Below are 105,627 nucleotides of genomic sequence, written 5' to 3'. Positions count from 1 at the left end.
ACACACACACACACACACACACACACACACACACACACACACACACATCTCTACAGGATGTGGGATGGGAAGCAACCTGTGTCCTGGCCTCGGAGCCCACCCACCGCTGTCACCAAGGGAACTCTGAGCACTCAGATGCTCAGTCCCTAAGCCTATCTGTCCTGCTCCGCAGCGGATGCCTCCTTCGTGGCAGCCATTCCGTCCACCCAGGTCGTCTATTTCTTCTTCGAGGAGACAGCCAGCGAGTTTGACTTCTTTGAGGAGCTGCACACATCCAGGGTGGCTCGAGTCTGCAAGGTCCGCCCCACCCCCGCCCTGCGCCCCCTCCCCCTCCAGGTCTGGAGGAGCCAATGGGAATCGGGAAGAGGTAGGTGGAGCGGGTACTTGAGCGGCAAGGCCTTGATCCCCCAGAACGATGTAGGTGGTGAAAAGCTGCTGCAGAAGAAGTGGACTACCTTCCTGAAGGCCCAGCTGCTCTGTGCTCAGCCGGGTCAGCTGCCATTCAACATTATCCGCCACGCGGTCCTGCTGCCCGCCGAGTCTCCCTCTGTCTCCCGCGTCTACGCAGTCTTTACCTCCCAGTGGTGAGCACGGCAGGGAAAAGGAGGGCTGCGTTCCGGATTCGAGGGAGGCGGGAGCTGATGAGAGCCTACTTTATACTCTGCGCTTTACATAAGAAGGCATTTGAGCATCTCCAGACCCCAGAGATTCTGCTACCTTTCACGCACATGGGGAAGAAACAAAGCTCCACGTAGCTTTATTCAGCCCGGTTCCAAAGAGGATGGAAGGAAGTTTACAGAGGGCAGGCACCAAAAATCAGCAGAAGACCTCGCCTGGTGGTGCGGACCTGTGTTCTCAGCACTTGGAAGGTGGAGGCAGGAGGCTAAGGAATTGGGGGCCAGGCTGGGCTACACAGAGAGAGCTTGTCGCAAACAAAACAAGACATCGATATAACAAAACTAAACATGGTGATGAGAAGGAAGATTAGGAGTTCAAGGACAAAAAGTAAACAAGGGCTGGGATGTTGCTCAGTTGGTAGAGTGCTTGCCTAGCATGTACAAAGCCCTAGGTTTGACCCCCCCCCCCCAGGACGACATAAGTCAGTGGAACATGGGAAGAAGAGGCAGGAGGATCAGGTCATTCTCAGCTACCATGAGGACAGCCTCAGCTACTGGAGACTGTTTCAAAACAGACAAAACCCTTCAACTAGAAAAGGAAATGGAAGCAAAAGGAAATTACCAGAAGGTAGGGAGAGGGTCAGTATAGCACAAATGATGTTGTAAAACTAGCCTCAAATCTAGCAGCAGCCTCCTAATGGTCAGAGGTCAGGGCCAAGAGGGAGATTGTGATGACTGAGAAAACAGGAACCAAGAAAGGTCCAAAGGTCCCACAGCCGTGGTCTGGCATCACCGTGTGTAGGTACCTGCCAACTGTGTGTCAGCAAGCAAAGGTGTATGTGGTCTTATGTCAGTCAAATGCAGAACTGAGAACCTAGACAGTGGGTTAAAGAGAGTGTGAGAGACGTATGGTTTCACACAGACCAGCAGAAGAAACAGGCTGAGTTCATTCTCTGAGGACCACAAATCAAAGGACTCAAAGGTGACATGCAAATTCAGCCTGGAGCCGGTTCTACCACTCTTCCTGTGGGCACAGCCCAGCCTGGGCAGGATAGGTAGGGACCACCCCAGGGCCTATGCCCCAATTAATCCTCATTAGGAACAATCATATTTCAGATCCCGAGATGGGCTTCTAGCCAGGCCTTAGGCCAGAGCCAGGGAGCTCTCTGGGGCTCTCAGGTCCTTATCACCATAAGCAAGGAGGCGAGAAGCTTGGAGGTTGGTCGGCTTCGCTCTATCCTCCAGGCCCGAGGGAGTCCACTGAGTTCTGCTGGGCTGGAGGGCCAGTGAACGTCTCTTGCTGTCTTCAGGCAGGTTGGTGGGACCAGGAGCTCAGCAGTCTGTGCCTTCTCTCTCACGGACATTGAGCGCGTCTTTAAAGGAAAATACAAGGAGCTGCACAAGGAAACTTCCCGCTGGACCACTTACAGGGGCCCAGAGGCCAACCCAAGGCCTGGCAGTGTGAGTACCACCCACTGCTCCCAGAGCCTCCTGGAATGTGTGTAAAAGCACCATCATAGTGTGGTAAATGCCCACACACCCAGCCCAGCTGCCCATATATCACAGATGGTCAATACCGCCCTATATCCAGAACAGTCTTTCCCAGGGCTAAGTGAGCACCAGATACCTGGCTATATCACCAAAGAATTAGGAGCACATGGGCTGGGTGCCAGGCACAGTCTCTGACAGCTTCACCTGAGACAGAGCCTCACGTAACCCACCCTGGCCTTGAACTCCTTCCTGCCCTGCCTCCACCTCCCAAATGCTTGGCTTTCAGTCAGGTGCTACCATGCCCAGCTTTTCACCTGCATGTTTTCCTGTAATTTTTTTTTTAATCTGAATTATGTGTGGGCAGACTGAAAAAAAAATCAAACAGGCTGAGCGCAGCTGTGCACACCTGTAATCCCAGCCCTCAGAAGGAAGCAGGGTATCAATGAAAATTCAGGGCAAGTCTCAAACTCGCCTCCTGCCTTTACCCAACGGGTGGATTACAGGCATGAACCACCGCTCTCTCTTCTCTCCTACAGATCTCCTTTCAAACTCATGGTCTGTGTCACAACATTGGTAGCTTGAAATTATTATTACAATTATTGTTTTTTTTTGAAACAGGTTTTCTCTGTGTAGCCTTGGCTGTCCTGGACTTGCTTTGTAGACCAGGCTGGCCTTGAACTCACAGCCATCTGCCTGCCTCTGTTTCCCTGAGTGCTGGAATTACAGTTGTGTGAACCACACCCAGCTTTTGAAATTTTTTTAAAAAGGTGGTGAGCATCTTGGAAATTAGCAAATTCCGCAGATCAGCTTTCCATTGTTCCCTTCCCAATGTTCTAATCTATTCATGTGTGAGTGTTAACAGGTGGGCTTTTTCTTTGATTCTGGGAATCAGACCCAGGACCACACAAGTGCCCAGCAAGGGCTCGAACACTGAGCCACAGTTCCCACCCCTAGTAATTTTTAAAATTAATTTTATTTATTTATTTCTGTGAAGGCAACCCACACGTGTGGGTGCACGTGTATCATGGTTAGAGAATGACTCTGAGGAGTCGGTTCCCTTCTATCATGGTCAGATTTGCCTCATGAGCCATCTTTTTAAATTCATTCTATGTATATGAGCATGCCTGACAGACATTCTATTACCAAAGCTGTCCCCAGCCCTTCACCTCACTTCAACCATCTCCTTTTTTTTTTTTTTCAAGACAGGGTTTCTCTGTGTAGCCCTGGCTGTCCTAGAACTCACTCTGTAGCTGGTCTTGAACTCTGAGCTCCATCTGCCTCTGCCTCCTGAGTTCTGGGATTAAAGATGTGTGCCACACACCACCCACATTAATGACCTCATTTTAGTGGAGGCCATCCTCAATAGATTCCCGATAAAACAAAGACACAGGCAGGTAAGATTCTGGAGATGTTGAATGCTTGAAACCACCTTTATTCCTCTCTTACAGCTGATGGTTTAGCTAGGAAGACATAGTTTTAGAGTTGCAGCCATTTCCTGACAATGAGTTGCAACACTCACTCTGTGACCTGTAACTTCCGTTTTGAAGATTTCCTAAGCTGCTTTGGGTGCCCAACCTTTTGGATGTGACTTGTTTTCTCTCACTGGACTCTTTTAATGTTTATATTGTGCATCTGTCTGTTTGTTTGGTGTGAGAGGGTCAGAGGTCAGTTCTCTCCTTCTGTTAGGAAGACAGCGCCGGCTGCTCGGGCTTGGCAGCACTCGCCTTTCCCTGCTGAACTGCCTAGCCAGTCCCTGGGGCTCACATAGTCCACTTGGGCTTGCATGGTCTCTGGCTTGAAGTGGGTGTCCAGTGGACCATTCTAGCAGCCTGGAAATTTCATTTATTTTCTTCACTTCTAAAAAATTTTCTTGTGGTCAGTTCTAAGTCACTGTTTTATTGCTTTGAGGAGCTATCATGACACAGACAGCTTGTGAAAGAAAGCATTTAGCTGGGGGCTTGTTTCCGCTTCAGAGGGTGAGTCCATGATCGGCATGGCAGGAAGCATGGCTGCAGGCAGCCATAGTGCTGGAACAGTAGCGGAGAGCTTTATATCAGTGCGTGGGCAGGAGGTAAAGAGAGAGACACTGAGCCTGGCGTGGCTCAAAACCTCAAAGCCCACCCCATTGACCCACCTTCTCCATCAAGGCCACACCTCCTAATTCTTCCTAAATAGTCCACCAGTGTGGGGCAGGGGTCCGAACAGTCAAACACATGAGCCTATTGGGGCCATTCTCCTTGAGCCCTGGCATATAGGTTCAGCTTGATGGTGGAGCACCAGCCTAGCATGCCTATGGCCTTGGGCTCCATGCCCAGGACTTCCAGACAGAAAAGTTTCCTTGAGCTGTTTCTCCTTCTTTCCTTTTCATTGGACATATATTAATTTTTTCATGTGCTACCGTTGTGGGCACTGGGGTGCAGGACTGATCGAGTCGGAACTCAAGCCTCCCCATTCTGGAACTCACTTTTTAAAAAGACTTTTTTTTTTTTTTTTAAATTGGTTCTTTGAGACAGGGTTTCTCTGTGTATCCCTGGCTGTCCTGGACTTGCTCTGTACACCAGGCTGGCCTCGAACTCATGCTGGAATTAAAGGCTTGAGCCACTACACTTGGCTAAAACTAAAAAAAAAAAAACAAAACCTAATTTATTATTATTTTATGTGTACGAGTGTTTTGCCTTCAGGTATGTACGTGCAGCATGTATGTGCTTGGTGCCTGAGGAGGCCCAACGTGGGTGCTGGACCCCCGGAACTAGAGTGATAGAGGATGTGAGCTACTCCATGGGTGCTGGGCTCTGAACTCAGATTCTCTTCGAGATCAGTTAGATACTGTGTGCCACTGGATGACCTCTCCAGGCCCCTTGTTTTAGTTTATCTTTTGAAAGAGGTTTTGCTGTGTAACTCAGCCTGGTTTCGAGGTTGCAATTCTCTGGCCTCTGTCTTTCAAGTGCTGTGCTGACAGACTTCTGGTTCTGTCACAGATATCTTAAAGCAGTGTGTTTTTCAACCTGTGGGCTGCAACCTCTTTGAGGGAGGGGGGTTGAATGACCCTTTCACAGGGCCGCTTAAGACCATCTGTGTTTCACAGATATTTGCATTATGATTCATAAGAGTAGCAATTCTTTTTCACAAGACAGAGTTTCTCTGTGTAGCTCTGGCTGTCCTGGTCACTCTGTAAGACCAGCCTGGGCCTCGAACTCAATGATCTGCTTGTCTCTGCCTCCTGAGTGCTGGGATTAAAGGCGTGTGCCACCACTGCCTGGCTCAACAATAGCAAAATTACAGTCATGAAGTAGCAACAAAAATAATTTTATGGTTGGGGGTCACCACAACATAAGGAACTGTATTAAAGGGTCGTAGCATTAGGAAGGTTGAGAACCGCTGTCATAAAGGGTTTTTTGCTGTGTGTGCATATATATGCACATATTTGTGTGTATGTGTGTGTACGTGTGTGTATGTATATGTGTATATGTGTGTGCATGAATGTTATAGGCCAGAGGTTGATGTTCTGTTTCTTCCTCATTTATTTCACCATCTTTTCTTTTCTCTTTTTTTTTCTTTCTTTTTACTATGGTGTCTTGGCTGGCCTAGCACTTATTTAGACCAGGTTGACCTAGAACTCACAGAGCTCTGCCTGCCTCTGGCTCCCATGTGCGGAGACTACAATGCCCAGCTTTCTGTCTTGTTTTCTGAGGTTTATCTCTCATCGAACCTGGGGCTTGTTGATTGGCTAGACCAGCTGACCAGTGAGCCCTTTTGTCTCCACCTCCCAACACGGGATTACAGGCACATACAGACCTGGCTTTTATGAGGATCCTGGGGACCCAATATACAAACACCTGCGATTAAAGGCATGTGCCACAGCTGTCTGGTCACCCAGCCTCCAAATATTAATACTTCGGTCTGTTTACTTGAGTCAAGATCCGCAGAGATCTACAAATTAGGATAGATTGTTCTCGTAAGTCTCTTTCATCTATATTTTATTTTCTTTTTCAGATTTATTTTTGTAGCCAGGCTACTTATTTTTGTTTATGTATATATGTTCGTGTGTGTTTCTGCATGTGCTACCTGTGTTCGGGACCCAGCAGAGGCCAGAAGAGGGTATCAGGTCCCCTGGAGCTGGAGCTATGAGTGAGCCACACAACAGTGGTTCTGGGAACCCGCCCTGCTCCTGGATGAAGAGCAAGCATTCTCAATTGATGAGCCATTCCCTCCCCCACCCCTTTCGCCTCGCAATTTACCCCCTGTCTTACATCTTTGTCTAGTCTAGATCCTTGTTTCTAGATCTTGTTTCTGTGAGGTAGTTTACCTAGGGGGGTGTGTGTGTCTGTGTGTGTGTCTGTGTGTGTGTCTGTGTGTGTGCGAGTGTATTGAGACAGGGTTTCAACATAGCCTGAGCTGTCCTGGGACTCTCATCTTAGCTAAGGCTGACCTTGAATTCCTGAACCTCTTGCTTTTACTACCCAAGTGCTGAGTTTACAGGCTTGGGTCACCAAGTCCAGGTCAGCGCTCTTGTAAATACACACTTGTTAGACTGGAGACTTGGTCAGAGTCGGCTGGGATTTGAAGGTGAGCTGGCTGCTTTACTGTGGTCGGCGGCTCCTCCCTTAGGATAAGAGTGTGGTTCCTGCCTGTTCTCTTCCTGTATGGTTGAGGCCTCCTCTAGTTTCAGGAAGGAGGCAGCTCCCTCTCCCCTGCCCTCTCAAGAGAGGGATGGGATTTTCTGTGACATTTTCTTCTTTTTGAATTGTTTTTGTTTCTTCATAGGTGTTCATTTTGTTTTTCCCTTCTCCCCTCACTCTCTCTTTTCTCTCTCTCTCTCTCTCTCTCTCTCTCTCTCTCTCTCACTAGTTTAAAAAAATCAGGGCCTGGAAATATGTCTCAGTGGTTAAAAGCACTGGCTGCTCCTCCAAAGGACATGGATTTGATCCTAGCACTCACATGGTGGCTCATAACCGTCTGTACCTCCAGTTCCAGGGAACCCAACATCCTCTTCTCATTTCCCTAGGCATCAGGCATGCACAGAGTACACCGACCAACCAACATAGGAAAAACACCCATATGCAAAAAAGAAATTTAAATAAAAAAATATTGTTGGGGGGCAGGGGAGTTGGAGACAGGTCTCTCTATTGTGTAGCACTGGCCGACCTGGAACTTGTTATGTAGACCAGGCTGGCCTCAAACGCACAGAGCCTGTCTTCCCAGTCCTGGGATTAGAAGCATGCGCCACCACACTTGGCTTTATCTTGGGGTTGTGTTTCTTTTCTTTTTGTGTGGTTTAGTTTGTATTGTTCACAGTTGGACCCAGGAATCTGGTGTCCTTGGCTGTGTACATAGAAATGTACATAGGTGGCTCCCACCTATAATTCCAGTAAACAGGAGACTGAGGCAGACTGAGAGTTCAAGGCCAGCCTCGGGCTACACAACAAGGCCATGTGTGGAATTGTGGCGTAGGAGAGGCTGGAGATGTGGCTCAGTGGTTAAGAGTGCTTACTGGTTGTGTAAAGGACCTGAATTTAGTTCCCAGCATCCGCGCCAGGCAGCTCCAGGGACTCTGATACCTCTGGCTTCCACACATATATACATAGAGAAAAGGTAATAAAATTAAATATTTAAAAATACGTTAAAAAAAAATCTCCATAGAAGGAGGCAAAAAGTAGGTGCATGTGTTCTTTGCTGGCCCTGGATATAGATGTCCTCTCACAGTTTAATCTGTGGCTCGCAGAGGTGAGGAAACTTGTGTTACCTCACCTTGCACTGACCACACCGCACAGCTTGTAGGTGACAGTTGGGAGTGGCTTCAGGGTGATGCTGCTGGATAGGAAGGACAGTTATTTTGAGCAAAGCCATTCTCCAGTTGACGGGGCCTTGACAGAACAGCCTGTCCAATACCCTCGAGTATGAGTGAGGAAAGAGGGCTCAGAACGGAAGAACTCCCCCAAGTCACACAGCAAGTTCATGTAGAACTGCCACACCGTCCCTTCCTGTCACACCTCCATTCTGTACTGATTCAGCGCTGACTGTACTGTGGCCTGTGCCTCGCCAGGAACCGCAGACACAGCAAAGCCGAGTGCTTGCCTGAAGCATGCTTTGTCCTGGCATTGATGTGGGCATGGAAGGGCAGGGCAGTGAAACAGCTCACACTTGCACAGGGCACGCGGCCCTGCTCCCGCCAGTTACTTTTCATGTCTTAGTGCACTCAGTGTCACAGAGAGCCTAGGAGCCCTGGGTGTGAGTTTTACCCACCACCTTGAACTGATGTCTGCCCTGAGGAAAGAGGGCAAAGAAGGGTGGAGATGGAGAGGGAGGGTGCATCCATATATATGCCAGGTGGTACGATCTGCTCCCCTCTTCCTGCAGTGCTCCGCAGGCCCCTCCTCTGACAAGGCCTTGACCTTCATGAAGGACCATTTCCTGATGGATGAGCACGTGGCAGGCACACCGCTGCTGGTGAAGTCTGGGGTCGAGTACACACAGCTTGCGGTGGAGCCAGCTCGTGGCCTTGATGGGAGCAGCCACGTGGTCATGTACCTGGGCACATGTGAGTATGGGCTTCCAGACTCTACCTGGGAGGAGCAGAACAGGGACTGAAGCCAGGCTGAGGCAGAAAGCCTGTGAGCTCATCCACTTGTTCAGTTCACTCATTTAACAGCTGTTTAGTGGGGGAGCCCCTGATGGGCTCAGGAGACACAGTGAAGCAGCAGGACAACCCAGGCTCCAGCTTCCTGAGCTTTCTGTCTGCTGGGGAACACATGCTGGACCTTTTCAGATCTCAGAAGGCTCTGCCTCCTGAGGGAAGGCATAGCAGAGGCAGGGATGACTGGATAGACAGGGCAGCATGACTGAAGGGGCCATCAAGGGTCACCTGGAGAAGGGGTAGGGCCAGGCTTCCCACCCCCGTCCTCGCCCTGACAGCCTCATGCAGCCCATACTGATCTCATACTTACTGTGTAAGACTGACCTTAAACTTCTTTTTTTTTTGGGGGGGGGTAATTTTAATTTTTCTTTTTTATATTAATTGCAGTTTATTCACTCTGTATCCCAGCTGTAGCCCCTTCCCTTATTCCCTCCCAGTCCCACCCTCCCTCTCTGACTTTAAACTTCTGATCCACCTGCCTCTACCTCCCAAGTGCTTGGATCACAAGTACAGGACACCATGCCTCAAGCCTAGTTTTATGTGGTTCTGGGGATTGAACTTGGGGCTTCACATGCTGCCAGCAAGACTTTACCAGCTGGGGTATGTCCTTAGCCCCACCATGTTTCAATAGACAGAAAAGACTATTCAATATACAAGAAAGGATCCAGTAAAGAGGGTGATGCAAAGATGGCAAGAGAGAAGGCCCTCAGCAGGTCAAGCTGTGAAGAAAACAGGAGGTTGGGCCATCCAGGGAGCTCCTGTCCTCAGGCCCTGTGTCTTCTAGAAAGCAGGAGGATCAGGGTCACAAGCCAAGAATAAGGGTGGGCTCAGGAGAGAGGGGTGTGTTGTGGGTTATTAATGTTTATTATTGATTTGTCTTTTAGTTAGGCTGTGGTTATTCCTAAATCAGCTGTACACACCACGCAGAGACAGGGTTTATTTAGTTAACCTAGAGCACAATGCTGGGCAACAGTTACTCCATCCTAAACCTCCAAGCCCGCATGGTTTCCTCCCATCCAGATTTCCCACACTGTGCTTGCTTTTAGTCATATCTCACAGGTCCAGTTAATCTCTCCTCACGGTTCCAAGTCCTGTCCTGTGGATCTCTCCTCCCTAACTCCTCCCACTTGCTTCTTTCTCCTCCCCTCCGGACCAGGATGTCCCACCCTATTCTCTCCATTGCTCAGCATTGCTGGTTGTTTAATTGACAATATAGAGAACAAATGGTGGCATGTTTACACAAACTTGAGACAGGTGATGCTTTGAATAAACATCACAATGCAGTGTCCAGATTGAAACTAGAGAAATCAGCATTTGAATGAACAAGGGTAAATTGTATACATTCCACAAGAACATAGTACCAACAGGAGTGGATCTAACTGTTGTTCTGGAAAGAGATGGACCTTCAGCTGGGGAATGTGGGTAGATTGCTGAGCAGACTAAGGGCTTGTGCTTTACTGGGAGGAAGCCACTGGGTTCATTCGCTCTTCCAGGCCCTGTTAGAAGGTGTGTCTCTGCTGTGCCTTTGCTGAGCGTGCAGTAGGAAAAACACAGACCAAAATTCCCAGGTTTGCGGGGTTGGCAGATGCAGAGTATAACTTTTCTGAATGAGAAAACTGCACAATGCATTAGCTACATGATTAGAAAGCCAAGTAGGGCAGAGGGAGGGGATCCTGCCAGGGGAGTCTGCCTTCTTTAGTGACAGGGTCTCTCATTCTGTTCCTCAGGCTAGGTGCCAACTTTGTAAAATATTTTATTTTTGAGATAGGGTCTCACTGTGTCACCCTTGGCTGGTCTGACCCTCACTATGTAGACCAGGCTGACCCAGAACTTATAGAGATCTGCCTGCCTCTACCTCCCTAGTGCTGGGATTATTTTTTTGTTTTGTTTTGTTTTTTCTTGAGACAGGGTGTCATTCTATAGTCCAGGCTGGCCTGGAACTCGTAATTCTCCTGCCTCAGATTTCTGGGTGCTGGGAAGTTGCAACTGTTAAAAGGGTGGTTGGAAGCAGGGCTTTGGTATTGCAGGCCTGTAATCCTAGTTACTCGGGAAACTGAGTCAGGAGGAGCACATGTTAGTCCCGCGTAGCTACAAAGTCTCAAGAAAGTAAAAAGAGGACTGGGAACGTGGCTGAAGGGGAGAGCACTTCCCTAGATAGGCTGGGGAGAATTCAGATGCTCAAAACCCACGTAAAAGCTGCGTCTGCACTGGGTACCTCTAAACCCAGCACTGAGGGGTAGAAGGCAGGGCCAGACAGGCTCCCGGGTGCTTATTTACTGGGCAGTCAGTCTAGATGATCCATGAGCCCCAAGTTCAATGAGAGAGAGAGAGAGAGAAAGAGAGAGACCCGTCTCAGCAGATACAGTAGAGTGACCTTGTCCTCCACATGGGTGCGGGCCCAGACACCTGAGAGGCACACACATCACACGCACAAGGAAAGAAAGCTGGCTACCGGAGCCCTCCACCCCTGGTCTGTGAAGGGACAGAGCGTGTGCCTGGCTGGCCGGGGAGGTGTGTGAGGGCAGTAAGCTCTACCCTGTCTCTGCAGCCACGGGGTCCCTGCACAAGGCCGTGGTGCCTGAGAACAGCAGCGCTTATCTCGTGGAGGAGATCCAGCTGAGCCCTGCTCCTGAGCCTGTTCGGAACCTGCAGCTGGCCCCCACCCAGGTGAGAAGGGACAGTTCATGGTCTTTCTGTGGGGAGGACCTGGGGAGCCGGGGCCAGGGTAACACCCTCCTGACACCGTCCACCTCTCTCCCAGGGCGCAGTGTTTGCAGGCTTCTCGGGAGGCATCTGGAGAGTTCCCCGGGCCAGTTGCGGTGTTTATGAGAGCTGCGTGGACTGTGTCCTTGCCAGGGACCCCCACTGTGCCTGGGACCCCGAGTCAAGTGTCTGCAGCCTTCTGCCTGGCTCCCCCCTGTGAGTGCCAGTCCTGGGTGGCAGCTGAAGACAGTCTGCCAGGCTTCCCCTTCCCCGGCTTCTGCATCTATTCTTCCCCTCTCAAAGGGCACCAACACATTCACTCCTAGATTCCACCCTTCTGGGTCTAGTTCTCGCACATGGCCTTCTGCAGGGCAGTTTTGAAGCTGCCCTTGTTTTTTCCTCTATCTGGTCTTGCTAGCCCATCCTCTTCCCTTTAGTCCTCCCCACCCCCACACACTTCAGTCTGTTTTAAGAGCTGCATTTGCTTGCTTTGTCTTCTCAGGACCTCCTGGAAGCAGGACATGGAACGTGGCAACCCGGAGTGGGCATGTGCCCGAGGCCCCATGGCTAGGAGCCCCCGGCGTCAGAGTCCCCCTCAACTTAGTGAGTGTGTTGTCAGAGGAGGTGCCAAGGCACTGGAGGGCTTCCGACAGGGCTGGCTTTTCTGCCCCATGGCTTCTGCAGCACCTGCCTAGGCTGAGACCTAAGTCTCTGAGTCAGGATGGTTCTGAAGCGGCCTGCGGACAGCTCCGAGGAATTTTGAGCTGGGTTCAGGTTGAGGTCAATGTGGGTTTGGTGTCTGAATTGAATTTAAAAACACTGGAGGCTGCCTATAGCCACACCTCTTTGAACAGGCCACATGTTGGCTGATATCAGAAGCTGAGGGTTGACCTGGTTAGAAGTTAGATGGGAGAAAGACTGGGGGCTTGTTTGGGGTCTAGCTTGGAGATGGAGAAGGGTTGAGCTTGAGCTTGGGAGTTGAAATAGAATCAGAAGACAGACAGGCATGGTGGTCCGTGCTACTAATCCCAGATACCAGGATTGCTGAGAATGCAAGGCCAGCCTGGGCTACAAAATGAGACCAGATGCAAGTAAGGCTGGCTTCCCCCCCCCCCCCTGACTGTGTCATGTCTTTGCTGCCCACCAGTTAAAGAAGTCCTGGCAGTCCCCAACTCCATCCTGGAGTTGCCCTGCCCGCACCTGTCCGCACTGGCCTCTTACCACTGGAGTCATGGCAGAGCCACAATCCCAGAAGCCGCTTCCACTGTCTACAACGGCTCCCTCTTGCTGCTGCCTCAGGATGGCGTTGGGGGCCTCTACCAGTGTGTGGCCACCGAGAACGGCTACTCGTACCCTGTGGTCTCCTACTGGGTAGACAGCCAGGACCAGCCCCTGGCCCTGGATCCTGAGCTGGCTGGCATTCCCAGGGAGCGCGTGCAGGTCCCACTGACCAGGGTCAGCGGTGGCGCTTCTGCGGCTGCCCAGCGGTCTTACTGGCCCCACTTTCTCATTGTCACTGTCCTCCTGGCCATAGTGCTCTTAGGAGTGCTCACTCTCCTCCTGGCTTCCCCGCTGGGAGCGCTTCGGGCTCGGGGCAAGGTTCAGGGCTGTGGGATGCTGCCCACCTTGGAGAAGGCCCCGCTGAGTAGGGAGAAGAACCTCCAGCCCTCCAAGGACCACAGCACCTCTGCCAGTGACGTAGATGCTGACAACAACCATGTAGGCACTGAAGTGGCTTAAAGTGAGAGCGCAGATGGGGAGCTGAGCGGAGCAGGCACCCGGCAATGTTGGCTGGGGCAGGCACAGTGCCACTCTGACCAGGGTAGGAGGCTCTCCTGCTGCCGTGTGGCACCTACAGAACCCCGGAGGGCCTCCCCTGAGGGGCTCTCTTCTGCAGGCACGTGGGCTCTCTCCTCACCTGCACCCAGGCCATGACAGCAAGAGCCAGACAGGATTCTTCAGGTTTGATCAACCCCAAGAGCCCTCCGGCAACCTACCCGCTCCAGAAGACCCTGAAAGGTGTGGCTGCCCAGGATTCTGCGGTGACAGACCCAAGCATCAGAGCAAGCTGGGGCTGTTCCTACAGACTCCATCCTGACAGCTGCCGCTCCGGAAGCAGCTGTTGCTTCGAACACCAGCCCTTCCTTCTCCCGGGGTCTCCAGGACTCCTTAGGGAGTTGGCCCCTTGTGCTTCCCTTACCAATCATGCCCTACTGTTTGGGAAGTCTTTTCTGAAGTCTGATCACCTTCCTTCTTGCTTCAGTTTGGACAGATTGTTGTCGTGTCTGCCCTGGCTGGAATGGGGGGCATAATCTGAGCCTTGTTCACTCGTCTAGTGTGGCTGACCCCTTCTTGAACTCTTCCTTCCTCTTCCCTTTGTTTTGGGAGTCAGAAAACTGCTTGTCACAGACAATTTATTTTTTATTAAAAAAGACATAAGCTTTAAGCAAAGCTTACTGTGTGCTGTTTCCTCTGTGGCCAAGTTCCCACAGGAAGGTCTGTGTGGAGAACCAGGTCTGTGGTGGTGCCCTGCAGCCTCTGCCAGCCCCAGCCTGCCCCAGGCAGCCCTTCCCTGTATCCTGGGTAGGGGTAGGATCGTGTGGACCAGCCTCAGCTGTGCCTTCCAGACACTCTGGCTGCCACACCTGCTGTCCCCGGCACACCCACGTTCATCGTGACTCCAGTTCAGCTCTGGCCCCAGCAGCAGCGTTTCTGGAGGTGTTCCACAGCCACCCCCAATCTGGCCCTGTCTGTCTACACAGCTGAAAAGGCAGGCTCTATCCACACCTCCCCGCACTGCCTTCTTCTCCCTCTGCCAGGAGGCCCACATCAGCCTCCTGTCCCTCTGCTCTCTAATGTGACTCTCAGCAGGGCTCCACCTCACCTACCTGGCTTCCTCCTTCTGACCACAGGAGTGCACACGCCATGCAAAACAGAACACACAAATTAGGGGTAGCCATCTGTAATCCCAGCACACAGGAGGCAGAGGCAAGAGAACACAGAGATGAAAACTAACCTGGGCTATGTAGTAAGACAGAGGCCAACCTGGACTACAAGAATGTCTCAAAACACCAAAACCAAAAAGCCAGTCACCTTCCCAGTCTGTGCCTATCCATTCTGTGCTTGGCTCCCCTTTCCTATTACCAAGAACAGCAAAGAGGGTCCACTGTGGCCTCTCTCTGTCCCCTTCTCTACCTCTCCTTAAGCCCCTATGGGGTAGCTCTCCCCACCTCCCTGCTCCATGGCCTCACTAAGATCACCATGAAGTTTCTAGCAGCGGCCTCTCCCTGGCATTTACCACTCTGCTGCTGCTTTTTCTTTTTCGGTTTAATTTTATTGACTTTCTGTGTGCAGCAAGGGGCATACCTGTGCTATGACACAATCATGACACAATCATGGAGTCAGTTCCCTTCCGTTGTGTGTGTCTTTGGGACAAAGTCAGGTTGTCAGGCTGGGCAGCGAGCGACCACACAGGATTCTTTTGTGAAGGCTGAATAATGTTCCACTATGTGCACCTGCCGCCTCTTGAGTCTCCAGTTATCCACAGAGAGTATCCGGGTTGCGTTTGTCCCTTTGCCCCTGGTTATTGCGAACAATGCTGCCGCACTCAACAGACAGTTGCAGGACTTTCCGAGCCTGCTCACTGTGCTCCGGTGTTCGATGTATTTGTATGTGTGTATGAGAATATGGTCTACGGTATGTGCACGCCACATATGTTCAGATCCCCTGGACCCGTTATAGGCGGTTGTGAGCTGCTTGATATGGGTCCTCAGCCAGAACAGCAAGTGCTCTTAACCATCTCTCCAGCCCCTAGTTGCTTTCTTTGTTTGGTTTGTTTTTAGTTAATTTATTTATTATATATACAATAGCTGCATTATGTCTTCACATCAGAAGAGATCTCATTATAGATGGTCGTGCGTGAGCCACCATATGGCTGCTGGGAATTGAACTCAGGACCTCTGGAAGAGCAGCCAGTGCTCTTAACCTCTGAGCCATCTCTCCAGCCCCCTTGTTTTGTTTTGTTTTTAAGATAGTGTTTCTCTGTGTAGCCTTGGCTGTCATGGCACTCACAATGTAGACCAGGCTGGCCTCAAACTCACTGAGATCAGCCTGCCTCTGCCTCCCCAGAGCTGGGATTCCAGGTGTTCCAGCTGTTTGTTGTTGTTACTGTTGTTTTGTTTTTCCAGACAGCGTTTCTCTGTGCAGCCCTGGCTGTCCTGAACTCACTCTGTAGACCAGGCTGGCCTCAAAGTCAGAGATCCACCTGCTTCTGCCTCCGAAGTGCTGGGATTAAAGGTGTGTGCACCACCACCGCCCAGCTGTTTATTTTTTATTGGAGCAATTTGACTTCTTCCATTTCTTTTCTCCCTGTGTACTCCTTTTCTTCCTCATACCCTGACAGCAACTTAGCTGAGGGCCCTGCCTTCTCCACCCTGGCCTTTCCCCAGCTGGTCTTGCTGCTCCCAAGGTGCTAGAACAAGGTGCTTTTCTCGTGGAGCCTGGGGAGGAGGGCTCCAGGGGCTGTCCTGTGCTGCTTGGGAACCTGGGCAGCCTTTCTTGGTTGACCCCCAGTTTCTCCAGCTGTTGAAGGCCTGGGCAAGGAAACAGTCATGCTTTTCAGTATTGTGGGTCCCTCACCACCCCAGAGCCTAGCTTTCTCTCCTGCCGCAGAAGGCCCTCACGCTGCTGCTCATCATTATGTGACTCACCCAGAGGTTTCTTGAACCATTTCCTGTCGTGGATAATTGTGGATAATTCCGGGGGCCAACGGGGCTGAGCTAGGGAATACCTCGAAAGCTGGCAGAACATTGCTTCTGCAAGGCTATCTCTAGAGCAGACAGACAGCACATTGGCTGGCCCATCCTTAGGTGGCGGTGGCGGGCACCAGCTAGCTAACCTTCCGGACACCAGTATTCACACCAGTGCCCCAGCTTCTTAGACTCAAGTGGAGAGTCACACTTGTCCTGAGGTTTTAGGACTTGTGCTTACTCACCCTGGCTGCATCCTGGGGCCTCCAGCTTGCAAGCGGCCTGTTATGGGATGCCTCAGCTTCTATAATCATGTGAACCATTTTCTCCAATAATCCCCTATCCACCTGTCTCCTGCTGCCTGACTATCTATCTATCTATCTATCTATCTATCTATCCATCATCTATCGGGATTGGGGATTTAGCTCAGTGGTAGAGCGCTTGCCTAGCAAGCGCAAGGCCCTTGGTTCGGCCCTCAGCTCTGGGAAAAAAAAAAAAAGACAAAATAACAAAAAGACCAAAAAACAAGGTAACTATCTATCTATCTATCTATCTATCTATCTATCTATCTATCTATCATCTATGATCTATGTTTATATGTATGTATCTATCATCTATGTATGTATCTATCTATCATCTATCATTTCTATTTATCATGTATGTATGTGTCAATCATCTATCTATCATTGCCTATCATGTATGTATGTATGTATGTATGTATGTATGTATGTATGTATGTATCTGTATGTCTGTCTGTCTACCAGTGGATCTATCTATTCATCCATTCATCCTTTTTTTTCACTGTGGAGATCCATACCTAATAAACCCCTCTCACTGCCCTCACCCCTGCATGATGACTTTGCTTGTCTGTTCACTGCTCTCATGTTTCAGATACTATGAACAATGCTGCTATGAACACAGAAATATAAATGCTCCCCAGAAACAGACCTAATAGATCATACAGTAGCAACTGTTTGTCTTTAGAAGGACTGCCCTGTGTTGCCACCACTTAACACAGGCTCCAATATCTCCACATCCGTTTATGCCAAAACTTGTTTTTTGTTTGTTTTTTTTTTTATTTCTCAGAACCATTCTAGTAAGTGTCATAAGGTGCTTCATTGCAGGCTTTTAAGATTTAAATTTTTTATTTATGGGCAGGACTATTCTGCTTACATGTATCCTACATGTATGTCAGGTGCCTGCGGAGTTCATGAGGGTGTCAGATCCCTTGAAACTGAAGTTACAGGTAGCTGTGAGCCACCATGTGGGTGCTTGAAGCTGAGGCACTTCTTCAGCCCCAGCTCCATTTTCCCCTTCAGTTATTTATATGTGCCGCTCTCGTAGAGAACCCAGGTTTGGCACATATGTCAAGGAGATCTGACTCTATCTTCCAGTTTGCTTGGGACCTGCACTTATGTATGCACATACATGTACACACACACACAGACACACACACACAGACATACACAGACACACATACACAGACATACACACAGACACACACACACACACACACACACACACACACACACACACACACACCTTTTTAAAAAGCTTAGGAAACAACAGAACCACCAAACTCCTGTCTTTTAAACTCCATTAAAAAAAATCTTCAAAGTACCCAGGGCCTTTGAGCACTTCTCCACCCAGTACCCAGTGTGGCCTTTGCTCACTCTTCACAGCATAGTTCCTTCTTGTATGTTCTATTGCTTTGCTTTTTATTACATTTATTGATTGAAGTCTGAGTGTGTGGGGGGTGAGTGCCACAGCACGTAAGTGGAAGTCAGAGGACTTATGGTATAGCCATTCTCTTTCTCCACCATGTGGATCCGGGGCGCAAACTCATCAGGCTTGGCGAACAGGCATCTTGTTTTTTCTTTAATTAAGTGTACATTTGTGTACCTGCGTCTATTGTGCCTGTGCGTTGTGTGTACCTGTGTGCGTGCCTGTAAGTGCCCACAGAGGCCAAAGGAGTCATCTGTAGTTACCCCCTGCATCTGTAGTTACAGATGTTAGTGGGTCAGCTCCTGTGGCTCTGTGACCTAAACTCCCAGCGTCTGCAGGAGTGACACACTCTTAATCACTGAGGCGTCTCCCCAGAGCCTCAATTCTTTTAGTCATTTTAAAAATCTTTTTAAAAAGATTTATCTATCTATCTATCTATCTATCTATCTATCTATCTAGATATCTATCTATCTATCTAGATATCTATCTATCTATCTATCTAGATATCTATCTATCTATCTAGATATCTATCTAGATATCTATCTATCTATCTATCTATCTATCTATCTATCTATCTATCTATCTAGATATCTATCTATTTATTTATTTTATGTCTGAATGCTCTATCTGCCTGTATGTCCGCATGCCGGAAGCTGGCATGAGATTCCAGTATAGATGTTCCCAGCATGTGGTTGCTGGGAATCGAACTCAGGACCTCTGGAGGAGCAGACGGTGCTCTTATCTACTGAGCTATGGCTCTAGCTGCCTTTTTAGTCATTTCGTTAGTTTTGTTCTTTGAGTGTGAGTATTTTGCTCACACATATGTGGGTGTACCATGTGATGCCTTGTGCCCAGTGGACCCAGAAGGAGGCCTGGGATTTCTTGGAACTGGAGTCAAGGACTACTGTGAGCTACCATGTGGTGTGGGGAATGTATCTGGGGTCCTCGGCAAACACAAGTGCTCTTAACTGATGAGCCATCTCTCCAGTCCCCTTTAAAAATATTTATTTTAGCTGGGTGTGGTGGCACATGCACTTGGGAGGCAGAGGCAGGTGGATCTCTGTGGGTTCAAGGCCAGTCAGGGCAACAGAGTTCCAGGATAGCCAAGGCTGTTACATAGAGAATCCCTGTTTCAACAAAACAAAAACTCCACTTATTTTATTTTTAGTTTTGTGTTTGGGTATATACACGTATGAGGGCAGGTGTCTGAGGAGTCCAGGAGAGGTAGTCGACTCTCTAGGAGCTGGAGGTGCAGGGGATTATAAACTATGCAGTGTGGGTGCTGAGAACCAAACTCAGGCCTTCTGCATGAACCATAAGCATTCTTAACTGCTGAGCCATCTCCAGCTCATGTTTCCAATTCTTTGAATAAGAGGCCAAAACATAGAATTTGATGCTAATCCAAACACCAGGAACAAACTCCCATCTTGTTTTATTTTTTTTATGTATTCTGGAACCCAGGCTGGCCTCAGACCCGTTAAAATGACCTGCTTCAGTGTTCCAAGTGAGGTTACACCTCTCTCTAGTTAGAGTAAACCTAGGACCTCCTGGTGCATGCTAGGCCAGTGCTCTACCACAGAACTAGATCACCAGGCAATTAATACTTTTGAGATTGCGTCTCGCTAAATCTGTCCCTGAACTCACTCTGTAGGCCCAGCAGGCCTTGAACTTGTAATCTTCCTGCCTCAGCCTCCCAAGTACCCATGATTACAGGCTTGTACCATCACTCCTGAAAAGAGGAGCTATGTGGTGATGCATTATGATAACAATATGTCTCACCATCTAAGAGAGTTTTTCTGGACCTCACAGCAAGTTAATAATACACCTTGAAGTCACTTAAGACTCAACACTGATATCCTGCTGTGCCCTCAGCCTGTTGGTTTAACCCGCCTTTAAGAGAATAACCTAACAATCAGCTTTGCTTAGCTTGGATTTCCATGTAATCAACATTTACACCCTGAGCTAATGCATAGCTGTAATCTTAAATTATGTAGTCCTCCATGTCCCTGGCCTAGGGTAATATGTCTGTGTGTTCTAATAGTTATTTGCTGAGCAGAGCAAAAACAGAGGTTGGAAGCAACCTTGTAAAATGGATACCCGCCATAAATTTTGCACATGACATGTGGACTCTGCTTGATAAACAGTGATGTTGGTAGTCTTGTTTGCTATTGGGTCAGTCGGAGTCGGTGACTTAATCCCTTGTAAAACTCTGCTGAAGATTTCTGTGAAGTGCTGTTAAATATGTGTGAATTCTAGAGGGCTTTTTTCCTGACTCGGCTAGCTCCCCAATAACAGAGACAGAGACCTATTGGTTTAGTTAAACAAGCTTTAAGCACAATAACTGGGCAGGAAAGATTTAAACTAATTTTCTAAGCTAGTCTTTTACTTCCCAGCCACACTTCCCAAATTACTTGCCAATATGGGTCGGGTCTGGTCTGTCTGGGCTGGATCTGCTCCAGCAGCTCATATCCTTTTTCTCCCTCTTCTTCCTTTTTTTTTTTTCCCTCCTCTCTTCTATTCTCTCTCTCCTCCTCCTGGCCTCATGGTCCCTACCCAAGACCCCAAGCCTGGAAAACGAAGCTCCTCCTATTTCTCTTCTGCCCAGTTACTTCTCTTCTGTCCAGCCTTTTTCATTATCCAATCAGAGATAATTGGGGAGCAAAGTCCATACAATAAAGACTGGTGTACTGAGAATTCACTCATCTGGACTGCAACCAGATCTTTGGATCCAGAATTTAGCATTTGCATACACAGCACCAGACCAACCCCAACAAAAGCATCCCATTCCTTCCCCATGCGATGCTTTCTATGTTGTTCAATGAAGACAGAGCAAAGCCCTTTGCCAGGGACAAATACACATAGACATATTCATTCAGACTTAGACACAGATAAATGAATAGATTCACAGGGCAGCCTTCAGGCAGGCACAGGTTCAGACCCAGGCAACAGACAGACAGAAAGATTGAAGACACAGTGAATATTACTCAGAGAATACAAACATGAGCTTGCTCTTCGTTAAGTGTCACCAAGAGGAAGTGTTATGGAATTTGTAACCCCAGGGGAAAGAGTCTATGCCATAGAGTTTATGGTATAGACCCAATCCAATTATTATTACAAGATTTATTGACTAGCTGGTAGCAGGGTGAACAGTCTCTGAGCCAAATTTGAAATTGCCGTGAGAATGGGGTTGAAGGAAGAATTTTTTTTTAAGATTTATTTATTTATTTCTTGTTTATACAGCATCCTGCCTGCATGTGTGCCTGTGCACCAGAAGGCACCAGATCTCATCTATAGCTGGTGATGAGCCACCATGTGGTTGCTGGGAATTGAACTCAGGATCTTTAAAGGCAGTGTTCTTAACCTGTGAGCCATCTCTCCAGCCCAGAAGGAAGAAATTTTAAAGGGAAAAACCATCAGAAGACCTTCACTATTTATGCAAGCAAGCAAAAACTGTTCTGTTCTACCAAGTTAAGTGGTTAAGGCAACTCAAAACAATCTTTGGGTATCTGTGTGAGCAAATTACAGAGGGAAAAATGCAGTTAGTCATAGCATAACAAGTAGATGGTCACAACCATACATTTTTGGGTGGGGATCATTGGGTCAGGGTAACTGGGAACTTATCAGAGACAAACAGCTAGTGAGTACCAAGATGGGTCCCTAGCATGAGATGGAGTTCCTTTAGCCAGCATAGAAGTACTTAAGTTCCTTAATATGACACCAACTCATTATTGGTTATTTATATCATTTTTGCTTTGTTTTAATCAAGGTGTTCAGACCAATCACAAATCTAGACTTCTTTCTTGTTATTTTTTCTTCACTCTTAAGAATTTCATATCTACGTCCATTTCTCTTTCCAGCTTCCCTAAATTACTTCCAACATGCCCCCTCTCAACTTTATGTCCTCTTTTTGGTAACCATGGGCGGTGCCCATGGCTGTGTGGCAATCCACTAGGACATGGGAAATTGATCAGTGGTCACATGTTTGTTTGTTTTTTAAAAGGATGGTAGTGCTGGAGAGATGGCCAGCAGATAAGAGCACTGTCTGCTCTTCCAGAGGTCCTGAGTTCAATTCCTAGCAACCACATGATGGCTCACAACCATCTATACTGACATTGATGCCCTTTTCTGGCATGCAGATAGAGCACTCATCTACATTAAATAAATAAATAAATCTTTGAGAGTGAGAGAGAGAAAATGTGCATGCAATTCTGTCTCCTTCAGAAGCTGTGAGCTGCCAATAGCTCCTCAGGAAGGGGTGGGCCCAGACAGCACCTTCCCAGCTATGCTGGAATAAGAGGAGCATTCTAAACACAATTCTCAATCAGTGCCCAAGCGTCTTCTCATTAAATTCACAGTAAAATGAAAAGAGCCTCAGGGACTGTGTGTTTTGCTTCCAGCTCCTTTGCAAATGGCCCACTGGCTACTCTCTTCCGCCTTCCTTGAGTCCTGTTCCGTGGTGATGTAAACAGGAACAGACATCTGGCCTTAGTGAACTAGTGTGGAGGGTGCTGTGGGCGTGCAGCATCTTACGCTTTGACCATTGTCCTTCACAGGTGCTTTTCTAGTGCCCCCCATGGAGTTAGTATCCCGACACCGTTTGATACAGTGCTGCTTTGTGAGCTGGGAGCTCTCCCATCGTGGAAATCCATTCAGTTAGTCACTGGGGGTTACTGAGCACTATAATACGGCCAGGGTTTGGGAGGTTCTGAGTACATATCAATGACCAACCAGATCCCATTCCTGCCTTTGTGGACCACGAAAGACAGAGAGCACACACAGACAGAACAGCATGCAGTTCAGGTGGGCACAAGGACACGTCCTGCTTGAGTCCCTGTGCGACACAGTTAGGGACAACACAAGCAGCTGATGAAAACAAGACCCAGCCCCAGCACTGCTGCAGTGAGGCTGTGTCTACAGCACTCTCTTCTGCTAGAAGATCTTGCCTGAGCACAGCCCCGTCTGTAGCCTTTGTTCTGTTCTGAGCAGCATTTGATGCTAGAATTAAAGCCAATCAGAGCTCTTTAAGCTAACTTTGTTGTGGTTTTGCCTTTTGACAATAGGACAGATAGATGGTTGGTCACGAGCGCTTGATTATGCCGGAGGACTTTAACCGAGACGCCACAAAGGGCGGCAAGGTATTGATAAAAGCCAACACCAGAATGATTTTTGAATGCTGCCTTAATCACACAAATCACACAGATATCTAAGAATTAAATCTTATGGGGAACACAACCTGGTCACAGGTACGGGCTTGGATACTTTTGTCCCTGATGTCAGTATCTTCTAGGTCCCACAACTTCGAGGTTCCAGTCGGACCTCATGTGTCTTCTGATGACTTGATAGGCCTCGGAGTTTCTCTGCTCCAGCCAGGCCTCGGATGCAAAGGAAGCTGTGGTTTCTCGGGAGCCGCCTTCCAGAGCCGGTCTGATAAGGTGGTCCTTACAGGGCCAGTTTGTTTAGGTGGTCTGGGATTTTCAAACAGCCATTTAGGAATAGGCTGGTTATTGGTGGTCTTTCGGCTTACTCACCAAAGAGTCTAGACAGCCGAGTCTGTGTGGGCTCAGGCTCCAGTTTTTATACATTTTTCAGGGCATAGCTTTGACTTATCACTCATTCACACGCACCAGCTGCTAATTGGCTGGCATTACCTAATTTCATTACTTAGTGCCTTAAGAGCATTACTTTAATTTCAATACTTTATTCTAAAACATCGCTTAGCCTACTACTCTTTCACACACACACCAGCTGCTAATCAGCTGATATTATTTAATTTCACTACTTAATGCCTTAAGGGTGCTACTTAGTTACTTTACTAAGAATATCTTCTAATCTAACCCTGACAGCTCTGCTGTCTTACAAGCTCTCAATGCCTTAAGGGCGTTACCCAGTCACTATCACCAAAAGTGTCTCTTAATTTTGCTCCTGACAGCTCTGCTGTCTTACAGGCTCATTACAATGGTGAAATGTGGTAAATAAAAATGATGTGAGGAAAGCTGAGTGTGGCAGTGCTTGCATTTAATCCCAGCACTTGGGAGGCAGAGGCAGGCAAATTGTTGTGAGTTCGAGGCCAGTCCGGTCTACAAATCAAGTCCAGGACAGCCAAGGCTAAAGAGAATCCCTGTCTTGAAAAACAAAACAAAAAGATCTGAAGAAAGAGATTGGGAGTAGAACGTGATTCTGGGCTAGAACTCACTGGTAAAAAAAAAAAAAGTCTGAACAACGTTGACCAAGTTCAATCAAGAAGGAGATAAGATTGGCTTGTGTTTGGGATAAGATTGGCTTTGCCTTTGCTACACAGTGACACTCTGGCTTCAAAGTCATCCAATTCAGCCTCCCCAGGAAATAGCACACAACTGCTTATCCAGAACCAAATGATCAGCCCTGAAAAACATACACGAGTAACTTTATATGAACTGAGCAGGTATTTTACACAACATACACACACACACACACACACACACACACATACACACACACACTTAAAGAGTCTATGGATTTGAATGAAATCAAGGTGCATACAAGAGGTTAAAGTGAGGAAACAAAAGGGAGAAAATGATGTAATTATACTATAGTCTCAAAAAAAGTATTTAAAAAATTCAAAGTTGCCAAGTGGTGATTGTGCACACCTTTAATCCTGGCATTCAGGAGACAGAGTCAGGGGGATTCCTGAGTTTGAGGCCAGCCTGTGCTATTGAATGACAATAGCAGGGCTAGTTATAGAAATCCTGTCTTGAAAACCAAAGCCAAACTAAATCAAAACAACACACCCATAAAATTCAAAGAAATAGTGGGGGTCTAAAGAGATGGTGAGAAGTTAAGGGCCTTTTTATTGCTTTTAAAGATTATTTTTATTTGTGTATATGTGCATGTGTGTTAGTGTTTTATGTCTTGGTGTTTGTCATGTGCTCATGTATCTTGGTGCCCACAGAGGTTAGAAGAGGGTTGCAGCTGGGTTTACAGGTGTTTGTGAGTCAACTGATACAGGTGCTTGGAATAAACATTGGAAGCTGAGAGAATAGTGCACAGGAGGCTGTGAAGAGGTGGGGAGGGAAGGGTAGAGAGAGTTAGAGTGGGGAGTAAGGAACTCTGTGCACAGAAAGGTCATTAGGGACAGCAATAATAAGCTATATATTCCCCAGAGCTAGAAGGGGGTCTGAGTTTCCCCCATAAAGAAATCAATGTTCTAGCCAGAGGCAGTGGTGGACCCTTTTAATCTCAGCACTCAGGGAGACAAAGGTGGTGGATCAATGTGAGTTTGAGGCCAGCCTGGACTACAGTTCGAGTCCAGGACAGCCAGGGCTACATAGAGAAACCCTGTCTCAATAAACCAAGAAAAATAAAAGGAAGGAAAGAAGAGAGAGAGGAAAGAAAGAAGTGAACATTTGAAGGCCTGTGATCCCAGAACATGCAAGGATGAGGAAGGATTACTGTTGTAAATCTGATGCCACCCTAGGGCCATAAGTTTCAATAGCTTGGGCTACAGTGTGAGACCCTATCTCAAAACCAAACCACACTCAAAGTTTGTCTTTATGTATCAGTAAGATAGCAAACAAAGATAAAAAGGAAACTGCTCTAGTTTGCTTTCCATTGTTGTGAGAAACATCAGGACCAAAAACAGCCTGGGAAAGAGAGGATTTCTTGTCTTCTTCTTTTCTTCTACAGAGTCTCTTTATGTATTCCTGGTTGTCCTGGAACTCAATGTGTAGACCCAGTCTGGCCTTTGAATGCACAGAGATTCTCCATCCTGCCTCCTAAATGCAACCACACCCAACCTGGATTTACTTAGTCTTAAAGATTACAGTTCGAAATAAAAGGAAGTCAGGGCTGGAACTCAAGGCAGGAACCTAGAGGACAGAAGCGAAGCAGAAACTATGAGACTAGGCTCTTGCTTGGCCTGCCCAAGAGAAGCAGAACCCACAGTGGGCTGGGCCTTTCCACTTCAATCATCAACCAATAAAATGCCGACCGACTGGTTTACAGGCCAGTCCACTGAAAACGACTATTCAATTCACATTCCCTCTTCCCAGACCAATCTAGCCACTGTCAAGTTGACAAAAACAAAAAACAACTAACCAGCATAGACGGAATGCACAGAATAAATGAACAACTTTTGAAAACCTATATATGGGTAAAACCAGATTCTGTTTCTCCAACCTGAGTTCCTATATCTGAAAATCAGCTACCTTATCCTCCCTTTCTGTGGCACTTTGACCTCCACTGTTTGGGCTCCAAAAATGGAAAAACGGAAAAAGCAAAGATTAGATTCCACTCCTCTCTCCATTGAATATCGAATTCTAAAATTTAGATTTGAATATAAAGATTCTACCAGATCTTTAAACAAAAGGTGACTCATTTGAACTGTATTGTCAAGAAGAGTTCCGGAGAATGTATCCTAGCTCATTGGAAATCCTAGCGCAGGGGGATTAGTGGCCTTCGTGGCGGGACTTGTCCCAGACAGAAAATAAAAAAAAAAAATAAGAAAAGAGAAGTAAGATAAAAGTAAAGTAAGAAAGAAAGAGAAAGGAAGAAAGTGCGCAGAGAGTACCGGAGGAAGCAGCGGCCGCGGACTCCCGGTTTGTGTGTCAGCCAATCACGAGCCCCTCGCAGGACACGCACGCGTGGTCGGCTTGAGGGCAAGGCGAAGCTAAAGTAGGCGGGACTACTTCCCTAACCCAAGATGGCCGAGGAGGCGCTCCTAGAGGGAGGCGCAAAGGCTGAGAATACCATTGGTGGAGCTGCAGCTTCGCAGTGGGAGGGAATGACAGCTCCCCCGTTTCCGGTTCCGGCAGTACCGGGATCAGTCGAGATGGAGGAAGATGCGAACCGAGTGTGGCTGTCGCTGGGAATGGAGGGTAGTGCGGAGGCTGCGGTCTAGGAGTCCGGGGTTGGAGTTCTCAGCCGCGGCTGAACCGCCGGGGTCTGAGAAGGTAAGCGACCACGGTGCTAGGGTGCCTTGAGGGATCGGAGGTACCTGAGTACCGACTTGTCGAGGAGACAGCGGATGTCAGTTCTGCGGGGCTGCATCGCTATGGGAGGCCGCCCTGCAATTTTGGCAACGAAAGGCAAATTCGGCGAGGCATCTCGTCATGGCAGAGGAGCATGAGAGGCTGACAACTAGAAGCATGGCGAGGGGCATGCCCGAGGACCCAGAATTGGCCTTGCAAGAGCCGGACGGAAGGTGCATAAAGGAGGGTGTCACGTGGAGTGTGTGGAGGGCATTGTCATGTGGTGTCTGTGATGAGGGATCACGTGGAAACCTATTGAAGACCAATAAAGACTGGGGGATCTCACCATGCCGGAGAGAGGAGGCTGGCTTGGTTTGAGAGGAGGCGTCGCCAGGACTAGTGAAGAGCAATGAATAGTGAGCGGGACAGGTGTTCCAGCATACAAATACGTTCACTTCATGTGAATAATGGGTGGGTGACAGCTCCCAGAATGCAGAGCCTGATGTGGTGGGGAGAGAGAGAGCAGAAAGAGGAGAGGGTGCTGGCTAGGATTGGCTAGGATTCGTCTCTGTGTGAGAATTGCAGCGCCTGGGTCAGGAGTTGAGGAGCACAAGGTGACCTGATGTGGTGGGGATGGTCGAAGGAAAGACTGAATGGATGAGCTGGTCATCATTATGTTCAGGCCCAAGATGGGGTCAGAGGGCCCCTTACCTGGTCCTAGTGATGTTGGACTCCGAGAATGGTTACAGTTCTTACAAAACTGACAATCTCTAATAATTAATGCCATGCTTCCTACATTTTGACAATCCATATAAACCACCTAGAGATAATCAGCAGGTTTAACAGTATGGCCCAAAGTCCCCTCCCCCCACCAGGACAGGGTCTTGCTGTGTGGCCCAGGCTGACCTTAAACTCCTGTTTCTCTTTCCTCAGCCCCCTTGTGCTGAGGTGACAGAAATGTGCTACCACACCTGGCTCTGCTCCTTATAGGCAGGTCCAGGTCTGCATACATTGCTAATCTGTGGACCACTCTGGGCACTGAGGACTTAGAGCATCGCTGCTCGGTAGAACTTTATGCAGTAAGAGAAATGCTTCACTGTTAACAAAATACTAATAATACCTAATGTTCTAAGGGCTGATGATCTAGCTCAGTTGGTAGAATGCTTGCACAGCATGCAGGAAGCCCTAGGCTTGGTCCCCTAGGAAAAAACTGGGCAAGGGTATGGTGGCTCACATCTGTAATCCCAGCATTTAGGAAGTGGTAAAGGCAAGAAGATCAAGAGTTCAAGGCCAGCTTGGGCCACATGAAATTCAGACAGACAGACAACAAAAACAGCAGCAATAATAAAACCAAGAGAATAGTCTAGTTGAGAGTTTTGTTTATGTGTGGAGCAGAGTGGAAGTGACAGATGGCATAATTGGGGTAGTCTGTTCTCCATATCATTTGATAACTTCAAGCATAAAATGCTCCCTAATCTGGGTGATCTGTTGGGATGCACAGAAAGCACTTAGCAATTCACAATGTTTTGTTTTTAAAGCAGGATTTCTTGTAATCTTGAACTTGTGATATAGCCAAAGATGACTGTAGACTTGTGATCTACCTCCCAAATGCTGGGACTATAGGCATGAGCCAGCACACCTGTTGTTTTAAATGCTGTGCTGGGGATTGGATTTAGGGCTGGGTACATGGGAGGCAGGCACTCTGTCAACCGAGCTACATCCCAGCCCCATGAACAGTTTTAAAGGTGTCAGAAAATCCAGAATTGGAGTCAAGTACTCAAGGGTCTGACAAAGGGCCATAAGGAAGTTGGACTGGCTGAACCAAGACAAAGGCTGAGCATTGTTTCTATTCACCTTTCTGCAAAGAAGACTTTCTAGCAGACGAAACAAGAGAAGCTGAATTATTTCAGCAGGCCCTCTGGGTGTTATAGGACAGTGAACAAACTGAAATCCACTTTTAGGAAGAAACTTTTCTTTTTCCAAGGGTGTAGTACCCTCCCAGCCTTCTAATATGGTGCCTTCTTGATTGAGTCATGACCATTAGAGGCGCCTCCTGTTACCATGTATTGGTAGGAGTTACCTGCCTTTGAGTTACCTGCCTTGGGGAACTCTGGCTTCCTTCAGGGGATGTACGGAAGATGGACACATGTGAGAGATGCAGGTGGGAGGGGAAGTTTAATGGTGCCTCCTGCCTCAGCATTTCTCAGTAGAGATGTCTGTAATGGGTGACTCAGCTTCACAGGTTAAGAAGGTGTCCAGAAAACCAGGTCTTGGAACAGAGTACTCCATTGCTCTGCCCTTCTGCCCTGTCAGTGGGTTTGTGCATGGCCAGCAGGAGGCCCCTGCTTGAGCCCTGCTGTGTTTGTCTTGTGATGACAACATGCCTGCCCAGCCAATATGCTCAGTCACTCCCCAAAAACACTGAGAAAGAGGAGGCAGTCCTAGCTTTCTCTGGAATGAAGCTGAAAGAATGGCAGGTGCAAGGGTATTTGCCTCGCATAGGAGGGCTTAGTTTTAGGTTGAACAGCGAAAGCTGTGCTGACATTTCCAGCTCGCTGGCACCAAAGGCATTGTGGAGTCTTGCCTTCACTGCTGGGCAGTTGCATGACTCTGGACTGGTTACATTGCACCTACACAGACCTCAGTTTGCTCATTTTCCAGTATTCTTGTTGTTTTGTGGTTTGTTAAGTTAGCCCAAATTCAAGCAGGTTCTGGCGCTATAAGTTCTTCAGGGAAACCAGCTCAGTTAGCTCTTTTCTCTCTCAGGGGTTAGCTATGGCCAAAGAGGACTCTGACCTTTGGCCTGCTCCTGACTTTTAGACTCCATTCCCTGGAGAATGGGGCAGTGGGTGGGGATGCCATGTGGCATGAAATCCCTGTCTGCACTTTTCCCTACATTTCCTTTCTAATGTAGACTGGAGAAAATATAAATTATGGTGGGGGCGGGGCAGAGGTAGTCAGAGCAGCCAGCATAGGGAACAGAAGTGAGGTCAGCAGGCAGCAAAGGTTTGTAAGGATGAAAAGACACAGGTGGTTGCTTCTTCAGAGTGCCAGGAGCAGCCTAGCCTCCAGGAAGCTCCTCCATGTCACTTAGGGACATCCCATTAGCCTCATGGGCCTTGAATCATGCTGGCGCCTGGATTGTCCACAGCATTCTAAACATACCCAGGCAAGGAAGACATAGAGCGTGGTCCCTGTTCAGGACTGTGATGGCAAGACCTAGGAAGAGACAAGATTCAGACGGACAGTCCCGCAAGCTGGGTAGGGCTGAAGTAGGGGTGGTCTAGCATGCTCTGGGTTGTAGCGGCGTGTCAGGCTCAAGGCTAGGCTTTGCTGAGGTGAGCACCCCAGAGATGCAGCCTGCGAGGTGGACTCACATCTCCCTGCCTGCCCAAATCCCAGGTCTTCGGGCACTATGGAGGACAAGCGGAACATCCAGATCATCGAGTGGGAGCACCTGGACAAGAAGAAGTTCTATGTGTTTGGTGTGGCAATGACTATGATGATCCGGGTTAGCGTGTACCCATTCACCCTCATCCGCACCCGGCTGCAGGTTCAGAAGGGTAGAAGCCTCTACCATGGGACCTTCGACGCCTTCGTCAAGATCCTTCGAGCAGACGGAGTGGCTGGCCTCTACCGGGGCTTCCTGGTCAACACCTTCACACTCATCTCTGGCCAGTGCTACGTCACCACCTATGAGCTTACCCGGAAGTTTGTAGCTGACTACAGCCAGAGTAACACAGTCAAATCCCTGGTAGCCGGTGGCTCCGCCTCCCTCGTGGCCCAGAGCATCACGGTGCCGATTGATGTTGTCTCCCAGCACCTGATGATGCAGCGCAAGGGTGAGAAAATGGGTCGCTTCCAAGTTCGTGGGAACCTAGAGGGACAAGGGCTGATTGCCTTTGGTCAAACTAAGGATATCATCAGACAGATCCTCCGGGCTGATGGGCTTCGAGGCTTCTACCGAGGCTATGTGGCCTCGCTGCTAACATATATCCCAAACAGTGCTGTGTGGTGGCCCTTTTATCACTTCTATGCAGGTAAGCAGGGACTGGGAAGGGGGCAGGGACACTGTTGTTTCTTTCTGTGTGGAGATGAGTACAGAGAGGGGATCAAACTAGCCCCACTTGAGTGCTGGGATCACAGATGCATGCCCCGCTGAGCCCGCTCAACCCTAGTTTTGCTAGCTCTGTTTCTCCTACTTTGCACAGTATTTCATCTAGACTTTGTGGTAAAATTGGACCCTGTACTGTCACCCTGACCCTCTGAGAGTACATTCTGGCAATCTTTGTGAGACAGGGTCTCCCTGTATAGCATAGACTGGCTTTGAACTCACTGTAGCCAACACAACCTAGAACTAACAGCAATGCTTCTACTCCATGCAAACACTTCTTGGGAAAGCTGAGGGTGAAGCTCAGCGCTTAGCTAGCATGCGTGAGACCTGAGCTTTAATCCGTAGCACTGCAGAAAGGCCAAACTAAATAAAGCTAAAGCAAGCTCCCAGGAGGGCATTTTCTCCAGTTTACCTCTGCCCTCACTTGGTCTCATGAATCCTGAGATTTGTGTTTCCCCTCATGTCCACATTCTGCAGCAATGCCAGCCAAACCTGTCCAGAGGTCTCAGCGACATTCTGACTGTGGCCTCTGCACCCAAAGGTTTCACCTGAAGCACTAGGGGGGCCCAGGCATGGAGCACCCAGCTTACACACAGGCAGCCTCATGGCTGTGGAGCTGCACCACCAGCTCTTTAAAACTTAAATATTAGTTGTGTTTTGTTTTAAAAATAGGATCTTATTCTATAGCCCACGCTAGCCAGAAACACAGTGTGTAGCTCAGGCTGACCTTGAACTCTCAGCAGTTTTCTTCAGGCTCTTAAGCACCAGGATACAAGTGGGGACACCCAGCTTAAGTTTTATTTTGTGTCTTCTGCTGCTGGAATTACAGGTTCCCACCACCACTCTCAGCTTATTTTCTGTTCGTTCTTGTGTTTTTGAGATTGGCACTCAGACTGGCCTTAAACTACTGCTCCCGCTGCCTCTGCCTGCCTGGTGCTGGGGTTACAGCCATGTGCCCACCTTTTTAATTTTTTATTTGAGTCTGGCCCGAGCTTTCTATGCAGTCAAGAGTGACTTCAACTCATGATCCTCTTACCTCTACCATTCATCCAATGCCGAGATGGCAGGCGCATGTCACTGTGCCCAGCTTGTTTTTGTCACTCTCACGGTGCATCCCACACTTAACCCTATGTCCTTGAGGATGACCTTGCTTCTCCTCTGCCTCTCCCACTTCCTCTGCATCTCCCTCTGCCTCTATCTCTCTTTCCCTTTCTCTTTGAGATACAGCCTTGGCTTGCCTGATATGTGGGCCAGGCTGCTTGACGTTGAATTTCTAATCCTCCTTCCTCTGCCTCCTGAGTGCTGGGATTAAAGGCTTGAACCATGTCTGGGTTTATGCAGTGCTAGGGATCAGATCCAGTGTTTGAGCTATGCTAGATAAACTCTACCAACTGAGCCACATCTCTAGCTCCCATTCATACTTTTGATTTTGAGACAGTGTCTCACTGCTACATTGGACTTGAACTTGTCCATGCAGGCCTTGAATTTGTGATCCTTCTGCCTCTGCTGCCAAAGAGCCCGGTTTATAGGTATGTGTTATCATGCCTTGTTCCTAATGGATTAGTCTGTGAAGTTCTAGGTACAGAGCTGGGTAAAAAGCCCAGTGACAGCGCTCTCTGCCTGGAATACCTTTTCCTCTATTCTTTATGTGGCTGACCTCTTTTGCTTCCAGCCTCAGCTTATATGTGACCTTTGTAAAAAGAACCTTGCCCCCCTCCCCACCCCAACAGGGTTTATCTGTATAGCCCTGGCTGTCTAGGAACTCACTATATATAGTACAGGCTGGCCTCGAACTCACAGAGACTTGCCTGCTTCTGCTGGGATTACGGATGTGTGCCGCTGCACCCAGCAAGAGCTTCTTTACCCTTTTGGAAAGAAGGCTGTCTCTGCTTTCTGTTTTAGCTCCTTTATTCTTTCTTAGCACAATTTGCAATTATTTTACCCCCAACTTCTAGCTCCTTAATTGGAATCTTAATATCCATGAAGATAGTTCTCTGTCTCTTTCTCTGTTTATTTTTGAGACAGAATCTCTCTTTGTAGAACCCCTGGCCTGAAACTTTCTATGTAGACCAGGCTGACCTTAAACTTTAAGCGATCCACCTGCCTCAGTTTCCTGAGTGCTGGGATTGAAGGTGTCGACCACCATGCCTGGCTCTTTTCTCTGGACAAGTCTAACGTTTATCATAATGCCTGGCATGTAGAAAATATTAATAAATATTCATGTTACTGGTGTCCACAGTCACTAAGCTAGAAGATAGTCTGGGTCAGTCTGGGTTCATCTTCTGCCTGTAGATTTAGGTGCTCAGTAACCATCTGTTGAAAGAACAGTGAAGAGGGAAGAAGACATGGGCTCTTTGTCCTACCCTCTCACCTTTCTTCATTCCCACTCTGAGCTCCAGGAAAGTGGTATGTGTACAGATGTAGAGTTGGACTCTGGGTCCTGTGCAGCTTGCAGGCCCGGGGCCAGTGCAGCCAGGCCCAAGAGGCAGGCAGTGCCGATCCCAGGGCTGCAGTCTGATTGCAAACATGCCGCCTTCAGGAGAAGAAGGGCACCCACGAGGCAAACGGCAGCTCACCCTGTTTCAGCTGACATTCTTGACTCCAGGGAGGAGCATAATTAGAAACTGAGGGAAAGGTAGTTCTGCCCCGGGTACTGAATTCTGCCATGGAACTGGGCATTTGAAGGTGTGACTTCTGCCTTGCCAACCCCATCTTCTAAATCTCTAGTTTTTTCTTCCCTGGTCACAAACTACCAAAACTAAGCGCATTCCTAAGGACTAAGAGAATTCCTAAGGACTGTAGAAGAGAAAACTGAGAGGTCTTGGAGATTTTGAGTCAATGTGACCTCCTATCTTGGCCTAAATTTGCGTAGTATCCTCAAGGTCCTTGGCTACTCCCCTCAAATCTCACTTACTGCTCCTTCTGCTTGTTCTGTTCTAAGTCACTGGTCTTGCTGCCAGCGACATGCCAGTGACCGAGGCATGCTGCTGCCTCAATTCTTTCGATAGATGTTATCCTGTGCTTGGAAAGCGCTTTGCCCAGGCATGTGCAGCTTATGTTCTCAGCATCAGGTCATTTCTGAATTTCACTTTCTTGGGAAGTGCCATGACTGCTTTGTTTAAGCTCACAACTTGCTTCACCCCTACCCTGTTTAGCTTTAGTATGAACCTTCTGACATGGCTATGTGTTTTACTTCTTATTGCCCCTTCTCTTCTACTAGAATGTCCGCACTTCCTGAGGACAGGAACGTGAGGCACTTTTTTGAAATTCACCGTACATGCCTCAGGACCCAGGGCAGCTAGCTCATAGTACTCACTGAGTCTTTGTTGACTAAATGAATGAACTCTTGTTTTGTACCTCAAAAGAGAGTAAAACAGAGAATTTATTTACAGGCACACTTCCCAGTGGCACTGTGAGAAAATAGGCCTTGGTGCCTAGCATTCCATAGTCATTCGCATTTTGAAATCCAGGATTCTCTTCTCTTGTGCTAGTGATTGAGCCTAGAGACTCACACAGGCTAAGGAAGTGCTATCACTGAGCTATACCCTAGCCCTTTTATATTTGACTTTTTGTGGTTGTTTTGTGAGACATGGTTGGCCTTATAAAAATTACAAGCATGCACCACTGTGTCTGGCTTTTTCTCTTTTCTAACATTTAACAGAATGCCATGTATTTCTTGAAGTCACTGTGTAGCTGATGCTGACCTTGAACTTCTGCTCCTCCTGTGTCTACTTCCAGAGTGCTGGAATTACAGATGTGTACCACCATGCCTGGTTTTATGTGCTGGGTATCAAATCCAAAGCTCCATGCATGCTAGGCTCCATGCATGCTAGGCTCCATGCATGCTAGGTGAGCACTCAGCTAACTGAAACCCTTTTTATTTTTAGGTTTTGAGACAGGGTTTCTCTGTGTAGCCTTAGCTGTCCTGGACTCACTTTGTAGACCAGGCTGGCCTCAAACTCACAGATATCCCCCTGCCTTTGCCTCCCTGGGTTCTGGGATTACAGGCGTGTGCACCGTGCCTAAATCCTTTTTATTTTCTTGAGACTGAGTCTCATGTAGTCTAAACTGGCCTGGAACTCATTATGTAGCTGACCTTAGACCCCAGATCCTCCTACCTTCTTCATCTTTCCAATGCATCACTATGCATAACTGCATTTTTTGTTTGTTTGTTTATTTCATTTTTCGAGATAGGATTTCTCTGTGTAGCCCTAGCTGTCTCAAAACTGGCCTTGAACTCAGGGATCTGCCTGTCTCTTGGGATTAGAGACATGTTCCACCGTGCCTACCCATTTTTCTTTATTGGTATAAGCTGGTCTTCACTATAGGATAAGACTGCCTACTTTAATATTAATTGCTTTTACTTATAAAAATATTTAAATACTCTAAAGGTCCAAATGAATTTTAAAGGGCTAGGAATGTGGCTGAATTGGTAGGTGCTTCCCTGCATGAATGAAGCCCTGCGAGCCATCTCTAGTGTGTGGTCCAGCTGTGGTGCCACATGTCTGTAATCCCAGAACTTGGAGATAGTGCAGGAGGATCAGGGGTCATCCTCTGCCACATACTAAGTTCAAGGCCAGCATGGCTACATGACACTCTGTCTTCCCCCAGCCCCCTAAAGGTAAGAACTGTGAAAAGAAAAGGTGTGTAGTATACAGTGAGCAGCCATCTTACTCACGGCCCTCATGCAGTCCCTTCCATAGAGACCATTGTGTATGGTGTCAATTTTTTTTTAGGTATTTATTTATTTATTATAATTTATTCACTTTGTATCCTGGCTTTTTTTTTTTTTTTTTAATAATTTGAGACAGGGTCTCCCACTGAAGCTCGAGCTGACCTGGAATTTACTCTGTAGCCCACCAGGTAACACACTCATAGCAATCATGCCTCAGTCTCCAGGGTGGAGATTACAGGTTACAGGTGCCCTGGCTAATCATGTGGTTTTAAATGTATCCTACAAGAATGCCACATAGGAAACATGCAGTATGTGCCATTGTTTTTATATCAGAAATGGTTTTCTGTCCATCAGCTTAAAGGATGCAGCAGGTAAAGAGGTTTTTAAATCCCTTCCTAAGGCTTGTCTTTTTTAAACAAACGATATGACCAGAATGACTTCAGGGAAAGCTCTAGAGATAAATAATATGAATCTTTAGTAAATGCAGGTAGAAGCAGAGAATTGGAAGGTATAAGTATAAAGGTCAAAGATGGCAAAGGGCAGAGGGCTTGGTGTGGTTGGAAAGGCATCATGAGGGTTAGATGGGTGGTACCTCGTATCTTGAGGTGGTGTCTTTCCCTGGATTCCAGAGCAGCTGTCGTACCTGTGTCCTCAGGAGTGCCCTCACATTGTCTTTCAAGCCGTCTCTGGGCCCCTGGCTGCAGCCACTGCCTCCATCCTCACCAATCCCATGGATGTCATCAGAACCCGAGTGCAGGTAATACTGGCCTCCCTCCCAGTCCCCTCCCTACCTTTGACTCAGAGATGACACTAGAAGCCAGACCTGTAGGCCTGTAGTGTCCTTGTGACCTCAGTACATGACGTGGTATTTAGTCAGCCTTGTGATTGGCCAAGTTCCTTGCTGTGCTTATCTCTGCAGATATCAGCTGAGCGCTTGGAAGTATCTACATTGTTTTTTCTTCCTCTGTCTGCACCTTGCATATCTACCCATTGCCTACACAGGAACTCTTACTGCTCTCTTCTAGCCTTCAGCTGGAATCTGTCCCGTATTCTGTTAGCCTTAAGCCATCTTCCTTCCTCACCCTCCAGGCTTGTGGGGTGGTTAGAATGATTTATTTCCTATTAGTTTCAGAAGTCGCTGATTTTTTTTCCACTAGGCCATAAATCCACACTGAATGAAAGACTGAAATCAGAGAGGTGGTCTCTAAAAATGTGATCTGGGAATAGAGAGGAACAAGAGGACAGCGAAGAAAAATGGGAAAAGGGAGACAAAAATGTTCTTTTCCCCTTCAAAATCATTACATTTATTTATTGTGTGTGTGTGAGTGGGCATGATTGACATGGTCTGAGCAGAAACTAGAAGAAAACTTGTGCGTAGGTGAGTTTCTTTCCTTGTACTCTCCGGGCTTTGACAAACTCAGGTTGTCAGGCTTGGCAGCGGGAGCTTTTATTTGCTGAGCCATCTTGCTGGTCCTTTTTTTCCCCCCTTAAAGACACCTTCTCAGGTATCCCAGGCTGGATTTGAGCTCCATAATGATGGCCTTGAGCTCCTGACCCTCTTGTCCCTCTAGAGTAATGGGGTTAGAGGCATGCACTTTTACACCTGATTTTAGAGGTGCTGGACTTCCAATCAAGTTTATTTTTGAGACTGGGTGTCTAGTCCAGTCTGGCCTCAAAGCTGCTGCTGTACCTGATGCTTAACTTCCTGAACTTCCAGAGTGCTGGGGTAACAGGAAGGTACCTGGTGTTTGGTCTTTTGTTGTTTTTGAGACCAGATGTCCTAGTTGAGGAAGGCTGGCCTCAAGATGCCCTGTGTAGCTGAGGATGACCTTGAATTCTTGATTTTCCTGCTTCCACCCTCCAGCTACTGTGATAACAGTGCATGCCACCATGCCAGCTGAGAAACCTAAGTGTGTGTGTGCGCGTGTGCGTGCGTGTGTGTGTGCGCGTGCGCGCGCACCTGTGGAAGTCAGGGGTTAACTTGCAGTAGTTTTTAAATAGGTTTCACAGGTTATGCTGGGTAGACTCATCCACAACACTGACAGCTCTTGGTGTTGCTCAGAAACTGTAGTCCCTGTCTACAGTCAGCTTTGAGGATAGTTAGCTAGCACCGAGGAATGGGATCTGAATGTGGTACATGGTGTGCAGAGGGCATGTTTTGCTGTATCAAGTCTTAGGTGTGCAGCAAGGGGGACTTTTAATGTGTAAAGTTAATAGGGTAACCCAGGAAGAAAGGTGGAGAATCAAGAAAGATATAAGGGAGAAGGGTCCTTGGGGTCTGGTGAGGACAGGAAGGAAGAAAAGGAACCTTAACAGGTTGAAGTAAAGTCGGGTTTGTGCCACTGGAGATTCCAATGAGAGGAGCAACAGATACAGGCATTTTCCTCCCTAGGAAAGAGTGCTTCTTCCAACATTTGAAATAAATACTCTGGCATCTCACTGGGATGCGGTTGGACCTGCAATGTCTTTATTGTGGAGAACCAGGGTAGGCCCCATTCTTTCCTTACCCTTGCCTGGGTGTCTTAGGAGGCAGGCCTAGGGAAGTGACAGATCTCTGCTTTGAGGAGCTTGTAGGCCAGAGGCTAAGGCTAAACTGAAAATGCCCTTGACATGGCTAAAGGAGCTTGTGGAAGCAGAGGAGTCAGAAGATGTTAGAGGGAAGAAGAGCTGAAGAGGATGTGCTGAAGAAAACAGGGTAGAGTAGGGAGCTATGGAAGGTGGAGCCGGCATCACCTGGTGGAGGCTGCACCAGATAGGAGGATGTGAATAAGAAGTCCTTTGCCTTACATTGGTAGAGGTGCTTTGATGTGGGCTCTGTATTTGTGATTTGGGAGTAGGGGGAAGGAGACAGGACTGTTGAGAAAAAAGGACTACTGGGTGTGTGACCAGCAAGGACAGAGGAGAGGCTTCTAGCCCTGAAGCCTTAGAGGGACTGAGATAATCAGAGCCCAGACCCTGGATGAGCAGAGCTGCTTGAGGGCCTCTTCGGGAATTGACTATAGCCTTCCTGAGACAGAGAAAAGCACCTAGTCCAAAACCTCCCAGCTGGCTAGCTTGCCTGAGGGTGGTGAGAGCTGATGCACAATGATCACCATCTTGCTAGGCAGTGCTGTTGGCAGTCTGTGGCAGGGTTTCATCTGGTAACTCCGACTGGCCTGGAACCAGCTACATAGAGCAGGCTGGCCTTCTCAGTGTTGGGATTAAAGATGTGTGCCACCACGCCCAGGTCTATTGTTGGCATTGATTAAATATTATTTTCTTCTTGCCTGTAACAACCTTGTGGCATAGGGACTCTTATTACCATTTTTTATTTGAGAAAACTGGGGTAGGAAGAGTTAAGTAAACTCAGGTAGTCTGTCACCAGAGCTTGGAGGAAGTCACTATGCTATCTCCAGAAGCGGAGTGTAGCTCTGGCATCCCCACTTGAGCCTGCAGCACTATAAGGGTAAGCAGATAGTTGTGACTGAAGACAGTTGGTGCCCCTTCACTGTGGTGACTTTTCCAGGTTGAAGGCAAGAGCTCCATCATCCTGACCTTCAGACAGCTGATGGCAGAAGAGGGGCCTTGGGGCCTAATGAAGGGCCTCTCAGCCCGAATCATCTCAGCCACACCCTCCACTATCGTCATCGTGGTGGGCTACGAGAGCCTCAAGAAACTCAGCCTCCGACCTGAGCTGGTGGACTCAAGACACTGGTAGCGAGCAGTGGACAGAGAGAGAGGCTGTGGTTTCACATATTACTCTAGGCCAGGGCAGAGCAGGGAAGATAGTTACCTTTGTGAATGCCACCTCCACACACCCATCCTGCTCCAGGCCAGATGGCCTATCAGGGACAAGAGAAGAGACTTTGGACTGCCCTTGATGCAGAGGTTCTGTGCCTGGCTTCCCTGTTCCCTGTAATTTTATTTCTCCTGCAGATCTGGGCCCCTCACTCAGTGCTTGTACTCAGTTATGGCCTGAGGATCACCCTCCACAGGATTCTGTTGGCCCCTCATTAGTGCCCCTTTCCCTCTGTCCATCCCTCAGGCCTGGAAAAGAGCTGCTCATAGATTGCCTACCCCCTTGCTTGTTGCTCTTGAGTCTTTAGGCCAAGGCTCTAAGTAGCTGCCTGTGATTTATTTTTATGCTTGCTTATTTTAAATTTGGGACTGAGTTGCTCATTGGACAGCTCTGCCTTGCCCTGCCTTTGGGGATAAATTGGAGCAGCAAACACTCTGCAGAGTGTTCATTTTCTCTGGGAGTTACTAGGAGGGAGGAATCCTAAGGCTTTACCTGTGTGTGTGGTTGAACATCTGTGAATCAGGCAACTAGCCCTGATAGCATTAGTCCTGCTGTCAGAACCCACTCCTTGGAGAAGTGGAAAACTGTGACATCGATCCCAATTCTTTATCCCCTCCCTGTCCCTTCAGGCCTGGGAACCTGCAAACAGAATGGACTGCTGGGCTTCACTGGCCCAGGTAACTACAGTCGAGGGCACAGTTCTAAGTGGATCAGGCTTACCGGAGTACAGTGGGCTTCGAAAGTAATGAGAGGATGTGTGTTCCTCACTGTCATCTCCTCAGGCCAGCTGAGCCACACCCAGGAGGTTCTGAGCCCCAGGAAGCAATGCCGCACACATACCTGCCACTCAGAGGAATAGTAACAGCTGGACTCTGGAATATGAACTGCCTTTGTTTTTCCTGTCCTTGGTTGTGAAGTGTCATCCCAGTCATGGTACCCTGTGCTGGCAGCAGAAAAAAGGAGTCAGGAAGGCACCTAAGGCCAGGGCCACCTGGTCACCAGCCTCATACTGCCAAAATCGTTGATGCTCCCTTCAGGAGCTTCCTTCTTTCCTGCCTCCACTAAGCCTGTGATGGAGGCAGAGAGGCACAGCTCATGGAATGGGAAGAAGGCAGTCAAATCTTGCCTTCCTACTTAAGATGTCTGGCCTGGGTGATGCTTTCAACCTTTTTTAGTGGTCCCATGCTTTGGGAAAATGCCATGGTGCCAATTTGGAAGGTGCTAGCTAACTGAAGCCTTCATGCTTCTCACAGCTGCTCCACATTCTTCCATCCTGACTAGACCCTGTCCCTATACTTACCTCTCTCACTGCTCATTGTAGTCTGTACTTGTTTCCTTTTGAGCCCTTTTATTTGTCTCAGCATTTTGGCTGTTTTTGAGACAGGGTCTCAAACATATCCCAGGCTGGGTTTGAATTCCGTATGTAGCAGAGGATGACCTTGAACTCTTGATCCTCTCCCACCTCCTGAGTTCTGGGTTTACAGGCCTCACTTCCTGCACTTTATTGAGAGAGCCCTTCAATTTTGTCCATAGTCACCTGAGGGGTGGAGCCCACAGAACATTTTAAACCTTTTTGCGCCTCACCTCTACCTTAAGAACTATCAATACAACGGAAGCAAGGGCCCCTCAAGCTTTTCTTCTCAAGACAAGACCCTTGTGATTGGTTTTCGTGACCCTGTACTTGTCTCTTCCATCTTTGGTCTTTCCTTACTGGGCAGAGTGTGGACACCACAGGAGGTTCCTGCCTTTCATACCTTAGGCTATTTCTTCCTCCAGACTTCATTTTCTTGTACTGTGTACTTGTGTCTCCCTCTCCTGTCCTTTCTCCTCCCTTTCCTTCTTGTTTGAATGAACAACGCCTGCCTGCCCTGACCCCCTAGCCAAGGTCATTTGCCTTGGTGAGGATGGGCCAGAGGGCGCCCGATTTTCCAAAACTGGAGACCAAAACGGCTAGGAAATTTCACCTGTTGATCGTGATCTAAATTAGAAACTCTGGAACCTGGGAAGAAAATGCACATTCATCATTTGATAAAAATGGACTCTTGAGGATCGTAGCGGCGAATATTCACTGTTGCACTGTATGAAATCTTTGAAATGTAATTAAAAGTTTTTATTGAGTCCCTAAACTTCGGCTGGCGAATGTTTTTCCCCACGAGCTGCAAACTAACCACGTCCTCCGGCAACTGCCCCACCCCTTCCGGCTCGGTGACGGATTTCCTTTGCCTCCAATCGGAGGTTCTGATGGGAGGGGCTGCAGGGCCTGTTCATTTTGGCGGTTAAGTTTCAACATGGCTGAGGTAAGTCGTGATAATGAAACTGTGAAAAAGGGGCCTGAGGCTTCATCTCCGGAATCTGTGCCAGTTGACGCGACCGTCTCCAGGGTGAAGCTCCTCGACACCATAGTGGACACTTTTCTCCAGAAACTAGTCGCGGCCAGGAGGTAGGTGAAGGCAGCGAGAGCGAGAAGTGGCGGGAGGGGTTGTCGCCCGGCGCGGCTGCAAATCCCGCGGGATCGGTCGGGTCGGCTCGGTCACTTGCCAAGTGCGGTTGAGCTCGGCGGCTTCGCAGAAGCTTTTCCGTGGGTCGTCCCTTGGCTAGGCTGCAGGGGATGAGGGGAATAGCAGAGTGGCGAGAACCCGCCTGGGAGCTGCTAGGCAGCCGTGGGGCAGCCTCTCCTGAAGGGGCGCCGGGCGCCTGTGTGTGCACACAGCGCTGTGGTGGAAAGATACTGCCAGGGCTAACCCTACGGTCCTGAGGAGAAACTTCTGCTCTTCCGAGCACAGACGTACCTAATGCCCACAGAGGTCAGAGGTATCAGATTCCCCTGGAACTGGAGTTATGGATGGTTGTAAAACACCCATCTGGATCCTCTGCAAAATCAACAAGTGCCCCTAACTGCCGAGCCAGCCCTGAACCTCACCTGTAACGACAGCCACCCTGGAGGCTGAGGGAGCCTGGATAACAGTGAGACACCAAAACCAAAAAGAGACCGTCCCTTTTTGCAGCCTGGCCATCTTGGCGTCCAGTCCGTGTGTGTCTGTTGCAGAACCGAGGATTGAACCTACAGCCTCTGTGTGCTAGGCAACTGCTCCGCCACTGCGCTGCATCGCCAGCCCTTTTTAAAGCTTTTTTGTCTCGAGGGGGATGGAGGGATGGACAGGTTAAGAGTACACACTGCACTTGCGGAGGACTGCAGTTAGAGACCCCGTGCCCAAGTCAGGGAGCTTACGTCTACCTGTGACCCCTCGATCTGGGAGCGATTTCCAACTGTTGGGAGACCTGCTTTTCCTCACACATGCACACATACTCCCCCCTCCCCGCTGATAGAATTTAAAAGATAAATTTTGGGCTTGCAGAAATGGCCCCGGTGGTTAAGAGTACTCTATGCTCTTCCAGAGGACCCCGATTCAGTTCCTAGGACTTAGGTTTCACAGCTTACATAGATCTTAAAAAACCACTTGTTTGACCTTTTTGAGGCAGGGTCTCAATGAGTGGTCCATAAGGCTTGACTTGGACTGATGGTCCTCTCTCAGCCTGTCAAGGGGCTGTGGGATTATGGGTGCACAGCATGACACCCGCAGTGCTTGCTTCTCGTGGACCTTGTGGCTCTTGGCCTCCCTCCTAACAAACATCTTCCTGCCTTCCCAGTATTTGGTGCTACAGATACGATAGATAAAGCATCCAAGTTACTATTGAGTGAGTAGCATACAATAAACAAGATAACCACAGGACTTGATAGCATAATGAACACAGGTAAGAAAACAAATTAAAAGCCACAGTTAATAGACTGGTGATGTACAAAGAACTAAGTAAGATGGCTAGAGGGATCTACTCTGAGGAAGTGATAACCGAGCTGAAGTTTGAAAAATGGGAAGGAACTGGCTTTTGGAAAAAAAAAAAAAAGTTTAAATATACAGGCTCTGGGATGATCCGGTCTTTGTGGTAGACCTATCCTTGGCTACAGTATAGTGATCAAAGGGAGAGTAAATCCAGGATAGGCTGACTTTCTCAATTAGAGCCCAGTTCTGCATGAAGAAGTTTTTAAAAAGGATTTTCTTTTCCCCCAGAGGTATGAGTGGTTTACCTGTATGTGTGTGTGCACCACATGTGTTCCTGATGCTATCAGAAGCCAGAGAGGGTTTCAAGGTCTCATGGAACTGGAGGTACAGATTGTGAGCCGCCATGTTGGTTCTGGGAACCAAACCTGGGTCCTCTCTGCAAGAGCAACCAGTGTTCCTTTCTTGAGACAGAGTTTCTCTGTGTAGCCTTGGCTATTCTGGTCTACTTTGCAGACCAGGCTGTCCTTGAACTCACAGAGATCTGCCTGCCCCTGCCTCCCTGAGTGGTGGTGTTGTCAGCTGTTTGTCACTGTGCCTGGCTTGCAGCCAGTGTTCTTCATGGCTGAGCCATCTTTCCAGCCCCAGTCTCTATGGCAGTTTGATAAAATAATTTGTAAATATTTTTTGTGCAAGTCATCACACACTCTCACTCTTTCCAACTAGTATCGTAGCTCCCCTCCCCTTTAGTTTTCCAAACTTTGGTCTTCTCAAAGCCTCTCTGTTGGCTGTAGGTCTTCACGGTATTTATAATAGAAATAATCATTGGTTAGTGATGGTACCTAGACTGTTAGAGTTGTTGGAGATACAGCAGTTGCGGAGACCCACAAGGCCCCTGCCCTGGTGGAGTAGACTTGGTATTAATATAAAGAAAAACTCCAGGCCTGGCATGGTGGCATGTACTTGTAATCCCAGCATTTGGGGACTGGAGGCAGGAGTGAAGAGTGTGATCTAGTTGGTACTAGGAACCACAAGGCTTGCCCATGGAGCAAGGTGTCTTTGACCCCACAGCAGAGTGCTCTTGTTGCATCACGGGTGTTCCTGTTATAGAACAAGGAGAACTGGCGAGAGGAAGTACCAGTCTGTTGGCAGATGCATTGTGGATGCCAATCTGAGTGTCCTCAACTTGGCTATTGTAAAAATAAAAGAGATTTCTGGACTCACAGATACTACTGTGTCTTAGCAGCTGGGCTCTACAGGAGCAGGCAGAATTTGAAAGCTTTTCAATCTCTGAAGAAGGTGATGTCTACCACTGTGTTGTCAGAAAGCCCCTAACCAAGGTCAGAAAGCCCAGCACCGGAGCACTCAAGACTCAGCGTCCTGTCATTCCACATGGCCTGGAGTTGTATTAGCTTTCTGTTTCTCATAAATACCTGGGCTTATTGTTACTCACCGTTTAAAGGTTTTAGTCCACAGTTGCTTTGGCTTCAAGCACAAAAGCAGGTCACCTCTTAGCTAGCAGAAAGAAGAGGAGCCAGAGTCCAAGATCCCTTCAGCCATCCAGCCCCAGTGCACTAACTTCCTTGTTAGGCTTCCACCCTAGAGGGTCCAACACCTTCAAGTAGCAAAGACCGGGCCAAACTTTCAGTACATGGACATTTAGGAGTCATTTGCTGTTTAAACTATGACGGTCCATCTCCCTCACAAACGATGTGAAGTTCTCATATGGCACATATGGTCTGGCTTATGGTGTTCACAGCATCAACCAGCACATTTGCATACTCAATAAGTAGTTCCGGAATAAACAAGCCCCAGGTCATTGCCTGAATGTCAGACCTGTATCCAACAACTTATTACTAGAATTGTATCCCACAGAACAGTCAACTTATACGTGAATTAATTAACTTATACGTGAATTACGTGGTAAGCAACTTCATGTAAAATGCTTAGAACAGGGCCATGTACCAGTCAGATTTCTGAGTGTTTCCATGATTACTGTATCTTTGTACAAATCTGTACACAGTTTACTGCCCTTGAGTCACACTACCTGGCCTTGGTACTACTGTTGTGTTCATGGAGCCCTCTCTCAGTCTGCCAGCCCCCTCCTCAATATCCCAAGCTTGTTTCCCTGAAGGCTGCTCTGTACTTCTCCTGTGTGTGTATGTGTACGTGAAGGTCGGGATAACTTTAGGGGTCAGTCCTCTCTACCATGTGAGTCCGAGGGCTCAAACTCCGGTCATCAGGCTTGGCAGCAATTACCTTTATCCATTCAGCCATTTTGCAACATGATCAATTACTACCTGGAGTTTGACTCTTAGACTAGTCTGGCCGACCATCACTTCCCAAGAATCCACCCACCTCTACCTTCTGAGCCTGGGACTTACATGAGTGCTTGGTACCAAGCTCAGTCCTTACGTCTACATGGCCAATGCTGTACTGGCTGAACCGTCTCCCCAACTTACACCCTCACCCTCAGCTGGAGTTCAGCTTTGGGTTTGTGTCAGCAAGGTTGGCCTGCTGTGGTGTCCTGGTGTTAGAGCGCAGTAAGTTATCTTTGAGACAGGGTCTTGTGTAGCTCAGGCTGCCCTTGAACTTCTGATCTTACATAAACACACACACACACACACATGCTTCCTGTCCCGAATGCTGAGATTATTATAGTCTACTAGGTGTGTGCCACCATACCTGGTTTTATTCAGTCATAAGGATTGAACCATGACTTGGTGCATTCAAGGCAACTGCTCTACAGCTTCAGCTGGAGACTCCTAGGGATCAGGGCAGCTGTAACTGCACTTGGCACTGGACAGCCTGAGTATGTTGTATTCCAGCTTGATCTCTTGGTTTTCTGGAAGTTGTGTGTGTGTGTGTTGTTTTTTGTTGTTGTTGTCTTGTTTTTTCAGATCCCTGCTATTCTCCCAGTTACTTCTGTCCCCTGGCGAGCAGACTGTGCAACTGTTGAGTCAGGAAGCACAGTGTACATGGTAGCTAGCATAAGGCAAGCTTGGCTTCCTGTGCTTTTTGGATTTGGTTTTTTGAGACTACGTCTTATTTGGCTCATGTTGGCCTAGAATTTGCTATGGCTCTTCTGCCTCTACATCCTGCTAGGTGACTATGGGTGTGCACAACCACACACAGCTTCTAGGCTGCTGCTGCTTCTCTCCCTTCTCCTTTTATGTGTGTATATATATTTATGTATGTATTTTATGTGTATGAGTGCTCTGTCTGCATGTACACCCGCATGCCAGAAGAGGGCATTAGAGCCACCATGTGGGTGCTGGGAATTGAACTCAAGACCTCTGAAAGAGCAGCCAGTGCTCTTAACCCTTGAGCCACCTCTCCGTTCTGGGCTTGTTTTTGCTTCCTTGGCACTGTATACACTGTGACATGGTTCAAGATTGTTCTGTGTGTCATGTGTGGGCCACTTTTACCTTTCCTTGATATATGTATAAGACAGTAGGTTGTAGCTGGGCATCTACATAGAGAATTTGAGGGCAGGTCAGGGTCACATAGAGAGACCTTGTCTCAACAGAGAAAGAGAGAGAGAAACCAGGTTGACAAATGACTAGCTTTCTTCGCTTTCTACAGTGAGTTCATGCTATGAAGTCCAGATCCCTCCCACTCCTTTACATCCCACGAGCATATATGAATGCCCATTTTTAATACATGGTCTCTTTCTATCACCGGGGATGGCCTGGAAGATGATCCTTCTGCCTCTTTAAAGTGCTGGAATTACAGGCACCAGCCAGCCTGCCCAGCTCGTTAAGACCGGGTGAGCCTTAAATTTGCAGAGATCCACCTGCTTCTGCCTCTCCTAATTGTTAGGAGTAAAGATGTGTACCACCAGCTTTTTCTTTTTTAGGTGTGTATTATTATGCCTTTTTCTCTCTCGCTCGTTCAAAGGGGTGACATCTACCCCAGACTGGCCTCAAGCTCCTTATGTGGCTGAGGATAACCTGGAACCTCTGATCCTCCAGCTCCTAACTCCTGATTGCTGGGATTACATGCCTGTACCAGCACAGCAGGATCTTGTAGTTCTGGGTATTGAACCTGGCTTTATGCATGCCACGCGATCACTCTACCAACTGAAGTAACAGGCCTGGTAAGCAAAGTCCCATAGCATCACCTGCAGTTCCAGCTCCTCGGGCTGAGCCAGAGGATCACAGGGAGCCCAGAAGCTTGAGACCAGAAAGGCTACAAAGACTTTGTATAGAAAACAAACCAACTAGAGCTGGAGAAATGGCTTGTTGCTCTTGCAAAGGACCCAAGCCTGGTTCCCAGCACCACATGGCAGCTCACAACCATCTGAAACTCCAGGTCCAGGGGATCCAATGTCCTCTTTTGGCCTCTTTGTGTAGGAGGCATGGACATAATGCACACACATACATGTTGGGCTCTACTAATAGCAAATTAGTTTCATTTCAGCACATACATGCAGGCAAAACACACATACTAAAATGAAAATAATAAAATCTCAGAAAAAGAGGCGGGGGGTGATAGCAGCACATGCACATCGCATGTGCGCACACAAAGACTGCCCAGTACATTCTCCGTGGCTTCCTGGGCTGGGCTAGGAGCTCTCACCTCCCTTCCCTACCCCACTCCCCCCAACTGTTTTCCTTTTAGTCCTTCTTTGTAGAGCAGGCTGCCCTTGAACTCACAGAAATCAACTACCTTTGCCTCCCTGAGTGCTGGGATTACAGTCATACACCGCCATGCCCTTATTTATTTACTTACTTATTTACTTTCAGTGCAGGGCAGTGAAGCCAGGGCCTCTAGCATGTTAAGCACACTCTACTACTGAGCTACATCCAAAGTCTTTTCTTTGTTTCTTCTCAGACATTTTCCTTCAAGGTGTATTTCTTCTCTGGATGTTCGCTGGAAATTGGTAGCCCACTAGGCACTGCAGCTCCCAATAGGGAGGGAAGATGGCAGCAAACACAGATGCTCACGTGACTGTGCCAGTGAGCACTGTGACAGACTCCCCCCATCTAAGCGTAAACATTTTGTCTTCGTATACTTGGGTGGCTACACACAGATATCAAAAGGACAATTCAAAGGACAGATGCTGGGAGCCCTTCCCGTCCACAACCCACAGCAGAGTACCAGGCATCTTGCTTTGTTCTTGCTCCAACCACCACTCAGTCTGTGGCCATGAAGAGGAATGTGGAGGGATACATGATGCCTGCCCAAGTGGGCTGGAGTTGAAATGGGGATAACTGTGGCTTAAACATCAGAGATCCTGTTATCTTCACAGCCCACTCAGGCATCCGGTTCAAGCCAGGAACATCTTGTCTCAGCTCCAGGAATGGACAGGACCCAGGGTGAAGCCGATTCTGCCCACAAGTGTCCCTTGAGAGCCCTTCTGGGGTTCCCGTTGCTGAGAATCCTATAAATGTGAAGGACCCCAGAAACAAAATATGCACATTTCACAAGAAGAGACACTTCCTACAGAGTCCCAGGTAGCCTAATAGGCAGAAAGGTAGTCAGGCCAGGCACCAGCACTCACAGAACAGGAAGATACTGAAATACTGTTTTGTAGTGTGTGTGTGTGTGCGCGCGCACGCGCGCGTGGGTGGGTGCGTGCCTGTTTATGTGTGCATATGTGCATGTGGAGGCCAGAGGTTGATGTTGGCTATGTCAGTCAGCCAGTGCCAGTGTGGGAATGGCTTGAATGCTTTGTGGATTTCTTGAGAGCTATACTTAGGAAAGGAAAATGATGCTTTAGAAAACTCCCATAGCCATATGTTGGCCAAATGTAAAATTATGCTTTCTTCTAAAGGCTGTAATATCCCTGTGGAAAGGGATGCCGGAACCTAGATACCCCACAGCAGTGTTAGGGACAAAGCAGCATGAAATCTAAGCAAAGCAGGCAGCTAGGATGGAGGTGGGTTCCAGGCTGTAGGCCTGTTCCACTCTAGCTGCCTCTCCCACCGAGGGCCTCAGGTTGGGTGACGGAGCCTTTCCACTAGAGCCTCCCATGGCCCCTCTGTCTGTGCTTCGTTTCTCCTCATGACAGGGCAGGCTCTGGCCTTGCCCTCATAGGAGGCCAGCCAGCTCTGCACTGGGAAAGCATGCCAACTCTTAAGGACACTCTGCTTGGGTTCAAGGCCTGCCTTCACGGATCATTGTTAGCTTTGTTGCTACCATAAGCCTTGGTTTCCTCCTTTCTCAAGCATTTAACAGCATCAGTACTGCCTAAATTGCTCTAAGGATTAAATGCCACTACATCTCTGAAGTACAAGTGCCTGCCTCACACATAGAAACCTCCCCAAAATAGCCCCCACTGCTGCAGGGACCTAGAAGAGTCAGCCAGCTGGCTTCTCAGGGCTTAGAATCTTCTTCCCTTTGGAAGGAAGGGGCTTCAGTTGCAACTCCGTGGAAAGAAACAATCTAGCAGCGGGAACTAGCCATTAGGATTTGTTCCTATGACAAAGTACTGAATGAGATAAGCCAGATCAAGAAACATAGATGTTGTATATATGTTCTCCCTCATATGTGGGCGGGGGGAAACAGCCTAAGCTACCAAAGACCCTGTTGAAATCAGTAAACAATAAAACTTCTAATAAAAGCAGATCATTGTGGTTTTGAGTGATATCTTGGTTACTTTCCTGTCGCTGTGACAAAGCAACTGATAAAAGAAAGAATTTAATTTGGGGCTCATGGTTCCAGAGGGTGAGAGTCCATGGCCATCATGGCAGGAAGGTGTGGCAGTTGTTAGCATGTTGCTATAGCTGTGGCTGAAAGCCTACACTCTAATCCGCAAACAGGAAGCAGGAGAGAGAACCTGGGAATGAGAGAACCTTTTAAAACCTCAAGCCCACCCCCAGTGACCTCCTGCAACAAGACCTCCTAATCCTCTCAAACAGCTGCACCAGCTAGGGACCAAGTATCCAAACATAGGAGTTTGGTCATTCTCATTCATGGTGGAACTGTTAAGGATTGGAAGGTGAGGCTTTGTTGGAGGAGGTGTGTCACTAGGAGTGGGCTCTGAGGTTTCTTTCTCTGCTGTCTTTAGATCAGGATGTAAGGCTCTCAGCTACTGCTCCAGTGTCATGACTGTCTGCTTCTAGCCATGATGGTCATGGACTCTACTACCCTCTGAAACCATGAGCCCCAAATTAAATACTTTCTCAGGCTTGCCTTGGTCATTGTGTCTCTTCACAGCAATAAAACACTAACAAAGATATCATTCAAAGCACCCAATTACCTGTTTGTTTGTTTTTTTTTTAAATTGTGCTTATTTCAACAGGGTCTCTTGTAAATTAGGCTGGTCTTAAACTTACTATGTTGCTGAGGGTGACCTTGAACTCCTGATCTTCTGGCCTCCATCTCCCAAGTGCTGGGATTGCAAGTGTATTCCTGGTTTTATGCAGCACTGGGAATGAAACTATGACTTCATCCATGTTAGGCAAGCACTCTACCAACTGAACTCCATCTGCAGCCCCATAACCTGTCTGTAAATGCTGCTAGAGCTCTAGTTGGGAGTAGCATGTGACTTGGGGGCAGATCTGCACCCACCAACATCATCTGGGTTTCAATGACAAAACTGAGTCTTGTAATAAAACAGAGATGAGTGGCTGGGTGCTCATCCCCCGACTTTGCCTGTCTCCTTCCTGACAGCTATGAGAGATTCACCAGCTGTTACAAACACTTCTACCAGCTGAATCCTGAGGTGACACGGCGGGTCTATGACAAGTTTGTGGCTCAGTTGCAGACATCCATCCGGGTGAGTGGCACAGCGGCCAGAAGGTCCTTTTTGTGTAGGTTTCTCTGTACATTCAGTTCCTTAGAGGTGGCAGCCTGTGGGCTGTCACTGTTGCTGGGCTCCTAGACTGTCATCCAGGGCAGTGGCTGCAGCTCCAGGCACCCCTGCCCTCCAAACAGTGTGAGCCCTAAGTGCCCCTTCTCTCACTGCCCTGTAATATGTGTTTATTCATTGTCTGCCAGCCTAGGCCTGTGAGCTCAATCAGAGCAAGACAGGACTGACTTTTGTACCCCAGCTTCTGAAGAGACATTTTAAAAACTGAGTATTACTGGAAATGCCGAAAAGGACAGGGCTCCACTCATGTCTAAGTCACCGTGATGACTGCCCAGTGTGGTAGCGCACAGCTTTAATTCCAGGACTCAGGAGGCAGGTGGATCTGTGGGAGGTCAGGGCCAGCCGTGATTACACAGTGAGAACCTTCTTTAAAAAAAAGTTTCTGATGGGGTTGGGGAGGGAATGAGGGAGTGGGATACAGCTGGGACACAGAGTTAACAAAATGTAACTAATAAGAAAAATAAAATTAAAAAAAAAAGTTTCTGTGGTGTTCCTAGAGAGTCAGTTGTCTGTGCTCCTGCAGCAGGGTGGTCTTGTTCCAGTCAGCAACAGGCCTGCCCTGCAGACAAGAGGACTGTTCTCTCCCAAGTTACTCTTTGTAGCCCTGGCTGCCCTGAACTCAGAGACTTGTCTGCCTCTGCCCCACCCCTGCTTCTGGAGGGCTGCAATTAAAGGCATCTGCTACCATTTCTAGCATGTAGGATCTTTTTCAGTGTTTGATCTTTTTTATATTTTATTGTTTTAATTGTAAAAATCACACACTGTAGAGAAATTGGACTACTCAGGAGGCTGATCGAAATTAGACTAAATCTTCCTAAATGCTGTTAGCAGTTCTGCATGCTTCCACTGAGGGCAAGCATGAAGTCATCACAGCTCTCTCTTCCTTTCTACTCAGGAGGAAATCTCAGAAATAAAACAGGAGGGGAACCTCGAAGCTGTCCTGAACTCCCTGGATAAGATTGTAGAAGAAGGCAAAGATCACGGAGAGCCAGCCTGGTAAGAACAGTAGAGGGTACTTCAGGGCGCATCAGTGTGTGAACAGAGACTGATTCTCACTTGTAGCTGAGCTCCTGGACCCCTGGCCTCTAAAAGAGCACTTTCTGAGGCCTTCCTGGGACCCATGGTGCTTTATAAGGGCAAGTAGAAGCGAGAGCTCAGGGAGGTGCCAGATAGTGAGGTTTGGTTTCGTGGACAGATCAGGTGACCACACGCATGGCCTGAGTAATTTGTTTATTCAACAAATAATCGGGAAGCCTGTACTATCTGCTCAATGTGGTATCAGAGGCTGGAGATTCAGTAATGAACAGGCTGCCCTCTGCAGCTGGCATTTCACTGGACACCATGGTCACCTGGGCTGCTGTGTGCAGGAGAAGGAAGTGGGGGTGGGTTAAGGAGTGACCATGGTGGCCTGGGCTCCAGGAACCTTCCACTTCCTGCCCTTACATTACCGTATAGCTCCCAGGCTAGAATTGGCATATACCTTTTCTGTTATTATTGTTATTAGTAGTACTAGTAGTATTTTATTCTATTAGGCACTGAGTGTAGTGCCTCGGGCATGCTAGACAGGATTTTACTGGTGAGCTATGTCCTTAGCCCTCTTTCTTCACTGAATTTCCCTCAGCCGGGGGCTATAGAGATGGCTCAATGGCCAAGAATACTGGGTGTTATTCCTGGTCCTGTTACAGGACCAGGGTTTGGTTCCTAGCAGCCATGTAGCTGCTCATAAGCACTCTAAGCACTCTTCACTCCAGGTCTAGGAGGGTCAGTGTCCTCTGTGAGTCTGCCAGCACCAGGCACTCATGTGGCGCGCGCACGCACACACACACACACACACACACACACACACACACACACACACTCAGGCAAAGCACTATACACATAAAATACAAAATATATTATTTTGTTTGTTTGGTTTGGTTTTTTGTTGGTTTGTTTGTTTTTCAGTTTTTCAAGACAGGATTTCTCTCTGTAACCCTGGCTGTCCTGGAATTCTCTTCTGTATATCAAGCTAGCCTCAAATTCACAGAGATCTGCCTGTCTCCGCCTCCCAAGTGCTGGGATTAAAGGTGTGCACCACCACTGCCCAGCTAATAAAAAGGTTTTTTTCTTTTTGGCTTTCTGAGACAGGGTTTCTCTGTGTAGCCCTGGCTGTCCTGGAACTCACTCTGTAAACCAGGCTGGGCTCAAACTCAGAGATCTGCCTGCCTCTGCCTCCTGAGTGCTGGGATTAAAGGTGTGGGCCACCACTGCTTCCTTCCCGAGACAACACATTGTGTCATGTTGGCTGGCTGGAGCTTACTGTGTAGACAAGATCTCACAGAGATGTATCTGGGATGAAGGTGTGCACTAGCACACCTGGCCTCTAGGCTGTGAACCTCCACCTTCCACCCCTGCCTCTCAGGTACTGCAGGGTACCTAGATTACCTTAAAAAAATTAATGCTAATGACATGGCTCAGGATGGAGCCCACAGGCAGCCAGCCCACAAGCAGGTAGGGAAGAAGACTGGGGATCAGTAGGTGGCCTGGGCCTGGGACTAAAGTGTCTGTAGGCCTTTCCCCTGTGGTGGGCTCATCAGCAGAGGGAACTCACTCTCCAGGCAAGTAGCTCTATGTAGGATGCTTGGCTAAGGGTCCTCTGGCTCACTCAGCCCAGAGAACCCCCAAGCAGCCAGCACAACAGCTCCAAGCTCAGGGTCCTCTCTGCTGGGGACACCACTCAAATTTTAAAATTACATTTATTTATTCTTGGGGTGTGTGTGTGCCACAGTACATGTGTAGGGGCCAGAGGACAGCTGAAGTTTTAGAACTGAAATTTGTAGAACCTACAGTAATATTTGCTCATTGACTAACCTTGTTCTCTAAAACATCCATCCGTACCTACTAGCTCTCACAGGGCTCTGAGAGTCTGGGCCCTCTCTGAGGAGCCACCCAATCTGGGAAAGGTCACTGCCTCCATCCCTGATCTCCCTAACTCATAGTCTGTTGGGGTACTGTGCCAGCCTGGACACACATGGTCATAAGGACAGAGACAAGTGCTAGAAAGTTCTAGGGTGCTGAAGATGGATGAGTGTGGAGGCGCTGACTGAGGAGGCATGGACATATGCCTTTAGGCAGGGAGGCTCATGAGGCAGGAAGCCTGAGTTTGCATCAGGAACAGGTTTGGGAGGTAAACAGGATCCAAGAAGAGTCCTAGCCTAGCTCAGGACTTGAAGGTACTGTTACTGATTTGGTTTAGAGGTAAAGCCTCCTGTCCACTTACGTTCCTCCCTTTTTGTCCCCTGGGCCCATGTGTGCCTCTCCCCCCAAGGCGACCCAGTGGAATCCCAGAGATGGACCTGTGCAGTGTCATGGCACCCTACCTCCTGAAGCAACAGGATACCCTATGTCGCCGAGTGCGGAAACAGGAGGCCAAGAACCAGGAACTGGCTGACGCTGTTGTGGTCGGGCGCAGGCAGGTGGAAGAGCTGGAGCAGCAGGTTCAGGTCCTCCAGCAGGCATGGCAGGCAAGTGCTTGGCCCAGCCTGAGGGACCTCACTGGGGGCAGGCTGTGTCCACAGCAGTGCAGTCCCTCAGCACCTTTGCTGGGACGTGTTAGGTTGGCTTCTCCGAGCTTGAGCTGAAGTCAGTCGCTGCATGTGTTCCCGTGCAGCCGCTGAGAGTGTAAACAGAGTGCAGAGCCTGGGCCTCTGTCCAAGTGGAGCCCAGCCCCGAATGCAGTGCAGGCACGGCCAGAGGCCTTCAGTAGCATGCATCAGAATGACCCCAGAGGTCACCAGTTGTTCTCCAGGACATGGGTTGGTTCCTAGCACTCACATGGGGGCTCACAACTGTCATAACTCCAGTTCCAAGGAACCTGACACCCTCCTCTGGCCTCTGCACATTTCAAAAATAAAATAAAGGGCTCCAGAGCCTCTGACGCATGGGACAGGTGTCAGCAAGTTTGTGTCCCTTGAGGGAAAAGTCAATGTCTGAAATTGCTCCCAAGGGACTTTGAGGTACTGGAGCTGGGTAGTGCGGGTGGCAGGAGTGACTGGAGTAGTGAGATGGCTTCTTAGTGGCTCCAGATGCAGTTCCAAGGGTCTCAGGAAGGCCCAAGTGGCAGGGTTACTGCCAGGCCCTTTTCATCTGTCACATGGATGCCCAGCCTGCTTCTGAGGATCGTGGTTCCCAGGTTCATTCTGGCTTTCTCTTCCTGTGACCAGTTAGCTGCAACCTGCCCTGGTCTCAGAGAGGTGGCAGCAGCCAGTCTCCCAGCGCTGGTACGTGGAGCCACTCTTTCGATCCTCAGCCCGTCCATCCCCATGAGGCTCCTTAGCACTCCCATCTCCATGGATAACAATTGTCCAAACCATGCTCCCCGAACTATCAGCTGGATTGGTGTTCAGTCTTGACCCTCTGTGGGAGCTTCCAAGCCTCTCTTCACTCTCAGTGTTCAGTGACTAAGTGAGCACTTACCCAGCATGCCTAAGCCCTGGGTTCCACTTTCAGCTCTGCGGGGGATAAGTTTCTTCAGTGCCGTCAAAGGATCTAGAGCTACTTTTGGGATTCCTTGTTGAATGTGGAAAGGCCCAGCAGAGGTGGCTAGGGCATCCAGATGTGCCATAAATACTACTGGGTGGTAGGGACTTCCTGCTTGCCTTTGACCTGGCACATTCTGCCAGGTCAAAGGACCATGACACAAGCCATAGACCCATCCACAGGGTTCTAGGGGAACCAGGGCTGCAATGGGGCCTGGCACATAGGGTTTGCTCTTCTCACACCCCACATGACTGTTCTCTTCCTTTGGTTTTAGGCTCTGCACAGAGAGCAGAGGGAGCTACTGTCAGTGCTGAGGGCACCTGAGTGAGGAGCCACTGGGCCCTAGAGCAGAGGACATCATGGTCCTGTGGAGGCGGTTCCCAGGCAGTAATGGAGGCTCCCTTCAACCACTTAGGTTCTGGTAGGGTTACCCATACACCACCTTCAGATCCCTGCCGCCATCTTGTGCCTGGAGGCCTGGAACTCCCACCCTGGCATCAGAAACCAGGCTTTGTCTCCTGGAGTTGCAGCCGGCACTGCCCCACACCGTCCTGGTCCCCAGCCCTCCCTGGACCAGCTGGAGAATCGGTCTCTACTGATTGCTGCTTTGCTGGCCAGCTCACAGGCCCTTGCCATGTTCTCCCCAACTGATTGCCGCCTTGTTGACTGGCCTAAGGGCCCTTGCCATGTTCTCCCCACATCTGTAAATAAACTTCCTCTACTGCACTGTAATCTGTGAGGATGCTTCCTCGCCAGGCGTCTGGAGTCAAGACCATTTTTGGGCTCCTGAGCTCTGTCTGCAGTTAAGTCATCAGTCTGAGGACTCTGGAAGCCTACAGGCCAGGAGTGGGTTGTTTTGATCGCCCTGTGCAGACGGCAGCAGGAACCAGGGTCGTTGGGTTCCCTGAGGTCAGGGTGAGCCGTCACTGTGTGGCTGGCGCTGCCCTGTGCTGCTCGTTGGGGCAGAGAAACCTGTTTCAAAAAATAAAAAAACAACAACAAAAAAGAGAGTCGCAGCGTTTATGCCTCTGGATGCCTTGCTTCCTGTCTACCTGGCCCATTTCATCTAGTGCTGTCATCTGTAACTATTCTAAATTCAGATTGGTGGGTGGGCGACCAAAGACAGGCCACGGTGAGGTATAGTGGAACAGGTCTTTAATCCCAGCTCTCTGGAGGCAAAGGCAGGCAGATCTCTGAGTTTGAGGCCAGCCTGGTCTACATTCTGAGACCATCTCAGGGGAGAAAAAAAAACAAAAAACAAAAAACGTTGCCTTTCCAGGCACAGTGACACAAACCTGTAATCCCAGCACTCAGGAAGCAGAGGCAGGTGGATCTGTGAGTTCAAGGCCACCCTGGTCTAAAGATCAAGTTCTAGAGGAGCTGTGGCTACACAGAACAACCCTGTCTGAAACAAACAATAACAACAAAATGGTCAGGGTCAGACAGGTCATAATATCAGGTCGCCTTCTGCCTCAGGCTCAGCTACAGTGCTCTTCGGTCCGGTGAAGACGGGCCTTTGTACACCTGGTGGGGGAGCAGGCCCCTTTCTAAGGCTTCCACTAGGAGGTGGCCCTGGCAGGAGGAGAACCACAGGACCTGGACTTCATCTGCACATCTTGCAGGTCTGCCCAAGGTCTGCCCTTCCTGACCTGTGCTCCTCCGTTTGGCACTGTCCCGGAACTCAAGAGGCAGTCCTTTGTCAGCCTCGTGTCTGTGAGCTTTTGGCTCTTTGTTCTCATGCTACCTGTCCAAGTTACGGTTACTATTGCTGAGATGAAGCACCATGACCAAAGCAACTTGAGGAAAGGGATTATTTGCCTTATACTCCCATCATCAAAGGAAGTCAGGGCAGGAACTCAGGCAGGGCAGAACTTGAAGCAGGAGCTGTTGCAGAGGCCATAGAGGAGTGCTGCTTACTGCCTTGCTCAGCCTGCTTATAGAACCCAGGACCACCAGTCCAGGGATGGCACCTCTCACAATGACCTAGGCCCTCAGACATCACTAATTAAAAAGATTTTATGGTGGGACTTCCTAAATTGAGGTTTCCTCCTTTCAAGTTGACATAAAACTGACTAGCACACTACCCCACCCTTCTCCCCACTTGATGAGCTGAACTGCCCTGCCCTGGGCAAATGAGGACATTACTGATCACTCCTTTCCTGGGGTTTGGCTCCTGCCCTCGTGGCAGACATTGAAAATCACAGGCTACGAGAGCTGGAGCCCAGTTTGTCTCAACCTATTTTAGATCTCTGTGCAATCTCTAGGGTACTCATAGGGCCCAGCCAGTGCTCCAGCTGGGGCTGAGGGAGGTAGCAGAGACTAGGGGAGGTGGAACATCCCCTGGGGGAAAGAAAGGTCTAGGGCAGTGTCAGAGCCTGGCACTGATTGCGCCCACCCTCCACTCCCAAGGCCCAGCCCAGACAGCTGCAGTCACCAGCCACAGCACCCTTTGGGTTTGACCTACTGAGCCAGGGCACATGACCCCCAATTAGCCCTGGCCACATCCCCTGCCCCGCCTGCTCATACTGGGGCACAGGCAGCTGATATAAACTGGAGGCTGAAGGGCACAGAGCAGATAAGTCCCACACAGCACCCTGGTGCAGAGCTGACACCATGAGGACCCTCTCTCTGCTCACTCTCCTGGCGCTGGCTGCCTTGTGCCTCTCTGGCCCAGCAGGTGTGTGTCGTCCTTGTTCATTTCTTTGGATAGCCACCCTCCTGAAGGTCCCAAGCTTTGCTTAGGGACAGCAGAGGGGAAGGGACAAACCACCAGGAAGGCAGGGGTGGGAGAGATCAGAACTAACGAACTGTTTCTTTATAGATGCAAAGCCCAGTGGCCCTGAGTCTGACAAAGGTACTAGAAGGGAGCATGGCAGAGTCTCAGCCCTGCCCTTCACCCTGTCCCATAAGCCCCCAGGTCCCCCTGCCTTCTGCCTTCTCCCCATATTTCCTCCCAAACCCAAAGTTATCTGATCCTGTCCCTCTGCTCCACAGCCTTCATGTCCAAGCAGGAGGGCAATAAGGTAGTGAATAGAGTCCGACGCTACCTGGACCAAGGGCTTGGGTAAGTGGGAAGATGCCGGGCTAGGGTCCTTTGCCTTCCCTATTGGCAGGGAGTTGTGCCGAGGTGGTCTCCGTGAACTGCTGAGGGCAGTACGGTGCAGATCGATCCCTGTGACCAGGGCCCTGCAGCCTCTTGTGCCCTGGGAAGGGTGTGTGTGTACCCCGTGTTGGTTGATGCCACTGTACGGTGTTTCGCAGAGCCTCAGCCCCCTATTCAAATACCCTGGAGCCCAAGAGGGAGATATGCGAGCTCGACCCTGGGTGTGATGAACTAGCGGACCGAGTTGGCTTGCAGGATGCCTACAAGCGCTTCTACGGCACCACTGCTTAGGACATGTGTGGCCTGGAGCAAACAGCAGCCTCAGCTATGGCCCCTCTCCAAGATTCAACCTTCCCTGTTCCCTCCCTCTGCCCTGTGAGTATGGGTGGCACAGCTGTTCCAAAATAAAGTCCAGATGAGGAAGCTCTGGGCTCGAGTCTGTCCATTGTGGTGCGGATAGGGGCGGGGGAAGGCTTCACATTCAGTCCCAGAAAGCTACGGTCCAGGTCATTTGCTTGTTTATTAGACTGTTTTGTGAGGGACAGCACTGGAGGTGGCTTCCTAAAGTCCTGCAGGGCCCCCTCCCCCCCACTGCAGCCATTTTCTCACTGGGGATATATCCAGACATACAAACCAGAAAGACCTGGTCAGAGTGGTGAGCGCAGCAGGCAGCTGGTGTGTGGACGCAGAATGGCTGGCCCTGGGGCAGGGCAGGGCAGGGCAGGGCAGGCAGGCGTGTGGCCTGATGGAGCAAGCACTAATGATGACCTGAACTGAGCAGATTCCAGAGCAGCAGCAGCAGCAGGGTGAGGCCACGTGGGGCCTCACCCCTCCCCTCCACCTCAGCCTGGGCACCTGTCTCCACTCACAGGCCTTCACCACGTGTCTCTTGGGTCCTCTGTTGTTCGCCAGTCCCCCACAGTCTCTTTAGCCACTCCATTTAGGCTCAGGCCCATGTCAGGGCTCCTCCAGAGTTCTGAGGCCTGGCCTCTGCCCCCTCCATGCCAGTAGCAGAGCCAGACCTCACTGTTGTTTGGTCTGGAGTCCCTCCTCTAGTGGGCTCCCCCGCAGCAGGGTGCAGGTTCCCGGGCTCCGGAGCAAGAGGGCTGTGAAAGTGGCGATGATGAGCAGGTTCCCAATGCCTGCCAGGCTCAGTGTGGCCACGGCGGCCTCCAGGCCCAGCATGGGTTCCTGCGTGGCCAGCCAGGCTCTGCGGGACCCCATGTCAGCCAGCACCGCCTCCAGCTGGAAGTGGGTGCCCAGCACTGCACTGATATGGAACAGCTGGTGGCTGTGGCCTGGAGGGAGGGCAGACTGGTCAGGCACACACCCATCCCACTTTTGAACAGATCCACCTGTGGCGCAGGGCAGTCGGTCACCTGTCCTTTGGGCCTAAGAAGGAGAAAACCTGACCCCCTAGAGGTTCTGAAGCAGTGACTGGACTGAATTGCACGGAGCCCTAAATGCTGTCATCACTAAGGGGCTGGGGACTGGGATAGCCCCTCTTGGCTTTATCATCCACCCACAGGCTAGAATACCCCGTGTTCCCAGCTCACTCTGCACCTGGGGAAGCAGTCTTCCTGCTCCGCCAGGCCAGTCTGAGTCAGGCTTGTGCTCACCAATATAGTCGAAGCGCCCAGGTGCCAGGCGCTCTGGCAGACGGGCTGCAAAAAGGAAGCCTGCGAGCAGCGCACAGAGAAGGTGGTAGGCGTGGCTGGAGCTCAGCATGTCCTGCCCACAGCTGTGGGCCCTGCCCCAACACAGCCGCAGCTGGTAAGAGAAGAGAGAGCTGCCAGGGAGCATCTTTGGGAGAAGAAACAAGGGGTACATCTAGGACTGGTGGGGGCAAGGGGGCCTGTGCCTGGAGAGTAGCCAGAGAGCTGAGGTTGGAGACTGAGGGACACCATGAGGTCAAGAAGGCAGGTAGAAGGGGGGTCTGAGGAGACCCCTGGTAGCCTTACTCTGTAGAACAGCGGGAGGCTGTCAAACAAGAATGGGTAGGCAAAGGCGGCTGTGCGGAGAGCCTTGCTGAACCCGGGGCTTTCTAGCTCTGGGAACCTGAGGGGCAAGAAAAGCAGGTTGGTCTCCTCCCCTGGGGCGAGTATAGGTCAAGAAGAAGTTATCTTGGGCCAAAAGGGGTGAAGGAACTCAGTGGCTAAGAGAGCACTCAGGAGACAGGTGTCTTGAGGCATGCCTGTGACCCCTGAATTGCGAGGTGGAGGCAGGAAGATCAGCCATGCAACTCAAGATGGTGTTGTCTGCCTGCGGTCTCCTTTAGTCCCAGCGCTGGGGAGACAGAGCTGGCGGATCTCTGAGTTTGAAGCCTGCTCTATAGAGTGAGTTCAAGGACTACACAAAGAAACCTTGTTTGGGAAACAAAACAAAAGGAAGGACGGAGGGAGGGAGGGAGAGAGGGAGGGAGGGAGGGAGAAAGGGGACTCAAGGAGGAAAGGGGGAGGGAAAGGAATAGGGGCTGGTGGCTCAGCAGTATGGCACTCACACAATAAATACATGTAATAAAAAAGAAAAAAGAGAAGGCCCTCAGGACACAGGATTCCCCCCTCCCCCATGTAAATGCCACATCTGTTAAGTGTCCATAAAGACAATGTCATAACAGTAAGGCCTGGTACTGGATAGGGTACTGGGTGGCTCCTGAGCAGTGGGGTAACCCTGAGCCCTGCCTAACCTTTCCAGTCCTGGGAAGGCCCACAACCCACCGTGAGTAGCAGGAGAGGCCGGTGCACAGGAAGGAGTTGAGCACAGCAGCGGGCACGAAGAGCTGGTGCAGATGGCTGTGCAGCCAGGAGGCCGGCATGGAGTAGGCAGCATAGGGGAAGGCGCAGCCTGCGGCGAGGTGCGAGCTGAGGCTTGGGACTCGCCCTCTGCACCCCCACTCACCCCACTGCCCTCAGCTCACCCAGGCTGTAGAGGCTGAGCGCCCCGTAGTCCAGGAAGAAACAGATGTGGCGCGCACAGGGCGACATGGAGCTAAAGGTGTGCGCGCAGCAAGAGGCGAAGGGGTAGAGGCAGACGGGCAGGAGGAAGACCAGCAGCGGAAGGCGGTAGGGCTCTGCGCGGAAGCCGGGGCTACCCAATACCAGGAGGCGCCACAGGAAGTACCTGGGCCAGGCACCTATCAGACGCCCGGAAGCAGTGCCTGGCCAGTTCCTGGCCCCCACCTGGCAACCCCATCTGAACCAAAGGCAGAGCCTTCGCTCACCAAGTGGGCAGGAAGTGAGTCCAGATGTTGACCGTCTCATTGGTCATCTGGAAGGAGCTGAGGACACAGTCTAAGGCCGAGCTTGTGGGGCATCGGTAGCCAGAGATGATGCCATCTTCCCAGAACACCTGTGGGTAGTGGGGGAGCAGAGGCGTCACGGTACGCAGGCCTTCCGCCCTCCCCCGCCCCCCCCCGCCCCCCCGTGAAAAGTGTCTCCTAACAGCTGGGGGTGTCTTCAAGTCCAGCACTTGAGAGGCAGATGCAGGTGGATCTCTTGAGTTTGAGGCCCGCCTGGTCTACATATGGAGTTCCCAGGACAGCTGGGTCTACACAGAGAAACCCTGTCTTGGAAAACAGAAGAAAAAGAAAAAGTGTCTGGGAACAGGATAGAAGATGCACTGGAGATCACATTGGCCCCAAGCCAAGCCCTTTCTTACCAAGTCTTCCAAAGCCACAGCGCAAACAACAGAACCAAAGCAGTGGGATCAGATAAGATGGGAGAACACACGCACTTTCTCTCTCAAGCACACTCACACACAGTGTTCTGCAGAAAGGGAGTCTGCATGAACGGATATTTGGAGCTGTGGAGAGGTCACAGGTTCTTTACTGCAATGGAAAGATAAAGTTAGCTTGCAGGAGGAACTTCCCCAATAGCTAACATGAGGAAAATCTCTGACCCAGTGAGTACTCTGGAGAGGGCCAAGATTGATTGGTTGGGGCCCAGTCCTCACCCGGGGAACCTGATGGACTTGAAGGAGTTGAGGCAGCTTGAAGCTGAGCATTGTGGCTGGATACCTCCACGTTGACCTGGAGACAGAAGGTCAGGGATTGGCACCCATCCAGTTTCCTATGACCAGACTTAGGCTAGAGTGAGCCTCTGAGCCCACGATGGGCTCCCACACAGGTGGCCCCTTTCTCCTCCTGGCTCTAGCTTGGGCATCCGGTCTGAGGAGAGGTTGGAGGTCTCTGTGGGTCTGTAGTGAAGCAGCAAGACCGCCTCATGGTAGTAACCCCATTTGGGCTTTAGCCAGAACTGTGACTACAGAAGGGTCCCAGCAGAGGACGGAGACACAAAATTGGTGCCCTCGCTGGGCCTATAATCCCAACACTTGGGGGCAGACAGGGAGGCAGGAGCAGGCGGATCTCTGTGAGTTCAAGGCCATCCTGGTCTACAAAGGGAGTCCAGGACAACCAAGGCTACACAGCAAGACCCTGTCTGGAAAAACCAAACCAAAACCAAAACAAAAGAAAATGGGGGCCCTTGAGGAAATTGCTTAAAAAGGGCAAGGAATTAGGGGCTGCCCCCCTCTTGTCAAAGGACACCATTTGTGTCCTTGGGGGCACCTGGAGCCTCCTGGGTCCAGTGCCCCTCAGTCCAGACCTGTGCGCTGCATCCTAGGTGGCCTCGACCGCCTCTTAGCTGCCTTGCCCAGCACATTCCTTGGCACAGGTAGGGGTTGGGGGGAAAACACGGCGAGGGTGGGGTAAACGAGATGGGCAAGGCCACTGACCTGGACCTATAGAACCGATTCTTCTCTGTAGACTAAAACATCCCAGCAACTCCTGCCTCTAGCCCCGCCTGTCCTCCAGGGAGGTAGGAAACTTCACAATTAGTCTCTCCTCTGAGCTTGGTGCTGAGGGCCTTGACAACACAAACCTGGTCCCCAGACCCTTCATCTCAGGTGAAGAAGCGGTGTAGGAAAGGTGCCTGCAGTGATTGCTGTCCAGCTGCCCCGGGAAGGGCTGAGATGATCCGGGAAGGGGTCCCTCTGCTCTCAGCAACACGACCTGGAGATTTCTGCTGCAGTGAGGAATGTAAGGCTCTGCAGATGATCGACCTCCATTTGCCCAGGTGTAGGCTGCGTTACTCCATGGCCACGCTCCCAGCCATGTTGACTAGACTCAACAGGCAGTCTGGTTCCTGCCAGTCAGATTGACAGAAAAGTGGCAGGGGACGTGCGCCAGGCCTGGCAGAATGGAGAGACTGGAGGAGATGGGGAACAATCCTTAGCCTTGTCTGGCTGTCACGGGGCAGCGCAGGGTGGCCCAGCCCCATTAGCAGGCAGCTCACTTGGCCTCCAGCACACAGCCAGCCCTTTAGGGTGTGTCTGGGCCCACTTCACTGTGTTGTCTAGACTAAGTTAGGGGCCCAAGCTGGGATCTAATCTCCCTTGACAAGGACACCGGGTCAAAGCCTTCCAGGATCCAAGGTTGCTAAGCAGGAGGCTCCAAAACCAATTTTAGCTCCATCTCACAAGCAATCCTCTTTCGCCCTTGGTGAATGAATGTTGGCCGACCTGAGAAGGATGCAACAGTCTGACTGAATTGCCAGTCCAGGAAGGCAGTATTAAAAACCTTGGCTTCAAGCCCCATTCCTCCGGAAGACCACCACCCTGCTGGAAACACCAAACCAGCCACAGGCATATTCCTTGAACACTGTTCTGTAAACCAGAGGTGGTGGTGCTTCCTGAAATCTCAACCCTGCAGAGATGGAACCACCAAGGTCCGAGGCCAGGTTGGCTACAACAGCAATTTGAAAGCCTGCTTGAGTTCCTGAACTTGCTCAACTGCATGTGCTGGTGATAAGAGTTCAGTTGTAGTGAAAGTCAGAACTGACGTTATACAGGACTTAGGAGACATTAGGTCACATGAGTAGAATTTAAGTAAGCATGCTTCCGTAATACCACAAAGGCTGTCTAACCAGGCCTGTTGGAGGTGAGTGGGTGCTAGGATGGAAATATTTACTACATGCCAAGATGAACATGCCATTAAGCTGTTTTAAAAGATCTTTTTTAAATTTATGTACATTGGTGTTTTGACTGTGTGTCTGTGGGAGGAGTTAGTGGAGAGGCATGTAGGTGCTCGGATTGCACTCGGGTCCTCTGGAAGAGTAGTCAGTGCTCTTAACCTCTGAGCCATCCCTCCAGCCCCCCAAGCTGATTCTCTTAACAAAGGAGACAGTGACTTCCTATGGCCAACCAAAGGCAAAGCTCTTACAGGCAGCTCAGAGGGACAATGTAGGGTCAGCTACAAGCACCATTATATCCACTGCACTCTTATCAGGAAAAGCAGAATTTGCCAGGTGGGCAAAATTAAGTAACTATTCAAAAGAACACTGGCAAGGCATAGTGGCACATGCCTTTAATCCCCATCACTCAAAAGGTCAGAGTTTAAGGTCTATCTGCTCGGCATGGTGGCATATTCCTGTAATCCCAGCACTTGGGAGTTAAGAGGCAGGTGGATCTCTGAGAGTTTGAGGCCAGCCTGGTCTACAAAGCCAAGTCAGGACAGCCAAAGCTATACAGAGAAACCCTCTCAAAAAACCAAAAACAAACAAAAAAGAAAAACAGTAACAAAACCCCAAAACCAAATGAAACCTAACACCTGGGTGTCCTTCAAACAATTCTTGGCAGTATGTGTTCTTTGTGGCATTCAAAAGCACAAAATGTCAGCTACATGTTCAATGTTTTGTGAGTGCTTTGTTTTTATGAGTCCACACCAATGCGGAAGTCAGAAGTGGGAGATGTGTGTTTCCTGGATCTGGAGCTATGGATGGTTGTGAGGCACCACTGGGAATTGAATCCTGTCTCTCCAGCCTCATCAAGGTCTTATTTGAGCCTTAGCTTCAAGTGGCTCTCTTTATTTTTCACTGAAAAGGCATGTTATTTCTCTAACCATGTTGTGCTTGCCTAGCACATCAAGGCTCACCCCGGCAAAGCTCCTGCACAGAAAGCACAGTAGACAGAGTGGGCTTGGGGAGGGGATCTTTATTAAGTGATGCTTGAGTCTCAAGTCTGCCAGAATTGGAAATGTGGTAACCCCAACTGTCCCCTCGTTTTCCCAGACCTTCTGTCTTAGTGGAAGGCAGGAAGCCAGCTCCTCTAAGCACAGCCAAAGCAGCTAGGCCAGTCGGGGAAAGGAGAGGGAAGCAGGAAAGAACCCAGCCCCGGCTATGCTCTGCTTCCAGCCTGAGGGGTGGAACAGGGGTAGCCCTGGTCAGAGCCTCCCCTATAGCTCTGCTCTCAGGGTACCATTCTGGCCCCGCCCCCAGCTATTCATGATCTCTGCTCTAGTGTCATTTGACACTCCAAAACCTAGCCCTTGCCTAGCCTGACCAGGGCTCTGGTCCTGAGGATGGGCAAAAAGGGGGGTAGGCCAGGACAGAGGGCCGAGTAAGCAGCTTCCAGGGATCTTGCCTCTCCGCCACTCTTTCTCCAGCCCTCCCTGGATAGTGAGAGGGGTGGCCTTGGCTTTCGCTTGCTCCTTGGCACCCCTTACCCCAGCACAGCATCCAAGAGCACAAAGCACAGTGACTGAACTGGTGGGAAGGGATGACTGCTGGCATACAGCCAGACCACACCCTAAGTGGCCGGCAAGCTGAGCAACAGCAGAAAGTAAATGGGGCCTTGGAGTGTGCAGGCCCTGCTCTGTGGTACTGGCCATTTGAGGCCTTCCTTTCCTAAGAACCCCCACAGCTGGCCCCAGAGCTGCCCTATCCCCCATGGGAGATGGGGGAGGGGTCCTTGAGGATGGTAGGGTCTGCAGAGAACCATGCAGACACTCATTATCTTCCAACTCTTCCCTGAGAGCTAGGAGGTCCAAACTCCCAGCCCTACCCACCCTCAATCTTGGGTGAGGACCGGGCCCTTCTGGCATCCTTTCCTCTCACAGTCCAGGAACTGCTCCCATGAAATGCAGACACCATGCCTGCTCCTGCCCCTGGGGACGGCAGAAGGGTTAAGGTGGAAGGCTGGCCAGGGGTCCACAAACCATTCCCACACCAAGCACTTCCCTCACTTTCCTGATTTCGCCTTGGCAACAGGGGGCCCCCATCCTCCCAGCTGGCTCCTGGGCCCTCCTTGCAGCCTCAGTGCAGCTGGCCTTCCTTCCTGTTTGCGTGCTTGAATCTGCATGTGGTGGGGTGACTACAGGCGGTGGTCCTGGTAGCCAGGGAGAACAGGAGAAATCTGGAGTCAGCCCCACGGCACAGATTGGGGCCAGTCTCAACCAATCTCCTTCCACTGCCTGTAGAACTCCAGAACATTCTTGACGTCAACACTGGCATGGGCAGCAGCTTGCAGGGCAGCCTGTGGAATGACAGAGGAGAAAAGATGAAGCAGGGCCTAATCTGAAATAGCAGGCTGGGGAAGCAGTAACAGTGGGAAAAGAGTGGCTTGTCTGGAGGTTCTGAAATTGAGTACTCTCTGGTACCTCTTCCCAGCTGTCCACACACTCCCCACCTCACCTGAGACTTACCTGCATGGGCCCAGAGAGAGCACTGGGGTTGTCCAAATGAAGGCCTGTGATGATGGTCACCATGCCACTTGGGTCCTCCTCCCCTGCCCCCTGGGCCAGAGTTAGCTGTCTACAGCTGTCCAGAATCTTATAGAGGGTCCTGGGAATATGAGGTAAAGGGAACAAGGCCAAGCACTTCAATAATTTGAACATAAGACTCTCCAGGGGACAGGGTAGGCTAGAGACTAGGAGAGTGCTAGGAGACAAGAGAAGACAGGCAGCTGGGAATGGGTTCTAGAAGCTGGCCTTGGTGCTAGATGTAGACACAGATGTTGAGCCTAGGTATCTTTGGCCAAGGTAGGGAAGGGCTCTGGACTAAAGCAACTTTGGAATTATGGGAGGGTCTTGGTAGGCTATGCTGGCCCATGCTGCTCCAAGGGTAGGGGCAGTTCACAGAGGTGCTGGCAGAGTCTGCTCCTGACAGGTTTCAGGGGGGCTGACACTTTACCAGGCATCTGCATCTTGCCTCTTCAGTTTATGCCGTTCAAAGCTCTTTCCCACCTCCTTCTGGCACCGAATGTATCTGCAAAGGAGATGACGAAGGTGGGGCAGGAGACAGGGAGGATGCTTTACACTGGGCAGGCCATTGTGGCTGGGCAGAGTGTGTCAGCTCAGGGAGACAGGGTAACTGCATCCCTCCCATTAGGCTGCTGGGAGCCATTTTAAAGTAGCTTCCTGGGTACTGGGCTGGCTTTCTCTGCTGATAACATCAAGTTTCTGGTTTTTCCTAAGGGAGGAGCTAGGAAGGCAGCAGAAGCAGATACTTTCAAACTGGAGCTTCTGGAGGTGACCTCCAAACAAAGCAGGCCTTGTGCAGCTAGCTTCCTGACCAGGCAGGCCAGAGGAGGGTGGAGGGGAGCTCATTCTTCCTCTCTTGCTCCCTCAGTCCTAAAGGCTAGAAGGGGGTAGGTAAGGGTGTGCTCTTGCTTCTCCATAGATAGCTTCAACAGCTTCCTTAGTGGGCAGACAAGAAGCCTGGTCCTTGGTTACCACATGAAGCAAGACAGGTCCTTCAAAGGAGCCCCGGCCTAGGGGTAGGCCCCATCTGTTACTTTCTCCCGGCAGGTGCTGCCCAGGTCTGCCTTAGGGACACGGGGCAGTGGCTCAGATCTCCAGGGCTTTAGACAACCTCCTTGCCCCAGCAACTGAGACCCAAAGAGGCACGTGAATGTGAGTGATGTCTCAGGCAGCCTCTCACTTGAAGGGGGAAGAGAGCTCCTAAGTATGCTGGATAATGGACCCAGGCTGCACAAAGGTCCCAGCCAAGGCCGGACTCTCACCTGTTTCCTTTTTTAAACTCTGCCTCCAGGTACCGGATCCCATCCCGGGCCCCTGGCTGTTCCTTCTTCAGCAAATCCAGGCCATCAATCACTGGTGGGCAGAGCAGGAGTAGGTAAGGACAAGACAGTAAGCTCAGACTGCAGACCACTGCAGGTCTACATGGTACGGGAGATGTAGGCAGGACTGTGATGTCAAAAATGTGACCAGACAGCAATAAACTTAGCAGCTCCCCAAGCACTTCCACTAAAGTTTCTCATCCACTTCCCTATGTTTTCTGCAGAAGTGTTTACAGCCTTTGTTAAGGCTGTAGTCTACAGTGGTAGGACTTGACTAAGACCACATATATTCTGGATATCAAATAAGGTTTCTCAATGCCAAGCACCTAACCTCCTGATAAACTTACCTGTCCTCGGAATGATGATGATGAAGCGGCCACTGCTGGCAAGCTGGCGGATGAGAGGAAGGTGGTAGCAGAGGGCCTGGGTGTCAGGGATGAGGTAGGGAGACATGGCTGACTGGGCCTTGGGCTGCTGCAGGCTCCCTTCTAGCTGAGAGACCTCGAGCTGGTAAGAAAAGGCTGAGTGGCTGAAGTTGCACAGAGCTCAGCAGTATGGGTTAAAGGGACAGCAAGAAGACACTAAGCAGCCAGTGCCAAGGTAGTTCTTAAAGGACAGGGATCCTCCTACTGCTATGAGGACAGGAGTCTTTCCACCAGCAACCTTGGGGAAAAAGTGGGTGAACATAGAGCTTGGGGTAACTAGACATGGAAAGCAGAAGGAAGCATCAGGGAGAACAGGCTGAGGCCAAGAAAGGGTTCTCACAAGAGTGGTGCAAAATCCTAGCACGTAGTGTCTGAAAATGGCTTAAGCAAAAGCCAGATGAAGAACAGGAGGATGTGCACGCGGCCCACCTGTAATCGCAGCTGGGCCATGTCTCTCATGAGCCTGTTCCGCCGCGCCTCCTCCTCTGCCTACAAGGAAACCACAGTCACGAGAAGCAGGGCTAGGGACCTCCACTGGAGCCAGAGAAGGAGGTATGGTTTGTGTGAAAGTCCCCCTGCTACAGGATGGGAGGGAGACATGGAAAGCAACTCTTTTGTGATTCACTCTACAACCCCCATGACTGAAATGATAGGTCATGCCTGGCACAGCCTTATGGGGAGAAGACAGCGAGCATTTTTAGCATGTAGGACACTACCTGTCGTGTGTTAGGCCCTCACCTCTGATCCTCTGTTCCTCCTAGCTGGTCCCCTTCAGGGGAAAACAACCATACACACCTTGGCCTGCTTTCAACCTGCCAGTATCTTCCCATGGCAGACCTACCCTAGACCTGCCATCCTGTCCAGGCACATGTGTGCCTGCTTACTCAGGAGCCCTATCCACTTCCTCCTTCACCTAGCCTTCCTCTACTTGTAAATGAACCACAACTGCCACAGTTGGAATGCTGAGAGTTGGTCCTGTCTCCCCTCTCTGCATGTCACCTGTCCAACCTTGTCAAGTGAATCCTCTAATCAGCACACCAGCATCCTTCCCTTATCTCTTGGGCTTAGCCCAAGAACCCTTCAGGTAGCTCTAATACACACCTCTCGTTTCCCTGACTCATTACTGATCTCTAACTAGAGCCACAGTTTTCCAAAACTGTCCAGCGTCCATCATCACCTTATCTGGAATGTTTTCAGTTTTCAAAATGAAGTTCCAAGCCCTTCATACACTTTGTCCTGTGAAGTAACTGGTATTACTGAAGGCTCTTAGCTGAGCCAAGTATTTCTTCAGACATCACGCTAATGAGACCAAATCAGACAACTCTATAAAGTGACTGGTTGGTTCTCTTCAAAGTAGTCAGAGGTGAAAAATATGGAAAAGCTGAAGAGCTGTCAAATAAAAGACTTAACCAAATGTAACACAGGGTGTCACACAGAATTGGTGAAAATGGACAGTCCACAGTATACACCAATTCCAGTTGCTCAGTTTGATAATTACCCCAAGGTTAGGCAAGACCCACTTCTCCCCTGCAGACTCCTGCACAGTTAAGAACTACCCTGCCCCAAATGCCAACCCATCCCCTTTGTGGAGCACTGGCAGAGAAGGAAAGAACAGAAAAGCAGAGTTGATGAAGGTCACACCCTTACAGAAATGGAGAATGCAAAGTAGTCTCCCCTCTTTTCTCTCTGCAGAAACTGAGCCTATGAACCTGAGTTTTTATGCTAAATTGTCACTATGAAATGCCAAGATGCAAAAAGGTGATCAAGGCCCCTCTGTAATTCCCTTCAGGGATTAGTGCAAGTGTGTGGAGTCCACCTGAATGAAGGAAGGGGAGAGCCATGCCAGCTGAAGGCTAGGGCACCGGCAGTCTAGCAGCTCAGACAGATGTGGGTCTGTTGGCCTCAGAGAGAAATCCTTCTTCAAAAGTACATGTGAGAGAGTTCCTAAGAGTTCTTAGTAGTGGGTCAGTAGCTCCTGGTGATCACACGGGCTATACAGAAATTAAGGCCCCAAAGCAGCACAGAACAATTGGGATGAGTGTTCAAGTTTGGTACCAAGCATGGTGCATATGCCTGTAATCCATCCATTGTTAAAAAAGACTAAAATCAAGTAACTAAGGTTTTCCCAACAACATCAGAGCCCTGTCTTCCAATCTGACTTGGTGTCTTGGACCTTCCTTTGTTTCTGCAGACACGAAGTGAGGACATGAACACCCATGCCACAGAGAGGCTGCCGGTGAAACGTCAGGGCGCTGGCAAAACAGACTAAGCACAGCATGCTCCAGCGCATGACAGGAGATGGCAGTTGGGAGTGAGCTACTTGGGGTAAGTCTGTGACCTCGGCAGAACAGAAAGTAGTGTGGCCTGTAGCATCTAGCACATGACCGGGCACTCACTGTCCCCTGTCCCTACCTCTTTGAGAGCTGTGAGTTAGAGAAAAAGCCTGCAAAAATTCTAAAAGTTTTATTTTGAAGCTATGTCACTTCCCCATCACTATTTTTGTAGCTCCACCCTTAACACAAAGGCTTTGTTTTTAACAGAATGTGCTTGTTTGTAAGGCAGCAAGGAAGGGAGCTTCTGGGGAATATGTGCCCTTCATATGCCTGTCAAAATGTTCACAGCAATGGATTCAGATCAGGAAGCTGATGGCTCATGGCTGGGAGAAAAGAAGTACATCGAGGAAGAGATTGGTGTGGGAGAAGGGGCCTGAGGCTGGCTGACACACAAGGGCTGTGACTCCCTCTCAGGAGGGAGAACACTGCTGTAGTGCACACAGAGAAGCAACTATTGCTCAGAGGAGGCCAACAAGGGAAGAGAGTGCCTCATTTACTGCTTAACTCCAGTGTTCAAGCTCCTGACAGGCAGGACAGAGTCAACTGTCAGTGCTTGTGCTGGGCAGCACAGGACACAGCTTGCTCCTAGATGGGACCATGTCTCAAACAAGAAAGTTCCTCCATGTTTAAGCCCCACAGTCTATTCCATTCCCCAGTTTTAACCTCTGTAAAAGGAAAGCATGGGAACACCTGGTAAGCATCCCTCTCCAGGACAGTGTGCAAGGTGACTGACAGGTACCATCATTCTATCTTCTCACCTACCCAAAGCTGATTCTATGTATCCCTGCACTTGTGAGAGGAAGCTAGCCAAGAAAGGTTCAGTGACTTGTCTATTTCACAGACTCAGTGGTGACAGAGATGGCCTCAAGACTAAGTTAGTCTGAGGAGAACTCCTGAGACACACTGCCTCTGCTCAAAGTATCTCTCACACCCTGACTAGCAGCACCACCTCTTAGGCCTTGCTGGGCCTTCAAACTGGCTTCCTACTTCTTCAGGGGAGATCTACCTGTGCAGCTGAGCCCTTTACTCTGGTTCTTCAGAGAGACCAACGGAAGGCGTTTCCAGGGAAGGGAAGGCTGACTCACCATACGAAACTGGGCCTGGGCTTGCTGCAGCAGGCTCTCCTGCTCAGACTGAGCAATGCTGACGAAGATGCCAACCTCTGGGTTAAACTGCAGGATGCTGCCTTGTAAGCGAGCAACAAAGTGCCCGAAGCTGCGGATGTAGCAGATGCGGACCACCGACTGGGGAGAGTGGAAACCGAGCCGATCTGAGCAGATGCTCTTGCCCTCCTGCCACCATGCTTAACCCAGCCCCTCATAGGACCAAGGGCACCTTGGAAAGGCATGTGGTCTACAGAGTGGGGAAGGGCACCAAGAGGCAGACCCCCTAACTGCAGCTAGCAGGGGCAGAGACTCCTAGAAGGAGCAGAAGGCCCGGTCTTAGGCTGGAGAGAGAGAACAGAGAGCACTGAGTGTAGCTCAGTGGTACAGCACTTGCCCAGCAGGTATGGGTCCACGGGTTTAATCCCCAGTACTGCAAAAAAGGACAAAGAGCACTGGTCCAAGAGAAAGGAGACTTGTTCTAATGCCATCTCTCCTCAGACTCTTAGCTCTCACTTGTAAAACAAGAGCAACTTACTAGGATCATAGTTCTCAACTTTTTTTTAGCCAGTAAAACCCTTCCTCCTCCCCCCAAAGAGAAATTTGACCTAAAACTCTAAAATATAAAACCAAAGCTGGGCACAGCAGTCTATGCCTGTAATCCCAGCACTTAGGAAGGGAGATCTCTGTGAGTTCAAGGCCAGCCTGGTCTACAAGTTGAGCCCAGGACAGCCAAGGCTACACAGTGAAACCCTGTCTGAAAAAAAAAAAAAAAAAAAATACTCCCCCTCAAAAAATCCCAAAATAAAACAAATACAACCAAGCCTCTCTGCTGTAAAGGAAACAGCCAGGAGGAAGGCTGGAGGCAATTCAGCAGCCTTCTAGCTTGGCTTTCCTCTGCTGCCCCCAGGTGGCCTATATGGTAATAGACTCAATGGAGAAAGCTGCTGACCAAAGCGCACCATATGTGTTTTCTAGCTCTGCAAGCCAGACTGATGTTCAGTTCTGGCCTAGAGAAGCTGAGAATTCCAAGTCCTGATTAGCTTGCTCTGCCCTCAGCAGGAGGAGACACTGCTAGTAGCACCCCTTTGGAGGGGCACCTGTCAAGATAAGCCTGTAGCCTTGAGGGTACCCCCTGTTTGTATGAGGGTGTCCTGCCCCAGCCAAGAAACCCTGCCATGTGTGAAGGCCTGGCTCTTGTGTCAGGGAGCAAGTCCCTTACCTCATCTAAAGCACTGAGCAGGGGCCGATCTGCATCGAAGTTAAAGCGTCTATGAGCAGCCCGGAGAGGAGGTAGGTTACGAAGTGCCATGTCTTCTGGGAGCAGCAGGCTAGCAGGGAGGTCGGGCAGCTCGCAGCCTTCAAGGAGACCCTGTACTTCAGGACAGAGGGCCAGGCCTAGGCAGAAGGAAAATATCAGACCACTGCCCTGGGGAATGAATGACCAGGAGATAAAAACCTCCTATAATCGAATTACTAGGCTGATGAAACAGGACACAGCCCTAGGACAGATGGACAGAAAGGGAAGGAAGAGAGACAGCACAAGTGGCCAAGAAGGCAGAGCTTTAGGACACCTGACTTGGAAGCTGGAGAAAGCAGGGAAGGAGAACAAAGAGAGTCAACCCAGGCAGGCTCTTGGTTAGTCTCCGGAGGAAGAACACCTTCCACCTTACTAGTTGGAAGGTGGTAGATGGGACGAGCCGATGATGAAATCCGTATGTCAGTCCTGAAAGCCTGCAGGCAGCACAGTGATGACAGTGACAAGCCGGGCTCTGAGCCTCCTCTCTGTTCTTAGCCATTCCATTCTTCCTCAGGAAGCACACCCCCTTACACATGGGACCACCAGCTCAGAAGCAGCAGTGTGGGTGTGGAAACTGAGGAGGCCTGGACCGTATGTGCTATATGTTTGGGAGGCTCCTTACCCAAAAGCTAAGTTACATGAGGGGGTCCAACCAGTTTGGTGGGCCAGTAAGAGGGAACAGTCTTAGGTCCCCACTCACCAGAATCCTGGAGCTCACCAGCTGCTGGCAGCAGATTCAGTAACACAGACAGGCGGTTCCACAAACTTTGAGAGCTCTGGGGAGAAAAAGGAGAAGTCCTCCAGCTACAGACAATGCAGAACAGCAGCCATCAAGGCAGGTATACCTGGGACCTTATGTTATGAGACCCAGAGGGACTTGATAGGCAGATTAGAAAAAGGAAGAATTCACAGACGACTTGAAAAATGGGACCTGGATGAGGTATGGTGGCCAGGGCTCTGTTACATAGAAACCCCGTCTTAAAAAACAGAAACAAAAATAAAAACAAACAAACAAACAAGAAACAAAAGAAAACATAGTATGGCCCCAGAAAAGGCTTTCTGGACTGTGAAAGTGAAAGCCATGAGCTGGCTTCTCTTATCTAATAGAAACTCATAAGGGTGAACACAGCAGAACAAGACTACAACACTGAACAAGAGCCTGCAACAAGAAGCTCAAGACTGAGCTGGGTGCATTGGCTCACTCCTGTAATCCCAGCACTTGGGGAGGCAGAGGCAGACGGAACTCTGAGGCCAGCCTGGTCTACAGAGAGAGTCCAGGAAAGCCAAGGCTACACAGAGAAACCCTGTTTTTGGGGTTTTTTTGTTTGTTTGTTTGTTTTTTGTTTTAAAAAAAACTTAAGACTGAGGCTCTGATCCCAAGGTGGTACAGGCATGGCCCCATTGCAGGCCCTATTGCAGCAAGCCTGACAATACTAGCTTCTAAGAGTACCTCTCCTAAGCCCCAGGCTCTGCCTGGGAAGCCTCAAATATGACCTAAGTTTCCATCTCTGCTGCTGCCTTCCACTTTACTGTCTCTCTTTTCTCTGTATTCTTTCATGTGTACCGAGTCTGGTTCCCAACATTACTCAGAATGTCAGTTATTAAGTCAGCTTTGGGAAAACAAAGCAGAATGAGCAGCTTCCTCTCTGTCTCCTGGCCATAGCATTTTGAGGAAAAAGGTCATGCCTACAAGGCAACTGGGTTCTTGACAGACCACTAAATGGGCTGCTTCAGCCCCTTCCTATGTCATCTCCCTCCCAACCTTGTGGGACCTAAAGACATAGGGCATGGGTAAACACCTGAGCACACACGATGATGAGATCAGGGTTGGTCCGAAGCCAGTCCAGGAAGACCTTCACAGCAGGAAGGAGGCCCTCGGCCATCAGGGCCTGCAGCTTTTCCTGAAGGCTGCGCTCATTGCGACAGGAGCGGCTGCTGGACTCACTCCCCTCTGACTCAGAGCCATCCTCAGAGGCTGGGGTAAAGGAGAGAAAACAGGAATAAGCACTGAACAGCATTTGGCAACAGGTTCCGGTGCTTTCAGGGAGCATTACCCACCCATTCCAGCTGACCTAGACTCTGATATCATTCATGGTCAGCCCTCTGCCCCACTGCTCCAGGCCCACTAACTTTTAAACCAAGAGCTTCAGGCTGGGGTTAAAGACATGTACCACAACACCTGACTTCACTTAAAATTTCTTTCTTTTTTTTTTTTTTTTTGAAACAACGTTCTCTGTGTAGCCTTGGCTCTCCTGGACTCACTTTGCAGACCAGGCTGGCCTCAAACTCGCAGAGATCCACCTGCCTCTGCCTTCCCGAGTGCTGGCATTACAGGTGTGTGCCACTTAAAATTTCTTAAATCTCAAAAGTTCCACTCCCATGCCAGGCACTGTGTTAAGCACTAGGAATACAAAGAGAGAAGACATATTATTTAGCTCTCCTAAAGCTCAGTCTAGTCTCAAGACAAGTAAGTCAGACAGCAAAGGGTGGAGGCTGCAGTGGGACAGATGGCACATGTAACCTACAAGGAAATCTCAGCACTCAGGAAACAGAGGCTGGCAGATCCCGGAGTTTGGGTTTGAGGCCCGGTTTACAAATTTAATCTCAGCACTCGGGAGGCAGCACTCGGGAGGCAGAGGCAGGCAGATCTCTGAGTTTGAGGCCTGGTGTACAGAGCAAGTTCCAAGACAGCCAAGACTACACAGAAAGAACTTGTCTCAAAAAATCAAATGGGAACCATGCACGGTGGGGGCACGTCTATAATCCCAATGCTTTGGGATTACAGAGGCCGGTCTATAAAGTGAGTCCAGGACAGCCAGGAGTACACAGAGAAACCATGTCTCAAAAATTCAAAAACCAAACAAAAAACAAAACCAAAAAAAAAACAAAAACAAAAAAAAACAAGTGGTAGGCTTACTAAGGCAAGAAAGGACATGCTTCTGCATGCTCCGGACAAGGGGAACACCCTGTACAAAGTCTGAGGTTAAAAACAGGAGTTAGAACGGGGAGGGCAGCTCCTCCACTACAGACTGCTGAAGGCAAGACAACACCCTAGCCACTGAGGATGCAGCTCAGTGGTGTAACACTTGGGCAGCCTGCCTGAGTCCCTAGGTTGGCTCCCCAGTAGTAGCAAAAGAGAAGACAACACTCCAGAACAGTCTAGCCTAGTACTTGATATAAAATAGGCTCCACAGGGGGCTGGAGAGGTGGCTCAGCAATTGTCTGCTCTTCCAGAGGTCATGAGTTCAATTCCCATCAACCACATGGTAGCTTAAAACCATCTATACTGGGATCTGATGCTGTCTTCTGGCATGCATGTGTACATGCAGATAGAGCACTCACATACAAAAAATAAATAAATTTTTAAAAAAGGCTCCACAATGATGACACCTGAGTGTCATTCAAACATACTGCTCTAACAAAAGAATATGTCCAGCTTCTTGGAGCCTGGGGGTAGTTGGACACCATAAGGGAAGTCTCTACTACTGCCAATGTGAGGAGAAAAGAACCCAAAGCCACAGGGCAGTCTACGGTACAAAGCAGCAAGACAACAAATGTCTTGGAATCTGGAAATGAGTATGTCCACAGGGAAAGGATCCTGGGTGACAGTGAAGCACCAAGGACTACTTTCTAAGAGAAAGCAGTCTCTCATGTACTCAAGCAGGACATAGAGACCCACATACCTGGTTCTAAAGGCTTGTCCACGTCCCCATTGACACAAGACCTGTGACTGGCTACATTGTTAGGCTCTGTGGTGGGCTGTAGGAGCAGGTTGCTGAAAGTGGGAGCCAGTCGGAAGCAGCGCTTGGTCTGGAACATCTGGGTGGACATGGCTTGTAAATTGCTGGCAATGCTTGCCTCACTGGGGCCAAGAGGGCCATTGAGGGAATCAGGAGCCTCTGATCTGGCCTGCGGGGCCTCCAAGGCTGGCACCCGTGTCCCTTCTTCATCCTCCATATCTTCCAGGTCTGACCGGGACTCCTGGCTGTTCATTTCTGAGTCTGTCTCTGCATCAAAAGCAGTACCCCTGCCTTCTAGACTCTTGTCAGAGCCACTGTCTGAGCCTTCACTGGCCTGGGCAGAGTTATGGCTTGAGTCTGATTCAAAACCTTCACTCAGGTCACTGTCATCACCAGCTTTAGGAAGATGGTGGCGGCGGCGACGGCGGCAGCGGCGGCGGCGGCGGCGACGGAGACAAGAGAGTCGGGAGTGCTTACGGCTCTTTCTGGCCTCATCAGCTTGGGGCACCACAGTGGGAGGCTCAGGCTCCAGCTCCTCTTTTTCTAGTGGTTCTTTTGACTCTGGTTCATCTGTGTAAGAAGGAAAGCCATGGGTGAGAAATGGAAAAAAACTAGGACTTGTAAGCTGAAACATGTCCTTTCACAACACCTCCCACTAGGTATGAATTTCCTTCCTTATCCCCCAAGTCCCATGCACACTTTCCAATCATAACCAACCCCAGCCTCAAACCTGTGCCATCACTCTGAAAAGCAGAGACAGGGTTCTCGCCCTCTTCCAGCTCCGCCTGCAGCCGTATGTTGACATGATTAATAAGGTGGGAGAAGAGGGCCAGGGTGAAAGCAATGGCTGCACTATACTGCTTGGATCCTAAAACCAGAAGAGCAGGAGTAAGCATCATCAATTCCAACCTGTTTTACCTGCTCTCAACTCATCCAATGACCCAACTACTCTTCAAAGCTGTTTCTATGATAAAAAAAAGTTTTCTTGAGGTTTTAGAATAGTATCTACCTTCCCAAAAATTAGAATGTACCAGCTCATCCTACACTTTTTCATGTAGGTGTACCCTCTTATCCTAACTCATCTTTCTTGGGCTTTGGTAACCCAAGAGCCTTGGAACCTAGCACTGCCTCCCACTATCTCTGCCAAAAAGGGTTCCCGACTGCTTAAGGGTTCAGATACCAAAGCCTGGACCCTGGAGACTATATGGTTGCCTGTGGAGGGGGGGGTTGGGGAGAAGTAGGAACCCACAGCTGCCTTGGCTTCTTCACAGGAGGTCCTATTACTAGCTTTCCTAGTCCTCCCAGTTCCCTAGGCAGGAAGGGATTACTTGTGGAAGAAAGTCTTGTGGACACAGGGAGCAAAGGGACATGATAAAGCCTACCTGCTCTCTTTAGACTATGCACACCCATGAGGCAGATGATGGCCATCTGAAAAATGAGTAGGTCAGGGAGGAAAGCATATCCACTTTCACATTCCTCCTCATCCTCATTTGTTAGGCCAAGGTTGGGTGAGGAGGGTAGGTAGAAGAGGCAGAGGTTGAAATCCTCTAGGACTGACTGGCAAAGTGAGGTCAGTTCTGAGTCCATGGAGCTGTGGAAAGGCAGGAAGAACAAGGGATGTCAGCGACGAGGTGGGAATGGTAAAGAACTGACAATTCAAAACTCAGAGACTAGGAATGTAGTTCAAGGGCAAAGTGTTCGCCAAGCGTGCATAAGCCTTGGGTTCAACCCCTAGCACATTAAATAAGCAAGCAAGCAAGCAAACAAACAAATGAATCAGCTGATAGCATACGTCTTTAATCCCAGCACTTATGAGGCAGAGGCAGGAAGATCTCTGTGAATTCAAGGCTAGCATGATCCACATAGCTACACAGAGTTTCAGGCCAGCAAGGGTCATACAGTAAGACCATGTTTCAAAAACAAACAAACAAACAAACAAACAAACAAAAAAGGAAATACTAAGGGACCCTAGAATAGAGCCTGTAATGAAAGCTTTGGTTTCTTTGTGTTATGTAAAAATGCTCGTTTTAATCCAAAGTGTGGGATTTTAGTTGGGCTGTAGTTTGTCCACACCTGTTAACTGTCACATTCGAGGCATGATCTCTGCCAGCTGGTAACAGCCTTCTACCGGCCACAGAGAGAGGTGTATTCTAGGACTCAATAGGAGACCTAGTTGGTGTGATGTTAGGTGGCATTCGGTGATGTTCAGTAGTTTGCAGTGACCAGAGAGTGTGACGGTTTGGAGCAGACAGAGAACCGCTTCGGGGAGCAACAGCAGGAAGGGGCCTGCTAGCCTGGTTTGCAGTTGATGGAGATTGGTATACAGCCCTAAAAGAACCTCTTGACCCTAACTAGCCGGGAGAAGTAAAGGGGTCTGGGCCCCTCTTCCCACTAACCTTTTCTCTCTCCTGCTTAAGGCTGAGGATTGGTAGAAAGGAGGTAGAGAGGTAGAGGCCTAAACACCCCCAAATAAAGTATAATTTTAAAAAAGACCGCTACAGGTGGCCTTCCACTACAAGTAGACTGTGTAGAATTTGCAGGAGGTGGGGAGGGGGTGCTGATGTCAATGAGGTTGCCTAGTATAAACAAGGCTCTTCATCAACTGACAAAAACAACAAACAAAATAATAATGGTTGAGTGTGTTTCAGCCTCAGCATGGAACAGGAAAAAAAAAAAAGAAAGAAAAAACCCACAAGAAAGAATGTGGGTGTCTCTTCAGTGGGTCAGTCACTCCTTCAGCATCCAGTAAGCACTCACCTTGTGTTAGCCAGGACGGCCCAGACACAGTTGTGAGGGATGCCAAGGATAACCAGGTAGTGGCTCTTTCCACAGAAAGCACAGTTTAGCAAATGCTCTTTCCTTGACCCATATAAGGCGCCTAAGGAATAGGGCTTGCCTGATACCATTCCTGTTCACACTCACCTACTTTTGGGCTGTAACAGGCTTTGTAGGTACATGAAGTTCACCAACAACCTCTTAATGTCTTTGCATCTGAAATGAAAGAAACACAGGGTACAAGTGGAACGAACGGCTCTAAAGTCCCTGTGGTCCCACTGCAGCCCTGCAAAAAGACCCTTCCTCCCCATCAGCCCCACTTACCGCTTTTTGCTAGGGGACAACTTCCTGGTCTCAGACTTCTTCAGCTGGTGGTACATTTTGGCTGCCTTGTCATATAGCCTCTTGAGGTTTCCATAGGCTCCCTCGAAGGATACCTCTGACTGGATGCTGAAGGAGAAACGGGTAAGCTACTACATCTGGACAGGGGAATTAGAGGAAATGGGAAAGGTCACCTGCTGGGGCTTAAAGAAACCGTAACAGCTGGGGAGAGTGACACACATCTCTAATCCCAGCACTCAGGGAAGCAGGGGCAGGTGGATCTCTGTGATTTCGAGGCCAGCCTGGTCTACAAAGAAAGTCCAGAACAGCCAAGGCTGTACAAAGAAACCCTATCTCGAAAATCCGAAACAAACAAACGAACAAAAACAAAACAAAAAAAAAACATTACTATTAAATAAGGGGTGTTCCAATTTCTTTATACAAACTCAAGGCAAAGACTATTGAGCCATCTTTCCTGGGAAGGGAGGGAGGGACATACATACACACACACACACACACACACACAGATGCATCCAAGTAAAGATGGTATCATCTATATTCTCCTCTCTGGGTAAAAGGGGTACTTTGTTACAAGCTTAACTTCTCCCTGAAATAAACAATCTTGCAGTGGGTAGCACTGTACAAACATTTCCTGCAACCAAGTGTGTTTACATGCATTATTTACTAATGCTTCTACACTTAACCTGGGTTAGGCACATAATACTATACTGTAATAAAAGCCTGCAGGAGTGAGCTACCCACGTTACACAGCTGCCACATGGTAGTGCTGAATCTCCAATACAAAACCAACAACTTGCACTCCGTGACGTCTTTTTAAAAAAAAAAAAAAAAGATTTATTTATGTATATGAGTGCTCTGTCTTCATGTACATCTGGACACAAGAAGCAGATATCAGATCCCATTATGAATGGCTGAGAGCCAACATGTGGTCGCCAGGAATTGAACTCAGGACCTCTGGAAGAGCAATTAATCACCCTTAACCACTGAGCCATTTCTCCAGCTGGGATGTGTTTGTCTTTGTGGTTTTTGCTTTCTTGAGATAGGGTCTCATGTAGCTAAGGCTGGCCTTGAACTTTTGATCCTCCTGTTTCTGATTCCTAGCACCTACAAGGTAGCTCACAATCATTTGTAACTCCAGATTCAGGATCTAATGCCCTCTTCTGACATCCTTCAGCACCAGGTTTACATGAGAGGTAAAAACATACATGCAGGGGCTGGAGAGATGGCTCAGTGGCTAAGAGCACTGTCTGTTCTTCTAGAGGTCCTGAGTTCAATTCCCAGCAACCACATGGTACCTCTGGGCCATCTATACTAGGCTCTGTTGCTCTCTTCTGGCATATAGGTGTACATGCAGATAGAGAAATCATGTACATTAAATAAAATACATTTTAAAAAAACATACATGCAGGCAAAAGACTCACATACATAAAATAAGAAAACCTAAAATAACAATAACAATAATAATAATAATAATAATGATAATAATAATGAATTAAAAAACAAAAGGGCTAGAGAGATGGCTCAGTGGTAAAGAGCACTGTCTGCTCTTCCAAAGGACCAGGTTCAATTCCCAGCACCCACATGGCAGGTCACAACTGTCTGTAACACAAATTCCAAGGGATCCGACACCTTCACACTAATGCACATAAAATAAAAATTAAATAAATTAAAAAAAAAAACAAAAACAAAAACAAATTTCCTTCTATAGAAAGCCAGCAGTTCTGGCTATTATGGTCTATACACTTATAACCCAGCATTTGAGAGATGGAGGAAAGAGGACCATTGCAAGCTTGAGTTCAGCTTTGGCTACACAGTGAACTCTAGGCCAGCCACAGGGACACAGCAAGACCTTGTCTCAGAAAAACCCAACACAGGAACAACAAAATAAAAACATTTATCATATTTTAACATCTCAAAGGACTATAAATCCACGTGGCTCTGCAAAATTAAGAAGGGCTGTTGTCAGGATACCCTTGAATGAAGAGACCCTCAATCTAGCATGCCTTTATCTTAGCCAGAAACTGGCGAAAGATGGAAAAATTAAAGATGGGGAAGAGAGAAAGCACAGATGAAATAAATGTGAAAGCAGGACTACAGGGCTTGGGAAAGAGCTGGTAAACACTTACCAGCGCAAGTAGCAATACATGGCTTCCACATTGTAATACTTGCTGCCTGCAAGGGTGCCCAGCTGGTTGAATGGCATTCCTGGAGTCAAAGAGAATTCATCAATTTAAGTCCACAATCCTTAGTCAAGGTTGTCAAGCCCAACCAACACTAAAGCATCAGAAAACTCCAGGGGGAAAATGCTGGGCCTGCAGGAAAAACTGGAACCTCAGTTCCAGTTGACTGGCACGTCCGTCTCACTCCTCCAAGGAATCACTAGCTTATTCCCCTATCATTCCATTTTGGTTTTCCAGTACTTTCCTGAACCCTGGGCTGCACCCTTTCAGTCATACTGCAGCTCTTCAGTGGGGCCCCTCTTCTTTCTTCCAGCTCAGTACATTTGTTCAACATCTAAGTTCCTTACTACATCCTACATGTCAATCCCCATTCCTATCTATAACGCCATCATATATATATTCCCCCCCCCCCCCCCCCCAGATAGGATATTATAGCTCAGACTGGTCTCAAACGTGGCATATCGCCAAGGATGACCTTGAAGTTGTGATCTTCCAGATTCTCTATCTCAAGCACTGGGACTGTTAGGTATATACCACCAGGCCTGGCTTCTGCAGTGCTAAGGGTCACACAGGGCCTTTATGCGTGCTTGGCAAGCACTTTACCAACTAAGCTATGTCTCCAGCCCTTGAGACAGAATCTTATCCCTTCTCCCACTACATCTTCTGTGGGCAAACTGATGCATGATTTCTTCTTTCTACAGCAATCCCACAGATAGGGGAGACATTTCCTTCTCAGTTAAGACTTGTTTTCATTTTTCTTTCCTTGTGTGTTTCAAAAAGGGGAGAATACACACACACACACACACACAAGGTGAAACATTGACAGCAGGAGAATCAATGACCAGGAGAAATGACCACAAGGTCTGTCTATGACCAACAGAACTGTCTACCTTTCCAAAACGCTCTGGTTAGTACTTACCAATCTGGGGAGCTACTGACAAGGCTTGATAGTAAAATCTCTCAGCTAGCAGCTCAGTGTCCACACCAGCCAATTCATTCTGATATCGTGCTATATGAGAAAGAAGAGAAATGCAATGATTCTGTTTTTGAAAGCTCTTCCCCACATCAGAGCCTGGGAGGCAGGGACATGAACTAAGACACAGACTGTAAAGTCTCTGACAGAATCCTAAGTCTGTGTGACTACACACAGTGCCTGACTTTCTTCCTTGCTGATGATTCACAAGGTAAAGAATCAGCATCTGTAAAGAGAGCAGGTCATCTTGATTGTCTTCCTAAGGCAGGGAGCTGCTGCAAATATAAATGCTTGCAAAGACCTTTGGTATTTGGTCCTGAAATGCAACTGGATGATTCTACAGGAAGACACCAGTCTAGCTAATGTAAAACAGGAAACTCTGTGCACACCAGTGACAGTGAGTACACCAGGAGTACAGTGGGAACAGAGCTAGGGAAGCAGTGAAATGTAATGTTTCCAGCAAGTCCACACTAGCAAGGCTATAGAGACGCACGGCTGAAAAGCAGGAGCACACCTTTCCAGTCTCAGCAACATATGCCATGCAGGAAGTGCTCTCTGAGCTTCTTGATGCTCAAGCTCCTATTCACCTAGGAGTCCAGTGAGATAATAGAAAGCCTCCAAGAAGGAGATGGACCCAGGTTAGAATTTTCCTGAGCTCCTGAAATAGTGATCATCCTGACTACTTCAAATATCAAAGGTAGGGCTGGAGAGATGGCTCAGAGGTTAAGAGCACTGGCTGCTCTTCCAAAGGTCATGAGTTCAATTCCCAGCAAATATCAAAGGTATTTCCCCATCCCTATGGAGATAGGGAACTGACTCACAGGCAGTGAAAGACAGGGCATTGTTACCTACCAACTGTTTCTTCAGCACTCCAATATGTAAAAGATGGTACCAACAACTGAAGCAGTCGGGACTGTCAGAGGATGCTTCTGTACACTGTATATTCAAATGCTGATTTCTGTACCCAGAGACCTTGTTGCAGTCCAGACTTTGGCACTGTCATTTTTATGAAGCATCTCCTGTCTCAATGTTTCCTAAAAACTGTTCTCCATCACCTTCTGATTGGTTAATAAAGAGCTGAGCAGCCAATAGCTGGACAGGAAAGATAAAGTAGGACTTCCGATACAGGAAGAGGGTCTCAGGGGAGACCACAGAGACAGAGAGGAATTGGCATCAGGATACCGATAAAGAAGCAGATGCCAGAGCGAGACCAAGATGGCACGTGGCTAGGAAGTAGGCCAGGCCAGCATAATTGGGTTAGAACAGCTCAGTATCTGCCCAGCTATAGCGCCTGAAGCTTATTTATTAAAAATAATAGGCCTCTGTGTCATTATTTGGGAGCTAGGGTGGACATAAAAAAACCCTTGTAGTTTACAATGGACTTTTTCCATAGGCCAAAGCAGAGGAAATGAAAGGTGAAGATTCTTACACAGATCCCCCAGGTACACCAGACATCGGTGGCATGCCATCTGTGCCCAATCCATCTCCTTTCCTGAAGCAGATACTGGCTTCTTGCATCCTAAAAGAGGTCAGGGGCAGAAAGATAGATATTAATTTATGAACTCATTCCTCTATCCCACCTAGGAAGAAATGCCTTCTAAGTGAAGAAAAGAAGAGATGAAAAGACACTTATTTAGCAAGCAGGTAGACACAGAGATACAAAGGAAAGGCCCTCAAAACAGGACAGCCTGAGGAAGGCTACCTGGAAGGTCAACATAGGAAAAGATGAGGCTCCAGTGTTAAGAGAAGAGAACAACTATATCAAAGCTACCTATAAGAATTTTGGAATTTTGGTTTCGCTAAAAAACACAGAAATAGAGCCAGGAATGGTGCACACCTGTGATCCCAGCACTCTGGGAGGTAGAGGTAGGTAGATCTCTGTGAGTTCGAGGCCAGTATACCAAGCCAAGTCCAGGATAGCCAAGGCTACATAGAGAAACCCTGCCTATAAACAAACAAACAAACAGGATAGGATAACCCTGTCTCTAAACAAACAAACAGGATAGGATAGGATAGAATAGACTAGAGTAGGTTTTTGTGGGGGCTGGAGAGATGGCTCAGGGGTTAAGGACACTGGCTATTCTTCCAAAGGTCGAGTTTAATTCCCAGCAACCACACAGTGGCTCACAACCATCTAAAATGAGATCTGGTGCCTTCTTCTGGTGTATAAGCATACACACAGACAGAACACTATTAATAAACAAATCTTAAAAAAAAAAAAAAAAAAAAAAAAAAAGGAATAGGTTTTCGCCTTAATCCTAGGTATGGGGATATGAGGCTGCTTTGGACTGTCCACAGCAGCTGACTATGATTTGCCTCTTGTTTTAGCAGAGGTTTTGCCAGCTGCAGATAGTTTCTGCAACTGTGTGATATCTGGAATTCTGGGAACATAAATGCTAACGCCCCAATAGGTGGGTTGTTGGATGCTCAGTAGGGTTGGTTGTAGTTTTTGAGTAGTCATGTTCAAAGAAAAAATTAGGAAATTAGATTCACAGATCTCTATCCTTTTACCCTCTCTCCCACCCCTTTCCTAGTGATAGGGGGTAAAACTGGGGGAATAAAGGGTGAAAAAAGGAACCCGCAAAGTAGAAAAGTCCAGCTACGATGGTACAAAGTTAAGTTTAAGATTCAAAGAGGCAGCAGGATGATGGTCTTTAATCACAGCGCTTATGAGGCAGGTGGATCTCTGCGAGTTTAAGACTAGCCTGGTCTACAGAGTAAGTTCCAGGATAGCCAGGGCTACATGGAGAAACTCCATCTCAAAACAAACAAAAATATTCAAAGAGGCATGATGCTACACTGAAGGTTTCCTCACTCACGGGTTCCCTGACACATGGCTGGGCAAAGTGTATCTGAAGGTGTTCCATTTCCCTGGCTGGTTACTTTATTCAAAGTTGAAGACAATGAGGCACAAGAACCTATTCCTCAGTCCTTCTAAGTGTCACTGACCTATGAGGGGGTCAGTGACATGAGTCCAGTCAATGCAGCACTGTAGTTCCAGCTGGTAGTGGGACTGGATATAAAGAAGGAGATGCTGGTAGAAGCCAATGCCAGCGACCAGATGAGTCCTGTAGGCACATTCCAAGGTGCTCCGGCTGTGGATGTGCTGAGATCAGGGAATAAAGAAATAAGCTCAGAGTACTACTCCCTCTGCCCCAACCTGTTCATCTGAGGACATAAGCTTCCGTTCTTGGCTCTAGATCTCAAGCACATCTTTCTTCCCCAAGGTACCCTTACAGCCTTAAAGCTACCTCTCAGAACCTCTCATGTGACAAGCTCCCATTTCAATTTTGCATAACTCCCTCTTTCTTCTCTGCTTTTTTTTTTTTCTTCCCCTCTCTGCTCCTCTACCTCCAAGCACGATCTGGACCTAATTTTCTAGTTCTCTCTTAGTTCCTCAACTTCACCTCTTTAGGTAAGTTTCATTCCAAGTCCTAGGGCCTCCCCTTACCTTTTTGTTAGTCTTGATAAGCTGGATAACTTCATAGTATACCTTTCTCCACAGCAGTTCCTCAGCCTTCCTTCCATAGTCTACTGGATGCAAGAACATAAGCTTCACACAGAGCTCACGCAGCCTGGGGAGGGATAAGCAAGCATGAAGCACTGTCATCCCTTGAAAAAGAACATACAAGAGCCAAGGCAAGGCATGGGCTATTACCAACACCAACAGATCTCTGTCTCCCAAGAGACATCAGTATCAATGACTCAGAACATAGCCTAGGAAGGCAAGATCTCCAAAAGACAGCAGCAGGAAGTAATTACAATTTTAACAGTTTTCATTCCACCTATATTCTCTTCTCTGTTGTATTTACTTTTTTCCTGTCACACGGCCAACCCCCCTTTACCTCAAATGCCATTTTTATAGCATCGATCTAGTGGATGAACAAGCTGCTGATGGAATGAAGACCTCCCATCTCTTAGGAAGGCCAGAGACTTCATGAATCATTAGCGTACCATGAGGTCAGGAGGTTAAAGGTAATGTATATCTATTTATACCCAGCACAGCTCCTGGGAGAGACAGGCAGGGAAACAGTAAGACTCTAGTTCGGAGCCTCCCGCTTACTTGTTCCTCAGGCTAACATTCTCTGGTTTGAACACTTCTTGATAAGCAGTTTTGTTGCAAAGGATGAGGTCTAGCCGATGCACAGCCTCCACCACAGCCCTGCAGGGAAAGAAAGAGCCCCTGAGCCTGATGCATAGTTCACTTTGGGTGCTGGGATACTGATTCTAAAGAGAACACTGAAAGCCGGGGGTGGTGATGCACACCTTCACTTATAAAGCTTGGGAGGCAAAGGCAGGCAGAACTCTTGTAAGTGCAAGACCAGTCAAAGGTACAAATCGCTGTGGAGTCCAGTACAGCCAGAGCTATTACACAGAGAAACCCTACTGAAAAACAAACAAACAACAAAACATGAAATGGGAAGGGGAGGGGAGAAAAAGGGAAGGGAGACAGAGGGTTAGGAAAATGAAAAGGCAGGCTGTATAAAATACAACGGCAGACTTCATTCTGATACAGCAGTCCCACTCAAGGGGCGAATGGCAACGATGGAGACACTATCTGTTGTCTGAGTTGAGAGAGGTACTACTGGCATTTAGTGGATGCTGCTAGAAATCTTTTGATGCACAAATGAGAAAAACTACCCCCTCGGGTATATGGTATACTTATAATCCCAGGACTTCAAAGGCTGAAGCAGGACACCTACTTACATTGAGGACTTCAAAACCAGCCAGAGCAAAGTAGCAAGGCCCCGTTTAAGAAAATTACCCTACCCACAATGTCAACAGTGTTAAATAGAGAAACCCTCCCAATGCAAAGAGTACAGGCTACCAGACACAGAATGCCTGACAAATTACCTAGCCTCTTAAAGGTCACCATATTAATAAAAATGGCTCTCATAATGCAGATACTTAGAATAGTTTTATAAGATTTAGATGTAACAATCTATTTACAGCTTTAGCATTCAGTAAACATTCAATAAGGAATGGTGGAATGGACTATTATATAAGTGTTCATTATCTCTGACATTCTCGGGCTGGGAAGATGGCTCAATGGATAAGAACAATTACTGTGCAAATATGTGGATCTGAGTTTGAATGGCAAGCACACATATAAAGTGGGCACGACTATGAATGACTGTAACCCACACATGACAAACCCACATGAATACACGTATGTATACATAAGTTAAAAACATCTTAATAAATCAGGCATTTGGTGCTGGCACATGGGATACTTGCTGTCAAGCCTGATAACCCGAGTCTGACCCTGGTGACCTACATGGTGGAAGGAGAGAACATACTCCCACAAGTTGTCCATGACTCCAGGTGTCATGGCCATTATGTATGCACGCACGCACGCACGCACGCACGCACGCATGCACGCACGCACGCATGCACGCCCTTGGAGGCAAGAGAGGATGGAGCTATTACAGCCAATTCTGAGGTATGGTTCTAAGGAATCAAACTCTATAATCAAGATCCTCTGGAAGAAAAATATGTACACTTATCTCTTGGTTCACAGACACACACACACATACTTGTATATGTTTATTGGTACTTTATTCATTATTCCAAAGAATTGGAATCAGCTTCATTGTCCACCAACAGATGAACAGGTAACTAAAATTAGGTACACAAATAAAATGGAATACTGCTGGGCATGGTGGCACATGCCTTTAATAGGGAGGCAGAAGCAGGAGAATCTCTGAGTTCAAGGCTAGCCTATAGGCAGTCCAGGGCAGCTAGTGCTCTGTTACCCAGAAAAACCCTGTCTTAAAAAACCAACTCCCTCCCCAATAAAATTTAGTTCTAAAGAAAAATGAAGTTAAATTCTCAGAAAAATGGACTCAGACTACTAAATGAAGTGACAAGCTCAGAAAATAAACAAAACACACATTGTCTCTCATTGGAAATCTAAGTGTGTGTGTGTATGTATGTGTGTGTACATGTAAACAAATGTACCCGTGGGCACAATATAAAATTAAAAATAAAAAAAGAACAAGAAAAGCTAAATATGAGGGAACGAGGAACCAAGCACAGGTAATGAGTTATCAAAGAGAATATAAAGGTAAGCGTTTTTCTAGTTCTAATTCTGAGTTTTTGTTTTGTTTTGACGGTGTATAAATTTAATGTGAAGCATGCCAAGAGTGTGCATATACACAAATAAATAAATAAATGTAAAAACCTGCAAAGAAAACTGAGCATCCCAGCATTCATGAAGTACAAAAGACTGTCTCAAAAAGGGGAGAAGGAAGCATGACATGATGCCTAAATGACCTGAATTCTATCCCTGAAACCCACATGGTTAAAAAATTAAAAAATTGACTCCCAGAAGTTGTCCTTTAACCTCCACAGGCTCTGGTATTTATAGCACAAGTATTCCCATACACACACACACACATATACACACACACACACACAAAGAACAAAAACAAACAAACAAACAAACAAAAAACAAACAGAACTTTTTAAAAAAGCACTTCAGAGGCCGGGTTTGATGGTTCATACCTTTAATACACATTCTAAAGGCAGAGGTAGGTGGATCTCTGAATTTAAGGCCAGCCTGGTCTACAGAGTGAGTTCCCTGTCTTGAAACAAAAAACAAATGAAAAGACACTTCGGAATGGGTGTAGGTCCATGGGATCCCAGCACTACAATTGTACTCTTTGAATTCCAGAATACCCTGGGATATAGCAAGTTCTGTGCCAGCCCAGGTTATAGAGCAAGTCCACCTATCAAAGTCTGTAGGCTTAGCCAGGCATTATGATACACAACTTTCATCCCAGCACTCAGGAGTTGGGGCAGTTATATCAAGGCCATGTCCAGGCCTGCCAAGGAAACACAGTGAGACCCTGTCTCAAAACAAACAAAAACAGCTGGGCAGTGGTGGCATGCCCTTAATCCCAGCACTTGAAGATAGAGGCAGGTGGATCTCCTAGTTCTCGAACAGCTAAGGCTACAAAGAGAAACCCTGCCTCAAACAAAACAAAACAAAACAAAAACCAACAAGAAAACCCACAAAGATTGTAGGCTCGGAACCACACTACATGGGTTCAATTTCATCTCCATTTATAACAGCTGTGGTGCTGCAAAAGCTCACCCTGCTATAAAATGGGAATGTGATAATTACCTACTTTTATTAATAAATAAAATGCCTGACAATGCTTGGTAAGCATTCTGTGAGAATTAATCTCCCTCCTTTTTATTACATAACTGAGGTGTTTGATACCAGAAGCTAAGAGGCAAGTCGGTCATCATGGCAAAGACAAAGCCACAAAAATTACAACAAACCCATGGCCAAAAAGCCCCAAAAGTAGGCTCTTCTGTAGAAGGGGAACACGTGTTGACAGGTAGCAGCTGTGGAGGCAGGGAGAGTAAGCTCTGCCGCTGTGGACACAGAGGCAATCTAAAAACAGACTGATGATGCCAGAACAAACCAAGATGTGCTCTTAGGCCAGAGAAGGCGGCCCACAGCAGGCTTACACTCGGCGTGACCCGGCAGCGCACTGCTAGAAGGTGACCTACACAGGGACAGGTGACTCACTGAATGTGGGGGTTGGAAATCAAAGCCTTCTCATAAGCAAGCTTGATAACTCAGTATTCTGGAATTCAGTCACCTTTCAGGCTACCTAAAGGGGAGAGCCAAGCCTTTCCTGCCAAGCTGGGCGTCAATGCCAAGGGCAGCAGCTTAGTCCCATGGATAGGGTGAGTTTGTTTCTTGGGAACAGAATCTTGCTGTCATCAGACTCTTGGGCTCAAGTGATCGTCCTGTCTACATCTCCTGAGCCCAAAGGGGCTTCAGTGCCACAGAAAGATGTAATAAGAGTGTAGGTGTTTTATTTTTTTGTTGATGTTGCTGTAAGACTGAACCCAGGAAAATGAAAAGAGGAAAAAAAAAAAAAAAAAAACTGAACCCAGGGTCTCCACTAAACTATACCCTCAGTCCAAGTGTTGCATCTTTATGAACAGGTTCCAGAGATTTCCTTACATTCTCAATTTTTAAAGAAACCTTAATATTTAGCACTCTAAAAAGCTCCGAGGACACCGGGCATGATGGTGCATGCTTGTAATCCCAGCAGTCAGGGAGGCAGAGGCAGGCGTATCTGTGAGTTGGAATCCAGCCTGGTCTATACAGTGAGTCCAGGACAGCCAAGGTTACACAGAGAGACCCTGTCTCAGAAAGCTCCAAGGACAAATGCTTAAATCTGAGAGCACTTTCTCATTCTCTGCACCCCTTTCCCATTCTCTATTCAGACCATAAGCTTCCTCAAGAAACTATAATCTCCCCTTGAAAAGCTATGGAAATTAGTCTTGACTCAAATCACTGTTGTATAAAGAAATTATTTTTAAAACAACTACAGAATTAACTACCTAATAAGTTAATTGGTATTTGTAGATTTCCCAGCAACCCTTTTCCTGCTTCTTCTTCTTCTTTTTTTTTTTTTTCAGACAGCCTTAAAAGATATGAAAATGCTCTATTTGTAGACAGCTAGCTTTGGGGCTTTCCCAGTTTACTGAAGCTCAATGTCAGCTCCACAGTCCACAACATGATTTATCAGAAGTCAGACTGTCATCACCAGTGACATACACACACCACTGTCATTAACAGTGCCTAACAAAACACCAAAAAAAAAAAAAAAAAACCCAAACTGGCTCAATCGTTTACCCGACTCAAAACCAATACAATCACAGATAAGCCATTCGCACACATACATACATTTAAGCCACATACTGCAAACACACCAGCTCAACCTGTCAGTCCTGTGAAAGAAAGGTGTGAGAAAGCTGGCTTGACACAATCAGAAGACTGTCCAGAGCCACCCCCAGGCTGGAGACAAGTAAGAAATACCACATACACTGCCCACGCTGTGCCTGACAGGCAGCTCTGCACTTAGCATTACTAGTTACACAAGCCATCTCCAGGGAACTCCTCAGCCTGGGGATGACTGCTTGGGGACCCACAGCGGGAGGCCAGGGGCTGCTGGCAGGGGATCACCTTTCTTCTTCCAGAAGAGCCTGTCCTCCCTTTCACCTTCTGGCTTACAAAGCCAGAACAGGCAGGGCACATGAACACAACCAGCTCTTGATTCTTTCACTACCAAGTACTGTGCCAGCTCTCTTCTCAGGCAAACACCCTCCATTCAGCAGGGCCTGAGGTAAACGGGAACTCCCAAGCTCCACTTCCTACTAAAAGGCAGAAAACTCAGCTTGGTCTCTTCATCTTACTGTGACTCAGCTCCTGGATCTATGTTCTACCTACACAAGAGACTGTGGACATAGATTGTAAGGAAGGAAGAACTGAGTCACTGGGTGCTTTGAACACTAGGGACCCAAAGTCCTTCATGGCTGTTCCTAGCCAACACACCAGTCTTTGGCCCTTTTTATCATTCAGGGTCCACAATATTTGAGCCACAAAGGGCTTCAGAGTGTATTCAAATCAAATCTTTTTTTTAAAATATAAACTGAAATTCCTTTTTTTAAGAGATTTATTTTTTGTGCACTGGTGTTTTGCTTGCATACATGTCTGTGTCAGAGTTTCAGATCTTCTGGAACTGTAGTTACAGTTATGAGCTGCCATGCGGATCCTGGGAATTGAAACAGGTCCTCTAGAAAACGAGCTGGTGCTCTGAATGGCCAAGCCACATCTCCAGACTCAAATCCTTCCTTTTAAGGAAGAAGAAACTGAGGCCCAAGGTCACAGAGCGAGAGGGGCAAATCAAGGACACGAACCTGTTGTGGTGGCCTTCAGTCAATGCTGTTTCTAGTAACCCACTGGTGCTCAGCAGGGTTCTGAGCACTAGCCCCTCCCGGCTTTTTCCACCTGTGACCCCCATCCTCGCCTGGCCAACCCTTCTAGCCTCCCATTCCCACCGGATCTCTCCAATTCCGCAAAGCCCGGCGCCGCGCCGCGCCACGCTCACGGCGGCAAGGTGCTCCATGCTTCAAACCTCCCACCCACCCAATTCTCCGGAGCTCCTCCCGGCTCGCCCGCCCGCTCCGGGCTGCACCCCCGCCCCCGTCCGGCCCGCCCGCCGCAGGCCCCGCCCCTCGCCGGCCCGCTTCCCCGCCGCGGCTGCACACACGCCCCGGCCCTCTCACCTGTAAAGCCGCTTGGTGTGGAGGACCTTTGCTTCGGGTTCGCTGCTCTCCACTGGAGAGGGGCCTTGGCTCATGGTGCCTGGGCCTGGGGGCACCGCCTGGTCACAGGCCCCCGCCACCCACCACTGGCTCCTCCACTGCCGTCTCCAGCGGTACCCGGAGCCGCCACCGCCGCCGGCCCTGCTCGGCCGCCATCGCTGTGAGGCGCCTGCCTGAGATGGTCCCTCCTCCACCTACCAAATCTCGCGATAGCTGCCGCCAAGCCCCGGACGAGTGACCCAGCCACCAAGTCTCGCGAAGGATTGTTTTCTCTCCGGGAAGTTGCAGGAACTAACTCTGCGCTCTGCCGGGCTATTCTCAAGTCCTTGAGGAGAACTTCATTGTCAATGACGTCAGAGGGAGCGGGCGCCTGGCGCAGGCTTAGCCACCTAGGACGTAAGGAGCCGCGGCAGCCTGCGCCAGGTCCCCAGCCCCGCTACGCAGCGAGACCCTGTCTCAAAAAATAAGTAAACTTAAAAAGGGCGCGCTAGCGAGGTGGCTCGGCGGGTAAAGGCGCTGGCTGCCGACCTTAGCTCGACCCCTGGAACCCGCATGGCGTAAGGTGAATCGACTCCAGCCAAGTTGTCCTGACCTCCGCGCCACGCGTTCCACGGCACACACACTCAAAGTTAATTTTAAAAAATTAAAGTTTTCAGGGGAGAGAAAAATAAACTGTAGAGTGCTCGCCCTAAATGGGACAGCGGTTAAGAACACTGGCTGCTCTTCCAGAGAGCGCTGCTGGTTCAAATCCCAGCATCCACAATGGCAGCTCACAACCAGAAACTCCAGTTCCAGGGGATCGGACACCCACTTACAGACATATTCAGGCAAAACACCACTGCACGGGCTGGAGAGATGGCTCAGTGGTTAAGAGCACTATCTGCTCTTCCAAAGGACCTGGGTTCAATTCCCAGCACCCATATGGTGACTCACAACTGTCTGTAATGACAGTTTCAAGGGATCTGACACCACACCTAAAAAATAAACACCAATGCACATAAAATAAAAATACATAAAATAAATGGGACAGCTACTCCCAACACTCAGCAAAAAGATTTTAAGAGCCAAACGTAATGGAGATCTGCATCAGAACAGTATTTGTGAGACATGACAACTGTTGCACACAGGAACTCACCTCTTACTGCATGGACAGTATCAAATCAGCCGAAATTCCAGCGTGGATGTGCGTAAGGGCTCATGAAAACTGGTACTCCGCATTGAGCAGCTACAAGAAGTTGATGGCTACTGGGGGAAAGCCGGGTTTTGGGTGGTTTTTGTTTTGTTTGTTTTTTAAAGGAATTCCTCGCCAGAGACGATTTATTTATTTATTTATTTATTTATTTATTTATTTATTATGTGTGTACATTTGTGGGTGCATGTATTGCACGACACGTGGTGGTCAGTGAACTTAGGAATCCGTTTTCCTCTTTTGAAGTGTGGTTCCTTGGGGGAAAATCAGGCTTGGTATTAAGTACCTGTTGAGCCTCCTGCCAGCCCTATTGCTTTCTTAAACATAAACGTCAGGTAAAAGGGTGTTCGGGGTCCTGTATGGATGCACATTATAATGGCAATGTATAGACCACTATCCTCCTGGCTCCAGCCACCACGCCTCCTAAAGCAGCCTGAACTCTTTTCTCTCTGTTGCCCTTTGACTTGCATTCTACAAGGAACTCCCACTGGGTTTCAGCTTCAATATCACCTTAAAGAGGCTTTCCCTGCTGAAGTTATTTTACTGATTTAATGTGAACTTTTAATGTCTGTTACCCCAACCTCTAGATACTTTGATTTTCACTTTGCTCTCTTCTGCCTAGGATAGTAGGATAGCACTTTTGTTTTTGTTTTTTTCAGACAGGGTTTCTCTGTGTAGCTTTGGCTGTCCTGGACTTGGTAGACAGCTGGCCCCGAACTCACAGCCATCCACTTGCCTCTGTCTCACAAAGGCACGCACCACCTCGCCTGGCTTAGACTAGCACTTTTTAGTCCATTGGAATTTTTTTTGTTTTGGGGACGGGGTCTCTCTATGCAGCTTTGGCTGTTCTAAACTCTGGCTGCTAGACCAGCCTGGCCTCAGATTCACAGAGATCCACCTGCCTCTGCCTCCTGTGCTACGATTAAAGGCATGTGCCACCACAAAAATAGCTTATTATTAATAACAGATACTCAATGAATGAACAAACTTGAATTTCCTGAATGAACAAACTTGCAGATGTCATCTTTTTCCCAATTTACTCGAAGCACTCTTTTGGCACATAAACCCACTTTTACCCTGATGCTTTCCTGAGCTGGAAGCTCTTACACATCCCAGAATACCTCAAGTCCACACCTCTATGGCCAGCTGCACCTTTACTTTCAAAAAGGATGACGTCCTCCTGTAGAGTTCTCCCAGTAGGCAGATTCTGTAGGGCAGGGCCTGCGCCTTTAATCTGGGCCCCACCTGCTCTGGTCAGACAGGTTTGGAGACACAGGTAAGAGGAGGGAGACTGGGAAATACTTGCAGAGCCAGCCAGGAGCTAGGCAGTTCCTTTCCGGGGATCCTCCACCTCTCTGCTGATGTAAAGTAAGAGGGTATCATGGGTCCAAAGGGCAGGGGTAGGAGGGGCCCTAGAGGCAGACCAAGAGAAAGAGCCCTATCCAGAAGCAGTGAGCTGGAGGGTTGGTGGGGAAGAAAGACAAGAGGACAGCCATGGTAGACTGACGGTCTGAGTGAAGCCCGGCCGGGTTGAATTGCGGGAGACTGGCAAGGGGGGAAGTTTAGAAAAGGACTGGCTCCTGGAAGGAAGACGAAGGAACCCAGCGTTGGCAACTGGTATCAGCCGCCAAGAGTTCCAGGCAGGGCTCTGCAGGGCAAAGGGCAGGTGGAAGGGTGAAGGGACAGTTTCTCTGTAGGATGATCCTCCCTTGTAAAGAAGCTCTTAGCTGGGGTGGCCATGAATCCAGGAGTTTTGGTGGAGAGAGTAAAGGCAGGTGTGGCCACAGCTGCCAGGGCTTGTGGCCCTTGCTTCACCCTTGTCCTGCTGGATGACATTTATTTTGAAAGTGTGCCTCCATTTCAGTCCTCTGCTGCCCGCCTCTCTGTTTCAACACCTTCCTCCACACTGCGTGCTCCCAAGAGTCCCACAGGGACGGCTGCTCAGCTGCTCTGGCCAGTTCTACGTCTGGGAAACTGTCCTAAGGCCAGAAGACAAGGTATTTTCCCAGAGCTTCCCCACTCCCTTTAGGATGATTTCGCCTTGTGGTAGACCTCAGAACTGAAGCTTCACAATGACAGAACCGGAGACACTAGCCCTGCTGGAAATGAAGGAACCGGAGGAGGCTGCAGAGAAGAGCCCACCGCAGGCTTTAGTGGCCCCTGGCCGGCAGCCAGAGGAAGAGGGCAGTACTGAGTCCCCTGGAGCCGAGTCCCTCAGAGTGGGGTCTTCAGTTGGTTCTCCTATAGTCAGAGAGGGGCCGGAGGATGGTCCAGACAGCACAATAAGTGAGGCCGCCACTCTGCCCTGGGGAACTGACCCTCATCCCAGCGCCCCACTTCCGGATCCCCCGGGTTGGCGAGACATTGAACCAGAGCCCCTGGAGTCGGAAGCACCCACTAAGTCGGAGGAACCATTCAAAGATGACACCAACCTGCTCCTTGAGAAGACGGTTAGGGCCTTCGTGCCCATTGACCTGCACTGCATAGAGCGGGAGCCGCAGGAGGAGCGAATCGTGCATCGGGAGAAGGCGCCGGGGGAGCACAGGAATTTCCTGCCGGCCCGACTCAGCCACCCTGAGCCCCCAGAGCGTAAGTGGGCTGAGGCAGTCGTGAGACCGCCTAGCCGGTCCTGCGGGGGCTGTGGGAGCTGTGGAGGCCGCGAGGTGCTGAGAGCTGTAGCCTCCGTGGTGGCCGCCCTCGTCTTCTTCCCCTGCCTGCTGTACGGAGCCTATGCCTTCCTGCCCTTCGATGCCCCGAGGCTGCCCACCATGAGCTCCCGCCTGGTCTACACCCTACGCTGTGGGGTCTTTGCCACCTTCCCCATCGTGTTAGGTGAGTCTGGGCTGTGAAGAAATGGACTAGAGAGGCTTGGATGGGGGTGGTTTCTCTTCATTCTGCTGGAACCACTCGGGGCATCCCCAATCTGCCACTCTCTGCCTCTTCTCCAGGGAGCACTTGTGTCTTCTCTGTAACCCTGACCCAAGAGCCATCTTCTGAGAGACCCATCCCAGCCCTCCTGCCTTTTGTGACCCTGCGTGCTTCCTCCCTGCCAGGGCTCCTTGTGTATGGGCTGAGCCTGTTATGCTTTTCTGCTCTTCGACCCTTCGGGGAGCCAAGGCGAGAAGTGGAGATCCACCGGCAGTACGTGGCTCAGTCCGTGCAGCTCTTCATCCTCTACTTCTTCAACCTGGCTGTGCTGTCCACCTACCTGCCGCAGGACACGCTCAAGCTGCTCCCCCTGCTCACCGGTTTGTTTGCCATATCTCGGTGAGTTGGGGCGAGGGTAGGCATGGGGGTACCTCTCCATGGCCTCTGGAGACCTGAGGTCGGGGATGGGAGTGTGGTGTAGGGGCTGGTTCTGGCTGTGTACCATGTCGTGATGAGTCCACTCTGTCTCTTGAGTTTCACTGGGTAGTGGTGGTGGCTCCTGTCTTCCTCTCTTTCAGAAGTTGGTTTCAGAGGCATGGCAGTGGGGAGCTATTGACTATAATTTATTTTAGTACAGAGGGTTGAATCCATTGCTTCACACATCTAAGCACAGCACCAACCACCCTAACCTCATTTGTCATTTAGTGTGTCCACTGAGGCAACACCTAGCTTACAACATTCCATTCAAGTAGCTTTAAAAATTGGTGAAAGCAGTGGGGTGCGGCGGAGCGTGCCTGTAACCCCAGCATTCGGGATGCAGAGGCAGGTGGATCTCTGAGTTCAAAGCCAGCCTGGTCTAGAGTGAGTTTCAGAACAGCCAGGACTATAACACAGAGAAGCCAAAACCAAACCCAAAAACAAACAAACAAAAAAAAAATTGCTGAACACAAAATGTGGAGCATTTTCTGTTTTATTTTGTTTGAGACAGTCACCATCTCATCGTGCAGCCTAGATAGAAACTCTTGGCAATCCTCCTGTCTCAGCTGCTCAAGTGCCATCACACCCCTTTCCTGTTTTGAGGTGTTTTTTTTTTTTTTAATTTTATTTTTTTGTGTAAGTTACAGTTTATTCACTTTGTATCCCAGCTGTAGTCCCCTCCCTCATCAGTGTTGAGTTTTAATGACTAGGAAGTTCTTCCTTAGACAGTGCTAAAATCTGATGTAGTGGCTCATGCAGGCCTGCAATCACAGTACTTAGGAAGCTGAGGTGAAAGGGCTGCCAAGAGTTCACACTGGCCCCAACTGCATAGCGTGTTCAACCTGCACGGCAGAACTATGACCTTGTCTCAGGGCACAAAATGAGACAAATAAGTGAACTGCCCTGACGTTGACCTTCATGATTCAGACACTGGACAATAAATCAGGGCCTACACAGAAAACGGCCTCCTCTAGAGGTTGAATGGCTCTGATCCCTTTGCTCTCTGGAGAGGAAATGGGCTTGTCGGTGAACAGAGCCTGGGTTAAGAGCGCTAACCTCTTCACAAAGAGGCCAGCTCACTCTCATGGCTTCTTTCTTCTTCTCATTTGGTTTGGAGTTATCAGGGACTTTGATTTTATTTCATGGAGACAGTAGCCTTAAGATGTGTAAATCAGGCTGGCCTCAGCCTGTTGAACATTAAAAGTGAGCTTTTGTTTTGTTTTGTTTGAGACAGAATCTGTACATAGAGAGCCCTGGCTGGCCCGGAACACTGTGTAGACCAGGATGGCCTCAACCTCATGGATTCGCCTGCCTTTGACTCCTGAGTGCTGGGATTAAGACACCCATCAGGATCTTGGTTTCTTATCTGCAAAGGGTAAATATGGAACACACTGGCCATGTCTTAGAATGAGACCAGCCTTAACGAAGGCCTGTAACCCCAGCAGTACTAGGGAGCTAAGGCAGAAGAATCAGTGTATGTTGGAGGCCATTCAGGGCTATACAGTGAGACTCTGACTCAAAAACCAACTAAAAAGTCACAAACAGAACAGTTGAGAGTAAGGTGAGACGTTGATGCAGTTCAGTTTACGTTGTAAACAAACATATAAACTGGGCTTTTGCAGCAGAACCAGCCTTGGCAACCATTCCCATCTTCCTCTTGCTGTCTACTGACCAATTGGCTGGGCCCTTGTCATGTTTCCACAGGCTGATATACTGGCTGACCTTTGCGGTGGGCCGCTCATTCCGAGGTTTTGGCTATGGGCTGACTTTCCTGCCTCTGTTGGCCATGCTGGTGTGGAACCTCTATTACATGTTCGTGGTGGAGCCAGAACGCATGCTCACTGCCTCCGAGAGCCGCTTGGACTATCCGGACCATGTTCGATCTATCTCCGACTACAGGCCCCGCTCATGGGGCTGAACCATCCTAGAGCTGTGCAGGGGGCTTTTAAGCACTTCCCTGAAACAGTTGCAGGCCTGGCCTTTGCCCAGGCAATGGACCTTTAATGTGAGGAACCTTCCCCATAGGGTCCCACGCAGGGGGACCCAGGTACCCCTATTCTCTCCTAGCTGCTGCTTTACGCCTAGAGCATGAGTGCCCCAGGGAGAGACTGGAGAAGCACTCTTCCTTTGCAGCTTCACACCATGCCCCAGGAGCTAAGCTGGACAGCTACCTCACTCCCCAGCTTCCTGTGGGTCAGGGGTGAAGAGCTGAAGCCACACGCGTGAACTATCCATGCCAGTTGTCTAGGTGAGAGTCAAGGAGATGGAAAAACTGCCAAAGGCCAAGGGTAGAGGTTGGTATCACGTCATATAAAGACTTTGACATTTGGTGAAAACCTTCCTAGGGGGCCTGGGTTCAAGACCCTGTACCACTGGCCTCAAGACTCTTTGCCTCAGTCAAGACTATTATAGCTACTGCCTTCTCTCTCCCAACCTTCATGGGTCTCTGTATCCTTCCACTTTTCAAACTTCAGAGAAGTCCCACTGTCTTACTGTAAAGGTGGGAAGGGGCAGAGAGATGAAACCTGCATAAGAACTGTATGTACTTACATGGTGGCTGGGATGGTGGAGTGGCTGTTAGCCCAGGGTATATATGTGAGAATGTAATAAATCACTGCCAGCCTCCCGTGGCTCTTTCTTTCTGCTACATCCCCCACGCCCTGCCACCCCAGGGCACAAGTGACCTCTTAGCACCAAGGGGTGGAGGGTGGTTGTCAGGAGCCTTGGAGAGAGACCACTAGGACTGGTGAGAAAACAGGCTCCCAGAGAGAAACTGCCTTCCACGCCAATCTTTGGGTCTTCCTATTTACTGAAACTGTCCTAAACCAGTCCTACAGCATTCACACATTAAGACTGGAATCTGGGCTAGAAAGACGGCTTAGCAAGTAAGAGTACTTGTTGCCCTTGCAAAGGACTCTGGTTCCATTTCCATTAACAACATCCTCGAACTGGGATCTAGTGACCTCCACAGGCATCACACACACACACACACACCACATACCGTGCATTTTCACACAAGCAAGCAAAACACTCTCAAATGTAATAAAATACATTAGACAGAGATTGGACTCTTGTATGAAAAAAAGTCTATTTTATTCCCCTTAGGGAAGACAACAGTCACTCTCACTTAGGCCTTCAAGTTTCATCCAAGGAAAATGGGAATGGCAAATGACAAAAGGAGGAAGCGCCAGTGGGAACCTTCCTTCTCCCAGCTATTCTACCTCTCTGTGGGTTAGGAAGGACAACCTACTCAGAGGCCCCAGTACTCAGTTGAGGCGGGCTTCTGAGGGGCTGCAGAAAAGCAGTTCACAATGCTGATCCTCCACCCTCTGACAGTTTGAGGCACAGCAAGGCAGATGTGCTCCTGCCCTTCCCGCTGGAGAGCAGGTTTCAATTTATGGACTGGTACTCAGAATACTGATTGTGGCGCAGCAGCAGAAACAGGCCTCCCCCCAACAACATGAGGCCTGGAGCTCCCAGGGCCACCGCCATGACTCCAAGGACTAGTGGAGATAAGGTGTCCACTGGAGGGAAGCCCACGCCCAGAAGCATTGACCTGGAACAAGAAGGTTAAAAAAATAAAAATAGGAGAGGTTAGCAAGCTTAGAAAGGAAGGTTGAGGGGCTCAGCCTTTCTCCACTCTGACCTCCCCAGACCCTTGGTTCTTACCAGGAGAGGTAGTGTTGGTCCCAGTAGCCAGGGCCTGTGGGAGTCCCAAAGGTCAAATTGAAGGCACAGAAGTTGTTCTGGGACCCAAAGAAGGCTTGGACAATTGGTGAGTGAGGGAGAGAATATCCCAAGGTAGGGTTAAAAGAGGAAATCTGGCAGGGGAGGGCTGATTCCCGGGCCCGTTGCTTCTGAGAGAAAGCCACCGGTCGCCATTGCATGAAGCCAGATGGTGATGAGCCCCACAGCAACTGGTTCAACTGGAGAGAAAGGCAAAGAAGGCAGGGTGAGATGGAGCAACCTGTGCCATCTCTCCCAGACTGCATTAACAGTTATCCGTCATTAACAGTTCAGGCAATAAGGCCAATGAGCACAGCTGTAGAATTGACATGCTAGTTGTAGTAAGGCCCGGTCTCTTCTCTATAGAGAAGGTGAAAGAGCTGCCACCCTGCCTTTGCTCCCCCTGGGCTCCAGGTTAAGGACAATCTCAGCCAAAGATCATGAAGCAGCACTGGTTTTGTCTGCTTCCTTGGAAGGCAGCAAATCAGTACAACCCAACACTAAGAGGAGCCAGAGAAGTTAAACGGGGACCATGTGTGGTGGTGCATGCATTTATTCCCAGCTCTCAGAAGGCAGCAGCAGATGAATCTTTGTGAGTTCAAGATCAGCCTGGTCTGCATAGCCAAGAGTGCAAGGCCAGCCAGGGATATATAGGGAGATCCTGTCTCAAAAAACAAAACAAAACAAAAACCTTTTAAAAATAGGTGTTGGTGGACTGATGGTTCAGTGTCTGAGAGCTTACTGCTCTTGCAAAAAAAAAAAAAAAAAAGTTTTGTTCCTAGCACCCATGTCAGGAGGCTTATAACCCTTTATAATTCCAGCTCCAGGGTACATGATACCCTCTTCTTGCTTCCATAGAAACCTATACACACATGCACACAAACACACACACACATAAAAAAACAAATCTTTTGGGGCTAGAGAGGTGGCTCAGTGGTAAGATCACTGGCTGCTCTTCCAGAGGACCCTGGTTCAATTTCCACCATCCACATGGCAGCTCACAACTATCTGTAACTCCAGTTCTTGGGGATCTGACACCCTCAAACAGACATACATGAAGGCAAAACACCAATACACATAAAATAAAATAAAAAAATAAATCTTAAAACAAACAAGGAAACAAAAATCTTTTTAAAAAGTAATAAGTGGTTGGTGGATTTTCTGGGGTGCTACTAGGATTTATATTTTATATAAATCCTTTATATTTATATTCCCACTTTATATTCCCAGCCATCTGTCTCCCACTGGAAACCTGACCTGGAAGACGGCAGGCGCATATTCATCATCGATGGAGTGTTGCTCTTTCATTGAGGGGCAGTCAGGGCCATGACCCAAGGTGGCTACCTCTAGGCCAAATAGGGAGTGGTTTCCACGAGGAGAAGCTCCAACTAGGGCCACTTCTAGCTGGCAGACATCTGCTGTATGCAGGAGGCGAGGGGGCTGAGCGGGCCGACCAGATCCAGAAAAGGCCTGGACCTACGAAGAAAGAGGAAGCCATGTGGGGAGAATGGTGTTTGAGAGATCCTCCCATGCTCATGACTCAGCTTTTTGAGTACCTTCCCCATACCCTCACCTTGAAGGCCAGGCTGCCATTGGCGAATGCACCAGTGGGGTCCTCTACAGGGTGGCCTTGAAAAATGGTGCTCAGGGTGGCAAGATCCAGTGATTCGGTGATATTGTTCCAGGAGAACTTGGCCAAGGAGTATGGAGAGTATGGTTTTCCTGGGGGTTGCGCCCCTTCCGACACCTTGGTGCTGTTAAACTCAAGCAGCTAGGGACAGGGTGGAGTGGGGTGAGGCTTGCCTCCCTCTGGCCTTCTCTTGCATATCCCTCCCAGTCACCCCACCCAAAACTTCATCCACTTCACCCACCCTGTCTTAAACCCTTCCCTCTCCCTCGGGGTAGGATGGACTCTCTTCTTGTGCTCTTCTCTCTGAGCTCCTCCAAGACCCTCACCCTGGTGAAGACAAGAGCAGAAGAAAACTGGATGCTGTTCTTGGGGAGCACCATCAGCCCCCCAGCAGGATCCGGAGAGAGCAGGCGACTCCAGTTGACACTCAGCACACTCTGAGTGGTGTTGGTGGCCACCATCACCACAGCTGGAGGCCCTAGGCTGCTCCACACGTAGTGCAGGGTAGAGTTGCTACCCACTGCCCGGATATGAAGCAGGTTTTGGGGATTTGGCCAGCCAGAAATAACCTTCATAGACACCTGGAACATGAGGTAGTGGGATGCAGAGAGCAAGATCAGGGATGATCACAGGCACAGAAGCAGCTTATGGGTGGAAGACAGGCCCTGGACCACACCAGGGATGGCAAGGGCTCTTGAAGCCTAGGCAAGAGGGATGTGTAGAAACTGAGGGGATGTTGAAATCAGGGGCAGACGTAGGTTTGAGAAGAGGTGGGGCAGGTCCAGAATTACCCTCACCTTGGCGAAGAGGGCAAGGCATGGGGCTAAGTAGGCTTTTTAAGTCCCCAGGCTTGCCTGTTCTGGGCTGCAATATCTGAGCCATGATTCAGGCATCACCAGAAAGCAGGAAGCACTCATGCCTGCCCTCCACAATCCATCCCACCATTCATGGCTCAAAACTGGGCTCGCTGGGTTGATACTTCTCTTGCATTCACCTTCCACCCGTTGCCCCAGATTCCAGTCATCCTAGAAAGGTAGTATTTCCGGAAACATCTATTACTCTGTTTCCCGAGCCCTTACCTGGCGAGTCTCTTCTCCCAGCAGGCCAAATGGAGCTGCACACACAAGTAGACCCAAAAGGAGCCATGGGGTTGGGGCACAGGGGACCCAGCCCCAGCGAGGTCCCCAACAACAGAACATACAGCCACAGCCACAGCAAATTTAATTCAGTGGAGGAGCCTCAGTCACATGACTCCCTTCCTGCTGATCCCTTTAGAGGGCGGGCCACTAAGCCAGTTCTTAAAGAGACAGTTCCCATTTAACCCAGATCTCAGTACAAGTTGGAATAACATCAGGAAGGCTGAAGGTCAACAGGTTGACCTGCAAGGCATTCCAGACAAGCTGTGCAAACATAACCCTGCCTCTCCTCAGATACCCTGCCAGCCCCACCAAACTGCTTCTGGTGAGTACGGCCAGATTTAAACTCTACATTACTACTCTGCGGTAAAAAGGCATGAAACTGGAGTGTTTGAAATAAAAGAACCCTTGGGGTCAGCAAGATGCTCAGTGGTAAATGTGTTTGACCCAAGCTTGATATTGGATACGCAGGACCAACAGGGTGGAAGGAGAAACATAATTCCCAGAGGCTATACCCTAACACATGCATTCTGTGGCATGTGCCACCCACATAAAGTGAGTAAAATAAAATATAACATAATAAGAAGAAAGGATGCTCAGGCATGGTGGTCTTAAAAAACAGAACCAAGCCAGGAGTGATGGCTTGCTTCTGTAATCCCAGCTTTTGAAAGACTAGGGTAGGAAGAAAACCATGATTTTGAGGCCAGCCTGGATCACAGCCAGCTCCAGCTAGAATGAAGAACTGCCTTAAAAAAAAAAAAAAAAAAAAAAAAAAAAAAAAAAAAAAAAAAAAAA

The 105,627-nt window shown here is 49.0% G+C and overlaps 8 protein-coding genes across 20 annotated transcripts in view; 5 read left to right on the top strand and 3 right to left on the bottom strand.

Moving 5' to 3' along the window:
• Nucleotides 1-13,896, top strand: part of Sema4a (semaphorin 4A) — a 24,477-nt gene extending 10,581 nt beyond the window's left edge. For all 6 annotated transcript variants that reach the window (XM_055625312.1, XM_055625309.1, XM_055625311.1 and 3 more), the window contains 8 exons: nt 173-297; nt 412-584; nt 1,928-2,078; nt 8,466-8,646; nt 11,291-11,409; nt 11,504-11,661; nt 11,948-12,048; nt 12,593-13,896. In XM_055625312.1, coding sequence (XP_055481287.1) covers nt 173-297; nt 412-584; nt 1,928-2,078; nt 8,466-8,646; nt 11,291-11,409; nt 11,504-11,661; nt 11,948-12,048; nt 12,593-13,185 — 1,601 coding nt within the window. In that variant the 3' untranslated portion in view covers nt 13,186-13,896. The remainder of the gene's footprint in view (nt 1-172; nt 298-411; nt 585-1,927; nt 2,079-8,465; nt 8,647-11,290; nt 11,410-11,503; nt 11,662-11,947; nt 12,049-12,592) is intronic.
• Nucleotides 13,897-26,715: 12,819 nt separating this feature from the next.
• On the top strand, nt 26,716-41,556 carry Slc25a44 (solute carrier family 25 member 44). Of its 5 annotated transcripts, none has more exons than XM_055625442.1 (4): nt 26,716-26,845; nt 30,266-30,903; nt 36,282-36,409; nt 39,158-41,556. In XM_055625442.1, exons 2-4 carry the CDS (start codon nt 30,279-30,281, stop codon nt 39,347-39,349), a joined length of 945 nt encoding a protein of 314 aa, XP_055481417.1. In that variant the 5' UTR covers nt 26,716-26,845; nt 30,266-30,278; the 3' UTR covers nt 39,350-41,556. The 5 variants fall into 5 exon arrangements, with proteins under 5 accessions (XP_055481417.1, XP_055481420.1, XP_055481416.1 ...); XM_055625445.1 differs by having other exon boundaries at nt 26,716-27,096; nt 30,266-30,705; XM_055625441.1 differs by having other exon boundaries at nt 26,716-27,096.
• A 160-nt stretch (nt 41,557-41,716) lies between these two features.
• Nucleotides 41,717-56,531, top strand: Pmf1 (polyamine modulated factor 1). 3 transcript variants are annotated; one of them, XM_055625552.1, is made up of 5 exons: nt 41,717-41,870; nt 50,827-50,932; nt 51,921-52,021; nt 54,333-54,528; nt 55,818-56,531. In XM_055625552.1, the coding sequence occupies exons 1-5, from the start codon at nt 41,719-41,721 to the stop codon at nt 55,869-55,871; spliced, it is 609 nt and encodes a 202-aa protein (XP_055481527.1). In that variant the 5' UTR covers nt 41,717-41,718; the 3' UTR covers nt 55,872-56,531. The 3 variants fall into 3 exon arrangements, with proteins under 3 accessions (XP_055481527.1, XP_055481529.1, XP_055481526.1); XM_055625554.1 differs by having other exon boundaries at nt 54,394-54,528; nt 55,818-55,857; XM_055625551.1 differs by lacking the exon at nt 55,818-56,531 and having other exon boundaries at nt 54,333-54,651.
• Nucleotides 56,532-58,132: 1,601 nt separating this feature from the next.
• Bglap (bone gamma-carboxyglutamate protein) lies at nt 58,133-59,058 on the top strand. Its single transcript, XM_055625710.1, has 4 exons — nt 58,133-58,220; nt 58,365-58,397; nt 58,538-58,607; nt 58,805-59,058. The coding sequence occupies exons 1-4, from the start codon at nt 58,157-58,159 to the stop codon at nt 58,935-58,937; spliced, it is 300 nt and encodes a 99-aa protein (XP_055481685.1). The 5' UTR covers nt 58,133-58,156; the 3' UTR covers nt 58,938-59,058.
• A 550-nt stretch (nt 59,059-59,608) lies between these two features.
• Paqr6 (progestin and adipoQ receptor family member 6) lies at nt 59,609-63,746 on the bottom strand. Of its 2 annotated transcripts, none has more exons than XM_055625272.1 (8): nt 63,524-63,746; nt 62,598-62,673; nt 61,867-61,994; nt 61,564-61,766; nt 61,364-61,490; nt 60,608-60,704; nt 60,266-60,416; nt 59,609-59,944 (listed from the first exon to the last, which is right to left on the bottom strand). In XM_055625272.1, the coding sequence occupies exons 1-8, from the start codon at nt 63,541-63,543 to the stop codon at nt 59,670-59,672; spliced, it is 1,077 nt and encodes a 358-aa protein (XP_055481247.1). In that variant the 5' UTR covers nt 63,544-63,746; the 3' UTR covers nt 59,609-59,669. The 2 variants fall into 2 exon arrangements, with proteins under 2 accessions (XP_055481247.1, XP_055481248.1); XM_055625273.1 differs by having other exon boundaries at nt 59,609-59,752.
• Nucleotides 63,747-65,613: 1,867 nt separating this feature from the next.
• Nucleotides 65,614-93,992, bottom strand: Smg5 (SMG5 nonsense mediated mRNA decay factor). The gene is made up of 22 exons (XM_055625427.1): nt 93,768-93,992; nt 87,733-87,831; nt 87,121-87,244; nt 86,619-86,775; nt 85,099-85,188; nt 83,616-83,705; nt 82,643-82,721; nt 80,499-80,624; nt 80,322-80,390; nt 78,782-78,990; nt 78,130-78,267; nt 77,343-77,969; nt 75,459-75,634; nt 74,360-74,435; nt 73,582-73,757; nt 72,342-72,500; nt 69,353-69,412; nt 68,846-69,005; nt 68,442-68,532; nt 67,610-67,684; nt 67,123-67,261; nt 65,614-66,953 (listed from the first exon to the last, which is right to left on the bottom strand). The coding sequence occupies exons 1-22, from the start codon at nt 93,839-93,841 to the stop codon at nt 66,870-66,872; spliced, it is 3,078 nt and encodes a 1,025-aa protein (XP_055481402.1). The 5' UTR covers nt 93,842-93,992; the 3' UTR covers nt 65,614-66,869.
• Nucleotides 93,993-96,304: 2,312 nt separating this feature from the next.
• On the top strand, nt 96,305-100,963 carry Tmem79 (transmembrane protein 79). The gene is made up of 4 exons (XM_055625298.1): nt 96,305-96,363; nt 96,860-97,827; nt 98,049-98,262; nt 100,045-100,963. The coding sequence occupies exons 2-4, from the start codon at nt 97,068-97,070 to the stop codon at nt 100,256-100,258; spliced, it is 1,188 nt and encodes a 395-aa protein (XP_055481273.1). The 5' UTR covers nt 96,305-96,363; nt 96,860-97,067; the 3' UTR covers nt 100,259-100,963.
• A 448-nt stretch (nt 100,964-101,411) lies between these two features.
• Glmp (glycosylated lysosomal membrane protein) lies at nt 101,412-104,950 on the bottom strand. Its single transcript, XM_055625812.1, has 6 exons — nt 104,776-104,950; nt 104,023-104,277; nt 103,640-103,837; nt 103,324-103,542; nt 102,010-102,266; nt 101,412-101,896 (listed from the first exon to the last, which is right to left on the bottom strand). Exons 1-6 carry the CDS (start codon nt 104,893-104,895, stop codon nt 101,731-101,733), a joined length of 1,215 nt encoding a protein of 404 aa, XP_055481787.1. The 5' UTR covers nt 104,896-104,950; the 3' UTR covers nt 101,412-101,730.
• Between the last annotated feature and the right edge of the window lie 677 nt (nt 104,951-105,627).

Source organism: Psammomys obesus, unplaced genomic scaffold (genome assembly GCF_907164565.1).
Source record: "Psammomys obesus unplaced genomic scaffold, mPsaObe1.curated_primary_1811, whole genome shotgun sequence".
NCBI lineage: Eukaryota > Metazoa > Chordata > Mammalia > Rodentia > Muridae > Psammomys > Psammomys obesus.
Note: the sequence above shows the minus strand (reverse complement) of the source record. Positions and strands in the feature narration are given on the sequence as shown.

Coding starts and splice junctions, on each gene's coding strand:
- Slc25a44 (XM_055625441.1), top strand. CDS start 27,005: ATGGCAGAGGAGCATGAGAGGCTGACAACTAGAAGCATGGCGAGGGGC. Junction 27,097..30,265: donor TTGCAAGAGCCGGACGGAAG/GTGCATAAAGGA, acceptor CCCAAATCCCAG/GTCTTCGGGCACTATGGAGG. Junction 36,410..39,157: donor TCATCAGAACCCGAGTGCAG/GTAATACTGGCC, acceptor TGACTTTTCCAG/GTTGAAGGCAAGAGCTCCAT.
- Pmf1 (XM_055625551.1), top strand. CDS start 41,719: ATGGCTGAGGTAAGTCGTGATAATGAAACTGTGAAAAAGGGGCCTGAG. Junction 41,871..50,826: donor AAACTAGTCGCGGCCAGGAG/GTAGGTGAAGGC, acceptor CCTTCCTGACAG/CTATGAGAGATTCACCAGCT. Junction 50,933..51,920: donor AGTTGCAGACATCCATCCGG/GTGAGTGGCACA, acceptor CTTTCTACTCAG/GAGGAAATCTCAGAAATAAA.
- Bglap (XM_055625710.1), top strand. CDS start 58,157: ATGAGGACCCTCTCTCTGCTCACTCTCCTGGCGCTGGCTGCCTTGTGC. Junction 58,398..58,537: donor TGGCCCTGAGTCTGACAAAG/GTACTAGAAGGG, acceptor TCTGCTCCACAG/CCTTCATGTCCAAGCAGGAG. Junction 58,608..58,804: donor TACCTGGACCAAGGGCTTGG/GTAAGTGGGAAG, acceptor GGTGTTTCGCAG/AGCCTCAGCCCCCTATTCAA.
- Paqr6 (XM_055625272.1), bottom strand. CDS start 63,543: ATGAAGGGTCTGGGGACCAG. Junction 62,674..63,523: donor ATGAAGGGTCTGGGGACCAG/GTTTGTGTTGTC, acceptor TTCTGTCTCCAG/GTCAACGTGGAGGTATCCAG. Junction 61,491..61,563: donor GCTCAGCCTCTACAGCCTGG/GTGAGCTGAGGG, acceptor ACCTCGCCGCAG/GCTGCGCCTTCCCCTATGCT.
- Smg5 (XM_055625427.1), bottom strand. CDS start 93,841: ATGAGCCAAGGCCCCTCTCCAGTGGAGAGCAGCGAACCCGAAGCAAAG. Junction 82,722..83,615: donor GTCAGTAGCTCCCCAGATTG/GTAAGTACTAAC, acceptor CTTTGACTCCAG/GAATGCCATTCAACCAGCTG. Junction 74,436..75,458: donor TCATCATCGTGTGTGCTCAG/GTGTTTACCCAT, acceptor TTTTCTCCCCAG/AGCTCTCAAAGTTTGTGGAA.
- Tmem79 (XM_055625298.1), top strand. CDS start 97,068: ATGACAGAACCGGAGACACTAGCCCTGCTGGAAATGAAGGAACCGGAG. Junction 97,828..98,048: donor CACCTTCCCCATCGTGTTAG/GTGAGTCTGGGC, acceptor CCTCCCTGCCAG/GGCTCCTTGTGTATGGGCTG. Junction 98,263..100,044: donor GGTTTGTTTGCCATATCTCG/GTGAGTTGGGGC, acceptor ATGTTTCCACAG/GCTGATATACTGGCTGACCT.
- Glmp (XM_055625812.1), bottom strand. CDS start 104,895: ATGTTCTGTTGTTGGGGACCTCGCTGGGGCTGGGTCCCCTGTGCCCCA. Junction 103,543..103,639: donor ATGGCAGCCTGGCCTTCAAG/GTGAGGGTATGG, acceptor CTTTCTTCGTAG/GTCCAGGCCTTTTCTGGATC. Junction 102,267..103,323: donor ATGCGCCTGCCGTCTTCCAG/GTCAGGTTTCCA, acceptor CTTTCTCTCCAG/TTGAACCAGTTGCTGTGGGG.